Source organism: Pseudonaja textilis, chromosome 2 (assembly GCF_049901715.1).
Source record: "Pseudonaja textilis isolate UNSWEBS1 chromosome 2, rPseTex1.2, whole genome shotgun sequence".
Taxonomy (NCBI): Eukaryota; Metazoa; Chordata; class Lepidosauria; order Squamata; family Elapidae; genus Pseudonaja; species Pseudonaja textilis.
In genome coordinates, this window is record NC_141991.1 from 165,596,932 (window position 1) to 165,741,110 (window position 144,179).

The 144,179-nt window shown below is 39.2% G+C and overlaps 5 protein-coding genes across 12 annotated transcripts in view; 2 read left to right on the forward strand and 3 right to left on the reverse strand.

The window, feature by feature from the left end:
• Positions 1–2,186: 2,186 nt before the first annotated feature.
• Positions 2,187–46,423, forward strand: FBXO10 (F-box protein 10). Of its 2 annotated transcripts, XM_087926348.1 has the most exons (13): positions 2,187–2,363; positions 4,310–4,492; positions 4,914–5,504; positions 6,695–7,552; positions 16,366–16,515; positions 18,677–18,813; positions 31,285–31,355; positions 33,016–33,168; positions 34,877–35,152; positions 36,172–36,482; positions 38,356–38,537; positions 39,909–40,060; positions 46,292–46,423. In XM_087926348.1, exons 3-13 carry the CDS (start codon positions 4,920–4,922, stop codon positions 46,300–46,302), a joined length of 2,886 nt encoding a protein of 961 aa, XP_087782474.1. In that variant the 5' UTR covers positions 2,187–2,363; positions 4,310–4,492; positions 4,914–4,919; the 3' UTR covers positions 46,303–46,423. The 2 variants fall into 2 exon arrangements, with proteins under 2 accessions (XP_087782474.1, XP_026568464.1); XM_026712679.2 differs by lacking the exon at positions 46,292–46,423 and having other exon boundaries at positions 39,909–44,283.
• On the reverse strand, positions 45,605–64,802 carry POLR1E (RNA polymerase I subunit E). 3 transcript variants are annotated; one of them, XM_026712714.2, is made up of 12 exons: positions 64,424–64,802; positions 63,337–63,440; positions 62,109–62,185; positions 58,572–58,657; positions 57,815–57,870; positions 56,202–56,346; positions 54,954–55,061; positions 53,448–53,544; positions 51,794–51,927; positions 50,759–50,840; positions 49,344–49,475; positions 45,605–46,158 (listed from the first exon to the last, which is right to left on the reverse strand). In XM_026712714.2, exons 1-12 carry the CDS (start codon positions 64,485–64,487, stop codon positions 46,011–46,013), a joined length of 1,233 nt encoding a protein of 410 aa, XP_026568499.1. In that variant the 5' UTR covers positions 64,488–64,802; the 3' UTR covers positions 45,605–46,010. The 3 variants fall into 3 exon arrangements, with proteins under 3 accessions (XP_026568499.1, XP_026568500.1, XP_087782475.1); XM_026712715.2 differs by having other exon boundaries at positions 63,337–63,435; positions 64,424–64,686; XM_087926349.1 differs by having other exon boundaries at positions 64,305–64,514.
• Positions 64,803–67,123: 2,321 nt separating this feature from the next.
• ZBTB5 (zinc finger and BTB domain containing 5) lies at positions 67,124–79,872 on the forward strand. 3 transcript variants are annotated; one of them, XM_026712738.2, is made up of 2 exons: positions 67,124–67,267; positions 76,983–79,872. In XM_026712738.2, exon 2 carries the CDS (start codon positions 76,987–76,989, stop codon positions 79,009–79,011), a length of 2,025 nt encoding a protein of 674 aa, XP_026568523.1. In that variant the 5' UTR covers positions 67,124–67,267; positions 76,983–76,986; the 3' UTR covers positions 79,012–79,872. The 3 variants fall into 3 exon arrangements, with proteins under 3 accessions (XP_026568523.1, XP_026568522.1, XP_087782470.1); XM_026712737.2 differs by lacking the exon at positions 67,124–67,267 and adding an exon at positions 67,387–67,872; XM_087926344.1 differs by lacking the exon at positions 67,124–67,267 and adding an exon at positions 67,495–67,704.
• Positions 79,873–81,202: 1,330 nt separating this feature from the next.
• Positions 81,203–92,072, reverse strand: GRHPR (glyoxylate and hydroxypyruvate reductase). 3 transcript variants are annotated; one of them, XM_026712734.2, is made up of 9 exons: positions 91,879–92,072; positions 90,260–90,390; positions 87,954–88,026; positions 87,127–87,243; positions 86,728–86,816; positions 84,630–84,734; positions 83,597–83,732; positions 82,163–82,293; positions 81,203–81,443 (listed from the first exon to the last, which is right to left on the reverse strand). In XM_026712734.2, exons 1-9 carry the CDS (start codon positions 91,965–91,967, stop codon positions 81,322–81,324), a joined length of 993 nt encoding a protein of 330 aa, XP_026568519.1. In that variant the 5' UTR covers positions 91,968–92,072; the 3' UTR covers positions 81,203–81,321. The 3 variants fall into 3 exon arrangements, with proteins under 3 accessions (XP_026568519.1, XP_087782472.1, XP_087782473.1); XM_087926346.1 differs by lacking the exon at positions 91,879–92,072 and adding an exon at positions 90,691–91,263; XM_087926347.1 differs by lacking the exon at positions 87,127–87,243 and having other exon boundaries at positions 91,879–92,057.
• Positions 92,073–124,826: 32,754 nt separating this feature from the next.
• Positions 124,827–144,179, reverse strand: part of ZCCHC7 (zinc finger CCHC-type containing 7) — a 132,446-nt gene continuing 113,093 nt past the window's right edge. The window contains exons 7-9 of the mRNA XM_026712626.2: positions 137,464–137,559; positions 130,314–130,431; positions 124,827–126,317 (exon numbers count right to left, since the gene is read on the reverse strand). Coding sequence (XP_026568411.1) covers positions 125,863–126,317; positions 130,314–130,431; positions 137,464–137,559 — 669 coding nt within the window. The 3' untranslated portion in view covers positions 124,827–125,862. The remainder of the gene's footprint in view (positions 126,318–130,313; positions 130,432–137,463; positions 137,560–144,179) is intronic.

The window sequence follows — 144,179 nt, forward strand, 5'->3', positions numbered from 1 at the left end:
ATTTGGATCTCAGGGTCTAAGTATGCAGGGTTTAAATTCATTTTAAAAGTGTTTGTGTGCTGCAGATCTATTCAAAGTTAAGAGGTCCTTCAGTATATCTGGAGACTGCAAGAGAGTGTGGTTTTCCTGGATTGGTTAAAAAACCCGACGATCATAACAACAAAGTAATACTTTCAGCATTTTATAATCAATAGTTTGTGTGAAGAAAGTAGAAGTTAATGAATCTTATATGTTACCTTCCATCAGTAGAAAGAAGCCGTTGATGAAATGAATTTACTTCTTTCTGTGTAACCATCCAAATCTGCAGATATGGGTGATGTTTGGTGCAAGGGAGAGATCAGGGTGGGATGGGGAATTCTGTTGAATTTGTGGGTGTTTTTTCATATGAAGTTGAATTTGGTTCACTGTTTGTTACTGCATTGGGGCTGGTGAGCTGAACTCTCATTTCTGCTCCCTCCTCTAATGCCTCTGAATTACATTTGAAAAAGCACTTTATATGCAGATTGTACTAATTGCTTTTCAATTTCTATTCTCAAATGGTGTTTCAAAAGTTTAAGTTCACAGATACACATAATTCATACAATCACCAAATTAACCAAAGTCAGCTTTAAGCAAAATACAGCGAAGCAACATACATACCAGGTCTAATTAAATTCATATATTATTCATGTCAATTTGTATGGGCTTTGGGCAATAAATAAAACTATGGAAATTTTGCTGTGGAAAACCATGAACAAAATGACAAAACCTGAAAAAGTAGACAACACTGTTCTGTATGAACTACTGTTTTGGATATATCTTCAGGTTTAAAATCCAAAATGGTTATGCTGGGACCCCAAGACTGATAATTCTGCTCCCCTTTTTTATCACAAGTAATTGAATGACCCAGTCTCACCTGGTCCAGTTGAATCTCACTGGGAAGAAAGTAAATCTAGAACAGTGAAGCTGTGAAGCATTTGATTTCCTCTGCTGTTTTGAGATTAATTTCTTGGACATGGCATCCAAGCAAATTCTCTAGCTTCAGGTTAGAACCTGATAATTGTTAGAAGCCACTTGGTTAATATATGGTCTAATTATACAGAAAGCCATTATTTTGGACAGCTTGTATCCTCTTTCTCCTTCAAGTCTCATGTGTGTCAAAAAAAAAGTGTTTGTTTCTCATCTGTTCTGTGAAAGGGCGAGGTGTTGTTTAATTCTGCGTGACATTTTAAAGTCTTTACCATGTTTCTTCTGTACAAAACTCCTTGGAAGAAATGGCACACTGTATGTCAAAAAGATTTGTGAGTTCTCTCATGTAACAGGGCAATGGGGCGGGGGGGGAATGCTGTTCAGTGTCCATCCAACATTACTACTGCCTCATCTGTAGCAGAGCTGCTTCTATCCATCTGTGCTTTTGAACAGCCAAGTGTCAGGTTTGCCAGAAACCTCAAATACAAAAATCACTGGTTGGAAAGCAACGTTGTAATACAAAACTGAATCCAAAGCTTAGAAATGCAAAGCAGCAATTCAGTGTGTGTTTGTGTGTGTGTGTGTGTGTGTGTGTGTGTGTGTGTGTGTGTGTGTGTGTGTGAGAAAAGCAGGCCTTTTTCAACTCAATATTCCCCAGTTGGATTAGATGGTAATTCACCAGATTCTAAGCAAGTAAGCCTAATGGGATTTGTAATCTGAAATGTCTATGGATTGAAGTGAATTCTTCTCTAAGAGCACTTTTGCAGAAGAAAAGCACTCAGACACATGGTTGAAGAAACTTACCTAGATAAACAATTACAGGTAGGTCACTTTTCACACTTATGACCATTGCAGCGTTCCCATGTTCACCCGATCAAAATTCAGACACTTGTCAGTTGTCTCCTATTTATGACAATTGCAGTGTACCAGGGTCATGTGATCACTTTTTGTGACTTTCTGACAAGCAAAGCCAATGGGGAAGCCAGATTCACTTAACAGCCGTGTTACTAACTTAACAATTGCAGTAGTTCACTTAACAACAGTGGCAAGAAAGGTCAGGGAAAAATTACTTAATAATTGTCTTCTTAGCAGCAGAAATTTTGCGCTGTGGTTGTAAGTAGAGCGCTACCTGTATCTGGGACTGGGATTATTAGACAGAATGCAAGAGAAAGCTTATTTTGAACTGAATGTGCATTTTATTAATGAACTTGTTATTTCCATCACAATTATTTTTGTAGATGCTGCTGCAATAGTACATCTCTAAGTGGTTAAGGAACTCATTTTGGCTTTCATGAAAAAATCACACAGAATTAAAATAGCATACTGCCAAACAGATGGAGGCAAAAATATCTTTATCTTCAAAAGAGCCATGTTTTAACAGCTTTTTGGAAGATGACTAGAGCTGAGAATCTCGGGTGGGTTCCATATGGTCAGCAGCAATAAAAAGCATGGCGTATATGTGTGTGTGTGCAACGTTTTATGTTTTTTCATATAAGATAACTAAAAAAGTTAAAGTCTCTCTTAAGCAGATGTGTCCAACTTGTGCCACATCCAGCCCTGGACAGCTAGTAAATACGAACTATAATATAATATAATATAATATAATATAATATAATATAATATAATATAATATAATATAATATAATATAATATAATATAATATAATTAATATAATAATATAATATAATATAATATAAATATAATATAATATAATATAATATAATATAATATAATATAATACAATACAATACAATACAATACAATATCTACAATATAATATAAGAAAGAGGGGGGGGGTGAGAGAAATACAAATATATGCAAATACAGTATATACACACATTCCAAGAAGTTCCTCTTCACTCTCTTTAGCTCAGGCAAGCCAAAAGATTGGATATCAGTGAGCCATAGAGAATTCTGTGTCGTATAAAGTTGGTGTGCGTTGGTGTGCGTGTGTGTGTGTACAATACAGTTGCAATGACAAGTTTGCCTAAAGGTTAATATACTAAGTTGAATATACTAAATAAATATACTAATAATAATATTACTATACTAATATACTATTAAATATACTAAGTATTTGTACTACTGTACTGTTTCTTAAATTAAATCAGAATCTGACCAGGTAGGGATTTTCTCCACAGTTGACCAAGTATTATATATGCTTCTATTTATTCAACCCCATTTGTCTCCATGTGGCTGAGTCATAAACAGTATTAACAGCATATTCTTTGCATAATGGTTTGCTGTTACTATTTATAATGTGCAAGATCACAAATTGCCTTTGAAGGTATATTTATTCCACAAGGGTTGCTTTTTTTTGTTTCAATCCCGCACCTACAAGAGCAATCTTCTTGATTTAAAACAAGTCTACCATCTGATTCACCCTCCTTATAGCAATACAGATTAGGTCTTTGAATTTTCAGCAGAGATTAAAAAACAAATCTCAATTCAAATTTATTTCATACCATGCAAAATCAAATATATTTAATACAGCACGTGCACTTCTGCCAGCAGCAATTACACTTCCTGCATAATTCAAAGGGGTTATACGTATGATCAATCTGTGTGATCTTCATGTCACACATTTTATGCCAATACTATTTTAAAGAGCATTTATAGGCTGTACAGATGTGACCTAAGGAGGAAAAATACCCTTTCTAATTTAATTTTTGCTCTATTGTAGAATTTGTGTTTGAGCAAACAAACATCTAAATATCTTGGTACCTAGTTTAATTAGAAATTGTCCTGGAGAGTTTATTCAGTTTAACCATTTGGAACCTGTCCAAAATGGTGGATACCCTTCATATTTATACTAGGATTGTACGAAGTGTTCAACATAACTAGTGTTTAACATAACTTGTTGGTGCATGTGAACCACCACTGTTTCATAAAGAGTTAAAAGTAGCCATGACCCCCAGGGGCACATGACTATTTCAAATGTTTTCCCCAGTTGTAAGCCTATGTGGTAGGAGAGCACGGCCTTTTTTAAGCAAAGGGAAACTAACAAGCGAATAGAACCAGGACATACTGTAATTGTGACTAAATGGAGATAAGATAATTCTTTCCTAGGTGTTTACTATTTCCCCTGTTCAGAATTATAGTATAAAAGTATTTATAAAGGGACTGTGTGGCAAAGTTTATAGAATTGTAGGTTTGGAAGGGAACTTGGAGGTCTTTTAGTCCAGTTCTCCATCCAGCGCAGGAATCCCCATACCATGCTGGAAAAGTGGTCATGGAATCTTTTAATGAAAACTTTCAGTGAAGGCACATCCTTGGTTTCAGGAGACAGGTTATTCCATTGCTTACTAGTTTTCATAGTCAGGAAATTTCTTATTTCATGTTTGTATCTCCCTCTTTAAAGCTTCCATCCATTGGCTCTGTGAGGATAAAGTTGGAGTCATGCAGCCATGGGGCCACTGGAAGTATACACCCCAAAAAATATGCAAATAGAAATCAAGATCTGGATTACTGTAGATCAGGAAATGCTCATCAAGATTACAAAAACCTAGTTGAAGACTACTGTTCAATACCTCTGTTAACATAGGTAAGGAACACAGAGGTTAAGTAATTAACACACAATGGTGTTTGTCAGGTTTTTTTTTTTTTAAGCTTTTGATTTTATGCAGTTATTGTCAAGCTATAAAGGGTCAGAAATCCTTGATAATCTACCACAAATTAATTGGTGAGTTTTCCCCTCCTTCTAACTGTGATTGGAACGTATAATTATAATTTTCTGCCTCCTTCTCCTGTAAGCTATGAATTGACCTTCTGGTTTGTTCCTTCATCTCGTCCTGTAATAGAACCTGCTGCTGAGTCAAATAAGTAGAGAAAAGAGGAAAAGGGATGTATTGATTTGATGGGTATATCTCAACTCCCACCATGTTCAGTTAAATCCAAACAAAGATGCACAGAAGGCAGATGATGATCTCTTAAATTTTTGGGTTTTTTTGTCCCATTATTCCTAGGTGATTATGGAGATCAGTGGACTCCCGCTAGAACTATGGCGCTTAATATTGTCCTACTTGCGTCTTCCTGACCTTGGCCGGTGCAGTTTGGTGTGCAGAGCATGGTACGAACTCATCCTCAGCCTGGACAATACACGTTGGAGACAGCTGTGCCTTGGTTGCATTGAATGCCGGCATCCAAACTGGCCTAACCAGCCTGGCGTGGAGCCTTGGTCTTGGAGAGAAGCTTTGAAGCAGCATTATCTGTCTTCTAAAACCTGGACCAAAAACAGCCACGACCTGGATTCCTCCAACTGCTTCTACTTATTCAGGAGGAAGAAGGACAGGCGGGTTCTTTGTGTTGGGCCTGGCTGTGAGTTTGACAACCTAAGGAGTGCCTTGCTCTCAGCCAGCATGTATGACCGGATTGTCCTGCTGCCAGGAATGTATGAGGAACAGAGTGAAATCTTTCTCAAGGCTCCTGTGGAAATCATGGGGAAGGGCAAGCTCGGGGATGTGGCTCTTCTAGTGAGCTTTGACCAGCACTGTCCAACAATGAGGTTATGCAATTTGGTCTTTATGCCAGCCTGGTTCACACCAGTAATATATAAGGTGAGTATGAAGGAAAGATCCGAAGAAGCGTTCAGGACTTGGGGTTCCCTGAAGAATAGTCATGTGAGAATTGGGGAGATCTGGGCAATGGGGCAGAATCCACACAAAGGTTTTCCTAACTTGGGCCTTTTAAATGCATGCCCCAATGTTCCCCACCAGTGTGGCTGTTGTTTCCTGGATGCCACCAGATTGGGGAAGGGTTCCAAGAGGCCTGACTTGACATGGTGAGCTACATCATCTGGAATTTCTGGTTAACTCAACTTATAGTTGGTATAGTTTGTGGGAATTTAATCAACACATCTGGATGGCATCAGGATAAGAAGGATATCCTGCTAAGTTAGATTAACAGTAGACAAGGTTTTTTTTTTTTCAAGCATGAAAGGACCCCTGGCGACCCAGTGGTTGGAATGCAATATTGTCTGCCCACAGTCTGGAGTTTGATTCTGAAAGATTCAAGGTTGACTCAGCCTTCCATCCTTCCGCAGTCGGTAAAATGAGGACGCAGATTGTTGGGGACAATATACTAAAATTTGTAAACTGCCCAGAGAATGCTGTAAAACACAGTGCGGCAGTATATATTGCTATGAAAACATCATGAGTTAGTCAGAGAAAGAATCAATACTTGTTGCTGTAAAGGCTCCGACAAATCCACCCCCATTCAAATCATAAGTCTCTAGCCGCATCTCTCAGAGTAAAAAAAAAAAAGATTTATTAGGAGTGACCATTTTGGCATTACTTGGGTGCAGCCGACACTAAGACACATCATTCATTTCCCCTTGACCCTGGTCTTCCCCCACCCCCTGGATATATATTCTCCAGTGGGACACATCCATAACCAAGAACCATCAATCATGCTGTCCAGTAATAATCTTGCCTGCCCACAGCTTCAGCTGCCTAGCAATTATCTGAAGCATTTGAGGAATGCACTACTTCCCCCCCACCCTTTCTGCTGGCAACTAAAAAGACCAAAAAAATATTTTTTAGTTGACAGTTTCATCTCCATGTTCTGTTACGAGCTGCCATGGTATCCTGGTCTCTTTCTTTCATTCCCATCAGCACAATTAGAAGATAGCAGACAAGGAGATTCTGTATCTATTCACAGGCAATATTTCTCTGGAGAATGACTTTCCTCTTTGATTGCTTTGTTAAAATTGAAAATAGGTTGATCTGGTTTCATTCTCTTTTTTTAGACAACCTCAGGCCACGTCCAGTTTGACAACTGCAATTTTGAAAACAGTCAGCTGCAGATTCATGCTCCTGGGACCTGCCAGGTTAAATTCTGCACTTTCAATCAGTCCAGCATCCATTTCCATAGCGTGGCTATCTGTCTCCTGGAAAACTGCGAATTTGTTGGCAGTGAAAATACTTCGGTGACAGTGGAAGGAAGTCCATCTTTGGATAGGAACTGGGCCTGCAAGCACTTGACCATGTTGGCAAAATCTCGCTCTGTCTTGCTGCAGTCATCTGAGCCCTCCCGTTGCAATATATCAAAATTTGAGAGCCAGGGAACTCATCCGCTGTCAGACATGAGGACCTGCGACATTGTGGTAGCTGAAAACCCGAGTCACATATTTCCTGTTTCACAGACTCAAGTGGTGCCGAGGAGAGGCCTCGAGAAGGAAAGGGAGCTATCTGGGAACCTTAACCCAGCACATAAAGAAGAGGCCATGACTATAGACACGGATTCCAGTGACAGTGAACTGAGCCTGAGCAGTGAAAATGAGGATGAGGACGAGTCGCTGTACAAACTGCCTTACCAGGCGCATAGCTTGAGCCACATGCTGGCCAAGGTTGTCCAGGGTAGGCCGTCAGCTGATGGATTACCAGCCCTTCAGAGTGACTATGAGCTAAAACCTTTGGCCCAGGAGCTGCAGCAAGATAAGGAGGCTCAGTGTCTCGCCAATGCCATGCAAGGGTGCCTTGTGAGGAAATGTCTTTTCAGGGACGGAAAAGGTGGCATCTTTTTGTGTTCCCAGGGACAAGCCAGAGTGGAAGGGAGCATCTTCAGGGACTTGACCTATGCTGTGCGATGCATACAAAACAGTAAGGTGCTGTAAAAGGCAGGAGCAGATCTTGCATGCTACAGTTAAGCCTAAAGTAACATTTACATTTTTTTTAAGGCCAACTTGATCAGCCTTGCAATTGTACCTACACATATTTGTGAATGGGTATGTCAGAAATACTTTTTTTTCTAACGACACTATTTCAAAACAAAATGACAAATAATTCGAAGGGCATAATTTTGGTTTAGTTTTTTTTTTAAGTTGGATTTTTGTCTGCTCTAGGCAGAATAACCTAATTTATTAATGAGTTGCCTTATGTTGCACAGTGGTGTTAATTATAGGAGAATCCAAGAAGGGATAAAGAATTGTGAAGCCTCACCCTTTTCCTATTTTAAATCTTCTCCAGTGGCTCTGCTGGCTTCATAGCATCCCCAAGCCTTCCATATACATTTTTAACATAACTTCCTCAATAAATTGAATAAATAGAAGGGCAGAAACATTTTTTAAAAAAATCCAATAGAAATGGTAAGAGATTCATATGTTCTCAAAGGTGCTTTTTCTTTGAAGACATTTCGCTTCTCGTCCAAGAGGCATCTTCAGCTCTGACTCGGAGAGCTGAAGAAGCTCCTTGGATGAGAAGCGAAACATCTTCAAAGCAAAATCAGAAAGTCCAGCTGTCTCTTGGAAAAACAGCTTTGGAACACAACCATGACCTGGATGACTGAGAATCCCCCTAGACAAGAGATTCATAGAAAGTAGGATTCTATGACTTTTCCTTCTTCCCTATTAAAGAAATTGCGGAATTCAATTTGCCCTGCAGGTTTGTAAAATAGGAAAAATACAAGACCCCTGGTGACCTTGTTGGTGGGTCAGAGAGTATGAAGGCCTGGTTCAAAAGCGCTTCAGCTTTTGCTGCAGAATATCAGACCACCGAGCATTTCTTCACTTTTGTTAAATAATGTAATTGATCTATGAATCCACGCTTCTTCATTCATCACCACTCTACCTAGTGCGCATGCACACACACACACACACACCCAACACACTTACACTTTAAACACAGTGAATATTTTACAGTGCTGCACTGAGCTTGGTGAAGTGATCTTGGTCATGTCATTCCCCTTTTGCAAATCCCGCTTCGCCATACTGATGGGTGCCTTATTTAGCGCAGGAGGCACATTCCTCAGAGGCAGAAGTTGGAAACAAAGGCTGGGTTCTGACGGCCCTTCTGGGTTGTTGCTTCTATCTGAGAAAAATTTGAGGCACCCGGCAAGAGAATTTGGATAGGGGCTGTGAAAGGGAACGGAGTAACAGTACAAGATTTATGTCTTAAAGCAGAGGTCTCCAAACTTGGCAACTTTAAGACTTGTGGACTTCAACTCCCAGAATTCTCCAGCTGGCTGGAGAATTCTGGGAGTTGAAGTCCACAAGTCTTAAAGTTGCCAAGTTTGGGGACCCCTGCTTAAAGCCTCCTTGTGCCTTTTCAGCCATCTGCCAGTCACACTACTGCCCTCTGTTTAGCAATCTTTAGAACTAGCCCTTTGATGTGAACTGTTTGCCTAAGGGTTGGATATAGAGGCTCATGGTCCTATTTATTGAAACCGTATTGTAGGTTTGCAGACAGTTGGATACGTGAGAAGCAAATAGATGGAAATAAAAGCTGAATCACAGGAATTGTCGTCACCAGTCCTCCAGGACAACTGCAGTACAGTAATACCTTGCCGCAGACAAGCAGTGGAAAGACTCCCTGGGGGTGAGGGGGAGGGCAGGCTTCTTATGCAGGAAAGAGCAGAGGGATCACCTGGTGACAGCAGTCTTTGGGGCTGAGGTGGCAGAGGTGTTTGGAGTTGGCCTGGCTTTGGGGTGAACCGTTAACATGGGGTTCGTATGCCGTTCCCGATAGCTGTATTGTTCTCGGGTGAAAATGGCTTGCGGTTAGGCTAAACATTTTCTGTTCCTGTGTTTCAAGGCAATAATTCACTTCAAAGACTAGGGAGAAGGAAAGGCTTTAATGATCTGCTTTGATTTTGGCTTTGTTTATATCAGATCCCATGGACTCCCGTTTCATCTTACCTTGATTCATAGTTAATTCAGAGCAATTACAAGACTTAGAAAGAGCATCTGTGAGAAGCCCGTTCCCATTCATTCTTCAAAGATTCCACATTGCCGCCTTCTGATTCTGACTTTATTGCTGGGAAACCAAAGGAAAGATAGCTGCAAAGGGGAGGAGGGGAGACTTCTGATATCTAGGTATCTAAGTTCTGACTCACCTGGTTTTCTAATAGAAAGAGAGCACCTGAGCACCTGCCGCAGCCTCTCTTCCCTGGAATGGCATCCTTCCAGATATCTGGATCTCCTTTACCTTGACCTTATTTAACTGGGCCCTTGAAATCTGACTTTTCTCCAGGCCTAAGCTAGGGTGGATGACAGTCTCCTTGTGGGGATGTTTTATGCTAAAAAGATATCTTTGTTTTGCTTTTCCTAGGCATATTTCACTCTGTTCTGTTTTGTATTGTTCCAAACTGCCAAGGGAGGGAGGGAGGGAGGGAGGGAGAGAAGGAAGGAAAGAATTCAGTGGTGATTGGCATCACCTTGGATTCTTAGATGTATGATGGAAATGAACTAGGAGCTTGCTCTGAAGGTACATTGAACAGTGCAAGGAGTGGTGGCGATATATTTTTCCATATGTTTGGTACACCAAAGGTGACATTGGAATTAGCAAGCCCAGCAAAATGCCTTTGCTGATAGAAGTGGGGCTGATCCTGTGTACTAAGATACAATAGTCCTACGTGTGTTAAACTCTAACATGATTTGTTTGGGTTGGATGGTGTTTTCTACAAACCCAGTGCTGATGTTTTGTAATTCAGAGTTTCTGGTTTAATGTACACATCTTCCGGTTGTCACTGACCAAGATTAAGTAAATGATTGGCTTAATGCAATGCAAGAATTCAGCCTTAAGGTGACATTTTTTGCTGTTTCCTTTGAGCCTGTCTTGATTCTAGGTGACTACATGGACCAATTCGTACAGTATTTTTGGACAGTGTTTTCAGGAGTAGCCCTTGCCTCCTTCTTCCTAGGACTGAGAGTGACTGGCCCAAGGTCACTCAGTTAGCTTCTATGCCTAAGATAGAACTAGAACTTACACTCCTTCTGCTCTTTGTCCAGTGCCTTAAAGGTATCACTTAGCTGAATCAAAATTTAAACTTGGAGCCATCAGGATGGAATGGCCAATCGAGAAACAAAATATTCAATTTTTTTCAGACTCCTGTATGAAAACATCCATCTGCTGAAATATCTTTTGTCTTGGCATTGCCTAAAAGGGCTAGGAGTCTTCTCATACAGTGCATTTCCTCTCACCCACCCCATTTTACATCGGGCTCTTGTCTCTTGAAATGGCAAACGGTGAGAAAGTTCAGTATTCCAAGATGGTGAAACGGGGAAGCTGTAATGAGAGGATATGCAATATCCTTTGAATTGCATCTGAGCCCAAATCCTTACAATATATTGGCAAAAGCTAAACTGAGCATGAAGGCAAATGTGTCTTCACAGCTAACTTGCTGGGTGGTGATGGTGGTGGTTATTTTTTATTTTTTCAAATGCAGATTCTACCATGGGGAGGAGGCTGACAATAAAAAAGATCCAAGTAGATGTGGGGAGCTAATTTGAGCTTCCTCCTGCAATTTAGAGAGAAACTCCTCCTTCAAAACCGGTGTCTGCATCGAAAGGAAGCCTCCTGCTGGTGCCATTATCAGGCTGTCCCAGCAGGTGCCATTTGCATTTTTCAAATACCTGCCTATTTGATGCAAGGATGAATTGTGTGCCTTCTGCTATAAGTCAGGCAGCGCAGAATCGCTAAGGAGCAAAAGACTTGAAGGAGAAGTAGCCGTGCATGATCGGCAAAACAGCTCTGCGCCTCCGTGCATAACCCTGGGCTTTTCATCCCATTAGCCATGGGCTTCCATTTCATTTAAAGCACAGCAGAGTGGAAGCTTTCTTTTGCTTTGCTTGGGCAGCCTCAGAAAAAGGCTGGTTGTCAATGTTTTTTTGTTCCATGCCTGTGTTCATCATGTTCAAATTTACTTCTCGGTGACAGGAGGTGGATTTGTTTTACATATTTAGTGATTTAACCCTCCCTCTCTCTCTCTCCCTCTCTCTCTCTCTCTTGTTTTAAAGAAGTAAATATTTTATTTTAAAATATTTTTTAAAAATGCAGAGATAAACATGAATAATATAAGATTTAAGAAAAGAAAGAAGATTAATGTGAATTTTACAAAGTAGGAAAAAGGTAAAAGAAATAGAAAAAGGGGGGAAAGATTTATAAAAGAATGACTTATAATCTTCTTTATTATGATTACGAACTGTTATTTTCTCTCCTCCATCATTAAAATCGCATCATTATTGTCTTCTCATTATCAAACCTTTTAAATCAGGAAATCTATAAATCACCAGTTCACTTTTATCTAATTTCAACAAAAGACCCATAAGAGGTTGTCAGTCAAGAGATTTAACTGTTAGGCCCAAAAGACCAGGTCTATATGTGAAAGTCCAATTAAAAATGGATTTATATTGCTACATAGCCTATGCACAGTCATCTTCTCAACCAATAATTAGCACCTGCTTGAAGTTAGATCTAAGATTCGACAGAATTCAAGCGGGATTAGATTTATTCTGCTCATGGCTATGAAGGGATTCTAGACTGATCCCTTTTTTAACTTGGCCCTCAGATTCTGCCACTCCTTCTCCTACATCCAAAGAATCTTGAAGGTGCTGAGTTGATTGAATTTGATTGATTGAATTTAATAATTATTTGGACTTCCAAAAGGCCTATTTTATTTTGTTTCATTTTATTATTTTATTTTTACATATTATGATAATGAAGTTTAGGTAAAGGTTGTGTGAAGTTCTAGTCATTGTTTTTGTTCTATTCATTTCATTTTTCCTGCTCTTGTTCCTATTTCCCTCCTTTTTGTCATCATAACGACCATGTGAAGTAGACATTTAGAATAGGAGATGGCAGGAGCCAATCATGCTGCTTTCCGTTATTGTGGCTTGCCACAAACAGAATGCCAGATTTGTAAACCAGAGGTATGGTATTGTGTGATTAGAAAAATGGTGAGAATTTATTTGCACAATTGATTTTAGTTATTTGTTTTACTTATATAAAATTTATATCCTGCCCCAGTCAAGAGACTCAGGGCTATTTCCATAATTATTTTTTTTTAAAATCTCCAAAGAATATTAAAAACGGCAAATTAAAACATCTATGGAGATTCTCAATCATCCAGGTAAAGGTTATTTCAAAAGTATTTTTTCAAAACGCAACTGGACTTCTTTTGGTTTTGCATGAAGACAGTTCACTTCTCATTCAAGAAGCTTCTTCAGTTCTGCCTTTGTCACTTCAACTTCCCAAGGAGAGGGTACCTCAAAGTATCATTTCCCAGGCCACTAGGATGAGCAGATTCTCTTTGGAGATAATGGTCCCACACGGTTATATGGATGTAGGCTTGGTGGATCAAGCCAGCACTTTGAATTGTAGTTGGAATCATATCGGCAGCCAATGCAACATCAATATAATGTTGCTGATCTGACTTCCGCCCACCAAGCTGTAGGCGCTGCTGTATACAGTACTGTTTGCAGTTTCTGAATAGTCTTCAAAGTCAGCCCCAGGTAGAACATGTTGTAGTAATCCAGTCTTAAATTAATGAGGGTATGAGTCAAAAGTATCTCTTTTCCACAAAAGGCAAACGTTGACACCTTAGCTAAAGTTGCAAAAGAATTTTCTCTCAGCCACAAGCCCACAATCTATACCTGCTGTCATGCAGAAGCCATGTCTCTTGGGGAATATCCAATTTTTGCCTATTGAGAGTCAACAAAAGGGCTATAATCCAACAAGATGGCTTCTGGTCAGACATCTTGGAAGAGGCTGACTGGGCCCTGGAGACAATTGAAGCGAGGGATGGTTTAGAGTGGAATTCTGCTTTGACTCAAATTTGGCATGGATCCTGCAATGTCCTAAGATCATCTTTAGAAAGAACAAGTCTCGGGGAACCAGGGTAACATGATTATTTCCCTCATTTTTTCCCTTCTGAGATGAAGTGTTGCATTGTTTTGAACATGGAGAGATTTCTCTTCAGATTTTCATATCTATCTAATCATGGACAGATCAAAAGAGTTTTTGAGACTTCTTAGTGTGTTCATATTGACTGCCAGAATGAAGAGGTGATTGTACAAGTTTGTAAATCAGTAACCAGTAGACAATCTAGACCAACCATCCATAGCTACCGGGTCTGCTAGATAAAGAACCATGGGAATTCCTGCCCAGTCCATGTAAAAGGAAGGCATTAGGAGAAAACTGGCTAAATGCCCATATTCCCAGGCCAGCAACTGTGAGATCCAATTGAGTGAGTTGAGAAGCCAACCTCTGTAAGCTTCCGAAGCTGATCCATCAAATTCAAAGTTAAGATAGCTGTAAACAGCTGTCAGTCTATTACTCGGCTAGGATAAGGGCCATATTTTCTGTTAATATGCCGGATTGGCAGCTTAATATTCTAATCAGGGCTTGACCTCTGTGCCAGGTTAGCAGTGAGTGACTAATAAGGAGAGTAGCACTGCCGCTTGTCTTTTTTTCCCTGCATTTTAATCAACTGATGGGAAGGGGAGGGCAGCCATCTTTTTAAATGAGCAAATAAAGGAGACTGTAATTTCATTATCAGCTTTGATATGCGCTGCTCGCTAAGGCAAGAATATTGCAATTTGTAGATTTGTTTCTTGACGCTTGTCAGGCAAGGGTTTAAAGGTTTATTGGACTGGAAAAGAATTACATGCATGCGTATTTAAACCACTTATTTGCTCAAATAAACCAATGCCCGGATTTAATATTTTTCCCAGCTGTGTGCAAATGAAATCTCAGAGCGATATGTATTTGCTTTCAGCATCCTCTTGTTTTGTAAGCCAATTAGCTCCAAACCATAAGCTCTTTTTCAGATAAAATAGTCCCAGAAAATAAATTACTAAGTGTCCACTACAAGCAAGGATTACTACCATTTTTCTGCACGTGTGACTGTACCGCCTTCCACTCTGCCTTCTAGGTTAGGGGTCTCCAACCTTGGCAACTTTAAGACTTGTGGACTTCAACTCCCAGACTCTTAAATTTGCCAAGGTTGGAGACCCCTGTTCTAGGTAACATCCAACAGGTAAACATTTTGCTTTTGGATCATTTAATGACTCCTGATGCCCTCGTTTGTCAGAACTGAAGCCAAATACTATGTGTCAGATTGGAAGCTATTGCTCCATAGGAAAAAAACATCTCATAATGCAGAGACTCTCAAAACTGGGGGAGGGGGAGGGGGAATCACTCCCCCTATTATATTATAAGCAACTTATGGAAATGGTCAGTTTTAAAAGCCAGTCAAATTTCTGCAGGCAAAACAGGGATGCTATCAACTGTCATTCTTGTTTTAACTGGACAAGAGTGAGGCCTGGAGCAAAATTAGGTAGAGGTTTTGAAAGATGACTACCCCTAATTGTCTGTCAAAATTGTTCACCAATCCCAAACATTTTATTACAGGTAGTCCGCAATTGACTCCACAATTTCTGTTGCTAAGTGAGTCCTTTGTTAACTGAATTATGCCCCATTTTACAACCTTTCTTACCACAGCTGTTTAAGTGAATCACTGTGGTTGTTAAGTTAGTGACACGGTAATTAAGCCATTGAGAAAGCCATTGAATCTGGCTTCCTTATTGACTTTGTCAGAAGGGTGCAAAAGGTGATCCCATGACCTGGGGCACCACAACTGTCATAAACATGAGTCAGTTGCCAAGCGTCTGAATTTTCTGGCAATTGTATTATATTGCATTGTATCCTATGGCAATTCATTTTAGGGAATTGCAACCTTGTAAAGTTTCAGATGTGTTTCTATTTTAGCAAAAGCCTTTAATTTATCAATTATGGGACACAATTATGCTTTTGAAGGAGACCATCACATTTTCTTGGGGTATGAATTTTCTTGAGTGTTACATAAACAACAATTTGTGTTTGAAGTATTTTCTAAGGCAAAATGTATCTTTCGCTACTTTTCCTTAAAAAAAAAAATTGTTATAGAACCAACTACACCATGTTAGTGTCAAGAGTTAGGCAACATAAATATGATAAACAAATAAATAATATATCGAAATAACATCAATATGGATAGTCCTCAGCTTATGACCACAATTGGGATTGGAATTTCCATTTAGTGTTAAGTCAATTAGATTTTACGACAATTTTTATGGTGGTTGGTAAGAAATCACACTATTGTTAAGCAAATGCAGCTTTCCTGATGGGTATTTTTTTGCCAAAAAAAGGTTGCAAATTAGAATCACATCATTGCAGGATGTTGCAACCAGTCATAAATGCAAGCTGTTTGTCAAGTTCTTGAATTGGGTGCTTAAAAAGCACAAAGATTCAGCCGGTGAGATCTCCTCTCAGGTCTAGAATTGGTAAAATAACTTGAATGCTACAGCAAAATGCAGTAGTCTTAGTCAGGAAGAATGTTTTTGTTCAAAATAAAGACAGTGACGTGAAGCATCTGTGAGGTAGGAAATAAGTAGGTCAAGCAGCTTTCAACACAGGAACTCAGAAAATGGTTTTTAGAAAGCTGGCTGGAGAACGCTGGGAGTTGAAGTCCACACTTCTTAAATTTGCCAAGCTTGGGAAATCCTTAGTGGCAAATATCAGACCCTGTCAGTTACTGCAGAGATGGCCATGTTTTGGTACTGACCAAATATATATTAACTCCCAGGGTCATTCCTGCACTGTTTGGCCTGCTTGCAATCTTTTCGGTGAATAAATCTAACTCATTCTGTCTTCCCCTTTTCAGATCATCATGCTCAAGAATGACATTCACCACTGTAAGACCTCAGGGATATTTCTGCGTCTTGGTGCAGGTGGCTTGATTGCAGACAATAACATCCATTCCAATTGTGAAGCAGGAGTGGACATTCGGAAGGGAGCTAACCCTTTAATCCTGGTATTGATGGTCATTTTTAAAAAAAATTGTCTGGGCGTTGGATATTTACAGAGGAGAAGCAGCAGCGGATAAATCTGCTATAGATCCCTTGCTCTGATATTTCTCTGCTTGGGATCCCTGTTAGAAATTTTAAAAGGCCTGCATCAGGAGGAATGAAGAGGCAAAAGAAATTGCCAGTTCACATTCTCCAACTTTTCATTTCTTTCATGCATTCTTTGACTGCAGCATAGGTGATAGATTTTGGTTGACAGTTTTTGTCATATCTGAAAATGATTCATTCAACATTGCAGTTGAGCCTTCTGGTGCTAAAATACTAAGCTGATAGATCAGGGGTGTCAAGCTCGTGTTATCACGTCATCGTCACATGACGTATTGGGACTTTTTCCCCCTTCACTAAACCCTGACGCATCCAGCCCACGGGCCATGAGTTTGACACCCTTGTTATAGATAGTCCAGCATCTTAAAACATTCCTAATGTAAAATACAGTACTGAGCTGACTATAAGTGGGTATTATGATGAATAGATGTCAAGTATGCATCTAATCTAATCCAATCCAATCCATGTGTTCAACAGTGAGGAGCTCTTTCCTGTACTGTGCATAGTTGAATCATGGATTATGGATCAAGGCAAAGGGATAGACCTTGTCATATTTCTGGCAGCCAGCCTCTTTTTAGGGAGGAGACATTTATATGAGTGTTATAAAACTTGTTTGGAGTTTGATGCATCTCATGATGATTCTCAAAACCTGAACTGTCTGCTAGATCAGCCCAGCCAGGGGCCATACAGCCTCCTAGAGGCCCTAAGATATTTGGGGGGCACAAGTGGAAAAACAAGCACTGGGGCCATGGCAAATGCTGAAAGCCACAGAAAAGCAACATGTACCATACTGCAAATACAGTTTTGTTTATGCCACAAGACACACAGTTATTGACCCATGTCCATATCAAGTAATGGAACCTGGATAGAGGGACCACAAGAGAAAACCAAGGTCAGAAAGAGGAGGAGGCATTGATGAGAAAAGATTGAGAAATGCTTCCCCGAATCATCAGTTCAGGATGTACTCAACATAAAAACAGCCCCCAATAACGGGATTAGATACAATGCACCCAATATTTAAGGACCAGAGAGATATAAATTATTCCAAACTTTAAGTAATCAGGTTTTGTAGTGAAATATTTGAACATGGTCCTGAACACCCTGACAAAATTTTGTTCTTACTCTTTGTCAAGGTTGACACAATGATTTTTGAGGTTGAAACAGGTTGTTTATAGAGCTTGAATCCAGAGCAGTTGAAGCTTACAACGGAATAGTGGGACTGGCTGTTTTGAACCCAGGACAGAGCCTTCAAAACTTGAAACAAATACTTTGTATACCATTGTTAATGACTTGATTGGACATATGCTTTTATGTCTGGAGCATGTGCAAGAAATTATGATTTAATACCTAAGTACTCAATCTTCTGATTCTTCTTAATGTAGCAGACTGCAAGCTGTTATATAACTCTGCTTACACCTACCGTTTTAGCCTCCGTTGCCGTGCATTTTTAAATTTTGACGTAGCTATCTGATTTTTTTTCCCTTCTAAATGTAAGTTCTCACCTGGAGATTGATTGCGAACTGATCAAGAATGAACACTTGCTGGGCTTGCTCATGTGCCTGCAAAAATCAGCAGGAGACACTGTTCACTAATTAAGATAAAATATGATCATTTGTTAATATCTGCTGTGTGAAAGTACAACACAGTGGAGAAACTGGGAAGTAGCAAACAGAGTCCCCGATTTTGAAATTGCTGAACCGTATGATCTGTAAGCAGAGTAATAGCTGAGAAGTGAAGACAGAGGATGACAAATGACAGGCAGGGCATATGTTCTGATTAACTGGGTAATAGCTGAAAATATTGAGACATGTTGACCAGGGTGTTATTTTTTTTTCATCCAGTTGCTGTTAGTTTACTGACTACTGAAATGTCAGGCCTAGTTCAGTAAAATCCAGAAGTGGACAAACATTCTTCTGAAATGAATAGCTTCTAGCATTTAAGGATCTGGGTGTCTTGGTCTGAAAGCATGTTGAAGTTCTTGACTTAGTATGATAGACTTCACTCACTCTTGTCTTTTCCTTTTATTCTTTTTTTTCCTCCACCCTGCATAAAACAATGTGGCAGTGTAATAGAATCCACAGTGGCCTTCGCTCCGGCATTGTTGCCCTTGGCAACGGAAGAGGCATCATCCGTAGCAATCAAATCTATGGAAATAAGGAGGCTGGCATTTACATTCTGTATAATGGCAATCCTCTGGTAAGGTAGGTATATGCATTGCAGCATTGTTTTGCTATCTCTGGGTGTTCCTTTATTGAGAAAAGGGCTCTTTCTCTTGCTAAAGAGCAGACAGTAAAAGGTGTTGCCTTTTCTAACAGCTCCAAGGAGGCACTTTGGCATTTGACACTTGCATAATGCTTTGAGAGAGCAGCTTTCATTAAAAGCGATTAGAAATCCATCGTAAGCATATTAAAAATTCTTCAGTAAGACATTCAAACGTGGTGGGTGAGCTTCCAGAGAGGTGGCTTATTGTTTCTAAGCAAAGTCAGGAAAGTGTGCTCCTTGATGCCTGACAGTAGTGTGTCCCACCAATTTTTCAACCAGCTTTGTCCTGAAAAACAGCCTTCTTCACCTGGTGGTCCCCGTTTAGATTTGCAAGATCTATACTGTGTTTTACTAGAGTTATAGCCTAATGAATGAGTTATAGCCTTTACTAGAGGCATAGCCTAATGAAAAAAAAGTGGTGTTTTTAAACTTAAAAAACACTTTGAGATGTCTTAATTTATCTTTAAATATGGAAACAAAGTTGAGCCTACTAGATACATGTTTCACACAACAGTTCACATATTCTTTTGATCTGTGTTTAGTTTTGGCTTAGCATGATGCTTGATTTTAGAAAGTATATAATTTAGGACTTAAATGGTGACCCTGGGTAATCTGGCTTGTTCATCAGATTATTTAAAGCAAATTGTGGCATATTGCCCAGTGTAAACTGAGCCCTAAATTATTTCAGTAGTATATCTTTTAGATCAACCTTCCTCTCCGTTATGCCCCAGTAGCCTTTCTAATGTAAGAGGATCCCTCGTCAGGCAGCAGAAAATAATAATTACTCCAGGAGGGATCCTTGGTGTTCTCTGAGCTTGATTGTTTTCCTGCAGATGTTTCATTATCCAAATTAGATAACAACTTCAGTGCTAATAAGAAATGCAGTTTGCTATTAGTTTATATTTTACCTGTCAGTTTTGGTGGGAGTAGTCTTAGAGATTCTTTGGTTAGGCTGTTTGCTATTGGCTTCTTTGGCAGTTTCTTGATTGGGGTATTGTTTACTTTATTGTTGGTTTGATGTTAACCTTGGAGTTTATGTGATCTGGATGCTGATTGCTGGGATGGTGGTCTTTTTAAAAAGTTCCTTTTTGGGCTGGGTGATGGTCCCTTTTGCATAGTCTATAGATGTTGTTAATGTGTATGTGTCTATTGATGGGTGATTGCCATGGCTTCTAGAAATTCTCTGGAGTTTTTGGTCTTGGCTTGGTCTAGGATGGTTACATTTTCCCAGGGGAGATTATGATTAAATCTGTCTATATGTTGTGAAATTAAAGAATTTTCATCATGTTCTGACTGCTAGTTGGTGTTAGTGGATGCATTCTGCCAGTTTGTTGTAGTCCTTACATAGAGATTCGGTGGTGCAATAGTTAGAATGGTGCAGTGGATGCAGTGGTTAGAGTGCAGTAGTGCAAGCTACTTCTGCTGCAGCCAGCTGCCTCCAATTTAGCAGTTCAAATCCCACCAGGCTCAAGGTTAACTCAGCTTTCCATCCCTCCAAGGTAGGTAAAATGAGGACCTAAATTGTTGGTGGGGAATATGCTGACTCTGTAAACCACTTAGAGAGGGCTGTAAAGCACTGTAAAGTGGTATGTAAGTCTAAGTGCAATTGCTATTTTATGTAGATCACTCCTGTTTTTCTGGGGTTGTTGGGTCTTTTGGTCTGCTTTAAATATTAAATATTCTTTAATTAAACATTTACTTCCTATTAAATATTCTTTTATTAATATTTATTCCCTTTCCTTCCCCTCCCCATGACTGTGGGTTGTACATTTTCCCTGTAAGGTGTATGGAAAGTGTTGAGGTAATTCCCCATTAGGAGAATGAGCGCATACAGGGAGATGTATTTTGAGAGTAGTGTTTGAATAATACACATACAGCACACAGATACACTGTACAGTAAATGTAGGGTTTTACTTTCAATAAAGGTTTAAGCAAAGTTCAAAATAGGCAGTCCAAAGTCATTCACAGGTTAAATCAGTCAGTTTTCAATCCAGGGATAATTCAATAACAAAGTCCAGTGTCAAAAAACAGTTCAGTAACAGACTTACATTAAATCCAGGAATATCAGTCAATTAGGAAAAATGGAGGAACGGCAATACTTTCCAACAGAAGGAAACAGAGACTGACTCACACTCTCTTCTGAGACTAAGACTAAAACAACCCAGGTTTCTGGCTCCATCTTATGGCCGTTTGAAAAACCACACCCAACTACAGTTTTGCATTTTCTTAAAGATATAGTACTAAAATGTCTATCCTGGCTTATATATTTCTAACCCAAATACCTGACTTATATTCCTAACATTCTCCCCTTTTGGGTAAGATAATATATACAACCTTACATTCTAAGTCCATAATCTTCACAGCAGGCTTTATGCTTTATAGAGCCTTGGGCCTTTGTAAAATGATCTGCTATATTGTTTTCTGACATACAGTTTTCTAGCTTAATCATTTTACTTTGCACACATTGTCTCACATTTAAATATCTTAAATCTGTGTGTTTCGTTCTTGTTTTAACAGCAATATTTGAAGCCATCTGTATTGCTGATTGGTTGTCTTCATAAACTACAATAGGATCTGTTACATCAATTCCCATATCAATTAATAATTGCTTATACAAAACTAAATCTGTACATAGTAAAGACAAGCATGAGAATTCAGCCTCCATTGTTGACAAACTTAGATGTTTCTGTCTAATAGATCTCCATCCAATCAATACTTTTCCCAATAATACAGCAGTACCCGATGTAGATTTTCGTGTATTTATGTCTGTAGCAAAACTTGCATCAGCATATGCAGTCAAATTCAGTTCATCTTTTGGCTCCAAATACAATGCATAGTGCATTGTTTGTTTCAGATATCTCAACACAGGTTTATCAGCTTGCCAGTGCCTTTCAGTTGGCTCAGCGTTAAATCTCGCTAATTGATTAACACTGTATGCAATATCTGGCCTTGACCAATTACTGAGATAAGATAAACTACCAATCAAAGACTGATAAATGTTCTTATCAAAAACAGGACTTTGAACATCACTGTGGCTAAACTCCTGGCTCATTGGTGTTTTAGCCGGCTTACAAAGTTCCATTTTAAAACTTTTTAGTAATTGGTTAATTTTATCTGCCTGTGAGATTTTGTATCCTTCCCTAGTTCTATCTATCTTTAAACCAAGATATTGTTTGATTTCTCCTAACTGTTTTATCTTAAATTTCTGTTCCAACAGTGAGATTATCTCAGTAGCTTCTTGTTCAGTTTTGGTGATTAATGCTATGTCATCAGTAAATAATAACAATAATGACATTACACTATTACTTTCTCTTTTAAACAAACATGGATCAGCCATGCCAGCTACAAAACCTATCTTAGTTAATTCTTTAACTATATATTGGTTCCACTCATATCCTGATTGCTTCAAACCATAAAGACTCTTTTTCAATTTCCAGCAATCATTATCAGTATTATCATTTTTAAGACTTAAAGGTTTCTTTAAATATATAGTGTGTTGCAACGGTGCATGCAGATATGCCGTCTCTACATCCAAATGATTTATAATATATTTCTCCTTAGCTGCCCACACTAATGCTGCCCTTAATGTTGTAGCCTTCAGACTAGGTGGAAACACCTCATCATAGTCATTTGCTGTCTGATTAAACCCTTGTGCTACTAACCTGGCTTTATGGGTAACAGTCCCATCTACACCTGTCTTCAGTTTATATGTCCATTTGCATCCTATGGCATGTTTCCCTGGTGGTAACTTAACATTTTCATATACCTCCAGTCTTTTTAAAGATTCCAGTTCCTTATCCATTGCTTTCTGCCAAGCAGCCTGATCCTTAGCAGGATACAGTTTTAGTTCACTATAGTTACTTGGAACTGTATTCATTTGGCATACAACACTAGCCTGATATCTATCAGGTGGTCATGTTACATGGGTTGAATGTCTTGGTATTACAAGGGCTTACCGGTGGACTCACCTGTGCCACCTGCTCCTGTTCTTCTATTTCTTCCTGTGCCTGTTCTACGACTTCCTCCTGTTCTTCCTCTTTAATGGCTATTTGGGATTTACTGATTTTATCTTTAGGGAGTATTTGGGTGTCAATAATATCATCCTGGATTCTTGTTCCAGTTTATCCCATCCAACGTGCTTGAGAAATTTTGCACTAGCAGTACAATAAACATGAGCTGTGCCTTGATCCCAGAATCTAAATGATCTATGGTTGGCCTCATAACCCACAAAAAATAACTTCTTAGCTCTATGTTGCCCTTTCAGTCTTACTTGTGAGGGAATATGCACCCAAGCTGGAGCTCCAAATGTGTGTAGGTAACTTAAATTTGGCTTTCTGCCATGCCAACAAGTGAATGGCAATTCTCCAGTTGTTGTATTAGCTACATTGTTTAACACATTACTGCACATTATGGCCTCACCCCACAATGTTTCAGGTAAACCTGAATCAGATAACATAGTGAGAGCCATGGCTTGTAATGTTTGCCCTCTTTGTTCTACAAATGAGTTATGTTGTGGTCTGTAAGGTGCAGAACGTTTATGCTCAACACCAGCCAATTTTAACATAGTTTGGAATCTTTTGTTAACAAACTCAGTCCCATTATCAGTTACTAAAGTAATTACGTTACTTTTCATTTTTCTCTCAGCAAACCTTAGCCAGTTAAAGAAATGTTGGAATGTTTCTGTTTTGTTTTTCGTAAGTTAGCAGAAACCATATCGGGAGTAATGGTCCATAATATTCAAAATATAGCAGGCACCTCCTAAACTTGCTTTCTTAGGACCAATTATGTCAGCAAAAACAACCTCTAAAGGTTCTTTGGTCTTAAACCCATTAAGTCTGTTTGCAGGAGTAACCTTGCTCTTCCTTTTGACTACAAGCATTACAGTGTAAATACTTGCTACAGGGTTTCAATTGTACTCCCTCTGACAATTTAACAGTTTGTTTGAGCATTTTGAAATTAATGTGCCCTAGACGTCTATGCAGCAAATGTATACATTTATCATGTGGCTTACATTGTTATAAACTGAGTTAGCCATCTTCAACTGGTCATCATGTATCACATATAAATCATTCTTTAATGTAGCAGTAATACTTTTACCCTCCTTCTCTATTATACAGTTATCTCCCCTAAAGGTTTCTACATAACCAATATTAACTAAAGTTCTTACTGATAATAAATTAAATTTCAATTTAGGTACATATAACATAGTTAAATGTTCGTTTATACAAGAACAATATGCAGTACCTTCACCTGATGCGTTAATCTTCCATCCATTTGCCAATGATACATGTTGTTTACTTGTGGACATCTTTACAAACCTTTTTCTATCTTTAGTAATGCACTGTGATGCTCCACTATCAACAACCCACAAATCATTGTTTACAGTTGAATTGCTAGACATAGCTAAACTAACATTCTTCTTAGCCTTTTGATGTTTGCCAGTATTCTGTTGTTTTCCCTTCTTACAGAATCTAGCTATATGTCCCCTAGGTCCACAAGAAAAACATTTCCTAACAGTATAGGCAGTTGAAGATAAATGCTCTTCTTGTGGCTGTTCCTTTCTCAGTTGGTCTCTATCCAGCTGTTTTCTTGCTTCTTCTAACAACCTTCCAGTTATGTCAGTCAATGTCAGTTTATCTCTGGGCAGGACTTCCAGTGAAGATACATAATCATCATAACTTTCATCCAATGAGGAAAGAATGATGTAAACTTGATGCAGCTCTGAAAATATCAGTTCCTTTTCATGTAGCTCTTGAAAAGTTCTTTTCATGAAATTTAAATGAGCTAACATATCTCCACCTTTCAGAAGACGTGCACTAAACAGTTTACATGTAAGATGTATGTGTGCACCTACATTGTCACGAACATAAATCCTCTTCAAATTCTCCCAACACCTAGCAGCAGACTCTTCTCCACGAATATGGACTAGCTGCTGGTCACTCAGTGTTAGTCCAATTATACGAAGAGCTCGTTCGTTGTTCTGTTTAAAGTCAGCAAGCTTCTTGGCATCGTCCTCATTTTCTGGATCCCAAGCATTTACATCTGGTGGGTCTTGAACTACATTCCATAAACCTTTACGCAGAAGTAGACTGCACTTCATAGACCAGGAAACATAGCTTGTTCCATCCAACCAGGTTATCCGTGATAGACTTGTCGAAGTGACTTGTGCCATCTTTACCAGGATAGTAACCCACAATTAAACAGTAAACAGCTGTCTGTATACAGAACTGTGTATTCACACCAACTCTCAGTTATCTGAGCCTGGTATGGCCTGGGCCCATAACCAGTGTTGAGGTAATTCCCCGTTAGGAGAATGAGCACACACAGGGAGACGTATTTTGAGAGTAGTGTTTGAATAATACACATACAGCACACAGATACACTGTACAGTAAATGTAGGGTTTTACTTTCAATAAAGGTTTAAGCAAAGTTCAAAATAGGCAGTCCAAAGTCATTCACAGGTTAAATCAGTCAGTTTTCAGTCCAGGGATAATTCAATAACAAAGTCCAGTGTCAAAAAACAGTTCAGAAACAGACTTACATTAAATCCAGGAATATCAGTCAATTAGGAAAAATGGAGGAACGGCAATACTTTCCAACAGAAGGAAACAGAGACTGACTCACACTCTCTTCTGAGACTAAGACTAAAACAACCCAGGTTTCTGGCTCCATCATATGGCCGTTTGAAAAACCACACCCAACTACAGTTTTGCATTTTCTTAAAGATATAGTACTAAAATGTCTATCCTGGCTTATATATTTCTAACCCAAATACCTGTTAGGTGACTTATATTCCTAACAGAAAGCATCCAAGAAGCCCTTTTCAACTGGTAAGACGCTCACCTCATTACCTCATTCACACAGGGGCATTGTGTGAAGCACCTTTCAACCTTGAGACTACTCTAAGGATTTGATTTATCCCAGTGTGGGTGGAGAGTGGTATCATTTTCATATGCGTGCTAGACTTCACATTCAAATGGGAGATGATCCAAGCAACAGCTGCAACCAAGTGAGGTTTAAGTGTTTGTTTGAGAATGGCTTATTCCACCACAATAGTTTGATAAACAGAAAACTTTAAAGAAGCCTACAAATTGTAAGAGTTAAGGTCAAACACTTCCCCAAAGCCAATGGGAATCAGACTTTTGAAATGAGTATGATTTCTAAATAGGTAGTGGCCAAGGTAGTGATAATGATACAGGCAATCCACCTGGAAGAAAACATGCATAAAGGAATCAGCAGCTCAAAATGGAGACTTAATTTCCCTTCCTGGGTATTGTGCCAATAGCACCTGCAGCCAAGTATTCACAAAAGTCTGTTGAAATCAAGATATCTATTTGTGTCTGAACAAAACAAGAGGCAGCCCCATTGATGATTTAGTCTATTATCACAAGGCATTGTTGTGCCTAAGAAAGTATTGCTACACTAATTGTTCCCCAGTGACTTATATGTACTAAAAAGATTCTCACTTGGGTCCATGTTTCTAACAATATTCCAAAACGCCTGGGTTTTCATGGGGAGGCATTGTCAGAAATATAACAAAATTTCATGGGAAGCTTTCTTTTGTTGTTTACCCTTTACTGATCGGTCTGAAAGATTTCATTTTTAATTCAAAGCATCAAAGAAACACCCCAGAGTATCTTTTGGTTCCTTATCCTCCAATACAGAAGTCATATTCTGTCCTCCACTTCCTCAGTAGTACACGGAAGTTGTGCTTTGATTTTGCTATAGCAAAGTGGGGAAAGCAATATAGAAAGTCTTGTTCCTTTCTGATAGCAGGGAGGGAAGGAGGGAGAGGGGAGGGAGGGAGAGAGAGAGAGAAAGGGAGAGATGGGGAGAGAATGAGAATACAGTATCAGAATGAAGAATGTGAAACTAAGAACCAGGTTCTGTTTATATCTCATATTTCTAAGTACAAAATGTTTAGAATTTGAACTGCTTCAAATGGGTACAAACTGGCTGTTCCAATCACATGAGAAGTGTTCTGAATTCAGAATATTCTCAAAATGATCAGAATGGCCTGTTCCAAACGTGTAATAAATAATTTTGTTCCCCAAGCTACTGCATCAGTCTTGATTTAGGGCATTTCAAATTGGATACAGTTTAAATTCAAAATGTTTTACAGACCAATCAGTAGCTGCATTCACACTACATACTAAGCCATCGTATGATTTGCTGGTTTATATATTAGTTTAGAGATGTGGAAAATTCTATGATTTAGAATTGGAATACAGAGTTCTCTGAAACGTTCAATTCCTCTTTTGTTGAAGAGTGTATGCCATGAGGGGGGACATTTGCCAATTTTTGCAAATCTCCAAACCCAACAAAGGTCTGAAGGGATTTGGCATAGTCCAAAGGAAAAATGAAACATTTCAGAATTTTTGGTGATTGCTGAATTGATTGAATTTTGCACATCCATTTGGGGGGAAACCCAGCTAGTGGTAATTGGTTCAGTAAAAGATGATTAGTCACTGTTTTCCTCAGCTTAATCTCCCTCACGGAGTTGTGCTTGCGAGGAACCATATTTGCTATAACTTCCTTAGATAATGAAATGTACAATTAAATCTTCAAATTGGAAGACAGCAAAAAATGAAAGTGATTCTTTCTGGATGTTAATTACTGACTGTGTCAAAGATAGCTTCTTTGGACTGGCAGCGTTGGCCTCTTAATGCAAGACTTCTCTCAGATGGCGTTGGTGAGCTAAAGGCCGTGAATCATCAGTTCTCCTTTGATCTCTACCTGAAATACTCCATTCCAGATCCATTTTTTGTTCTGATTAAATGTATCCCAGTCCTGGAATTGCATATTCCACTTAATTCGGGTTCTAACAGTTTTCACTCCACTTGAATTCATGCTTTTTCACTTTTAGACTGCCTTGCGCCTGTTCTCATTGTGCTGTGTTATTTTGTCCTTTCTACAGAGAGCAAATTGTTCTCACCAAATAGTACAACCATTTTTCTTTTAACACATATAATTTATCAAGAAAGCACAGTACTTTCACGTGGCTGTTAAAACTTTCCAAACAACTCCCAAAACGTCTTCTGCGTTGACTTGTTTATCACTTTGAACATAAATAAATATTGCAAAGGATGGGGAAGCTGGTTTGTTGTTTGCTCACTATGCCCAAAGCAGCAACCAGGACATTATGCCTTCACAATGCACAAAGTGATGCATCCCCTGATATATCAGATTCCTATATATCTTCCTTCTTCCACTCTTAGCAGAAAATGTAGAAGTGCAAAGGGATACTATTAAAGAAAAGGCAAAATTAATAAGGCTTCAGAAAGCCTGATTCAGAAATCACAGGGAAGGTAGAAGGCAGATTGGGAACTACAGGTTGTTCTCAACTTACCACAGTTCATTCAGTGAGCAAAGTTACAATGGTGCTGAAAAAAGTGACTTGTGACTGTTTTTCACACAACTTTTTCAGGTTCCCCGTGGTCACATGATCAAGATTCAGATGCTTGGCAACTGAGTCATATTGATGATGGTTGCAGAGTTCCAGGTCATGTGACCACCTTTTGTGACTTTCTGACAAGCAATGTCAATGGGGCACTTAACAATGTGTTGCTAACTTAATAACTGCAGTGATTCACTCAACAACTGTGGCAGCAAAGTTCGTAAAATGAGGCAAAACTCACTTAACAATTGTCTTGCTTAGCAACAGAAATCTTGGACTCAGTTGTAGTTCTAAGTCAAGGACTACCTGTAGTGACAGGTTTGTGGATGATTTGCAGAAACGTTTACAAATCGAAAACAATAATTCCTTTATCTCTTGGCTCAGTATTTCTCACCTATAAAATGGGAAATTAATTGCCTGATTCTAGTGCTGCACTGCTGGGACTCTTATAAAGTTTTCCATTAGAGTGCGTCAACTCCAATGAATAAGAGTATACACAATACATTGTGTAGCTAAAAGTCTGTAGTGATTCTCAGTCATCCAGGTCATGGTTGTCCCAAAGGTGCTTTTTCTGGAGGCAACTGGACTTTCATGTTTTTTCTTTTGAAGATGTTTCGCTTCTCATCCAAAAAGCTTCTTCAGCTCTGACAGGATAGAGGGGAAAGGAAGGATTTATATTCCTTGCAGGCAGCCGGTCATTTGCATCCTTTTGGAGGGTCCTTGAAGCACTTGGAGGTTTATCTGCGTAGGCAGTCTTTTGGGACTAGGACTATATTTTGTGCCTTGAAAGTGTGAGGGCTGCATATTGTCCAAATGGCTATACTGAGAAGTATGATCACCCAGCAAACTTTCCTTATTAGAAGGATAGGTTTTAGTAGTAATACTTTTATTTGGTATGAAATAAAACATTTAGTGCCAGCAAAATAATAAAAGCACAATATTAACCAGTACCTGAAAAATAAAAGTGTAACAATCAGTTTTAAAACATTGTCTAATCCCAGCACAACCCTAATTTAAACTGGCACCCAGCACAGCTACTGAAAAATTCCTCCATCTTAATAATAAATGTTTTACAGGCGTTTTTTTACACTTCCGGAAACTGGACCTCAAGTGAAACTCAAGGGGCAATCAGTTGCAAAGAATAGGACTAGAAAGGGGAAAAGGAGTAGTAATATGTGAAGAGATGGCTGTGTGCTCCCCAGATATTTTCCTTAATATCCAGTGATGTTTATTACTGCAAATACAGATAATGCTAAAAGCTAATGCTGACCTTCTTCCTATTTCTTTTTTTAAATTATTTTTTAAGCCAAGTGGAACAAGGAGTTTGGCAAGCATCAAGGGGAGAGATGGCAAAACATAGTGCTGTTCTTTGCTCGTTGCTTTTTATTATGTATTAATTTTTTATCCCACCTTTATTATTTTTATAAATAAGACAGCAAACTTACCTAACACTCCTTTCACCCCATTCCCCCCACCCCCAATATCAATAGCTTAAGGCAGAACTAGAACTCACAGTCTCCTGGTTTCTGAGTCAGCATCTTAACCGCTACAGCAGACTGGTTCTTCCTAGTCATCAATCAACTTGGGTTAGCATCCGCACCCAGAAAAAAAAAGATCTCAGAAGCCTAAAATCTGTTGATTTCTCTCTCATGGGAGATTACTCTTTAAGGCAAATGGAAAGGGATAGGGCAATTGATCATGGTTTCCACAGTGGGGTGAGCTCCTGCTTTTTTCCTTAGCGGCTGGGAATCAGTTTGACCCTTTGCCGTGAGGTAACTGTGACTACCAGCATGAAGATGTCTGTGTTGAATGGCAACATTGCAAGTGGTTAAGTGTGAATGGAAAGGATTTTTTTTAAAAAGGGCATCCTGTATCATCCAGAATCATATCTCTGGGACTACAAGTGTAGCTCCAGACTTTCTGACACCAGAGGTGACCCCCCAAATGGCACCCCCAGAATAAAACAACTGTTTATTTATGGCAGGGATCAGCAGATCTACATGGTTGCCCTGAATCTCCGCTTTCCTTTTAAAAAAAAAAATATTCAGTCCTAGAGACCCTTTTGAAGTATTGAAGTATATATACACCATGCAATTTTGTAGCTATGAGGCAGACTCCCCAATGTTTGAAATAAGCATTCATTATAACTGTTTTTAGGTAAAGGTAAAGGTTCCCCTTACACATATGTGCTAGTCGTTTCTGGCTCTAGGGAGCGCTACTCATCTCCGTTACAAAGCCGAAGAGCCAGAGCTGTCCAAATACATCTCCATGGTCACGTGGCCAGCATGACTAAATGCCAAAGGCTCAGGGAACGCTGTTACCTTCCCACCATAAGTGGTCCCTATCTTTCTACTTGCATTTGTACATGCTTTCGAACTGCTAGGTTGGCGGAAGCTGGGACAAGTAAAAGATTACCATTATTTTGAAAATGTACAAAACGGGGGGGGGCATTCATTTGGAAAGTCAAAAAGAAGGCTTGGACATTATGGCTTTTCCTTCCATGTTTGAGATTTTGCCTTCCTTGTTTTATTGCCCCCACATTTAATTGCAACCATTCCATTAGAAAACTAACACAACTTGGCCTGCCTTAAAGTCTGATTTATATAAAGACCTAAGAAAAGAAAGGAACTGGTGTAAAAAGGAGATAGTATTGTATTCTACTAGTAATAGGATTGCTTTAATAATAGCTTATTGAACAAGCCAGAGGAGCCTCATTCAGACTAAACACTAAATTATAAATCTTGATCTAAACTAGAATGGTAAGCCATGCACAGTGAAAGCCAAACCATTGGGGAATCATGCAAAACGTAAATGTAGGTGAAGACTCTGAAAAAATGTAAGCAAGCAAGCAAGCAAAGATGTTGGAGCAGAAAAACAACACACACACACACACACACACACATATTGCTATTGGTCAAATCTCTTGATCTAGCTGAACTATTGGGAAAACTTGACAGCAAGTACACGAATCACCTATAAAAAGTCGCTGTTCTTCCTTTCTTTTTTGCTCCAGTGGGAACCATATATTCCAGGGTCTCGCTGCTGGTATAGCTGTGAATGAGAATGGAAGAGGCCAAATCACAGGTAAGAAAAGATAACGTTTTATATTTGATAGGTGTTGAATCTAATAAGATGTCCCCCTCAAAGCATTGTATTCTAATTTGAATTGCTGCAAATTGGTTCGTTTCCTTTTGAACCCACATCCTCTAAAATAAATTGATGCAAAGTTTTGAAAGTATTTCACAAAGGATCACAAAGAACCATAGGCGTCCAACCTTGGCAACTTTTTAACAGGTGTGGACTTCTTGTTGATTGGGGAATTCTGGTACTTGAAGTCCACATGTTGGAGTTGCCAAGGTTGGCACCACTGGTCTAAACCTTACACCCATCCTGCAGGTAAGCAAAGGTTCTTTTCTCCTGTAGAAAAATGAAATTAGGAGACATTATGCTTTCTAAAACCATCTTTTGAGTTTCTGGTTGAAAGCTGCTTGACCTACTTATTTCCTAGCTCACTGATGCTTCGTTTCACTGCCTTTGTTTAGAACAAAGACATGTGGTGCTTTCTCTAGTCTAGTTGCCAGCCTCTATTTATTGCTTCCTTTGTGAACGTATAAGGCAGAGAGGGCAACTTTTCCAACTTTTCCTTTCTGTATTCTGCCTAGGAAGCCACAGTAGGTATGATTGAAGACATCATGTCAGGTCTGAGTGCTAAAAATGAGTGCTGTGTGGAGCTTGCAAATGGTGTCTTGCCTGCCTTTACAATTTTGAAAAGGCTACAGGCAGCGTTCCCATCCCAAATTCCCAAATGGTATGCCAAGATTAATAGGGGTTCAGAAGTAGGTCAGAAAAGGAAGCCTCATTCCTTTCCTTTTCCTTTTCCTTTTCCTTTTCCTTTTCCTTCCCTTCTTTTAATTTACTTTATTGTCGTTGCACATCGTACAACAAAATTAAATACCATCTTCAGTGTACTGTACAGTAGAATTCAATAGTTATTGCTCTGGGATAGAAACTGCTTTTCAGCCTATTTGACCTTGTTTTTATTATCCTGTACTGTCTGCCAGATGGTAATAGTTCAAAAAAAGGGTGCCCAAGATGAGATGGATTTCTTTGAACTTTCTTACGGCAGTGGGAGCTATAAAGCTCTTCCAAAGAGGGGACAGAGCAACCAATGATCTTCTGGGCAATGATGTTTTCTTTTTCCTTTCCTGCAAAAGTGAAAATGCCAGAGTAGAAAGATCTTTTTTGGTTGACGGGGGTCAGGGATGGAGTGGGGGAATGGGCAGTTTAAAGTGTTTATTTTGCTCCTGAAAATGCAAAAGGAGGAAACAAAGATTTGCCCAATATTTTCAGAGATCAGAGATTTCTAAAGAATGCGGTGGTCTGTTAAGACTTTGCCAAATTTAAAGAACACCCACTCTCTCAAATCCCAAAATTTTAATTTCTCCCTCAAAGAGAGGCCATGAGTATTGGCAAATTAGACTTTTTGCTCTTCTGTTTTATGGTATTTCCCTGCTCTGACTGTGGCTGTCACACAACTTCACTTTGAAATGATAGGCTAGCCTATTTCTAGCAGTCTTAAATAATAAAAATAGTGCAGATTCGGCATAGAGAAGAATGATGTCAAGTTGGCTTGATGGGATTTCCACCCAGGTCCTAGGACATCTTTAGAAATCAATTGCTGGATTCCTCTTGAAGATGGCTATTTAGCAATTTTTTATTGACTGATTTTCCTACCGCATTTTAGAAAATGTCATCCGGGAGAACCAGTGGGGAGGTGCAGACATCCGGCGTGGGGGAGATCCTGTCCTCAGGAGTAACCTGATCTGCTGTGGCTATTCAGATGGAGTGGTTATTGGAGAACGAGGAAAAGGACTTGTAGAAGGAAACACCATTTATGGTAAGCCTGTTTTTTTAATCTCCTTTCCAAATGAAATGTGGAATGTATTTGGAAAATACAGGTGGATTTTTTTTTACATGCTACCTCTAACCATTTTAAGCCTATCAGTTTAATTAGAACCTGGCCTGAGTAGCTGCTGATTCTCTTTCAGGATATGAAGATCCAAAAGACTTTTTTAGCGTGTCAAAATTGTGTGCTATCCTGTGAATTTGGTGCATTGATCACCTAGATTATCTCATTCTTCTGTTGCTCGTGATGGAGGTCATTGTCACAAGAGCAGGTAGAACTCATGCCTTTTTCCCATGGAGATTTCTCTTCTACCCTTGCAGGGTTTCTGAACAATTCTGTGCATGGTACAGTATTCAACTCTAACTATAGGTCAAATTAGGACAAAGACCTCTGGTTTTTGATACCTGAATCCAGCTTTAGAAATGGATGCCTTCCATTCCCAAGTCTCAAGATTTCCATTGCTACTTGAATAGAAAGTATATTGTTTGGGTTTAGCATTTCTTTCTCTCCATATATCTTTTAAGTTTAAATTCATCTGTCATTTTAAAAAAGGATTTAGGGAGAGTCTTTCTATTTTGCTTTATTATTGTTGCTGTATAGTCCAATATATTGTCTACAATTCCATTAAAGTCTCCCATCATAACTATATTAACATAGTCCAATCCAATTGTTTTCAAATGTAATTTTTTGTAGAATTCTTCTTGTTTATCATTCGGAGCATAAACTGCAATCAGGAGTGTTTTCATATTATTGTCCATTATTTCCACCATTGATATTCTTCCATCCTCATCAGTATAAATCAATTTTGCTGGAATAGTCTCTTTAATGTGAAAAACCACTCCTCTTTTCTTACATTGAGTCAAAGAAGTGAATATTTTCCCTAATTTTGGCTGTATCAACAATTGTTCATATTGTTCATATTGTTTCATATTGTTTTTTAATTGTTCATATTGTTTTTCTTGTAGACAAATTATATCAAATTTTAATTTCTCTAATTTATGAATAATTTTCCTCCTTTTAACAGCTAAAGTAAGTCCATTTATGTTCATTGTAATCAATTTTTTCTCTTCCATGATTATATTTTTTAATTAGGTTTGGCCGCTCTCGTTGATCTTGGTTCCCGTTGTTCTTTGATCTCCACCTGTCCACCTACTGCACCTTCTTCTTTTTCAGTCCCCATTTGGTCCTCTTGGAATTCAATTAATGAAACCTCTTTTTCTGCCTCTTCCTCCCTCCTTCCAAAAAATTCTGCATAGAAAAGTTCTGCTTTCTCAATTGAATCAATTCTATGTCTCCGTTCTTGCCATGTAAACATTAGTCCTTCTGGAATCAGCCATCTATAGTTCACCTCCTTTTTCAATAACATTTTAGTCAGGAATTGATATTTTCTTCTCATCTCTCTCACTCTTCTAGGTATTTGTTTTAAAACCACAATCTCCAGCTGCTCCTGGAAAGCCTAGAGATCCCAAGCAAGGTCAAAAACCCAAATTCCTTGTATCTATATCAGATACTACTAAATCAAGGGTCTGTCAACCTGTCTGTCAATTATCAAAGCTGATGTAATAGATATTTGAGTCTACCTGATTTGGATCTTGAACTCGGCTCCGGTATATAGCCTTGGACCAAACTGTTTCTCAGTTCTAGTGCCAAAATCATAATTTGAAAGAAAACCTGATAACTCTCCATGCTTCTCTTGTAGGCAATAAGGGCTGTGGTGTCTGGATAATGTCATCCAGCCTTCCCCATGTTACCAACAACCAAATAGGGCACAACAGCATCTATGGCATCGCAGTCTTTTGCCGCAAGGACGATGCTAACGATTATCTTGTCAACCAAGGAGGCAATGAGAACTTCAATGAGGAAGGTGAAGCAGCCAACTGGGAGAATGACCTGGAAAGTGAAGATGAACGCTTGACTTCCCGGCGGCCCATCAACATGGCCCTTGTGGAGTCAAACAACATCAACCATAATGGAGGTGAGTTCTAGCAAAATGGGATAACTTAGTATGAAGGAAAGCTTAAAGGGACCACCATTTGTGCAAAGTCCTTGCAGAAACACAGAAATGTAGAGTGCTATCTTAATATCCTTCCCAGGACATGTTAGCCATTCTGCTACATGATACTTGTGTGGATAAACCACATGCTAATTTCTAGCACACACTGGGTGGGGTGGGGCTGTTTGCTCCTTTTGATCCAGTTTTAGTCTAAGCTGAATAGTAAATAATTTGTAATTATCATTTTATTTTCAATATTGCATAGAGTTGGGAAAGATCTCATTTTAAGTTGCATTGACTGACTTTATATATAGGCATTTGGGTTGCTGTCTGAAATTGTGTGTATGTGTGTATAGGCCAAGAATTGATAAGGCATGCCAAAGAGAAGAATGCATTGCTTGACTTTTCAGTGAGCCTCAACTGGGGATGTTCAGTTTTCATTGCTGAAATATGTGAATTGTAGTTGAAGCAGAGAGCTAAGCTGTAGACGAGGGGTCTTCAAACTTGACGGCTTTAAGACTTGTGGACTTCAACTCCCAGAATTCCTCCTCCAGTCATATTAGCTCATGAATTCTGGGAGTTAAAGTCCACAAGTCTTAAACTTGCCAAGTTTGAAGACTCTTGCTGTAGACCATGATGCTGATCTTACAGAATACAATAGGAGGGGGGAGGATGATGATGATGATGATGACGACAACATACTCTTGCTTTTTGGGGGGAGTGTGATTGTTGTGCCTGTACCTTGCTGCCCAATTACTGCTCCCAAATTATACTCAATAGTTGCCTGAAATTCCTTATCCCTCAGTGATCTCACTCCCTGCAATGGACGGCTATGGCTATTTTTTGCCATTTGTTTCATTTAAGTAAGGCCAACCATTTATTTTAAATACAGATATTAACTAGGGAATTTATTGAGACTGCATGCCGGTCTACTTTGACTTTTTCTCCTAATTTTGCTTTTTGTTAAAAGTACTGCTTCCCCTCTCTTCTTTTTTCCATAGCCGCTGGCTTGTATGTCAAAAGCAGCGAAGCTCTGAATATCATTGGGAATGCCATCCACGCCAACCATGACTACGGGGTTGCCGTGTTTCAAAGCTCGCAACTCACCCGAATTGCAAATAACAGCATTTCTTGCAATAGCCTCGGGGGAGTCCTGGTGGAAGCCGAGTGCCGGGTAGAACTCCGTGGCAATGGGATCTATGACAACAGCAGCCATGGCATTAGCTGCAAGGGTGATGGGGTCATCACGGAGAACGACGTCCTAGGGAACCAGGGATGTGGCCTCCGACTCTTGCAGGCAGCCGACATGAAGGTGAGTGCCTAAAAAAAGAGCAGGCTTATTAGTATAATTAGTGGTATCACCCCCTTTCTCCAAAAAGGGATGCTCCCATTGTGAAGTTGTCAAGGTTAAGGTGGGTGGTTGACCCAAAGTCCCTCCCTGAATTTCCCAGCCAGTTTGGCAATTGAAATCATGCCTCTGAATATTGCAATGCGCATCCTCCATTGGATAACATCAGTGAGGAAACCTGAGGATCATTTGATGGTGCTGCTACTTGGATTTTGCCCAGGATCCATTATTTTCCCAAGAGAAGATGCCAACAAATAAACATTTTGGACCATTCCTTGGAGGAGAAACTTTTCAGGGAGAATTTTTATTATAAAACATTAATGCTATGCTGGCACCAAGAAATGATAGGTACAAAGGAGACAAAAACAAGGTTGGATTCTGAGTTTACTGAGTTGGGTGAATCCTACCACCAAATGCGTTGGAAATCTGATGTTGCAGCTCTCCCATTTCCAAGGCTGCAATGTAGTTTTGTAGCACCAAAGGTGCTTTTTCAAGAGGCAACTGGATTTCCTGATTTTTCTTTGGAGACGTTTCATTTCTCATCCAAGAAGCTTCTTCAGCTCTGACTGGATGGTAGGGAATGGAAGGATTTATATTCCTTGCAGACAGCTGGTCATTTGCATTCTTTTAATTAGAGAGTCGTTGAGGCCACCTGGAGGTTTATCTGTGTCCTCAGGATCACCTGAGTAGTGCAAATAGGTATGGAGCCTTCTTGGAACTGTTGAAAGGACTGTGTTGTAGACTAGAGATAGATGATGTTGTATCCCTCACCCTCTGTTGATGGAGGACTGTTCAATTTTGACATAGATTTGCCTCTTTGCCCTCTCTTTCAAACCAGCAGTCCTCTCTATCCAAAAGATGGACTTTGCTGTCTTAGACAAAAAAAGAATGGATTGTTGTGGAAAGCCAAACCAATGGGGGCACTGCTACGGTCCAGATAGGGACAGTCAAAGGGCCAGATGTGGCCTGTAGGCCTTAATGGGTTGGATGTGGCCTGCAGGCCGTTGACTGCTCAGGTTACATCTACTTTTGGGCATGAAAATGAAAAGCACTCAATTAACATTTTGCTTAGTGATGCTCAAGGTTTTTCAGTATGCCTTACATGTTTCTATATATTGAAGCATTTTAAAAATATAGAAAACTGCACATGCTTTAAATGGCGTTGTGCTCTTCCAAATTTGATAGCTTCAGTGGAACCTCAGGTGATGACTGTAATCCGTTCCGAGAATTCGGTCATCACCCAATTTTGACATCCCCAGAAGTGCATGCATGAAAAAAAAATGGTGTGGCACAGAAGGGGAAACCAATGCGGAACATCAAAACGCCGTGCCTGTGTTTGGTCACCACTCGAACACCTGTTCGCAACCAGAGGTAAAAAACTTTGGTTGTCACCCAGGGGTGGGTTTCTACCGGTTCTGTCCACCTCTGTAGAACTGGTGGCTCTGAAGAGCAGCAGACATAGAACCCGTTCTACGTCTGCTGATGTTTTTGCCCACCCGCCTGACTGGGCTCTTACCTGATCTTTATTTCCCGATTTTTCAACTTCAGCTGCCGAACGAGGCACAGCTGCAGTTAAAAAGACAAGAAAAGAAGGCTGTTTCAAAGGCTGCTTCTCGGCACGCAGCGTGCTAATGATGATTTACAGGCGCGCAGCTCACAGCGGGCAGGGAAGCTCGTAAATCCCGAACCGGTAGTTAACCCTGTCGTATCCCACCCCTGTTGTCACCCAAATTGTCATGAACGGAAGTGTTTGTGACCAGAGGTTCCACCTGTAACTGGTCTCTCATATTCACTGTGAAAAGGAATAACGTGTTAACTGTCCTGTTATGCACTCCAGGTAACCAAGAACAGAATCCACTCCTTCCGAGGTTACGGGATTGAGATGCTTGATCAAACCAAGGCTTTAGTACAAGATAATTTGATTTTTCAAGGGAAGAGCAAAAAGACTATTTTACAGCAAGTGTCCAGTATGGAAGATTGTGTCGTTCAGAATAATAAGATCCTTGCTTTCAGAAAAAAGTAAGTTTGGTCGTATTTCAGTAAATGAAAAGCTCTGTCAGTGGTAGTTCTAGACTGGGGATTAATGGGTTAAATTGTCATGACAATATAACAGGACCTTGTAGTTTCTTTCTTTATTGAATAGTATTTGCAACCCACCCCAATCTCAAAGGATACGAGGTAGTACTCTAGTGATCCTTGTTTACCAACCACTCGCTCAGCAACCATTTGAAGTTGCCATGACATTAGATGAGTAGTACTGGGCCTTAGAATTCCAGCTACTGCACCATCTCTGCAATCACATGATTATCATTTGCACCCTTCCCTGATGGCCTCTCATAAGCAAAGTCAACAGGGAAGACATCAGGTAAGGAAACAAGTCTTTTTGGTAAGTCCCACACTCTCCCTGTGCTCTTGTGCCACCATTCCATTCATTCACCAGTCTTCTTGTGTGGTGCTGCCGCATAACCGCCCCCCTCCCCCCTCAACAGGTTCCTCCTAGCCTCCTCCACCCCCCACCCCCCCTGCAGACTCCACCCTCCAGAGCTCCTGTGCAAAATATTTCTTGGAATTCGCTCATCTAGCCTGAGTGATTGCCTTTTTAAGTCTCCCAGATCCAGGGCTAATGAACCAGGATCAAGTCAAGAAGCTTTTCATGGATTCTGAAGTTCAGTTTGCACCTAGAGGTGATGTTCTTGAGAGTTCTTCTGGGCTGATAGTGCGAATCTCTTTGCACAGAAGTAAAAATGATATATCGTGGAGAGAAATTGAATTCTTCTCGGTGTGTTATTGTTGATGATGATGTTATTTCAATGGCTAAATGCCTTCCCCTTCCCTTTCCTGCACTACAGTGGTGGTCAGCATTTTGTTAAACCATCTGTGTATAGCTAGATCAAAGATAAAGGAATGTATAGATTTTCAGTTCTTGGTTTGTTTTGTTTTTCAAAGTCGAAATTCAAAGACAGCAGTTACAAATAGTTAGAACTGTAAGCGCTGTATCCTAAGATATTTGGCAGACATAGCAGCATTCAGCCACCTGTTGCGTAGCAAGTGTCAAAAAAAATTGTACTTTCATCATTGGCACTAAACACTGATTATCGAGCAGTTCTTGCCTTCTTTAGAAAGGCAAGTTCAGACTTTGCAAAGCACCGTTCTCGCCAAAGCAATATTTATTCAGTTGGGTGTGTGTTCATTACCTTGCTTAGTAACTTCAACTGACACTGGCTGGTAATGAAAATTGAACTCTCACATGTCTCAACCTCACCAAGCTGAGAAAATTTAGAGCTTCAAAATGAATTCTTTCCTGACATAGGTTTCCTTAAATGTAGACCAAGTATATTTTCTGTACCATCTGAGGGAAGCACCAATGACTGTGGTATTTCTATTCTTCAGGTCTGATGTTGCCTGGACCTTAGAGAACCCTCCAGCCAGGCCTCACATAGAAGAAGCATCTCGAGGGGTGTCAACAGATGGAAGCAACCAGAAAGGATCAAACGTGACAGCCAGGATAGCTGCTAGAGTAGATGGGGGTTGTCACAACAATGGTAGTATCTTTTGCACTATTCTGTGATGGTTTGGAGATTTGCCTCCATTTTCCTGATTATGTTCACTGCAACATTGAACAATCCACTTCTTTTTTTAGCTGACTGGCTAGCATTGTGAGCACATAAGAAGTAATGGGAATGTGACTGAACAAGGAACTGTAGCCAGCTACAATCTTGTCCAGCTGACTATGCCCTGTTGAGTGTTTTGAGAACTTACCTCAGCTTTCACATCTGCATCCTTGCACCAGGCCCAAGTTCATTCCTTAGAAAGTGGTATTTTTGCAGCGTCAAAAGATATGCTCGCGTCTTATACCCGCTTATCCATTTCCTTTGTTGACCTGAGTACTCAGAATTACGTCTAAGGGAGAGGATTGGTCTAATAACTGTGGCATTTACCCACATGCCTAATAATAAAGGCATTAACTTTGCATTTTTGCCTCATATGGATTTTCAAAAGGAGTAGTTGCAAAGGAAGGGGAGAGCGAGTCTGTTTTCTGTGTGAGTTATTAAATTCCCAGATATTTTTTTTACCTTCCTTTCTTCTGTTTCAGTTAGCGCAATTCAATGTGGCTCAAAGTAGGAGTGATGTGCATTCAATATTATCAGAAGGAATTGTATCCATTCTTAACAAATACACCACTTTGTCAACAAAAAAAGATACCCCCTGACACACTTGCTATTTATATAAATGTGTAGGTGAGGAGTGGGTTGGGATTCACTTAAGCTTACACTCTCAGCGATTTGCCAAAAAGCCACTTGGTTTAATGTCAATGAAATCCTGAGTGCCTTGACCTATTTATTGGCCTGCTTGGCACCAGTACCTTGACATAGCTTGAAATTAATTTCCTTTTATTCCAGAGACAAGAGTTGCTTTCTTCTATATTGAAAAGATCCCAGTTTTGGCTGTTGTGTATTATTGTTTTCTCCCATCTGGGGCCTTCTAGATGCTAAACGTATCATCCAAAGCAGCATGTTTTTGCAAAGATTGGAGTTGTCATCCAATGCAACACAGAGGGAACATATATAATTTATCTAGCAGTAAGTCCCATTGAAAATAGCAGAGCAGAGTTACCAGAACACATATGAACATTGTTTAAGGTTCTAGACTCTAGAGCAGTGGTGGTTAACCTTTTTGGCACCTGTGCTGAAAATTGCACACGTGCTCACGTGCCAGCACCCAGAAGGCAATGCGTGCGGGGGGCTCATGCCCCTGTGCATGCGTGCGGGGCCCCCATGCTCCGTGCATCTCTGAGCATGTGCACATGATCCCCCCGCGTGCGCTGTGCATCTCCCACGCACCCCTGCCCCCATGCATGCACACCAGATACTCAACAATCAGCTGTCAGGTGGGCGGCATGTGCGCATGCGCAATGGAGCTCTTCTGGGCAGCATCCACTTCCGGCACGTATGCCATAGGTTTACTATCATGGCTCTAGAGTATTAGATCAGGAATATGGCAAAATATATGTAAAATTACGTAAAGCAGGGATAAGTTACAACTCTTATCAAAATACAGTAGGGTGGGTTTTATTTTTAAGGAAAATAAGATCCCTCAAAACAGAATGGTGTTTTGAGTCTTCAGCAAAAGAATAACTTGTACACTAGCAAAGATATTTCCAGGAAGAGCTGTAATTATATTAATACTAACATTGCCATAATACAGTGATGCTGGGTTTAAAATAATGTCTTAAAATGAGAAAATGGACTTATAGAAGCAGCTTACAGTAACTTTAGGGGCTGTTGAGAATTTGAACATAGTTTTATACAGGAGTGGCAAAAGGAAAGTATGCTGTGCTTTCATAAGCACTTAATACAGGTGGTCCTCAACTTACAACCACCTGTTTAGTAACTATTCAAACTTAAAACAGCATAGAAACAGGTAACTTATCACTATTTTTTACACAACCACTACAGCATTCCCATTGTCACATGATCAAAATTTGGGAACTTGGCAGTTGGCTTGTATTGATGATGGTGGCCACATCCCAGGGTCACACGATCCCCTTTTGAGACCTTCTGACAAAGTAAATGGGAAAGCCAGATTCACTAAACCTTGTTACTAATTTAACTGCAGTAATTCATTTAACAACTGTGACAAGAAAGGTGGTAATAGGGGGAAAAACTTGCTTAACTTTCTTGCTTAGCAACAGAAATGTTGGGTTCAACTGTGGTCATACATTGAGGACTACCTGCATATAACAATTTTCAAAAAGTATTCCTGGGCAAGAGATTTCTTGGAGCTCATTGGTCTAGAATGGTGTCAAACTGGATCACAATGTTTTTCGCCTTCCGGAGCCGGGGTGGGCGTGGCCTGCACATAATGTATCCAGCCCGCAGGCCGCCAGTTTGACAGGCCTGATCTAGATTGTGGATGATTGTCTTTTTTCAACCTAATATCTTAGAGGAAGCAAGATACGATGACTCACCAAGTTGATTTCTTGGAGAGTTGTTAATGAAATTCTCAAGGATAAGTGATGAAGGTATTTTAAAGGGACCAAAGTGAACTAGCCTTGTCATTTTTTCTTTACTTCACAGAGCTTGTACCCGTTTGAACAGTTATGTGGCAAGCAATAATGTAGTAGGTTAAAATCTCAGGACTTTGAAGAATAATCTTGGTCTGCCATACGACTGTAATTAAAACAAGTGTTTGACACGAAAAGGGTGTGACTGGTGCTCTTGTAATGTTGTAAAGGTTGCATGTATTATTGAATTATTGCTGCATTAATTCTGGCTCAGGGAGAGAAAAAAGGACACAATTCTAGGACATAAACTGAAAAAAAAAAACACCTTTGATTGACTTTGTTTTCAGAGGAGACTGTGAGGGTCTCTGTTGATCTGAAGCCTAGGCAAGTCTACTGTAATGCACGCTGCCACTAAGCTGTATTTGTAGCATGGAAATAAATGTCACTCTCAGTTGGTAAGCTGTAATCGGTCTCTGGTCAAGAATGGTCAGGAGCACTTGATTAGGAGACAATAGCATTTTGTTTTATTCAGTTACATCTTCTATTGTCAGAACATAGAACAATGCTCTTAAGATAACCAGCAAATCATAACAACAGATATTTATACCTCTGAGTTTGAATGGGGCAGAGAATCTTGCCCTACACCAAATATAGAAATCTCAGTCCTGTTCACTCCAGCCATAGGGTAGGCAGCTTGGGTAGGATCTTAAGATTACTTTTATCCCTTTTGAGTTGAACATGCCAGAGGCTGAACCTGGAACCAAGGAGGCTTTCTCCTGTTTAGTTTCTCCTTTGTTATGTGTGTTTACTATTTTACAGTGGTTCATCATTTCCTAGAACAGTAAAAACAGGAGGCTTTCAAAAAGAAGCACTAATAAGAGAGAGAAGAGAATGTTATCTGCACTTAGACTTATAGTTCTGTTACCTTCATAGGTATGGATAATTATAAAAGCACGTTTTAAAAAGGTGTGATCTTCAAATAGCATGGTTTTGTAGAAATTTTTTGCAGATGGGGCTGAAATCCTATACCCATGTAGGAAAGTCCAATTGTAACTATTCCATTTGGAATATGCATTGGCTTAAGCTGCAAGCCAGCAGAACAAGCAAGCCAGAAGTATTTCTACAGGGCTGGATCTAGTTTATCAGGTGTAGAAAGCATTTCTCTGAGTGGAAAGTAGGGAAACTGCCAGTTGGGCCTTCTCTCTGAAGCCTGTTTTCCAGTTCTCTTTAAGCAAAGGAGTAGAGAGAATGAACTAGCGCCTACTGTTGCAGGATCAGAAACGTTTTACTTAAAAGACACAGCTTTTCTAACTACCAAAACACATTGTGAATTCATCAATATTCCCAGTTCAAGATACTCCCTCAGGAGTTACAATGACAAGTCATTGACGGTTCTTAGTCCACTGTAAACAATCAAATGTCTTATTAAAAATTAGATGCCACTAACAATTGCCTCAGTTCTTTGACTTTTAAGCTGCAATTTTATACCACACACTTCGTTGTAAATTCTGCTATAATCTCACTTCCAAACAGACATGAGACTGCACTGTCAGCAATAAAGTGCATTGAGCCATAGATCACTTCTTAAAGCATTTTAGCTTAACTGGAATTGACCACTAATACGTTTAAGCTTATAACTGGGCTGGATGATAATCTGGTGTCTTGTTCAACATATACATTGTTAAAAGAAATGCAAACTACTCTTTGAAAAGTTTTATAAAGGAAAATCTGTGTACTACAAAATAAATTTTTTTTAAATGCGGAATTTTTGCTGATTTTTTTCCCGGATACATTATGGAAGGTGACAAGGGGCAAAGAATAACAAGGTTTATGTGTCTTCAATTAACTGCATAATGAAGAGAAAATTCCTTAAGTGTTCTTTCTGCAAGTTGTTTGTGTGTGAGAGAGAGGTGGGAGTCAGGCAAGAACTCGGATACTGCAAATGCCCCCAAAATTCAATTTATATGAACTTGTCTTTAAGTCTGGATTGCTGTATCGACATTTATTCAGTTGTGTTGGCTAGAGATTATGACAGTTGAGGCCCAATATGTTTATAGGTGACCAGAGAGGAGAAGAATAGTGTATCATCTCTCTTCTTTATAGCAACCGCCTGCTTTCCATGCCCTGATCACAAGGTAAAATGTGTGACTTTCGACCAAGGGTTGCCAAACTTTTGGACCTCAGGGACCACCAAACTCAATTTTAGATCCCACAGACCAGAGATCCTGGGAAAATCTCAAAAAAAGTCTGCAGAAAATTCCCCACCCCGTTTTCCTACCGATCCATCATTCTTTATTTGGGATCACAGGATACCGTCTCCAGCTCTGTTTTCAGGGGGAGAGAGAGAGAGAGACTTTTGGCTTCATGCAAGGAAAGCAGCAGAAGCAGCAATAGTCTTTCTTTCTCTCCCCCAAACTCTGCCAGAAATTAGTCTCTGTGAGACTTACTGCGCCGGTGCATCCTCTTGGAGCAGGATGCCTTGCAGAGTCCCAAAGTCTCATTTCTGGTGGAGCTTGGGGGAGAGAAAGACTTTTGCTGCTTTCCTTGCATGCAGCCAAAAGCAGAAGAAAGAAGCTGAAAGAAGCAGCCCGGTGGCCAGACCAAGCAAATGGGGCAAGTTCCCCCCATCTGCCCTTTCCCCCCTCCCCTCACTACCTCATGTTGTTCGCAATGCAAGTGATGCAAGCCTTGTGTTCCCGCAGGCCATCTGGGAGGTGCAGCCTTGTGTTCCTGCAGAGTCTGGATTAATTGCTTTGGAGGTGTGCTCTGGGGGTGACAATCCTCTGCAGACCGCCAGAATTTTCTCGTGGACCACCAGTGGTCCCAGGCCCACTGGTTGGCGACCACTGCATTAGATCATTCCCCTTGTTCAAACCATACACTGCTTTAAAGAAAGCAGCTGAATCTACAACTGCATTTCTATTAAAAATATATAGTAAGATAAAAAACCGACGGAAGCAGAGAAATTAACCCCAGAGCTGTAGAAAAGTTAGTTGGGAATGTTACAACAAAATACATAATTAAATAAAAAGGATTTAAGCAGGTGTTTAAATGTTTAGTATTCCCAAAAACATAAGAAACATTTTAAACATTAAAATATTTAATTTGAATGTTAAATATTGTAAATATTCAGTCATGCTCATATTTTAACTGTTTTACACGGATGAAGGAAACTAATCCTATATACTGTTTCAAATATCACGAATGACAACATAGCACTTCAGTAAAAGTGCAGATCTCTGCTAAACCAGGAATCTCCAACCTTGGGCACTTTAAGACTTTAAGCATGGCTGGCTGGAGAATTCTGGGAGTTGAAGTCCACAAGTCTTAAAAGTGCCCAAGGCCTAAACTACCTCAAGAGAGAAACAAAACTGTATGACAAGAACAAATCTCTCCAGTCCTTTCAGAACAATGAAGCGGTAGCTCTGTTCAGATGATCTATGAGTTTGTCCAGCTTGTTTTAAGTCCTAGAGGGGAAAAAATCATTCTTAATTTAGTTTGCGTTTCTTGTTGCGCGAGGGCATCTTCTGTGCAGGTAAAGGCAAGCATAAGGTCCCTAATTTGTGTTCTTCCAATCCAAAGAGGTTTTTGCTTTTGCTGATCTTCAGTCTCATCGCCTTGGCAATGTCAAGTATTCTGCATGAAAAGAGAGAAAATGTCAGCTGTAAAGATTGTTCTGCTCAAAAAGAGTTTCTTTCTTCTTCCAGCAGTCTCTTTACAGTTTGTGACTTTGGCTTTTTCCTGTTCATTTCCCTCCTTTGACCGTCAGATTACAGGTAAAACTGACATTCTAAATACAGAATTGGGGCTTTTTCTGATGCCAGGAAACTTCTTTCCACAAAGAAAGGCAACATGCTGATTGAATCAAGAGCCTATCACATTTGGAGAAAAGCCTCAAGCCAGCCTTTCTAACCAGAGGTTTCCTGATGAATTGGGACTGTAAGTATTATCTGATGGGAGATGTAGTTCAACACAGCTGGAGACTGGAGAAGACCGCCAGAAGCAATGACATTCTACCCAAAGCATTTCTGAAAAATGGAAAACAAATGTCCTGCATTCCTTTAATGCAGTAAAAAAATAACACTGCCAGCATCTTATATTTGCTTCTTATATTTGTATTGGACAGAATTACATCATTTCCCCCATAATTCACCACTGACCTCTTGCTTTCATGCAGGGTAGTCCTCGAGTTATGACCACAAAGGAACAGAACTTGGGTTGGTCATAAAGTGAGTTGACTGATCTGATTTTATTTTATTTTTTGCAGTGGTCATTCAGTTCAGTAAAATCAGAAGCAAATGCTGGCCTGAGGCAAAACTCAACATGTGGTCATGTGGCCACTGGACACTGCAAAATGGCTGTAAATGCGGCCTGGTTGCTAAGCACCTGAAGTTCAATCGTGAATATGGGGTGGACCCAACTGTTGGAACTTCAAATCTAGCTTGTAACTACCCCCAGACAGGTCCATGGGAACTTTAAATGGTCAAGGGCTACATGTATAGATAGGTCAAGCAACATGGTACTTTTTTCATCACCTGAGAGGTAGGAGATTGACTAAGCCTGGCTGAACTGAAATGGTAGAGCAGGGGTCCCCAAACTTGGCAACTTTAAGACTTGTGGATTTCAACTCCCAGACTTCTCCAGCCAGCTAGTTGAAGTCCACAAGTATTAAAGTTGCCAAGTTTGGGGACCTCTGCTTTAAGGCATAAATCTTGTGCAGCTACTCCGTTCCCTTCCGCGGCTCCTATAAGCCTGGCTGAACTGAAATGGTAGAGCAGGGGTCCCCAAACTTGGCAACTTTAAGACTTGTGGACTTCAACTCCCAGAATTTGTGAGCTAACATGACTAGAGGAGGAATTCTGGGAGTGAAGTCCACAATTTTTAAAGTTGCCATGTTTGGAGACCTTTGTGGTAGAGAGTAAATATGTCACAATTTCAGTCAGTCACTGACCACACTTTTCAGACCCCAAATCAGGACTTCCAAGTGGACACTTTAGCCTGTTCAACTACATTCTAGGATTTATAGTGTTCACCCTCTCACTCACTCTCTCTTGAACAGCATTTTCAGTCAGATTTCAGCATATTTTATAGGAACGCTTAGCCTCAAGAGTACTTTCTCTTCACCCTCTGCCAAAGAGCTTATTGGAAGCATTTACTTTATGACAGTCTAATCAACAACCAACTAGCAAGTCATAAAGGGCATTTCACTCAACACTAAAAGGGTTGAGGATAAAATAGGATGCAGTCAAATGAACGCGAAGGGAAGTTGTTGGCAAGGGAGTTGTCTGTCAGATGTGAAGAGGGAAGGTATAGGTAGAATTCGTTTAGTGACCACAATTGGAGCCATCAACTCAGTCATTAGGCAAAGCGGTCGCCAAGTGAAACAGCAACTAATGACGTTACATCAGCTTTCCTTTGCTTAACAAATGCACAAAGATTGTAAATGTGAGGATTGGCTGTAAAGTTACTGCATTGTAACTCTGAATGGTCCTTAAATGAGGCATTTGCTAAACAAGGACCACCTGTCTGGCAATATGGTGATAGAAATGCAATCTGCATGCATTCAGCAGTTGTAGAAACGCAGGCAGAGACCTGGGGATGGGGTCAAGAGAATGAGAGCCTAGAATCATTACATTCCCACAAGGGTCTTAAGTCCAGTCCCTTTTGATTTCCTTTTACTCTTATTTAGTGCTAATGTAGCACTAAAATCCCAGATCCCAGATTGTTAATTGACTAATTTTTTTGTATATATCGTAGGCATGAGCAATAGTCCAGTTATTCATCTTAACTAGAACATAATGTGTGGTCCCAATAGCCCCCTCTTTAATTATCTCTAGAGGCACATATTACTAATTAGTATTCTTGATTACCTTTCCTAGCAATTTATGTGCTTTGGTGTTAAAAGGCCTGATCTGGGATTTGACTGACGTGGCTTCAAAGGGAAGTGGATATTTCCTTGCTGAGACTTTGGGTGCTGGTGGCTGGATAAACCAGCCGAGACAGGCTGGTTATCCGTCATCAGAACTAAGGGGCCCCTTTCCCTACCATTCAATATTGGCTCATAGGAAAAACATAGCGCACACTGATCTTGCTAATGTTAAATGTGTTTCTGTCAGAACTTCCAAGGACTACTTCCTAAGAGTTATATGACCTAAAGATGGGATATACACAGCATCGGAGTACTATTTTATTTTTCTTCCAGGAATGAACGTTACTCCCTCATGTAGAAGAAAACAGAATTTGTACTAAAGGACACCTTACAGTTTGGGTCCACACTTGCCGTCTACCCTGTACAGCCCATGTTTGTCTCCTTTAGTTCAAGTTATAATCATACTTAATCTGCCCCATGGAACATACTGAAATGAACCAGCTGTTTTTTGCCTGTCCTATTCTTTGCCTTGTTATCTGGCTACTGTGGTGTTCCAGAAACAAAATATACAAGACCAAGGAACTATTTTAGACGTTCATTTGTTGAACTGAATCCTAAGGGTGCACTTGGAAAAAAAAATCCATTAATATTCTCACTATTTCTAAAGATTAGGGGGAAAAAATGTTTTCCCCTTTAAGGGAGAAATGTCAGCCTGATTCCTAGGAATGTTAATTTTACAACCCCTATAATTCCCAGCCACATGACTGCAGAACCTATTGAATGGAAGATATGGGCATTGTAGTCTAAGGCCAAGGAAGACTAGTCCCAAAATAACCAGGGAGCATATGGTTTTCTAGGCACACCTCAAAAACTGGTGGAGCCCCTGAAGTTCTTAGCCTACTATGAGTAAGAGAATAAATTAAAAAAAACACAATTGTGCTGTTAATCATACTTGTTCTCACGTAGTTTCAGATCTCGCTGCAAGACTGTCAGATTTGTTTGAAAATTGTTAATATGCAAAGCCAGGGCTATAGCATATGCTGTTATCTTAACTTTCATTGACGCTGAAATTAGATTTTGTATCCTGAAATACAAAATGAGAGACAAAAAGGATAAGAAAACTATGATACGAAAACTATGCAACCTTGCTGCTACATATTCTTTCTACATCCTCCTAGAAAGCAGCAAAATAAAAAAAGTTGACAAGTTTCCTATATTCCGCACGGTATTTTGTGTCAGCAGAATACAAATACAACAGTCTGCATAATGTAATCATCACTGTTTTAGATGCTTCATTCCATATTCTTCTTCTTTAATTGTAACCTATCAGTGGATTGCCTATAGATGTAGACTTTATATGGACAAATAAAATATGGGACTCATACAAAATATACAGCAAGTTCCTTCAAATCAGTGATGACTCTTAGAAAAATGGCTGGACCAGTCCCTGCAGTTTCCTTGGCTACATCTGGGAAGTGGTTTGCTATTGCTTCCCTCTTAGGGCTGAAAGAGAGTGACTGGCCCAAAGTCACTCAGCTGCTTTTCTGTCCAAGGCAGGACCAGAACCACACGGTCGACTCATTTCTAGCCTGGAGCCTTTAACCACTTTACCAAACTGGGTCCCAGGAAGTTCTTAAGATTTCCAATAGTTACAGAATGGAAATTTGAAAAGTTCTGCACAAAATCTTCATTCCTAAACAATCATGACTTTTTTTGCCTAGCGATTATCATTTACACATTCCACAACTTTTTAACAATATACTCAGAAAAGCCCAAATGAAACAGCACAAAACTATTTTTATCAACAAAAATAAGGCAGCTTGAAATGGAATAAGACATTTTTATTTTTTACCATTTTATACAATCTTTTTTTTCTTAAAATGGGAGAGAAAGTTACTTAGTAAAAACAAACGTAATTTTAATCCTGAACTTTGACAGGGCACAGAGCTGGGAGATGGTATTTCTGAATAATGCTCCCTAATATAGTGCTTTAATGTTAAAAGGTCTCCCACATTATTAAAAACACATTAGACACAAAAAGAAAAATAGCAAACAATTATATGAATTATGTTTTATTCTCATGTTTCCTTAGATTTTCTTTTTTAAGGACAAACCTCTGTATATTTCAGTTAATTGCAACTACAAAGGATTTCTGAGCAGTTTCTTGGCATGATCTTCCTGTATGAAATACGTTTGAAATAAAGAAACACATCTATTTTGTTTTGATTTCAAGCATTCTCTGCATGCTATTTCTGACCTCTTTTTAGGCAATGATGTATGATTTAGTATGTTTCCAAACAATACTAAACCAATTAATTCCTATTTATAAATTTTACTAGACTTGAACAATCAAAGGCTATTATTTACCTGCCATTGCCATAAGACAGTGCTGTGAAAGTTTTCACAAGCTTGTTGCTGATGATGTTTGGACAAGTGGGGCCCATGGCATCTACAATAGGAAATAAAAAAGATAGTGTTCTAAAATCCCGCAGATCTCAAATCCCAATGAGAATCCGAATGACCAGAGGAGTCTGCATCCCAATCCTCAAACCCCTCGGGGTCCAAGCATACAATTAGCTACCCTAAACTTATAAAAAAATAGCCTAACTTCAAAAGAAGCCATTTTCATTTCTATTTCACAGCTAAAACAGTCAGTTCCATGCTACTAAGGAGCCGGTTTGGTATAGTGATTCAAGCAAAAGGCAAGAAACTGGGAGACTGTGAGTTCTAGTCTTGCCTTGGGCACAAAACTATCTTTCTCAGCCCTAGAAAGGAGGCCTTGGCAAACCACTTCTAAAGAACCTTGCCAAGAAAACTGCAGGGCCTTCTCCAGGCAGTCTCCAAGCATTGGACATGACTGAACAGAAGGGAAAAAAAATCAAATAAATGAATCAATAAAGAATTGAACAGGGCATTTTGTACAGTCTCCCTGGTCCCTATAGTTTAAAGAAATCTAGATGAATTAAACTATACAAATCAAATTATATTAGCCTTTCCCCATTTGGAGTGCCTGAGGTGACCTGGCCTCCATTTCCAGCTAATTGAAATTTCTAGGAATCAGACTTTAGCACACATGAAAGGCAAAAATAACCACCTGAGCCACCACTTTACCCTTTCCGGTTTAATTTAAGGATTAGGCATGTGATGAGAGTCAATGTGGTACAGTAGTGAAAGTTTTGAACTAGGACTGCGAATCCCTGGTTGAACTCCTCTTCAGCTAGGGAAGACTAACAGCTGATTTGGGGCCAATCGCTTTCTATCCACTCTACCTCACAAATTTGTTGCGAAGAAAAACAGGATGAGGAACATAATGTACAGCTAAGCTCCTGGAGGACAAGAAGTATATAAATCAAATAAATAAACAAAAATACACTTGGTATCAGAGAAGGAAAAGATCCTTACGTTTCTTTTTAACGACCTTCTGTGAGTTCAGCTTGACAAGACAGTCAAAAAACCAGAGGCAGCGTGCTTTGTGATCGCAACTCTTCACATCCGAAGGCATGGATTTAAGTTCATCCAAGACAAAGGAACAATAGCTAAACGAGACAGAAAAGATTTATCTTACACCTCAAAAAGAAGTTAGGAAGTAGCTATAGCAAGAGCGGCAATTCAACTGCTGTAAGATGACAAAATTCTGTGTGGATTGAAAGCAATCAAGTTTATATCAATAGAAACCATCTCCCAAAAGGAAAACAGCACAATGTATTACCTGCTTCAGTGTATATTTTGCTCAGATTTAAACAGGTGGATCCTCGACCTGTATTTGTATTGTAAATACAAATACAGGTTGAGGAAGTATTGTAACAATAGATGTATGTTTTTTTTTCCTTTTCTTCTCTTTGCAGTTCAGACATAACCAGTGCTAATAATTCCTTCTTTTATACACTTTCAAGTGTACATCCTAACCACACATCCAACTAAAGGCATGTTCCCTATCCCTCGAAAAATAAAAAGGCAGGAAGCGATAGCTGAGAAATGGTTGATTTGTTTTGTATGCAGTAGGACCCATGTTCAATTTCTGGAATGTACAAGTAGTCCTTGACCTGATGGATTTCAAAGACCAGTCATTTCCAGTGTGCCAAGATGTCTGACTGCCTAGGCAGCGTTTATTCCTTTTATATGGTTCTTTACAAGTAGCAAAAGGCAACATAGATACAGCATTAGGATTGGTGAAAAACACCCCCAATCCTTAAGAATAGTGGTGATGTTAGTAAGGTGAGATCATTGTACAAGTCTGGGACCTACCAGCCTGGGACAGGGAGTGAGATCATGCAAAGAGGCCCATGTGTATTAGGCACAGCAGATGCTGCATGCACCCTCTACAGGATCTCTGTTGTTACTACATTGACAAGAAGCAGAATATAAATCATGTGGCCATGGGGATGCTGCAATGGTTGTGAGTGTGAAAAATGGTCAAAACTCAACTTTTTTCTGTGCCTTTGTAACTTAAAATGGTCACTGAATGAACTGTTGTAAGTCGAGGACTATCTGTACAGAAGAGACTGGCTGGAAAGAGGTCCATCTGAAATTGTAGAGAATTCTTTCCATTCAGAGAGTAGATAATACTGAGCTAAGCAAACAAATGCTCTTATTTTGAATAAGGGCAACCTCTTTCCTAAAAGCAATCCACATAGGAAGGATGATTGTGCAGATACTGAATTTCAGATGACGATACCACAAGAATAAAATCATGAAAACTTTAAGACAATTGTTTTCCTGTACATTTTCTTTGAACTCAGGGCAAACACATTGTCGAAGTGGAAGACCTTAGAAATGTTTCTTCAGGATACTCTTACTCTACTTCCACAAAATAATATCACAAAAGATAAACCACATATGCCTTCATTAGAATGTGCAAAGCATCTTAAGGCAAAAAGCAAGAGGATTTGCATTAAATTCGAATGGCTATTCACACGTGAAGATTCACCCATCATTTGATATTACAGTCTTCGGTTCCTTCTTTACAAAACCCACTGCTAACTACATTTCTATTTTATATCGTGTAAAGACTATATTAATAATACTTTGCCCCGAATTATATTTGGAGGATCCTTACCTTTTCTCCTCAGTCATCTTGAGAATGTCAGCTGCGGTTACGTTCATGAAGACTGCAGCTGGAGCCTGAAGTGCCTCATATTCAGCAGGTGAAATGACTGGCGATACATATAGGATGTTTTAGATACATATTTCTTACCCATCAAGGCAACCTCAATATAAAGCAGAGGTTTACACACCGGAGTACTGAGGCTGGATGCTCTTAAGGATAAAAGAACAAACAGCTTCTGATTAAAAGGAGAAAAAAAAAAACCACAATTTGAGTAGTCCTCAACTTATGACCATAACTGAATTCCAGAATTATGGTTGTAAATCATTGCAGTCCAGCAAAAAAAAAAAAAAAAGGCAGTCATGTGATTGTGGGAAAATGCACATGGCCGTAAAGGTGAGTTGGTTGCTAAGTGCCCAAAATACAATCATGTGACTGCTGGGGATTATATGTTTGCAGCCATTAGACCTTTGCAATTATGTATGTACCTTTTGGGGGGTCCATCATAATTTCAAAAAGCTGCTAAATGATTGATTGTAGGCTGAGGACGACCTGTACTGAGATTGTGGAGTTCCCTTCATCACATTAATCTGCATCAGAAAGCTTTCTGCTGGATTACTTAACACACATTTCCCTCCATAGCACAGCAAAGCTTTGATCTACTTAAATCAAAAAGAAAGAAACTAAACGATGATGTGAACTGCACAAATGTTTTCCTAGCCTTTGCCAGCTTAAAATCCTCCAAATTTGTTGGGCATACAACTTCCAGAGTTGTAATTACAAACCCAGTTGTAATTACAAACATATCACAGTGCCCTCACTCTGCTGAACACTCAACTCCCACAGCACTGTCTCATTTCGCATCTTTTCTCATCTTTCCTACTGTCTTCTCCTATTGGTTTCTTATGATTTATCAATTACTGTTTGTTTGTAACTTATGATTAATGATTGTAACTATGATTATGACCCATTACTTGCTGTTTAAATATACACTGTGAGCTTATGAACTGGAGACAAATTCCTTGTGTGTCCGATCACACTTGGCCAATAAAGAATTCTCTTCTCTATCAGAAATTATAGGGTTAGGGAAGACTGCTCAACTTCTTAGTATTTTAGAAAGATTTAAGATGATAGCATACATTTAGAAGAGAAGGGTTTAGAATGAATGTGTCAGTGATGCAGCAAATGAAGGAGAATACTATTAGGTCATTTTTTTTGGAAATGAAGAAAAACATGACTTTTCTTGTCCAGCTCTGCTCTGTGACTAAGACAGAATTCTCTCCCTCTTTCTTGTGTAGGAGAAAAAGATTTTCCAAAGACATTTATGAGGAAGGTAATGATCCTTGGCAACTGTTTCCTTTCCCTAACTCCCTGCACCAATGGTTTTTAGATACTCTGGTTGTATGTACAACATACGCAAAACATATTCGTGGTCTCTTTCCTCCTCTTCAACAATGAGGGGTACATAATACTGTTAAAGTGCATTCTCTCAAACTTCATTCTGCTCATAAAGGATACTATCTTCAAACTTGTAGACATCTTCTGGTTTTTTAGCATCTTCATGGCACGGAGGTAGAACCAAGGAGACATCAGTTTTCTCATCTTCTGCTGCATCATGAATCAATGCTTTGAAAACAAATATAAAAGAAAACATTTAATTTATTTAACAGGATGTTTATTTGAAAAACGCTAGTGCCACAATCGTGTAAGAGTCTTTCTCAACTTTCTCTGTATGTGTTGGGAAATAGTTCCCATCGTTTTCAGATTGCCTTACTGTACTGACATTCAGTTTAGAACAAACTATTCCAATTAAAGCACCAAAACAAAGATAAAGTAAAATAATATGAAATAACATGAATGTACAAGATGCTTACTAAACAACACCTAAGAATATTGGCAACATATTAGTTCGAAGGAAGGATGTACATAAAAATAATGAATAAATAAAGCAAATGTTTTTCAGAAAGGGGAAAGAATTTAGCGTTTTCCTAAAGAGCAAAAGAGAGAATGCCAGGTATAATTTTCCTGGGACGAAAATTCTAAAAAGACATAAGATCCGTATATTAGTTTCTATGCTCCGTTAGCTAATTGCCAATGCTGGCTGGAGGACTCCAACATGAGACCTGCAGATGGAGAAACAACCAGTTTGGAAAGGCACAGAAGAAAGTTAAATAAATAAAGATATGCAATTTACTTATAAACTGAAGATACAAAGAATTTTATTGTAAGTATTTATCTTTAAAAGATGTGGTAGTTGCAGGGGCATTTACAGTACTAGGATTTGAGGCATAATGAGGGAAAAATCTAATCTATAATTTTAAAAGAACCTACAAGAAAATCGGAAATTGAAAGATATTAAAAATATTTGACACTGAATTACATTTGAATATTTTTTTTAAAAAAAAGTAAGCAGCAATACTGAGACATTTAACAAAAAATTAAAACAATAGTAGCAAAAATCTGAAATGGTCAAGCAATATAAAGAATCTTTTAACCATTTAGAAAGGAGTCACACTAGTTCAAATAATGGAAAGAAAATTATTCATGGGCTGCACAGATGAACATCATATGAAGCTAAATGACAATTTTAACATTTAATAATTATTTTTAGATAGAATGAGACTCATTAGCAATGCAATGTTGTCACTTTATGATTATGCTCAAAATAAATTACATAACCAGAAATACACTTCTCCATTACATTAAAAAAGAGATCTTAGATTGGCTCACAGCTCCAATTCTTTATTTCATGTCTCTTATACCTACCAGCAACGCCTTTTGTCTCTATGACATCTTCAGCAGCTTTAATCACTGCTTTATTTAATACCTCCTTTCTGACTTCATTCATTCTCCGAGAATTCAAGGCTTTTCTCTGCTTGTTGGTTCCAAAGGCTTCAATGCAGAGATCTACCTGTAAAATTATCAAGAGATTGCTATATAAGTCACAAAGTGCTACTCCTACTGGGCTCCCTTGCAGGGGAAATTCAGTTTTGAGGCATCTAGCAAGAACACAAAGTACTAAAAATGTCAAGCCCTTTTCTGGCCATAGCAAGATGGCCTAGAAGAACATTACTCCAAATCCACCTCCAATCTTCATTTTGCAGGAAAGAAAAAAGAACACATCAGTTGTCTTCTAAATAATCGATTATCTTTTTAGAGTCAGTAGCTTTTTTTAAAGCTCTTTTTTACAGTCATTTTTAGTAAGGCAGCTGAAATAGCAAACTCTACGTTTGCTAGAAAGCTGCTCATTCTAATCAACCTGAATTTAAAATGGTAGCCAACTTTATACTGCACACTATCTGCTGTTGTAAACAGAACCAGGACAAAGTTGTGGATAAAGCAATGATAAAAACTGTATTTACATTATCTTTAAATGCAATAAAATTTAAGACATTGTAAATGACAAACAAGTATTTGTTAAGACATAGTAAATGACACACAAGTATTTAATATTTCTTTCCTTTGTGAAGTTAATACTTTCATGTGATAAATCACATCAACATGTCCATAAAATTCAGTGGCAGGTTTGGGATACCTTTCACCAAAATTATAGAATGTATTATTATTTAATTACAGCCCAATATTGTAGAAATATTTCATTTCGGGGAAAAGATCCTATTTTTCAGTGGGATTATCTTTTTTTCTTTTATCATTATCATTTTACCATTTGCATTGTTATTATTAATGATTTGGTTCCTAAAAACAAAAAAACAAGAGGAAAATAGTGTCGAGAATTCATACAATACCAACATGGGAACAATATATACTGTGTAGGGAGTTGCATGAATTAATTTTTATACTGCTCTACAAGGGGCTTTGGGGTCACACTGTTTTAATGTAGAGACCAAAGCTATCAAGGATCAATGAGATGAACCCTAAAGTTAATTCTGAATAAGAAGTTCCTCTGATGAGATTCTTTCTTATCAATAGCTGACTTTGCTGCTGCAACAGACTTTTTCTAAGCTACTTATGCTCCAAAATTGAGCAATGGTCTCCCATCAAACTACATTCCTTATTTAAGGGCATGAATCATATGGAATGACTTCAGCATGGATTTAAGCATTTGGACTAATGAGAGGAGATGAAATATCAATAAAGACTATGTTAAAGTTTCCATTTTTGACTTACACTGGGCTGAAACCATTATCACTGACACACTGAAATTATTTAAGAATGGAAAGTGTACCAGAATTCTAGAAAAGAGAAACCACAAGGAGAAATAGTCCAGAATAAGGACATTTTTTTTAAAAAAGGGCTGAAATGTACCCCAACACTACTACCATTTACATGGCAAATCAAAATAAATAAATCAAAAAGTCTTTTAATACAGCAAGGTATCAAAAGTTTTCCAATCAAAGCGTCCTACTTTTTTGACATACCTTCTCTCTATAGGATTTAGCCAAATATTCTGATAGGTCATTATCTGCTACATCATCTGTTAAGAAAAACAACAGAAGAAATAAAGTAAAATAAGAATCAACAAGACTCCTGATCAATCCTTTCATCCATCAGGTTAATCAAACAGTATTAAAGCACTCTTGGAAAGAAGATATATTAGTTATCTATTATCAACACATTCTTTTAAATTCTTCTGATCAAAGATGATTATATATGCTTGGTAGGAGTGGTGTTAGTGCATGGCAGATAAATCTCTTAGCATCTTTTCAGACTCACAAATATTATTAAAAGCACGAATTTTCCTTTATCAAGCAAGGTAATTCTCAAATCCTGACCAGGAGATGGGAACAAATTCAGGAAAAAAATATGCAGTACATCCTTCTAGGAATTTACTATCTCTGAGCGTAGTTCTGGAATTAAAGTTTTAAAATGTAAATATTTTTTTCTACAGAAAACTAGTGCATTAAGGAAAACTTGAACTGAACCTACTCTTTGGGTTGCTTTCTACAGATTGGGACTATTTGGTACAGTTAGACCACCCAATATGAAGCAGTAAATAACTTTTATATACACAGTTTGATTGCTGTGTAATCAAAGAGCACCATCAAGAAGTGCACTCTTAAGTTATTTATAGAAAAATTAAAGGGGAAAAAAAACAAAATAAAGAAAAAAAATCATTTTCGGACTCCTGGTAACCATGCCAACAATTACAATTAGAAAAAAAAATGCTTTACCTACCTGAAATTAACGGCTGCATGTTGAACAATTCTGCATTGTAGACTTCCATTTGCCCAGAGGGTTCATCCAAAACACCGACAAAATATCTAATGGAAGAGATGGTGTTGAGTAGTTTTTCTCTTTCATTTTAGAAGCATTTAAAATGACTACTTTGGCTTTAAGATGTGTCAGAAATAGCATTTTCCAATAGAATGGTTTTTTTAAAACCCTTTACAACTCTCTTTATACTTCTAAAGTGTAATAGAGGATTTCCCATGTAGACGTGGGGAGTAGACGAAGAAGTAAAGAGACAAAGACAGAAAATTACAAATTAGATTTGGTTTGCAAAATATTGGATATAGCTGATCAGAGATTTTGCTGTTTTAGCAATAAGAAGTAAATTCATTTGCATTTAGTGTCTTCCTTCCTTCCTTTAATATATAAAACCACTCCCCTTTTCTTACATTGTGTCAAGGAAGTATTTTCCCTAATTTTGGCTGTATCAACAATTGTTCATATTGTTTTTTATATGTACTTCTTGTAGACAAATTATATCAAATTTTAATTTCTCTAATTTATGAAAGGTTTTCCTTCTTTTAACGGCTGAGTTAAGTCCATTTATATTAATTGTAATCATTTTTTTCTCTTCCATGGTTATATTTTGTAGTAAAGTTTAGCAGCTCTCGTAGATCTTTGTTCACGTTGTTCTTTGGCTTCCACCTTTCCACCAACGGCACCTTCTTTTTCAGTCGCCATTTGGCAGTCCTCTTGGAATTCAATTAGTGAGATCTCTTTTTCTGCCTCTTCCTCTCTCCCTCCAAAAAATTCTCTATAAAATAATTCCGCTTTCTCAATTGAGTCAATTCTATGTCTCTGTTCTTGCCATGTGAACATTAAGCCTTCTGGAATCAGCCATCTATAATTCACCTCTTTATTAAGTAGCATTTTAGTCAGGAATTTCTTCAGGTTCTTGTATACCTTATTCCAATCAATAGTTAGATGAAGAAAAAGGCTTGAAAAAAAAACGAAAAAAGAAAAGGAAAAGGAAAAATTATTCAGGTTCTTCAACACCTTAATCCAATTGAAAGGTCTCAAATAGAAAAGAGTGCATAAGAATAAACCAGAAAGGTAGATGAAAAAATAAAAATATCAGGAAAGGGGGAAAAAAGGCTATTCCCTTAAAAAAAAACATTAATATTTAAAGGCTTTCCCTTTAAAATAAAAAGAAAACGTAGAGATTGGACTTCCAAGGAAAAAAAAGAAAAACAAAGACAAGCTCCAACAAAGCCAAAAACCCAGATAGTTATTACAAGAAAAAAAAAGATAAAATGGAATACAATAAAGCTGGTGAGGAGGGATAGCACAACTTAGAAAAAGTAAAAAGGGCACACTGCACTTTGTTTGATTATCCAAGGCTCTTATTATAGCTCTCTTCTCCAAAAACTTATCACCTTTTTTCCTCCTAGGTTTCAACACCAGACTCCAGCTGTTGATAGAAACCCAGAAGAGCACCTGCAATAATATTCTCCCATGCTCTTCCCTCTATCTTATCAAATAGCAATGTCCTTGAAAAAGAGTCTCAGTTCTTTCTTTCTCAGCTTTGTCTGGTCACAGGGAAATAGAATACTTTCAAGCCTCTAGTTGGCAGTGTTGCAAAGTTTCTTCGCACTCACTTTCCCCCTCCTTTTCCAAGCAAGATATAATAAGAATTAATAAAAAAAGAAAAAAATATTTTTTAAAAAAGAAACAACTAAAGGGAGCCTCTAGCCTAAATTATTAGAAAATCAAAAAGGAGAAAAAAATAGATGTAAACGAAAAAACCAGTCCAGTTTCAAAATACAAGATCGTGTATAGAAAATCCAGCAATGAGAAAAAAAACACATTACTTTGACATTCCTGTTTAAAATCGCCGCTTAATCACTTCTGTCAAAACTTTTACAGATTCTTTCTTTTCCTTAGGGTGTACTTTCAGATCTTAGAATAAAGAAAAAGTTCTCACCAAACCAGCACACTCTCTCTTTCTGTTCTCTTCTGTTTCGGAGCTGTCCCAACTTCAGCAGCTTTAATGGATGCCTCTTTGCCGCTGGCAAGAAGAGTTTCTCCTGGATCTACCAGGGACTTTGCGGTATCCCAGGGATCGACAGGATGCACTCTTCACTTTCACCGTCTCTTCGGGACGGTTTAGATCCGATAGGACTGTCCAGGAGCAAAGATATCGGCAGCGATCTCAGACCTCCAAGATCGCATGCCGTATCGTCGCGACGCCAGCTCCTTCCTCTCTCCTCTTTCCTTCCTTTCTATGTTACTCTTTAAAAATGTTAATTATTATTTTAAAATGGTTATGAAGTCTCTAAGATTATTTGAAGCCTGAACTAGACAGCAATTTAGTTCTCCTTTCCCCAGTTTACTAAATCAACTCTACTACTGTAGTTCCATTAGAACCAAATATTATTCAACTGTTCCTAGATTTGTTATTTGCACTACAAATTCTATGTGAATTCAAGAGGGCGGGAGGGGAATGTCTTTGAGTCACTCTTGATCCCTGGCAACTGCCTAGACAAGTCCATTCAATTTTCTTGGCAAGATTTTGGCAGTAGTTTTCTTCACTGTCTCCTTCTTAGGGCTGAGAGAGTGACCCAGTCTGGTCATTTGGACTTAAGGTGGGGTTAGAGTTCAAGGTCTCCCCGTTTCTAACCAGATGTCTTTACCACTTTAAAAAAAGTGACTCTTTATGTGACTTATACTTATTTCTTTCCCTCCTTTTATGTCCCCAACTTTCAAATTGTGTCAACCATAGTACAGGTAGTCCTCAACTTATGAGCACAATTGAGGCCAAAATTTATGTTGCTAAACGGGACATCTGTTAAGGGAGCTTTGCCTCATTTTATGACACTTCTTGCCACAGTTGTTTAGTGAACCACTACTGCTGTCAAATTAGTAACATAATTGTTAAGTGAATCTGGCTTCCCCATTGATTGGTCACACTTATGACCAGTGCCAAGCACCTGAATTCTGATCACCTGACCATGAAAATACTGCAGCTGTCATAAGTGTGAAAACAGTCATAAGCCATTTTTTTCTGTTGTAACTTTGAATGGTTACTAAATGAACAGTTGTAAGTTGAGGACTACCAGTATTTTAAACTGTTAAAACTTGACTGTATTGATTGAGACAGCCTAGACTGTACGTCTTACAAATAAAATTCCAAAACTAAAAAAATACAGTAGACAATCAACCATAAAAGAAAACAAAAGTATTTGTTCCATTCTGAACGATTAGAAGCATCACTGTAATATATTTTCAGACATGCATTACGATTTGCTTTCAAGTCCCATCAATCTTCAAAAGAGACTGTCTTATTTATCACTTTGAATCACAAATATCATTACACTGAGAGGAAATCATTGTTACTCTGAAACTATTAATCCTTGGCTAATTCTGACTCGCCAAAGAAAGCAAATATATTCATATATATTTATATATAAATAAAATAAACAAATAGGTAAACATTATTTGATACATTCACGTGCTTTAGTGATATAGACATATTCAATATACCTGCAAAGAGTATTGCATTTTAGGGCTCCTGCACCAAAATTACTTCCTACGTAAGAAAGCCGATCTGTTTCTGTGTTCTGAATGGGAAAAAAAAAGCAATAAGTTATGGATGCTGGTTTTCTAGGTGAAGGCATTTTCCAGAAGGTTTTCCCACTTTATCCTAAGACATCCCAGGTATGAATTTATAACAACAATGTATAAATGAATGCCAAGTAAATAGATCTATAGTCTCTTCTAATATTTCCCTCTTTTCCTAGTTAAATGCTTACTAAGCCCAACTATAGAAGTTGGTTTTACTGATTATACTCATTAGAAATTGTCCATTATTTGTATAAAAATTATATCTTGAAAGTAGTGCAATATATACATAGGTTCAAGCAGATAAACAAGGAAAATAGAGAACTCTTTTCCTTATGTATATTTTATTAATTGCTTTTGACCCTAAGCAGCTACAAATCTCTAAGCTTTTTATTTTGCTGTCATTTTTGGTACTGTATATTGTATACTAAAATTTTATGTTTTAGGCAGACATTAAATTTTAATTCTGTAAATTACATTGTGTATATTAATGTATTAATGATATATTATTTTAAAACAAATACAATTTCCACAAAAAACAACCAGAGGCATTCAATTCAAAAGAGAATTTGATAATAGCAACTATAACTTCATTACTGCACGATGATAAAATGAGGCTACCAGTCAAATTGTTTATTAACTTATGTAATACGTATGGACATACTAAAATCAAGTTTCAGACTTAATACTCAGATATACAACTAACCCTTATATGCCCAAAAAATTATTACCAAAACTATTAGGCAGTGAAAATACATGCACACGAACAATTTTTATTTAATATATCTCAAACTTGTATGCACTTTTCATGATGTCAGTTGTACAGTTTTTTAATGCTATGTGCTGAAGCAGCTAAAATACTTATACAATAGAATGACAAGAAGCAATTTGAACAGATCTTCCATTCCTGGAATTTATAAAAAATAAACCTTCACCTGTGTGACATCAATTCCCCACAGAGCAGACACATTAAAGGGAAATTGGTGCTATGAAATTCAATAGAGACATGAATGATTGCACTGGAACAAAGTTTGACGATGAACCTTAAGTTTCATAAAGGGGGCACACTTCTATTCATAATGCATACCGTAAATGTAATAGATCAACATATTTAAATTAACACAAAAGCACGGAACAAGTTTGTAATTACCAAAATTGTATAATTCTTCTTTCTGGGATTATTGGTGTCTTTGTTTCTATATAAAGTGAAATTCATATTTTCAGGATTCTTCAGTTTCCCATTTGTAAACTGAACTGAAATTGAACAGCAAGAAAAGAGCAATTAAGAATCTTTGAAGAGATCAAAATCATTGTGTTTATCATTCTCACCAAAGGTTGTCACACCTAATCAAATCTCAATATGCTTAAATCAGTTTGGATCTTGTCCAGTATTAAAAACTTTCCAGCACTATTTTTATCAAAAAATTCATGAATATCTTAAATGTTGGATTAAATGTAATACATTTATAACCAATTCATTCTTTCCCCATGAGTTGTTGTTTAAAGATTATGCCCAAGTGAGCACAAATCCACATCTTTGGACAGGGTGCAATGAAAAAAAACTGGCATAATCCACTGGCATGGATGCATCTACGGAACAGGTAGTCCAGACCACAATTGAACCCAAAGTTTCTGTTACCAAGACATTTGTTGAGTTTTGCCCTCTTGCACGTGGTGAATCACGGTAAATTAGGGACACAGTTCGTTAATCCTCCTGCGATCAGAAGGCTAATATTTGGAGGAAAATGCAACTCATCCTGCATGTTGATCACGTGACCCTGGGGTCATAAGTGTGAAAAAAAAGGGTCATGAGTCACTTTTTCCAGGCCTGTGGCATCTCTGAATTGTTACAAAATGAACTAAAGGAACAGTAAGTCGAAGACTACCTGTACATTCGTTGCACTCGAGTTCGATCCTCCGCAGAGGCTAATATTTGGAATAGACTCTCCTGCTCGAGCAGGGGGTTGGACTAGACGACCTCCAAGGTCCCTTCCAACTCTGTTATTCTAAGAACACCCAACCCGTTCCTCCTTCCTGCCTCTGTCCGGCCACTCAGCTCGAGGAATCGGGAAACTTTTTTCCCTTGTCCTCTCGTACCATCCCCATCACGCTGCCCACCTGCAGGACTCCCGGCGTGGAAAACCAAAAATAAAAGGTCAAGCTGAAGGGAACAAGAGCCCCCGAAGGAGTCACAACCACAACGCCACAGATTCCCCTTTTCCACGGGGGAGTCTCACCTAGCGGAGCGCTCTGCCCCTCCTGGGGGTCTCCCCGGTAGATCCACTCAACTTCCCCCTCCATGGTAGAAATACACCACAAACCGCCGCCGCCGCGCCGCCGCCGCCGCCAGATCCCCGGAAGAGGCGGGGCCAGCTCCAAGTCCTTGGCCACACCTCCCTTCCTGGGCACTTGCTTCCCCTCAATTAAGCCTCGCTCGCCACCTACAGACGAGGAAGAGGATCTGAGCAGGCCGGGGTGGGGTGGTGTTCCAGTTGCTCCTGGAAAGGAGAAAAACAAAGTTAAGGTTGAATTCGACTGCTAGTGATTTCAGCAGCAGCACGTTCGTGGAGTTTTCCTGGTCACCACATGACTTGAGTCCCATTACCTTCTTCTAGCAAAGAGGTCTCCAAACTTAGCAACTTTAAGACTTGTGGACTTCAACTCCCAGAATTCCTCAGCCAGCATAGCTTGGCTATGGAATTCTGGGAATTGAAGTCCACAAATCTTAAAGTTGTTAAGTTTGAGGACCCCTGAATCTAGCATGCTTTTTTTCTCTAATTAAAATCTCTTCTCTAGAAACGTGCCTTGATTTCCCCCATACACAATCCACAGAATTCTAGAAAATTATTGCGAGTTCAATTTTCACTTTTTTTTTTTTTTAGTTCTGAGGAATAAGCTACATAGCACTAATTCTTTCTTCGGTTATCTCTTTAACTCAAAGGGCACGATATTTTATTTCCTGGGACTGTTCAATTCAAAAAGATCTTCAAAAAGATCTTGACTCTGTATCAGAATGGTCAAACAAATGGCAAGTTCAAATCTCAACAAATAAATGCTCTGTCTTACATATTGGCAAAAAAATATATCAGAAAATAAAATACAAGTTGAATAGTCAAGACCTTGTTGATGATCCAAACTCTGTCAAGAACCCTGGAGTACTCATCTCAAATGATCTAAGTGCTAGAGCCCACTGTAAGTACATAGCCAAAAAGGCATTAAGAGTTGTTAATCTAATCCTATGTAGCTTTTTCTGTGGTAATATCACACTACTAACTAGAGCATACAAAACATTTGCGAGATCAATACTCGAATACAGCTCATCAGTCTGGAACCCACATTACGTATCTGATAAAAACACAGTTGAGAAAGTCCAGAAATATTTCACAAGAAGAGTTCTCCACTCCTCTACTCGTTGCAGAATACCTTATGCCACCAGACTAGAAATTCTAGACCTAGAAAACCTAGCCTTCAGTCCAATCTTAGTATATAAAATCATACATTGCAATGTCCTACCTGTCAATGAATACTTCAGCTTCAACCATAACAATAGAAGAACACACAATAGATACAAACTCAAGGTTAATTGCACCAAACTTGATTGCAGGAAATACGACTTCAGCAACAGAGTGGTCAATGTCTGGAATACTCTACCTGACTCTGTGGTTTCTTCCCCAAACCCCCAAAACTTTAACCTTAGACTGTCTACTATTGACCTCACCCCTTTCCTAAGAGGTCTGTAGGGGGCACGCATGCCTATCATCCCTGTCCTATTGTTTATTTTTTTATTTTTCTTATATGTATCCATGTATTCATAACTATGTTTTTACTTATACCTATTATCTTGTAAGCAATTGACAAATCAAAATAAATAAAATAAATAAAAATAAAAATATTTATTTTGGTGACTAGTGTTTTGGATTCAAGGGTTTGCTTAAAAACTGCATGGGCGGTGTTCACTATTTGAGAAGTCAGTTACCCTACCTGAAAATAAGTTTTAATCCTCTCTTACAGTCTCATTTGACACAATCCAAGAGTGCCTCGTGGTTTTTTTTATCCCTTGCTTTTAATAAGCTGAAGAACAAATTATGCAATATAAATAATGTAATAGGTGTAATTTCCTCTGAGTGTAGAAAAGGATTTTGTTCTTAATTCCCCCCCAAAATCCCAGTGATGAAAAGTAATTTTTAGCACACTGATGGGAAGAAAAAAACCCTTTACTCTTCAGGAAAGGTTTGTTATTTTCCCTCCCATGAGATTTAGACCTTAGATAAAGTATTTCTTGCCTTAAGGCACGCTTAAACGAGCTGCATGAATCCTGTTGAGGTTTCCAGAAATGAGAGCTATTGGCAGAGTGGCAAGGATCATAAAGAACAAGCACAAGCTAAAGAGATAATCAAAAGTTCTTTATAATGATTCAAGTGAATTGCATGGTGTAATTTTTTTACATAAATTTATTGGGATGTCCAAAAAGATCCGATGCACGCTTTCCTAGGATTAAGATTCATATATACAGGTAACAATTTCCTTTAATACTTTTATAATGCCTAAGATGCATTGGGTTTTATATACATACATACATACAAACACACACGAAAACACTTGGGATAATTCGTTATTCTTCCGACTTTTTCTTCTTCCAGTATATCCCACATTTAGGAAAACACACGCAATGGTGCAGGTCTCTGAAATTTCTGGTTTAGTGCTAAGTCATTTGCGGACTTTCCATCCGCAACTACCAAGAAGCTTTTATAACGCAGCAATCCCGGCTTCTGCATTCACCAAGGATCGGGCGCACGCGCCGAACGTCCCCCTCCAACTGTTGAAATGCCAGAGTCTCCGGCGGATTTTGCGAGCCGCGAGTGGGCGACGACTTGCGTGACGTCACTTCCGTCTGGAGTACCGCCACAGCTTGGGGGAGGGGAAAGGCGGAGACTGGCAGCGAGTGAGTCCGCCCCCTAAGGAACGGAAGGAAGGACAAACGGACGCCACGGGAGTAGAGAACAACGGGTGCCCCTCCCTCCCGGAGATACGGAGTTCGGGACGGGAGGGGACGATCGTCGCCTAATTTTTTTCCAGCGCAGGTGAGGCCGTGCACAACGACAGTTACAAAGAGACGACCAAATGTTGGGCGCGCGCTGAGCTGTGATTGGGCAATGACATGCGAGTCTAATGTAGGGCGCGCGCGAGGAAGGGGCGTGGCAGACGGCAGCGGGCGCGCTGCGCTGCGATTGGCTGCGAGGGGCGCGTTAGGGGGCAGTGGAAGGCGAGACGATGCGTGTGGCGGTTGGAGGGGCGTGCGCGGGCGCGTGTGTGTGTGGTGGGGGGAGAGGGAGGTGGGCTTCACTGAGCTCTCGAGGGCGCGCGCTTCTTGCGCTTTGGGCTTGAGCGGAGGAGCCGGTCGTGATCCGCGCGCGGAAGCATTCCGCCGGGTGATTGGTGAAGGCGGGGATTGGTGTCGGCCGCCTGATTCTTCCCAGTGCGGCCCGGCCTCTCTACTTGTGGGAGGGGGGCTTCAAGGGTGAGGCACGCATGCTCCTTGGTGGTCCGAGGGGGGCGGCGTGAATCTCTCGCAGACTGTCAACGAAAAGAGAGCGCGAGGTTGCTGCTGCTGCTGCCGCCGCCGCCACCGCCACCACGCCCCCTTTCCCCCCTTCCCGGGTTCCCGGCGAGGGCGGGGCATGGACTGGTGAGTGGCCTGAGGAGGCCTGGAGCGGGGTGGGGGGTGGGGGGGCGTGTTCGCTTGCTGTCCACAGACCTTATCATGGGCCTGTTGCTTTGGAGAAGCCAGAGAGGGGCCTCTCCAATTGACTCTGGTGCCTCTGAAAGGGGTCATTCAGCTCTTCCCCTCCCCGAAGAAGCGGGTTTCCATAGAGCGCTGCTTTGCGCGGCCGGTTGGAAACTTCTGTTTTGGGGCGTGTGGGTGGTGGGTGGGGGTGTTTGGGGTGAAATTTTGCTCTTGTCTCCTCCCTTCCAATACCTGTTTTGGTTGCTGAGTTTAATTTGGTTTGGGCCTTTTCTGGGGGAGGAAAAAGTCCAGGTACTTGAAAGCTGAACTTGAGTATCTTTAAAAATAAATCTTGCCTGTATCCGTGAAACTCTAAAGCTGTTCTTCCTGTAGGAACCTATCCAACAGTAGAGATTAATTTCCTTGCTATCCTCGATTGAAAGGTGGATATAGTTGTCAGGATTTTTTTTTTAATTGGGACTTCCAGAACAAATACAAGTTAACATTTTAGTTATTTTAAACATTGTGGGTTAAGTTCACTAGAACCCTATTTTTTTTGAGGAGGTTTGGCCGTGAATGGTACCTTACATGTTATCTCTTCCTAGGAATATCAACAGCATGTATGGTGTTTATTAAATGTTTATTTTGAGATTTGATTTGGTTCTATGGAAAAATACCAACAAGTCAGTCTAGTTCAGGATAATTATCAGTTACAGTTTTGGATATTCAAATTACTTTTCTTGTTTAGATAACTTCTCACTCAGATCTTAATATTTGTGCAGGATAGGAAATGACAGGGTGAAAATGATGCTGTTCCCATGGCCACAATTTTTGTCTAATAACAATTCTAAAACATAGTTTAGAAGTCTCCATGTCTGACTCTTTTCAGTTGGGTAATCTGCATGGCAGCTTGTTGTGATATCCCAAGTACCAGAGGTGAAAGGAACCTTAAATCTGTTCGTTAATACTTGTGTTTTATTACACAGGTATCAACTAACAGCTTTAACGTTCCTTTCATTTTGTTCCTTTTATTTAGTGTATTAGAATACACTGACTAACTGCTATTAAGGTTGGTCATACAAAAAAAAAACCCTCAGAATTATTATGTGGTGCATTTCTCTCTCTGCTATATTCATATTATAATTAGATAGAAATAACACGAGAAAGTAAAGTGACAGGGAAATAAACAGACTTCTGATGGATTAGCCTATTTTTCCATATAATTGTATTAGACCAGGGATGTCAAACTCAAGGCCTGGAGGCCAGATCCAGCCTGCGGGATACTTAGATCTGGCCCACGAAGCTGCCCTTGAAACAGCAAAGGACTGGCCCGCGGTACCTCTGCCAGTGAAAACGGAGCTCCAGAAGGCCACAGGCGGTCTTCCTGAGCTCTGTTTTTGCTGGCAGAGGGTTGCAGAAGGCCATCACAGCCAAAACTGGAGTTTGGGAGCCTGTTTTCACTGGGAGAGTGTTGGGCCGCCACAGGCACCCCAACACAAGTGATGTTGAGCTGGTCATGCCCAGTCTGGCCCCCGAAGTCAAATACAGCCCTGATGCGGCCCTCAATGAAATCCAGTTTGACACCCCTGTATTAGACTAATGTACCAATGTACAACAACTGTTTGGAGTTTCAGACAGAAATCTTTCTTCTTCCTATCTTCATGTGCTTGTGATTATACCTGGGATCTTTCTACATACTGCAGAGTTTTATGGCTTTCTGCTCTTCCTTAACTCTGTATCTTTTTTTTTATTTAAAGTATTAGAAGTCCACAAACACCCATGTTTTTATAGAAGCTCAAGATGCAACTTTATCTTGAATTCTGTTCCCTCAGAATAGTCGTGTATACTAAAAGGCAATCGTTTATATTAATTTTTAAAAATATGCTTCAGAAGGATTCCTATATGCTATTAAATTGTATATTTTTTGTGGGATAAAAGTATGGTTTGGGATGTAGATTTTACTTTATTTAGGCAAATGCAATTAAATATTTTTCACTGTTAGTACATACTTGCTGCTCCTTACTTTTCTGAGATCAAAATAGAGTAATAATTATATATAGCGCATGATAAAAGCCACTTGTCCATGAAGAAATAGTTTTGCAAACCTTTGAAACTGTTGAGTTGTTAACAAAATAAATTAAAACATCCATTTGGAAGGAATATTAAAAAGCATCCCTTTCTGAAAGTTAGAGGTGACTAAATAGGACCATGAAACCATAATTACTTGCTCCTTATCCTGTTTTATGTTGGAGCTGTAATGTCAATCTCAGATTGAAAACAGTATTAACTTATTCAAGAAAAGTGTGGGCACCACAGTCATATAACCGTCCTAAATTATTCTATCTCAAATAGACATTAAGACTGTATATAAGAAAAAGAAATGGTCCTATACTTGTGACAGGTAGCTTATTAAATATTTATAGCATTTAGATAACATATTAGATAAATATGCAGTAGAAGCCAAAGGTGAGAAAATGCAACCAGCTTCCTAGTCCTGAATATTGAATCTTTTGCACTACCTCCCCCCCAAAACAAAGCATCACAACAGCACAAGAGCTTATGGTTGTATCAATTTTGCATCTTTTGCCATTACTGCCAATAGCACCTGGGAAATAAGGAATGACATACTGTAGCAGAGTATCTTTCAAGTGGCTCTTGAAGATAGCTCTCTGGCTATTGATGGAAATAGGATTTTCATGTGTGTGAGATAATTCAATAATTAATTAAATATGGATTTAGCATGTTTATGATGGAAATCTGTTTTATTTAAAATAATTTCATCAATGATATAATCCATTTAAAACCCAACACCTTTTTAAGAAGCCCATCCTGATGTGCGCAAGCCTACACATATAAGGACAGATTTCTCAACCTAGGCTATCTTTATGCATCTTGTTAATTTGCCATAGACCAAACTACCAGTAAAAAAAAATTCTTCTCCAAAGTAATAATTCTATTTTTATAATTCTATTTTTCCCCCAAATGCAGTATAGAACCTTATAGCAAGCTACTTAGAATGGCACTCCTCTTCCACCTTTTGATCTATCTGCTGTATCCCTTTGTATTGTTGGAAGTAGTGATTCCCCTGTCTTCTAGGAAAACATTAGAAGAAAGGAAGAGGTGAAAACACAAGCAGGGTCAGGTCCATCACCCCCCCACTCTTTGTCCAGTAGGGCTTTTACAATAGCTGGAGCCAGCTTACTTTTCACAACAAAGGAAGGAGAAAATTACAGGCATGAGATACAGAGAAAAAACCCTACAAACTAGCTAAGATCCTTTCCCATAGAAATCAAATGGATGGCAAGCTATAAAATTTGTGAAAAGCAAATCAAAAGGCATAACAGGAATCTCAGGATAGTGCAACCTAATGCAACAAACAGCTACTATAAAACAATTACCAAGATCCCAGGAAGAGATCCCAATATCAAAAGACAGGAACTCATCACACACACACAAATCAAAGACTTCAAAGTTTCACACTTACAAAATCAAAGGATCTGACGGGTATAAAAAAGGGTTTCCCTACTCACAAGATTACATTAATCCTAGGAATGCTGTGAGATTTCTTACCTGCCTTCCTATTAATAAACTGATTCTGACTTTCAAGGCAGCTGACCAAATCATTTTTCATTTCTCCCAGCCGGGAAATTTGAATCCACAAAAGGAAAGAACTTTGCCTATTACAAAGGGCAAGGGCTTCTTTTTCCTTTCCTCAATTGGCGACTCTGGTGGTTTCCCGGCCAACCTAGCCACCGGACGGGGTCCGGAGATCAAAACCCAGCCGGCATGGACCTTCTGTGTCCAGGGAGAGCATCCATGGACCCTGCCCGGGAGAGTCTCCTTGAGACTTGAACTCAACGGCTCAGATCTTGTTATTTGGACGAAAGACACACCAACATTCAGGGCAGTGATCTGAACCCTGAAATCAGTAACAGAGAGTCACAACCCATCCCGGGAAGACATGAATCAGTTACTGCATGTTTTCCTAACTCAGGATGAACTATTGAAATTATTTTGAGAAAACAGCACAAATAACCAACCAACCTATTAAAGGGCAAAAGCTAATCTAATGGAAGCCCTAGAGGAAATAGGAAAAAAGCCCCTCAACTGGTCAGAATTTCAAAAGACAACCCAAAAGGAAAATCCTGACACCTTTTGGGTTCGTCTCTCAGAGGCAGCTGTGATATATGCCCACCTAGACCCAAGCTGCCCAAAGGACCAGAATTTTAGCCTCAGCCTTTGTGGACCAGGCTACTAGTGATATCAGGGATCACTTCCATTGTATTGTAGCTAACTGGCCCACCTTGGAAATAGCAGAGTTGCGCAGAATCTCAAACTTTTGTCTATGACCAAAGGGATAAATTAAAAGAGGAATAAAAAGATATGAAAAGGAAGATAGAGAGACATGAAGAGCTAAGAATTTTGTTGCCATGCACCATAATGCCAGGCAAGTACAGTGAAGGACTGCTGCTTTCAGGCAGGGATGCTGGCAATGTAGGCAATGTAGGTACAAACATTGCTATAAATGTGGTAAAACAGGGCATTTTGGCCGATACTGTAAACAAACTTGGTTTCGCGGTCAGCCTCAAGATTTGCCCAGAGGCTCCATGCCAAGCAATAATCCATATCATAGAGGCCAGCAGAAATATAACCAACCTCGCGAGACACCTACAGCCCTTTTCCACATAACAACGAACACAGAGATAATGCTAGATCTCAATGGGGCCAGGGAAGGGAAGGGATGAGAAGCTTTCCCACTTGGAACTGAACCCAGAAGAATATTTCTTCCAACACTTTTAAAGAAGTGAATACCAAGAGATTGGGATGACTCCATTCCAAGATACTGAGGATCACAGGGTTAATTCTTCTACTTCATAGAGACTTTCTTCAACTGAAGCTGCATGAACACTTAATAAACTATGTTTGGGCTAGCTAATACAAGAAGCTCTACCATTTCTGGAATTTAACAAATATAAAGGAGAACCACAGTCATTTGTTTAATTGTTATCTTGAATGGGGAATTTTGGTGAGTATGGCAATATATCAAGGTACAAAAACAGAGCAAGTCCATAAGGCTTTTGCAGTTGTTGCAAACTTGTGTGTTGGAGGTTGAAACCAGGAACAAAAATCTGGTGCTGTTTTTTTTTAAAAGACATATTCCCTTTAGTATATTAAAGAACTGGATATATCCTATTCATTTCAATGTTCTTCCTGGCAAATATCTTATAATCTGTACAGAAGTTGTGTGCAATTTCCATTGCTATATTTATTTTGGCTGCTCCCTTTTTTATCCGTCTTAGCAGCTTTGAACTGATTATTGCAGAGGATTTAGTCCCATTGCTCTCTTAGTTTGAGTTTTTTCATTTGTTTTTCTCTTCTCCCTTATTTTCTGTTATTGGACTATATACCCCTGTATAAAATTAGACAAAGGGCCACAGATGGCTCCTGGTGTAATAAGCACTAGAAATCCAAATTATTAAATATATTCAGTGAATACAGTTAAATGGCTAAGACAGATAATAGATTTCTTCATGACTTTCAAAAGTGCAATAAATAAAATTAATAATTCTATATCTCAAAAGCTCATTAACAAAAACCAGAAAAGCACATTTTAGTCTATTGTATATACATATATTAAATGTAAGGCATTTTTATTTATAATATTTGACTGAATCACTTAGAATCAAATACTACTATTTAAAACTTATTCTCCAAAGCTTCAAGCCAAAATTGTTTTAGTTTGATTGATGGTTTTAAATGGACATGTTTGAGATTAAATCAGAGCTTTACTTATAAAAACTGTATGCTGCATAATTAAACTATTTCATATTTTTCTATTTAGGGCAGGGATGTCAAACTGGCTTTCTTTGAGGGCTGTATCAGCATTGTAGTTCTCCTGTGGGCAGTGGGGGGGAGAGACGGGACGGATGCCTCCTGCACCACTGTGCCAGCCAAAACGGGGCATGGGTCTCCCATGCCTCATTTTCAGCCTCCATGGCCTCCTGCAGCCTTCTTCTGACCAAAAATGGGCTGTGCGGTGGCCCCACAACTCCTCCATGAGGCCCATTTTTGTCTGGCAGAGCACTGCTGGAGGCCGGGGAGGCCAAAAATGGGCCTCACGGTGCCTCTGCGCAGCCTGTTTTTGGCCAGCAGAGTGCTGCAGGACGCCGTGGAGGCCGAAAACTGGGCTTGGGGGTGCTGAATGCACCCTCCCACAGGCCGGTCCTTTGATATTTCCAGGCCAGTCCTGCAGGCCAGATTTAACCCCACAGGCCGGATCCAGCCCACAGGCCTTGAGTTTGACAACCCTGATTTAGGGCATTTTTATAGAAAGTCTCAGAAAACATGTATAGACTCTTATTATAGTTTACTTGACCCTAGTTCCAAAATGTGACTATTGCATTGTGGAAAGGAAAAAGAAGCCTTGCCCTTTAAGGAAAGAGGCAAAACTTTTTCTTTTGTGAATTCAAATTTCCGGGCTGGGAGATTTTACTGCAAAATAATTGGTCAGCTGCATTGGAAAACAGAATCAGTTTATTAATAGGAAGGCAAGTAAGAAGAAGTCCTACAGTGTTTCTGGGATTAATCTAATAAGTGAGTAGGAAAACCCCTTTCTTATACTTCAGGTTGATTTTGTAAGAGTGAACTCCTGAAGTCTTTGATTTGTGTTTGTGTGATGAGTTCCTGTCTCTTGAGATTGGGATCTCTTCCTGGGATCTTGGTAGGAGTAATTGTTTTATAGTCCAATCTCTGTTTTTCCCTGATCCTTTGTAGCTATCAGTTTGCACCTGGTTGCAATACCCCAAGTTTTCTGTCATACCTTTTGGTAAATCTTTTCCTTCCTGCCATACTTTTTATGACTGTGTTTTGGTGAGTATTTCCTTTCATGTGTCTGAGGGTTTTTTTTTCCTTTTCCTTTGAGAGTTTGCTTTTGCAAATTTTATAGTTTGCCATCTATTTGATGTCTATGGGAAAGGATCTTAGCTAATTTGGAGGCTTTTTCTGTATCCCATGCAAAGTGAGGGCTCCTTGCATTTTCACCTCTCCTTTCTTTTAGGGGAATGTTCCTCCCCCTTTTGATATTTTAAATTTTCTTTTTCTTTTCCTAGGAGAGCGGAGAATCCTAACTTCCAACAGCATTTAGATTCAAACAAGATTATAGATGGAGTTCCAACTCTGCTATTTTTCTTGCTCTAGGAGATTTCTAAGATAATAAATTATATGCCATATTTCTAGATCAGTGAGTTCTATGAACTACTGGCAGGTCGGTGGCTGGGAAAAATGGCAAAATTGCAGTAAATTATTGTTTCTCTCTTTCCATGAAATAATCTCATGTTTGTCTTGGAAGTTTATTTTTCTTATTGATAATAAGCAATGACATTCTAGCCCAAGGACTAGATTGTATTAACCAGGATTTTGATGGACTTGTGCTGTTAGGGATATTTTTCGAGAATGGTATTCAGGAATAGGCAAGTTTTCCTACTTAAAATAGACTAATTTTGAATGCAAGATATTTCAGCTTTCATTAGAAGATGTTCTGGTAACTTTGTTTAGATAAAGATGTTTTCTAGTAAACCAAGCTTTTAAAAATGGCTCTATTCATTTTTGTCCCAAATACAAAAGTACCTGAATTATTTGAGGGAAAAGGAAACATTTCATCCAATTCTCAGTGTCTGCCCGTTTTTTCAGACAACTCACAATCTCCTCAGTTTCTGTGCTGGTTCCTTAGCGATTGTACTAAATTGACTCTCAAAAGTGTTTACTTCGATATAATTATTGAAAATCGAACAACAGAATGTATTTTCTACTGTTTAGATTGGAAAAAACTCCAACTTAATATTTTATTTGCAATTTGCATCCATTCATTGTTACTACTAATGAATTCATGACATGGAATACAGTTGGGACTGGAATTTTGGTTGTAAGTCGAGGCAGTCACCTGACTGGACTTGATTTTATGATAATTCTTATGGCAATCATTAAGCAAAATCATATAGTTGTAAGTTTGAATCATGCAGTTATTAAATGAATCTTGAGGTCATAGGTGTGAAGCCATTCTCCCCAGTGGCCAGAAAAACATTGCAAATGGTCAGATGGCTGCGGAACACTGCAAACCAGTTGCAGTGGGAATTCAAGTGACTGTAACTGTTTTCCCTTTTCCTCACTCTCTTGCCTTTGGAATGCTTACCTGGCACTGGAATAATCACCAAGAAAGGAATTGCTTGTATTTACATACATTGGAGAGGAAGGGATTACAAGAGAGCAAGCAAGTACAGCAGCCTGGTTGCTCTCTTATAATTCTTTCCTCTCCAATCTGCTCTGGTGGAGGGGAGGGGAAAGTAGGATTAGCATAGAAGAAATTACCTAAATATTCCCTCCCTACTCTGAGGAGCGAAAAGAGGGCAAAAAAAAAAAAAAAGGTCAGTCACAGAACAGTGCATACTCACTATAATGACAATTATACCGTATGACTGAAAAAGCTACAAAGGTTATAAATGTATGCTTGGTGGCAAAGTTATTTTTCCAACACCATCATATCTTTGTATGCTTGCTGAACAAGTAAGCAGTCAGTAAGATCTCGCAGTAAGCAAAGTCCACCTGTATTGTCAAAGAGACTCATAATTGACAGTGCAATATGTTAAATAAATGCTCTGTAGGATACCAATGTCATCCATAATTTGTACTTCCAAAAATGGTTCTAGGTTTCATATAGGACTTGAGATCTTAAAATCAAAAACAATTGATGACTGTAATATAGAGCTTCTTTTGAGTTCTTCTACTAAAATTTATATTAGGAGAGGATAGATAACATTTGGGAATGCTGTTAGTGCTGATGAATAAACTTGCCAGCTTGTCTTCTGGTAAGTGAGTGCCTTTTATTCAGCACACCATTGTACCAAGTATTTTGTGAGAGTATTTAATTCTAAAGGTATTCCCAGTCCAAAAAGTTTTATAAACTGTACTATAATAGGATCCCTTTTGTTTTTAAAACTTCATTTTTTTAGTTGGGATAAAATACCAAGATGTTCATATGCTTATCTTTTTAAAGCATGTTTTCTTTTCTTTTGTAGGATCATGGATTTTCCAGGACACTTTGAGCAAATCTTCCAGCAGTTGAACTATCAACGGCTTCATGGTCAACTTTGTGATTGTGTCATTGTGGTTGGAAATAGGCACTTCAAAGCACATCGTTCTGTTTTGGCAGCATGCAGCACACACTTCCGAGCTCTCTTCACCGTGGCAGAAGGAGATCAGACTATGAATATGATCCAGTTAGACAGTGAAGTAGTGACAGCTGAAGCTTTTGCTGCTCTCATTGATATGATGTACACCTCTACACTCATGCTTGGAGAGAGCAATGTTATGGATGTGTTGCTAGCAGCTTCTCACCTCCATTTGAACTCTGTGGTAAAAGCATGCAAACACTATCTCACTACAAGGACATTACCCATGTCTCCACCAAGTGATAGAGTTCAAGAGCAGAATGCACGCATGCAGCGGTCTTTCATGCTTCAGCAGCTTGGGTTAAGTATAGTGAGCTCTGCTTTAAATTCTACCCAAAGCACAGAAGAGCAGACAAATTCTATGAGCTCGTCGGTCAGAAGCAACATTGAACAACGAAGTGCTTTTCCAATACGGCGTCTCCATAAACGTAAACAGTCTTCTGAAGAAAGGGCTAGACAACGCATTAGGCCTTCCATGGATGATTCTATCATGTCAGATGTTACTCCTGAAAGTGCACAGACTGTGGTTCATTCACGAGATGAATTTTTTTCCCCAGACTCCTTGAAAATTGTGGACAATTCCAAGACGGATGGTGTGAGTAACCAGGAAGATAATACCGTTATGTTTGATCAATCCTTTGGTGCCCAGGAAGATCCTCAAGTGCCCAGCCAATCTGACAACAGTGGGGGAACTATTTCTCAAATGTCTATGGCATCGCAGGCGACTCAAGTTGAAACTAGTTTTGATCAAGACACCACTTCTCAAAAAAACAATTTTCAGTGTGAGAATCCTGAGGTTGGACTAAGTGAAAAAGAACACATGAGAGTAGTGGTGAAATCTGAACCTTTGAGTTCTCCAGAGCCCCAGGATGAAGTGAGTGATGTCACATCCCAAGCAGAGGGAAGTGAATCGGTTGAAGTGGAAGGTGGAGGAGTAAATGCTGAAAAAATAGAACTGAGCCCTGAAAGCAGCGATCGTAGTTTTTCTGACCCACAGTCTAGTACCGATAGAGTGGGGGACATTCATATTATGGAGGTAGGAAATAACATAGAACACAAGTCCACTTTTAGTATTTCAAACTTTCTGAATAAGAGCCGAGCCACTAGTTTTGGTGCTAGCCAGAATCATGAGGACAACATTCCAAATACAACTAGTGACTGCAGAATGGATGGTGATGCCTCTTATTTAATTAGCCCTGAATCTGGGCCTGCTAATAGTCATTCTTCAGCTTCTGTTTCTCATGTAGAGAATCCTTTTAATGAGAGCACAGACTCGCATTTTGTCAGGCCTATGCAGGATGTCATGGGCCTGCCTTGTGTACAAACGTCTGGCTACCGTACAGCAGAGCAATTTGGGATGGACTTTCCAAGATCGGGCCTCGGATTGCATTCTTTGTCAAGGGCGGTAATGAGCTCAAGGGGGGGCGCCAACAGCTTTCCTGGGTATCGTCGCATAGCCCCCAAAATGCCTGTCGTGACTTCTGTTCGGAGCTCTCAAATGTCAGACAATGCTCCGAGTTCTCAATTGCTAATGAACGGGGCTACTTCCTCTTTTGAAAACGGGCATTCTTCTCAGCCTGGCCCACCACAGCTGACCAGAGCGTCGGCTGATGTTCTTTCAAAGTGTAAAAAGGCCTTATCTGAACACAATGTCCTGGTAGTAGAAGGTGCTCGCAAATATGCCTGCAAAATTTGCTGCAAGACTTTTCTGACCCTCACAGACTGCAAGAAGCACATTCGCGTGCATACTGGGGAGAAACCGTATGCTTGCTTAAAGTGTGGCAAGAGGTTCAGTCAGTCGAGCCATCTGTATAAACATTCCAAAACTACTTGTCTTCGTTGGCAGAGCAGCAATATACCCAGCACTTTGCTTTAATTCTTTTCCTCTGTCCCATGTTGCCAATAATTTTAGGAAAGCATGGAGTATAAGAGGCAAACACTTACAGTGTGATTCTGCCACACACCTTAAAAAAAAGGCTTGATTATTTTTAATACTTGTACCATACCTACCTCACAGGGGTGTTGTGAGGCTTAAACAACTTTTTAAAAGCGCTTTGAAATTATCCAGCTCTATCACAAACAAAAAAGATTGCAATCCTTGGGAGAAAGCCCCATTGAATGTTCTGGGGTTTATTTCCAAGTAAGCATGTTTAGGATTGGGCTGTACATATTACATAAGGATACAATACTTGGTATTGTTCTTTCTGATTGGATGGTCTGAAAGAATAAAGCCTACTTGTACAGCTAATGCATAATTAGCTAGTATTGTTATAAGATGAAGGGCAAACTTTTTAATGGCTTTTTTAATGATGTGAAAGCATTTATCTGTATAATAGGTCGCTTAGTGTGTGTGAACAACATAACAAAGAGCTCTTTATTGTGAAAGGTTACATATCTTGAAGATGAAACCATCTTTGCACCTCAAAGTGCTTTTAAAGTGTGTGATAGTTTAACATAGTTTTAGGGGTCTGAATGTATTTTTGATTGTTTTGCAGTAACATACACTGTGTAATGAAGGTGCTTACCTTGAATACAATGCAAGTACGTTTTAGACTGTCTGATATATGTGTGTGTGTGTATGTATATACACACACTTTTGAATACTGCAAAATTTAGGTGTTTCATAGTTTTCCTTTTGTAAAATCTTGTACTAGAAAGTGAAGTGTTTATGTATTATTCTTGATAGTGTTTCTAATCAATTTGTATTCAATGTGTTAAAATTCAACCTAAGTCTTAAGTCTACTGTTGTTATTTCAAATAATTTTCATTTCTTGGAAGTTCAAAGTAATCTGTTTAATCACATTCTTTGTGATTAGGATTCCTTTAAAAATCCTCGATCCTTCTAAAATATTTCTTCCCTTTATTACTCTATACAATACTTAAAGCCAAGTGGGTCTAAGAATATTGTGCTTGTATCTATGATATGGGACTTATTTTGCAGTGGCAACTGCTAAAAAAAATACCTTACTGAACTAAGGTTGGCATTTATCATGGCTGTTAGATTAACTCCCCATTTAAACAACAGTTTCTGTGTTTGAAGGTTAAGGACATTTTGGAATATTCCAGAGTTCTAAAAGACACCCAGCCTGCTTTCATGCTTAAGGTAGGACTAGAACTCAGGCTCTCCCCGGTTTCTAGCCTAGTGTTTTCAACCACAAGACCAAGGTGGTTAATTTTTTAATACTTTTATTATCCTACCATCAAATTATAATACATCTCTCTTCACCAATAATTTCTGCTACTAAATGTAGTGTTACTGGTAGCTGTATCTATAGTCTCTGGTTTTTAGGCTAGCTCTGTAATCTATAATGTAATCCATAATTTTAATGTGGCTGAGATTGTGGATGTAGCTGTGAGGAAAAACAAGCAACTATAGAAAGTTAATTATAATCTTTACCCAGATTATATGAAAAAATTGAAACACTAATGGTTTTTTTTAATGCAAATTCTAAATTAGGGTTTTCTTTTTATGATTTTAGTGACATCTGGCAGCAATTTGCTAAACTGGTACTTGTCAATATTGGAAACAAAAATAGTGCAAGATAGGGGAGATACATAAATTTACCATCTCGGTGGCAGTCATTTCTGCTGACTGGGCTGCCAGCAATTTCGCAGTTCAAATCCCACCAGACTCAGGCAAAATGAGGACCCAGATTGTTGGGGGCAATAGGCCGACTCTAAAACCATTTAGAGAGGGCTGTAAAGTACTATAAGGTGGTATTTAAGACTTAAGTGCTATTGCTATTTGTTTATGTATTTACTGTATTGAAGAGTTAGTTGCTGATGGGAAGAATAAGACTATGATACCATCTAACCTTTAATGCAGAATGTAGATGTCTGCTAAAGTTATAGATATATTCAGTCTATTAAAATAATGTGCCTGCTTAAATGCACTTGTTGAAATAATTGACAAAAGAAATCTTTTAATTCTTAAGCTTGCTTTCTTACCTGTGCTGTTAATTGGACCCACTGTGGAGGCATATTGAAACCATAGTGCATAGCTATTCATCAGTTCTTGCAAGTTTTAGCATATTGCTTTTAAAGAATTATGACACAGAAAGACATGATTTATTATGTGTTCTATTTTATTTGAAAGGCAACAAGCTCAATCAGAATTGACTGGGGACAAAAAGTTAAATCCACCATGTTTAAAAACAATTTATACTAGCTTGAATAGACTAGCTTCTCATAGTCTAAGTTCACTTGGCATATTTTCTCCTTTCAAACCAGCCAAAAGATTGTTAGCAGCCAACACTGACATTGTATTCCTTGTTGAGTAAGTGGCACTTCCAATATGAGGCAAGATTACTGTTTAAGGCATGAAAGATAAAAAAAAAGTATCATTAACACATACTACATGTAAAGTGTAAAAACAACCCTTTGTTAAATTAGTGCATAAAAACAGTGCCTTTTAATTGCAATGTCAGCTTAGTCACAGCCTAAGTGTGCCAAACTAAGTGGAGTTACAGTGGTTCATTGTGAGAAAAGTATAGTGAGCGGAATGTCTTGTTTTTCTTTTCCTCTAGCAGCTCTGATACTTTGGGAAATACTAGGCTGATGCTCTAACTGTACAGAGGCATAGAAAATAGTGCTATAGATTAGGGATGTGGAATTATTTAACAGATCTTTTAGGAGGGTGAAAGTTCATTCTCCAAACTTCTGGGTTGGTTTCATATACAGGCTACGTAATATCTTCAGTGGAATTTAGGGGGAAAGTATTACTTGGCTGGTAACGAAACGTTCGGAAACCAACCCACAAGCTCGGAGAACGAACCTTCACCCTCATCCTACACCCGAACTACAGATATTTGCCACTATTGCAGATCTTCTATGTTTAAATTGATCAACTGATCAGATTTCTATCCCTTAAAATTGCAAAAATCTGCTCAACTATGTATCTTCTCCTCAAAACCACAGATCTCTTATCTGCAAGCTGATCAAAATGATCCATTATTGGTTGATGCCTGCCAGCCACCATCTCCGTATCAAAAAATGCCAAAGTAGCAATGCAAGTTAGATCATCTTACCACAATTTTTGAGAGAAAGAAGCGGATGGTCTGTCGGCAGAGGTTCTGGGGTTGTGACATCCAAACCAGCTGCAGCAATTTGCCCATTCACTAAAGCTTCATAAAGATCATCCTGATTGACTACTGTCCCCCTGGATAAAACAAAATAAGAGAGATGGGATTTATGTATACTTCTTTTTTATTCTATTGTCTGATTCTTGGAGACCTGACAAGTTCCTGTGGCTTTCTTGGCAAGGTTTTCAAGAGTAGTTCGACATTGCCTCTGTGATAGGGCTATGAGAAAGTGGCTGGCCCAAGGCCATCCAAATGACTGTGCCCAAAAGGGGACTAGAACTGTCTTCTAGTTTCTACTTTGATGCCTTAAGCACTACACCAAACGGGCTATCATGCTTGGAAATACAAGAAAATTCCTGATTTTGTCCCTTTGTGGATTTTGGCAATTCAGAAATAACACTATATGTTATTTTCCTTACTTGCAGAGCTCACAGGTGTAACAAACAATCTTGCACTTGGGGAAAAAAGTCCCAATATGTCACATGATACTGCTGTGACAATGTGAGTTGGACACCCCTGCCTTAAAACTTATTGCACATTCCCCCCCATCATATTGCCTTTTCATATTCGGAAAGTAGATTGATTTCTCTCTGAAGTGGCTGAGGGTTGAACGTAATGATCGTCATTTGATTATTTTCAAACATGGTGCTTGAATATAATGGATGCACAGAGAAAACTTTAGATCTGAATTATTTAAGCAACACATGATTCCAATAACACAGGAAGAAATAAAACTATGTGGAAATATATCACGGCAGTGGTAGTAACCTCCACAAAATTGGAACTCTATTCCAGGAAATAGGTACATTTCCCTCCCTTAACACAATGTCATGTCCACAACAGAAGCGGCAGCAGCAGCAGCTAATGCAAGGATGGAGAAATACTGAATGAAACATTGACTGAAATATCAATTTTCTTCAGCAATGGAAATTAATAATCAGCAAGACCTAATGCTGAATATCCCATGTAGCAATCACAGGGGCAGTAGGTTTGCTCTTTTAGGAATAACATTGTTTAAATAGTCGCATTATAGTGATGGATATTCAAGAGATACAGTATTTATCTACCTAGCTGTAGAATATCCTGTTGGGATGTTTACATACACAGGTTTTTTTTCTTTGATTTGCCCTTTTAGTGAGTCAGCCACCAAAAGCATTTGATGTCAACCAGTTGAAAAAGGCTGATCTATTTCCATATAGCTCAGTTTTCCTCAACTACCGTAGCTGAAAGTGGATTATTGGCCAGAGGCAACTTTCTCATGGCAGGTGCAAAATTGAGAAACAATGGGAGCTGTGTGCTATGAAGAATACAGGTGAATCTGGGTGAATTCAGTGATATAGAATAGGAAAGAATAAATAATGGGACAATATTTTTTTTCACCTGCTTGTATTGATGAATACTGATGTTTTCTTCATCTTATGAAAGAAGTCCCGATTGCACATCCCTTGGGTTTCAGGCACCAAAGAACAAGTTACAATGACAAAGTCCGACTCCTCTGCTAGCTTATCAAGGGATACTTGTAAAACAGAACAAAATATTGCCATCAATTATTAAGAGACTAGATTGCTTTTGCTGGCCTTCAGTCACCAGTTTTTCCAATAGGTCAGTTAGCAAGGAAACTTGCCAATGAGTCATTTGTGTGGGTGTAGGGTGATGTCATATTTAAGCCTAAACTATTTTCTTTTTAATACTTTTTCTTTTTTTACACTTCACTGGTAAAATCAAGTTAGAGCATTGTTAAGCAGAGTGTTTCTTCTACTAGTTTTTAGCCAGTGATGTGAAGAAATATTGCATCTCTATTACATTTGCCAACAACCACAGGAATAAACAAGGGAAAATAATGATCCTGATATTTAAAAATAATCCAATTAATGCTTACTTTTGAATGATTTAGCAGGTCAGTTTTACGTTGCTGTAAATCAAAAATCTAAACATCATCTAATTTATGCTGCACTTTGATAATTTATCAATCTCCTAATCTTCCATCATCCAATATAATATTTTTTCATCAATGATCCTGGTTTGTTCTGCCAACCTAGAGCCATGTGGGATGTTCTTTAAACAAAGATCAAAGTAAATTCTTACTTTCCTCCTATTTATATTTCAAATTATTTAAGGCTGGCATCTATATTCCTCATCCTCTTTAAGGAAAGGCCTGCACACCTTTTACAATTCCCATCATAAATACAAAGATTAAAATTTAGTTATATCTTTCTAAAAGTATAATCAAGTATTCCAAGAATTACTTCATGTAAATCTTGTTTAATCTCATGTTTCATTAAAGTTGTTTTCTATTTAAATCTTGTTTAATCTCATGTTTCATTAAAGTTGTTTTCTATTTAAATTATTTAGAACAATTGGTGGATGAAAAACATATATAAACAAATTCATATAAATAAAACATAACTCTCACCAAACTCTGCTTTTAATTCCACAGCAGCTTCAGGTTTGGGGTGACGACCTGTATACAAAAACTTCTTGATTCCAAAAGGTTTCAGGCGATATGCTACGGCCTGCCCTAGAAGCAGAAGGAAAACACAAAAACACTTCACTTAAGAAATATAGTCATTTCTGAAAAATCAAAGGTGTTTTCTTCCCCAATTTGGTGTCCCTCAGATGTTAGATTTCAGTTCCCCCCAAATAACTTCCAACTAGGCAAAAGACTCTGCTATTAGCCAAACAATTAAGGAAAACAATTCCAGGATTATAGATATGAACCACAGCCATGTCTCATTAATGCAGCCCCTATACCACCCCAACTTGGTCAAGTAGAAAAGAAAGAAAAAGAAGAGAAAAAGACGCCAGGCCCATGATTAGCCAAAAATATACTTTACTAAAGCCAAAGTGGTCACAGAAGAGGCAAAGCTGGATCTGAGAATTTGGTGCACAAAAGATAAGAGTTAACTCTCCCTTGATTGGCAGGGGGCCAGCCAATCAATGCTCCATCGAATGAAAAAGTACTTTTCTATGGATATCCTGCTAGATGATAAAAGCAAACCACAATTAGCCATGTTCAACACTTGTCCTGAGTTGGTCAGTGCCAGCCAATTTTTTTTTACTTAATTGCTAGTCTCAATTCATTATAATTAGCTCTACTCTGACTAAGTACTGTCAGTTGAATCAAGTATATTTATTTGAAAGTGTATTTCAAATTATTTGGGTGGCACTGCTCCAAACAGACCCTGTTCGTAATCTAGGGGTTCTTGATTCATGATTCCTGCTTGAAGAACAGGTGGCAATCATGGCCAGGAGGGCCTTTGTCCAACTGCAGGTTGTGTACCACTTACGCCCTTTCCTGGACCAACAATCCCTACTCAGTCACTCACGCCCTCGTCACCTCCCATCTTGGCTATTGCAACATGCTCTACATGAGGCTGCTGCTGAAGAGCAACCAGAAGTTTCAGTGCAAAATGCAGCAGTCCACATGGTTTTGTGAAGACCTCAGCGTGCACATGTATCACCTCTCCTGCGGGAACTGCATTGGTTGCCGATTTGCCTCCGGGTGCAATTCAAGGTGCTGGTGGTCACTTCTAAAGCCTTCCTGGCTTGGGACCAGCTTATCTTGAGGGACCATCTCTTGCCAGTCACATGTACCTGACCCACTAGAGCCAGGAGGCAACAAATCTTGCAGGTCCCATCCCCATTTGGTGGGACCCAGAAGAAGGGCCTTCTCTGTGGTGGCTCCTTCTCTGGAATATCATTCCTGCAGGCATTAGACTGCCCTAGGGTAGGAAGGTTTATTTTACTAATTTATTATTTTATTATTCCTCATTTTATTTTATTTCTTTCACATTATTTTTATATTTATATATTAAGAGCTGTGGGTGGTGCAGTGATTGGAATGCAGTAATGGAGGCTACTTCTATTCGGCAGGTCAGCAGTTCGATTCTCACCAGCTTAAGGTTGACTCAGCCTTCCAGCTTTCCAAGGTCGGTAAAATAAGGACCCAGATTGTTGCTAGGGGAAATATGCTGACTCTGTAAACTGCTTAGGGCTGTAAAGCAGTATGTAAGTAAGTCTAAGTGCTATTACTAAGTGCTATATCCGTGTAAGCTGCCTTGAGTTGTCATGTGCCAGTAGCAGCAATACAAAATTCCTGAAATAAATAAAAGTGTCTACTCTTATTCTCATCCGGAGCAGTATTTGAAAGTCTGAGATCTGAATGACTGCAATGACAAAATCAAAAAAAGGCAAACCGGTCTCTTCTGGGGTAACAGTTTATTCGTTTAAAGAGTAATCCACAGGAGAAAGTCCACTTTGCACTAGACTTGCTGATAAACCTGAATCTCAGTTTTGAAGTTCAAGTCTCCAGTTTTGAAAAGCTGGCACCACTGTACCTCTCCACTGCGTTGCGCTTGCTACTGTAGATACTCAGTTAACAATAACTTGGCACTGATTTAAAGTTTGAGTTGAGCTGCCATTTAATTATCCGAACCTACCTCATTGAAATCATTTTATAGGTAAAAGAAATTTGAATTTCCAGGTAGATCTTTTAAAAAAACAAGGATTACCTATTCTTCCGAGCCCTATAATCCCAACTGTGCTGCCTGAAAGTCCGTAGCCGCACATCCAAAGAGGCTTCCATGTTGTCCAGCCTCCGCTGCAAGAAAAAAATCAAAATGCAAAAGGGGCATTAATTAATTACTTGCAAGAGGCCAGTACTATGGCTATAGAATTCTCCCTGTGCAGTCCAGCAAGAGACTTACAACTGTTTACTGTTGCAAACTCAACCTTTGTCCTAAAGGCGGCTGCTTTACCAACACCGCCCCCTGAAATTTGCTAACGTACAACAGTCATTGGATGACTAACATCCCAGAATGGTAGATATCTGATTACTGTCACCTCCAAATATTCAAGCCAGTACAATATGCTCCCCAGCTTTTATCCCAAGCAAAATTGCAGATACTTACTTCTTCACTTCCACCACTGATTCGGGCAGCCTGCGAGATGTGGCTAGGAGTAAAGCTACTGTCAGCTCAGCAGTGGCATCGGTCAGGATGTCTGGCGTGTACCCCACACGGATACCACTAGAATTTAAAAAGGGGCTTGTTCTTCTCATTTTCATCACCATTTATTTGAGGCGGGCACTTTTAAGCAGGGTACTTGAGCACCTTAATCAATATAGTACGTAGGTCAAGGCAGCAGGACTCTTCCCCCATAAAAGAGTAGAAGTAATCCCTGGAATAAAACCTTTGCATATACAGTAATCCAAAGCACCGACAACATGTTTTATCTTGTAAAATTTATATAATCGGAGAAGAGGTGCATGAGTGAACTGGCCATGGATGGGTCAACGTAGCATACAGAAAATAATAAATGGAAGAAAGTGTTCTGCTTCCCTTTTGACATAATTGGCTTCTAAAAATGAATGTATGTAACGTAATAAAATACAAATGCTTGGTACTTTACAATAATCATAGTTTAAAAGCCAAATGGTTGAAGTATGTTGAGGCAAGTAACTGCAGTTCTTAAAAAGGACACCATTCTTTGAACCTTAAAACCCAAGCTACTTTAACCAAGCCCCAACCAATTAGTGATTTTTCAAAAGAACAGCCTTTCCTTTAAAGAGGTTGGACCTGCATTATATATATTTCAGTTGCTGTTTTTCCAGGAAAAAGAACTCTGGGTTTTAGTGGCGAAAAGAAATTGGGCAGACTTAAACCTCCCACTATAATTCTCTCCTAATCTCTCCTGCTCTGATGTAGAATAGCTGAATTTTAAATTATACAAGACTTACCGTTTTTTAATTTCATCAATAGCTAGATGGTCATATCCCACTGACAATGTACTAATTACTTTGAGGCTTGGCCCTGGAAAAAAATGAAGACTGCATGCTCAGAATGAAAGTCATTAAGTCATGAAAACAAATATTATTTACAGCATGGCAAATGATAGTTTATATCAGCCTTATCACCCAATCAACTACCATAATATTGGCAAAGCTTGGCAAGCAAAAAAGATGTTTTTCAGTCTTTGAAAAACCTCATTCATTAATAAGACACAGAAAAATTGGGTAAGATTTAATATGAACGTTTAAAAAAAAAATCAAAAGAACCAATGAATGGAAGCCCACTTTTTATGTAACTGGGTTTACAAACTTCATTTGCATCATCAGTCAACAAAAATTTAGTTCAAGCATTAAAGTCCACTAATCCTAATCAATCAGTGGAATAGCAACTAATGCACAAATACCATCCTTATCTCAATCAAACATTTTTAAAAGATTGTTTTCTTTTTAGTGTGCATTCAAAGCAAACCACAAACCTTTAGTAAGATTCTGGAATATATAAAGGTTCCCCTGTCCGGTCATGTCCGATTCTAGGGGGCGGTGCTCATCTCTTGTTTCTTAGCCAAGGGAGCCAGCATTGTCAGAAGAAATGTCCGTAGTCATGTGGCCAACATGACTATATGCCAAGGCATACAAAATGCCAAAGTGGTACCTATTTATTTAATCACATTTGCGTGCTTTCGAACTGCTAGATGGGCAGGAGCTGGGGCAAGAATGGGAGCTCACCCTGTTGCGCAGTGCTTGTATCTCAAACCCGGGCTGTCTGCTTTCCAGCTGACAAGCTCAGCGGCTTTAACCACTAAGCTATTGCAGCCCCTTCTGGAATATATAACTATCTAAATTGACTTAAATACTTATTTTGGGTGAACAGTCCAAATCATATATTGTTAACAAACAGAAAACTGTACAGTTCTATTTTCAGGCTTTAAAATGGCCACAGCAGTTTTTTATGGATTTTAAAAATCCAAATGTTTAGCAAGTCTCTTCCCCCCACTCACCTATTTTCAGCTCACTAATCAACTGCCATCTTATGAGGTCAATGCGTGAGGAGTAAAAACTCACCACAAAAAACCAATGCACTTGCACAACCAATAGCTGTGCAAGAGGAATCTTCGGCTCAATGCTGGAATAAGAACCAAAATCCCTTTGCCCCCCAAACCCATACAACACCTGGAGGGAGCAGGGGAATTAACAGAGCCCTCCATGCATTCTTACTGAGGTTTTGTAATAAAGTAAATTGGGCATTTCTGATAAACAAGTCAAATCCACAGGATGACCTCCATGTGTGCAATCCCAATTCAGACTAATACATAAATATTCAGTTCCAGAACAGGCTATTCTGAGGTACTTTAAGAGCCTACTCACACATTCAAATGAAGGCTGAACAACAGGATCTTTTATATGCAAACAAACCATCATTTAAAGGATGAGATTAATTACTTTTATGTTCAGCACTTAACAGAATCATGGCTTAAAATTCTTCAGTATTATGGTTTATTATATTTAAAGAGAAAGGCCAGACTTTCTTCAGCAGATACCACAGAAGCAGAGAAATATGAATGCAACATAAAATGAGGGGATTTAACAGCACATCTGGCTCAGGGAATGTTTTTCAGATCCAGACTGTCTGGCCAGATATCCTGAGGGGTTGGAGGCAATCCTCCACAGAAGGAAGGAGACAGGAAGGAAAATAAAGCTGGAGTTGGATCCAATCCCAATCATCTGAGGCTTTTCCTCTGAAAGGAATTAGAAAACTAATTTTGCTCTCCTAGAGTGAAATACTGCATTATTCTCAAAAGTTACCAAAGCAGCTAATAAAAATTTCCCTGCTGTATAATAGTTTGGTGATAGTGAGCAAGCTAATGTCTGCATAGGTAACCCTCAACCTATGACCACGATATCGGAAAATTCATGGCTAAGTGTTGATATCATTAAGCAAGACATCACACGATCGTGACTTGGAAGCCTCCCTGCCATCTTCCCCACTGACTTTGCTTGTTGGAAGATGGCTGGGAAGGTCACCAATGGCAACCCTGGTACTCTGGGATGCTGCAACTACTGCATATGCAGGCCGTGGCCCAAGTGCCACTGTGAGGACGCTGCCATGTGCAAAGACCAATTGTAAGCCACTCTTATCAGCGCCATCATAACTTTGAATAGTAGCTAAGTGAACGTTCGTAAGTTGAAGGCTACCTGTAAATACCTCCATACGCACAACCTTTTCAAGCAATATTGCTGCACTTCTCCACACTCACCTGCTGCATCTAAGACTTCCTTGTCTATCCGGTCAGACAGGAGACACAGGAGGCCATCTTTGCCAGCTACCCCGGCTAGCAATTCTGCCTGTGGGATTGGTTCCTCTGAATCCCACTGTTGGATGTTGCAACTGAAAGGGAAGGAGGAGGCAAGCCAAAATTAGATCAAGCAGCAATCCAATGTCCTGAAGGCTGCAACCTTTTTATTGCTTAAGCAAACAAGGAAAACTAATTGCGAAAACACATTTTGGGGACTTCAGGGCAAAGTTACTTAACTTTGGAGTTATTCGGTATTCCTATTTTCCTATCCCAGAGGATGAAAAGAAGAATGAAAAGACAGCTACTCCTTCTCACAATGAATAACAACTTTGATAAAACAAAGCTCACCCTGTGAAATATTTAAGGAAAATAAGATATTAATATGTACTTGCATTTTAGACATTGAGTCCCAATCACAGAGTAATTCCCAATAATTTCTACTCCCAGGGATCAACTAGAGAAGACCCCGAGTGGCTATGACCTTCTTCAGATTGGACTGGCCAACAACTGTGAAGGACAATAATAATTTTGGCAGAAGTGGGAAACTGTAATAGAGCTAGTACATATGGCTTTAACGCTTGCCTCTATCCACCTGGGCCAATGCTAGTTTAAGGAATTTAGATGGGCGAAGGCAAGAATAAATCGGGGTTCGTACCAATCTAGGCAACTTTTAACACTTGTGGATTTGACCTCCCAGAATTCCCCCAACCAGCCATGCTGGGAGTTGAAATCCACAAGTCTTAAAAGTTGCCAAAGTTGGGACACCCCTGCTCTAAATTAACACCGAAGAGAGGGGCTCCTGCAAAAAGGAAAGGTCCAATCCATGTCTTCACAGCAGAAGAAGAATCCCCAAACGCAAAAGAAAGGAAGAAGGCTAAAGGGAGAAGAAACTTCTCTTTAGAAGCGAGCCTTCAAATTCAACTTGGGAGAACGCTCTTCTCAGCCGGATCTGCCCGTTGCCTAACAGGGAACAGGATTGAACCCGTGGTTATTATACCTGCCCTTCCCCCTGCCGTGTCCGGGGAGAAGGAAGCAGCGAAGCGGGAACCTGGGACTGCTGCAACCCGCGCCCTCCCCGCCGCCTGTAGCCCCGCTAGAAGGCATTGCAGCTGCGGGCCCTTTAAGCGGCCCTGCTCCGCACCAGTTACAATTGAAGCTCTAATGGGAAGCAAGTCTTTCTTTCTTTCTTTCTTTCTTTCTTTTTACAATGCCCCCCCGTTCTGTTTACACGCGCGCACTCGCTTCTCACGAGCGCGTGAAGAAAAGTTTGGACACGCACCCGGGCTGCAAAAATCCCCAGATTTTTCTCAGCCCCCGGCTGAGAAGCGTCGGTTTTGGCGGTCCAGAGGTTCGCAGCCACCCCACCGTCCCCACTCCCGTCGCCTGCTCATAGGCGAGCCACCCAACCGGGGAGGGCTCCCGCAATGGCCGCAGTCTTTCCGAAGGGCAAAATCCTTGAGGAAAAAACACGAGTCGGGCACATACACACACCCCCTTCGGGGAAAGAAAGGGGGGCGGAAAAAAACTAACAGATTCCCCTTCCTCTATTTGCGTTTAGGAAGCCAGGCGAGGCCACTTACACGCCGGCCTGAGCCAAGACCGCCTGCCCCGCCGGGGGGATCCTCCGAGTCACAAAGACCTTCATGAGCTGCTGCCCCGCCGAAATCATCCGAGCGTCTCGGCTGGAGTCCGGCTGGTGCGGTCCGGCCTTCGCCGCCTTTTCACCCTCGGCCCGGCGGGAGCAATCGGCCCGGCAGCGCCCCCTGGTGCCCGTCGCCCGCCAGGTTAAACATTTACCTTCCGGGCAACCTCGGAGTTGGAGGGAGCCGTGCCTCCCATGAGCTTTTGGAGAGCCTTATTTTCGGGTGAAAAGAAAGAAAAGGAAGAAAGAAAGAAAGAAAGAAAGAAAGAAAGAAAGAAAGAAAGAAAGAAAGAAAGAAAGAAAGAAAGAAAATAAATGCAGATCAGATTGGGCGCAATGGAGCCTTGGTCTGTGGGTGTATACTAGGATAGTTTGGCAGGTGGAACAGTGGCGATTGTGCAGATGTGTGTGTAGAGGAGGGGATGGGGGCAAGGACTGTATGCTCAGGATCCTAACATTAAAGTTTATGTGTTTTGCATTACCAGGAAACAGCAAGAGGTTTGATCGATGTGATATTTGGGGCAAGAAAGGTAACCAGCTCAAAACTGGCACAAATGAGAAAATGCTACTTGGGTGCTTGTACCAGTACTTGGTCGGCAGTCACAAGCTGAGAGGTCCAAGCACCTGAGGGTAGGACAAGAAGCAAAAGGTGGAAGTTCATTAAAGAGAGAGCCTACCTGGAACTAAGGAGAAATGTTCCCACAGTGAGAAAAATCAACTGATGGAACAATTTGCCTCCTGAAGTTGTGGGTGTTCTATTGCTAGAGGTTTTCAAGAAAACTTTGGGTGGGGGGTGTGTGGATTATTAGACCTCCAAGTTCCTTTAGAGCCCCTGTGATTTTATGTTATGTTCTCTGTACTTTTTGATATGTAGCAGGAAAAGAGAGGGATAAGTCATCTCAGGGACCTTGGTTTGAACAGAGAAAAATATTGTGGGTGGTCTGTGCTCTTTACCGGTGTGTTCTTGTTTTGGAGCAACCTGCTTGTGTGAATCAGCCCTAAATCAATCCATCAAGTGCTAAAAGGGACATGATATTCAACTGAATGAAGACTCATTCAGCTAAGAGTAGACAGTCCAAGCAATGATTGATCTCTATTAAGGACAATTTTATTTTTTGAAAAGTGGGATTCTAATTCTGATTAAAGAGATTGTTAAGGAACTGAACATTATAGACACTTCGTTAAAAAAAAATCAACATAACTGGCATGGTTGAAATTGAAAAAAAAGCCAGAAACAAATTTTGGACTTCTGGAAGGCTTATTTTAATGAATTCAGAGGGAAAGTGAGCAGCAAACTATAGCTCAAGTTTCCAAAGTGTAAACAAGCCAAGAGGGATGAGCCTGCCTGGAAAACCAAGATACACAAAGACATAAAAACAGATTAATAAAGTAAAATAAAAGAAGAGAGCTTTATGAATGAACAACAAGCTAACTAACAAGCTGAGAAGCAAAATGGAAGTACATGGAGAAAAAGGGCTAATAATTAAGAAAGAGTTTAAAATGTGGACACAGAGTCAGAATGGTTAAAGTCCAGCAGGATACTGTACATTGCATACCTGCTCTGGCGGACTTAGTGGCAAGGATAATGTTTTAAATATGAAGGCAATACCAAATTATTATTAGCAGAGGGAAATCACAGTTGAAAAGCATCCCAACAGACTGACACCCTTTTGGGGTTCCTACCACACACTTAACTCATATATATCCCTTCATTTAGATATTGTGGGAAGACACTAAAATATGTGTCCTTGTGTTTAATAGTAGGATTATGAATAGGCATAATAAAAATGACATTCTAGTTAAATTAGGCCCCTTATAAGCAGAGGGAGGGGCAGCAACATGTAGGGTTTGGGAAGACCTATTGTGGTCTTTTCTTCTTGTCTTTAAAAAAAAAACCACACATACACACAGCCAATCTGACTAAGCACCTGTGCCATATCTGCATTGTGGGTCCATGAGCTTTAGGCCTCCCATATATTTCTACAAGTCAAATGAGAGTAATGAAAATCATATTGTGGAAAGTGGGAGTGAAGGAAGGGGAAAAAAGGGGCCGTTTAGATGAGAATATTATCCCCCCAATATGGAACATTGGACTGCAAGGTCATTCAGCCAGTTTGGAATTATAAAGGGAATTACTTTATTTAACAGAGAGACAGAGAACATTTTTATCAGTCTCTGTCAAGCCATCATTGGAACAACTGATTTAAGCACGTTTAAACAAGAAAAGAATTAGATAAGGGCCCTGCCAGAATAACGCAGAGGGCAAAAAGGGCATAGGCAGCCTTCTTTGAAAAGCAGCTAAAAAGATCTGCTTTCTTTGTTTTACAAAAGGGATAAAAAAGGAAAAAAGGGACACCTAATGACATTGTCATATATAATAAAAGTAAAGATAAAATGCAACATAGAGACTTGCTCAGAAGGAACATTGGGAGCTAAGTATAAGTTGTTTTCCATCCCCAATTTAAAATAAAAAATAAAAAAGCACAATGCAAAAAAATGTGAAACTTGTTTGCTTATCTCAAGGTACAATCCCAGAATCTCTGGAAGATTTTTGAAGGTTGTTAGGCATTGCAAACTTTCCTTCCCCCCTCCCATCCTATATGCAGAAAGGAAGGTCAAAGGGACAGAAATGATAAAGGACAGGCAACTGTCTTCTTTAACCAATGACAGAGGTTGGGAAAATGGCTGATCAAAGGAGGTTTCTTGGCTGCATCTTATTTACTCTGCAGCTCACCTCCTGTCCTAATCAGTACCAGCCTGGAAAGGATGCTGCAATTTTTCTTCTTTGGGTTTCCCCCCCACCCTTGAAGCCAGATACAATCACTCTAGCTGGCCATGCGTCTTTGCACATGCGCACATGATCCCATTGCATGCAGAGTGTCCCTGTGCACCCCCTCTGCCCCCTGCACATGTGCACCAGATACCTGACAATCAGCCGTTGGGCGGTGGCGGGCGCGCGCATGCGCAGTGGATTCTTCTGGGTGACCTCTCACTTCCGGCATGCAGGACATAGGTTCATCAACATGGGTATAGGACATTATGGCATGACTACGCTTTGCTTCTGGGACAGAATGCACTCCTTCATAACAAATTATGGGAGAAAAAGGTTTCAGAGGCTTCCAGTTTGTCAAAGAGAACTGAACTTGGCAGACATCTATAGGATATTTCTCCCTTTGCTCCGTAACGCCAAGAGGAGAGGCAACAAGCAAGAGTTGGTATTGTGCATCTCAGTGAGTGAGCTAATAGGGAAAAGTGATGATCTAAGATAGTGTCTCATGATGTCATAAGCCTGCCAACTGATATGTTATAGGCCAGTGGTCGCCAACCAGTGGGCCGGGGACTACTGATGGTCCGCAAGAAAATTTTGGTGGTCCGAGGGAAATGTCACTCCCAAAGCACCCCCCAAAGCAATGGCCGCGTAGGAACACAAGACTACGCCTCCCGCATGGCCTGCGGGAACACAAGGCTTGCGTCACTTGCATTGCGAACAACATGAGGGGGGAAAGGGCGGAGGGTGGGAACTTACACCACTCACCTCATGTGTCTCTCCCGGCCACCGGGCTGCTTCTTTCCACTTCTTTCTTCTTCTGCTTTTGGTTGCCCGCAAGGAAAGCAGCGAAAGTCTTTCTTTCTCTCCCCCAAACTCTGCCAGAAATGAGTCTTTGGGACTTGCAAGGCATCCTGCTCCAAGAGGCTGCACCAACAAAGACTCATTCCTGGCGGAGTTTGTGGGAGAGAAAGAAAGACTTCTGCTGCTTCCTCCATTTTTCTTGCATGAAGCCAAAAGTCTCTCTCTCTCTCTCTGTCCCCCTGAGAATGGAGCTGGAGACAGTATCCTGCGATTCCAAATAAAGAACAATTGATTGGTAGGAAAATGGGGTGGGGAATTTTCCTGCAGACTTTTGGGGGGATTTTCCCAGGGTCTCCATTCCGTGGGATTTAAAATTATGAGTTTGGTGGTCCCTGAAGTCCAAAAGGTTGGTGATCCCTGTTACAGGCAGTCCTTGAATGAAGCACAGTGACTGATCAAAAGGGAAATGACAAGATTTAGCGTTGAGAGCTCCAGGAACCCCAACAGAAAAAAAACACCGATCCTTATATCAGCCTTGTTACTTCATTTTGTTCAAAGGGTTGCCTGTGTCACAACTTGACAGATAACTTTTCCATGCTTTGAAACCAACATTAATTTATCAAAGAACTTTTGATTTATCATTTCCTATATTTCTGTCTCTTATTTTCTTTCTGAATCCTAAGCTTTATATATCACTCTAAAGAAGTTTATGCAGCTTTTTATTGATTTTCTGACCACCACCAAAGGAAGAAGTGAGCTTGAGAAGTGACCTTGTGATCTTTGCCATTTCTAGAATTGTCAGAACTAAATCTTATCATTTCCCATTTAACCAGAGCGTGTGCTTCATTCTTCTTTTTCAGCTGATTACAGTAAGAACACAAGGTTCTGTTTAATTTTCTTTATGCAGACTACATTATTTAATATTCCCAAATGGCCTTCGTCCCGCTTATCTCCAGGCCACATTTCTCTATTTTAACACTGCATTCTTTCATTTTCCCCATCTTTCATTTCATCTTGGCTTTCCCTTTTCTATCATATTAAATACAAGCCATAGTAAACACTTCACACTTTGCCTCCCCCCCCCCGCCTACTCTTCAATCTGCTTGTGCTCTGGTTTCTTAATTCTCTATTATTTTCATATTTTCTTTATCTTTCTTCTTACATACTGTTTAGATTGCAAGGCACAGAAAAAGGAACCCACCTTTATTCAGTTGCTGTGTGGTTGCTTTTCTGTTTCCTGAAAGTGTTTTAGCCTTAATTGCTGGACCAGAACACAAAACCAAAACAAAGAAATTAACCCGGTGAACCTTTTCTCATCATTTTACTACAATAACAAGGGCGGGGGGGGGGGGGAACCCTTTACAGCCATCTATTTAAGACAAGGAAAAAGAACCAGAGCAGGGAACAAAAAGAGTAACCTCTCCAGGGTTTCTTCTTGGGCCACCTCATATAAATTCATGTTAGGGTACATATGCTTTCCAAATGACTAACCGCTAGTATGGAAATCGCTTACTGAATTCTGTTCCAAAGAAATTCTCCGGGTCTCTGTGTTTCTGGTTTATGGAGCGAATAGATATGCAGACAGTGGCTCATCAATTTATTCCTGGAAACCACAACAGTGGCATGTGGGTTTTTTTCCCACTGCAGAGTTGAAGTACTACTTTCCCATCTCTGAATCAGCAAAAAAATCTCCATGCGAAATATCCCCCTCAGTTATCTCTGTTCAAACATTATAACAACACTGGTACAGTTCAAAAGACTGAAATGGGGTCTCATTCATGAAATGAAGACAATTTCTTAGAGGCAAAAATGAAAGTAAGTGCAGTTGGAAAAGACCTTCAGAAGTACCAGTAGGTAGGCCAACCAGAATATTTACTGCAGTATATTCAGTGATTTCTAACTGTTGTCTTCCTTATATTTGCAGAAATAAATTTATAGTACCAGAGTGAGCCGCATCGAGGGTATCTCCAGAGTGTGATAGAAAATAAAAAGGTGGTTGTCATGATGCAATCAAAGCTCCACCCATTTTTTTCCCTGCCTGTTCTTGGAGGAAAAACATCACCGTGGCGGCCATCTTGATTTTTTTTTACCTATCTCTGATGATATCTTTGAATCGTATATTTGGAAAACTGAAACTAGGATTTGGTTATTTACAAAGTCAATAAAGACAAATAAATAACTAAATTTAGCATGTTTACACAATCCCCGTAGTCAAGAGCTACAAAATATGTAAACAACTGATATTTAATCTCCATCTCTGAAGCAAAGAAATTTAATCAGTTTCACTTTTTTTGACCTTAGGTAACAAATATAGTTATGAGCCTCATATAAGGGGTAGTTAACATGCTGAAAAGAAATATGAGGAGAAACAATACATAAAATACATACATTAGCAGTCCACCAGGAGAAAACTATTTTGCCATAGTTTCAAAAATTGCACTCTCCTCCCCCAAGGTATTAAGGTTTTTAAACAACACTTCTCATTCAGGGGAAAATAGCAAGAATATAAATCTAAGATATCAACATGTTTAACCACTAGGTGTCTCCATGACATCCATCCCATTCCTGTGACCATTTTTTAGCATCTGCATTATACCAACAGCCTTGGCTATTTCATGAATTAGACCCTGTAGGTTAAAATTCAATTATTAGGTCAATCGACTGTAAGAGCAAAGTCACAGCCAAACAGAACATCTTATGTTTACATTTTATAGAAGACAAAAACAATCTCAACATTAGAAGCAATTTTTTGAAATTTATTCAAATGTATTATGTGTATTTTATTTATGAGAATGACGCTGAATGCACCAAAGCATGGCATGGTGAAAGAGAAACAATATGAAAAAGATGGTATAAATATTTGGCCAAAAAGAACAACAGAATTTTGAGCAGCCTGCTTTGGTTTTTGTCAAGGTTGCCCTTTGGACATTTGGCCAGACTAGTTGGGCGCATCATACCAAAGCTGCAACCAACAACATGAAATGAATTAACAGCACTCCGCCTTGAAAAAAACAGACCCCGAACAACAGCGAGGAATTGTTTCCTCCAACATCTTTTCTGGTCTTTGTGGAGCATCTTTCCAACCCAGCAGAGCAATTTCTTTTGCTAGGGTTTTGCGTCCTCACCTGTGTTAGGCCATAGATGTCTTCCCTTGAATGAAAAAGACATTTCAGGGGCTAGAATCTGGACATAGTGACCATCTTCACCAGCTCTTCAAAATGCAGAGGGCAAGAACCCCTGCAGGAACTACGCTATCAGCCTAGGGAGTCCTACAAATCCTTTTCTAGGGAATCCATGGTCATGTCTCTCTGTTACAGATCAGCCTCAGAAATCTCAATGAAGCAACCTGAACATTCCAATGTCACACATTGTTTGTTTGATGAGAGACTTTTCCTTCCCCCACCAGTCTTTCATTTTTTAGTTGCTGGAACTGGGTATGTCTGGATTAATGAAAAGAAGGACTAGGGGAGACATGATAGCGGTGTTCCAATATCTCAGGGGCTGCCACAAAGAAGAGGGAGTCAAGCTATTCTCCAAAGTATCTGAGGGCAAGACAAGAAGCAATGGGTGGAAACTAATCAAGGAGAGAAGCAACTTAGAACTAAGGAGAAATTTCCAGACAGTTAGTACAATTAATCAGTAGAAAACTTGCCTCCAGAAGTTGTGGATGCTCCAACACTGGAAGTTTTTAAGAAGAGATTGGACAACCATTTGTCTGGAATGGTATAGGGTTTCCTGCCTGAGCAGGGGGTTGGACTATAAGACCTCCAAGGTCCCCTCCAACTCGTCTCTCCATTTCAGAATCAGCCACTGAAAACCCAGGTCTCCATATTAGTAGCATTAAACTTAGTTTTACCAAGAGATGTGCTGTGTGTTTTAGCAAGTATCTTTACATAGTACAGGTAGTCTTTGCTTAATGACCATTCATTCAGCAATCATTTGAAGTTGCAGTAGTGCTGAACGAATGGTAGTTACAACCATTCCTCAAAGTTATAGCCATTGCATGGCCCTTGTGACCATATGATCAAAACTCAAGCATTTGGCAGCCCAGTGCGATCTACTCGCCTATCTTCCCTCCATCTCTGTCCTTTTGGTTGCCCTGCACTCCACCGCTAATGCTTTTCCCTGCTTTCTTCTTCTTACAGCTGCTGCTGAGATGTGCCCAGTTGCTAGCCCTTCATGGAGGCCTTATGCAGTTTTGTGCAGGGCCATGTAAGACTTCATGGAAGCCTCATGAGGCCTCATGATGGGTCCGCAACTGTCTTAGCTGGGTGTGCCTCATCAGGAACGGGAAGAAGAAAACAGTAAAGAGGCAGCAGGGGTAAGCAGTAGTGGAAGAATTCAGTGAAGCCAAACAAGCAGAGATGGAGGAGGATAGGAAGATGCGGGGAGTTGAAATGGAGGCAAGCGCAGCAGGGCAGGAGAAGTGTGAGGCTCTTGTCTATTGACTGCAACTGGGACTGCTGTTGCTAAGCAGTGTGCAGCAGCCGCCAAAAAAGCTAATGCAATCCTAAATTGCATTAACACTACGATCAAGATCAAGTGAGATACTATTACCATTCTATAAAGCTTTAGTAAGGCCACACCTAGAGTACTGCATCCAGTTTTGGTCACCACACTATAAAAAAAAGGTTGTTGAGACTCTAGAAAAAGTACAGAGAAGAGCAACCAGGATGATTAGGGGACTGGGGACTAAAACATATGAAGAACGGTTACAGGAACTGGGCATGGCTAGTCTAGTGAAGAGAAGGACCAGGGGAGACATGATAGGAGTCTTCCAATATTTGAGGGGCTGCCACAGGGAGGAAGCAGTCAAGCTATTTTCTAAAGCACCTGTAGGCCAGACAAGGAATAATGGATAGAAACTGTACAAGGAGAGATTTAACCTGGAAATAAGGAGAAACTTTCTGACAGTGAGAACAATCAACCAATGGAACAGCTTGCCCTCAGAAGCTGTGGGAGCGCCATCACTTGAGACCTTCAAGAAGAGACTGGAGATCTGTCAGAAATGATGTTGGGTCTCCTGCTTGGGCAGGGGGTTGGACTACCTACAAGGTCCTTTCCAACTCTGATTATCTGTTATCTGTTAAGTGGTGCATTTATGGGATGTTTTGCTTACCAACTGCTTCACTTAGGAATGAAAATTCTGTTCCCTATTAGGACTACCTCTATAAGCCCTTAGGAGTGCAGAAGCAATTTCTAAATACTAGGGTCTCGTGTTGCAGGAGGTGAGCAGGTAATGCCTGCTCATGCAAAATGAAAACCAACAGAGGGAACCAGGTGATCATAAGCAGCTTTCTCATGCACTGGCCTACCCACCCGGAGTTGATGCTGGCGTAATCAATTCACTGCTGCATCCACTACCACCCTGAGCGATGCAAAAAATATCTACACACACTGCCCCCCCAAAAAAAATCTTTCCCCAGCAGTGGAGAAATTCTTCATACCCTGCACTAAGATGTGCAACCAGACACCAGAGATTCCCCTGCCAGTATTATTCACACGTTTATCCCAGAAATGTGAGCTTAGCACTCTTGGAAAAAACTTCCAAATAGGAGGTGCATGGTTGGTCATTCTATTCACACTATTGGCTGAATGTCAATCAAAGGCTCTACGTTCAAGGGCAAGACTTCTGAATAACAGTGTCCTGCTTTTACACTCTCCAGAAGTATCTGTTTGGCTACTTCGAGGAATAGAAAGTTTGGCAACTAATCTGTCTAATCTGTGCTGGGCAACTTGGAACTCTCTAAATGCAGCTGGCTCATTTTTTCCACCATCCCTGGCTCTGGTAGAAGTTGGAGTAGAATACCATCTGGACTGGCAGAGGTTCCTTATTCAAAGTCCAATGTTTAAAAAGCTCTTCTTATTTATAGCATTAAGGATCCAGGTTAGTTATTGTGAGAGTCTGCCTTCACACAAAAACAATTACTTCTGGGATTCTGGTTGGGACAATAAGCACACAGTCTCTACTTTGGGACAACGAAGCCTAAACCCAGATATACAGTAAAGTGGGATAGCTAAGTAACCGTGATGCATTTGTTTTATTTAACTACTGTGGTGGAAGCTAGTTCAAGGTTTGCAAGCACCTGCTTTAATGGTGTTGAAAACCCTGAGATTTTTGTGTTTCGCTGAGTGTTGTTGTCTCTTTGAAAGTTCCTCTGCAAGAAAACATTAGCTGAAGCCGCTTTCTATACACAAGGAAAATGGAAAGTAAAAAAGTGCCAAGGTTGATAACATGTTGATAATTATTATTTTTATTCTTATTATTATTTCTGGGAAGGTGTCCATTCTCCAAATGCAAATATATTGGAGATCATCCCTGCAGATTGCCCAATGCTCAGTAAGAAACACAGATAATTTTAATGAAACAGCTTTCCTTTAGCAAATGCCAAGTTAGCTTTAAAAAAAAAAAAAAAGGTCACATCCAAAAAAGATTGCTTATCTCTCAGTGACATTCATGTTCCACAATGAGCAGAACAGCAGCACTAACATCACCGCTAATGTCAAACTGGTGTCTACAGGCCTGGCGGCATGGCTAAAAGCTTTGGAGAGACACAGAGCAATATGTAATTAATTAGAAAAAGCTATGTTTAACACAGGTTCCAGTTGATAGGATTCATCATGTGCCAAGAGGCAAGTAAAGAGCTGCTCCAGCCCTCTTGACCGACGCTCAGTGATTTTCCACATTCATTATCTATCCTAGACACTGCTGCTGAAAGAACCTCTAGAAGGCAAATCCACTGCTCTTCTTACTCCTCTAATGCTACTGGAGGAAGACTTGTTTTACAACAACTGACGCCCATCTTTTGTGGACAAGAAACTGAAGAGGTGGGGAACAGCAGCGAGGCTGAAAACACTGGAAATTTCTCTCCCTCAAAAAGCATGCAAAAGAGCAAAAATAACCTTTCCTCTAAAGGTGGTGGACCAGGAGTGTCAAACTTGATTTCATTGAGGGCCGTGTCAGAGTTGTGTTTGACCTCAAGTCGGGAGGCTGGGGTGGGTGTGGCCAGGGTAGGTGTGGCCAGCATGACATCACGCGTGTCAGGGCATCTGTGGTGGCCCAAGGGCTCTGTCAGCGAAAATGGGCTCCCAGGTCCTGTTTTCAGCTGCAATGGCCTCCTGCAGTCCTCTGCCAACAAAAACAGAGCCTGGGACGGCTGCGCACGGCCTTCCTGAGCTCCATTTTGGCTGGCAGAGGCACCGTGGGCTGGTCTTTCCCTGTTTCCAGGACAGCCCTGTGGGCCAGATCTAAGCAACCCATGGGCCGGATCCAGCCTGCAGGTCTTGAGTTTGACACCCCTGTGTTGGACAATTGCCATCATAACTGAGGTTCGTGCTGGTTGAGCTGCAGTCTAACAATCTGAAAGACACCAAACTGGGGAAGGCTCGACTAAAGGACAAGATGTCCCTGTGCAAAAAGGGCTGTTGTTTTGTTTTGCAAAGGGAAGATTTCCCTGATGCTGAAGATTTCCCTGATCTGGATGAGGTATATTTAGGGAAACCTTCACAGAGACCTTGCTGCTGGGGACAAATAGCCAACATCATTCCTTAAGAGGGGAATGGGTTGCCCTCAATCTTAAATTAGCTGCTTTTCTGGCACAAACACTAGGAGATCCCATCAGCAGAGGCTGACAAAACCTTTCCTGAAGATATTTCACCGAAATAGCTTCTATCCTGAAGGCTGTGTGTGTTTCTAAATGCATCTAGCCTCTTGGAGTCCCCATTCATAGTTGTAGTAAATGACATCTAATTTTTCAAAACTTACTGCATTCTCTCCAACCCCAGAAAATCCATTTTGTCCTCCCCACCACCCCTTTGCAGCTATTCAGCTTGGCATGTTGCCATTATTCTTTCCTACCAATCACATTGTTTTCTTCTTTTGGAGAATCAACTGCACAATAAAATTAACCCAGGCCAAGGGAGGAGTCACACTAAATCACAAGGGCTGGGGAGGCATGCAGGAGATCGGAGGGCCATAAAGCATCCACTATCCTTGTGAGAATCCCTCTATTCTTTCTCTAGATTAAGAGAACAATGGGGCTCCCAGTCAGCAGCTGGTCAGACAGCTTGTCATTAAAGCAAAATGTAAATGAACAAAACCATATACATGTCAGGACTCTTACATTACCAGAATATCATGAGACCTTTGCATCTCAAAAGCTTCCTAACAACAACAGCAGCAACAACAACAGTGGGAGATCAACTAATTCAGACAGGATGCTTATCTGGATTGTGTCCACCAGAAGAAGTATTGTTCTACCAGCCCTTCTATTCGCTTCAAAGAGTGGTATGATCAATAGCCATCCCCAGGTTTACGGGCTGGTTGTATTTCTTGTATTCTGTAGAGAGCAATTAAATTGGGAAGATCACCAAGAACAATAAAATAAAAGCAACAATAATACAAGTTCATACAGTCTTGTATTTTCAGAAGTATGTATTTGACATAGAGCTGGGGTGTCAAACTCATGTCATCATGGCGTTGTCACATGATGTATCGCGACTTTCTTTGCTAAACAGGGCGTGGGTGTGGCCAGCGCGTAATGCATCCGGGTTGCAGGCCATGGGTTTAACACCCCTGATATAGGATGTGCTTCTAAGAAAGAATACATTGTTAGGCAGAAGTATATAATGTACAATTCTCCATCCTTTAAATGGAATTTTTGGCTTTGGGACTTGAGCGCTGTGGATCTCCAAGTGCCAGGGATAATTTTTACAGTAATTTTATACTGTTTTTCTGTTTGGCATATTACTGTACAGTATGCCACCATTATGATTCTTATAACAGCTGTGGCTGTTGCTTTTGGACACTACTTGGCATAACCTAATTGAGGTTTACAATTTATAAATTCATAAATAGATTGAATGAATAAATGAATGAAAGAACGAACAAACAAATGAATGACAGTCTTCTCCAACATGTTGTTCTCCAGATGTGTTGGGGACAACTATCAATATTTCCAGCAACCTTAACTAAGGTTTGGGTGTTGGCATCCTAACATAGCCAGAAAGGGCCTGGCTAATTAAGGATATTATCTAGAATAGTTCAGTTACCTCAGGTGAGATGGGTCACATCGTGCAAGTTTAATAAATAAACTACCATTCATGGTCTGTTTTCTGGCTTCGTTGTCAATAAAACATTCATATGAATGATAACTTCGCCAATTTCCATATTCCTGGGAAGGGAACCAGGGGCTCTCCAGTTGTAAGTGGCAAAGGGACCCCCCACTCTCTTGGGATGAGCCTCGGAGAGCGGGCCCAAGCTTTGAACTTCAGGTCTATCAAGAGTCTGAAATATCCTGCAGCTTTAATACATTCAGACACTTGGGTATTACACCGCCTACTCCCTCCCCAAATCACACATTAGATTATGTGTGGGATCAGCTTATCTAATGAGACTGAAGCTTCCTGATAGGATTTTCATTTTATCACTTATCCATCATTTATTCCACTGTTCTGCACATTGTCACATTATGCAGACTTAAGCCTTTTAGTTTTAATAATTGCTTTAAAAAGTTGATTATCTTTCTCTTGATCAAGAAAAGGATTTATGTCAGGAGTGCATATCCTCCATTGTGACATCTTTGTGCTTATCTCATGAGTGGCTGCTGCATGAAGAAATGCCAGGCTCTGCCTTCCTTCTGATATCTCATCCGCTACTAGAAGAGCCAACTGCTTCCCGAGTCACAGATGCCACGGATCAAAACACAGGACAGGGCAGGGATCCTTACATCCTTAAAACCTCCTTTTGTGAAAGAGTTAATCGAAGTAGAGGTAGTCCTCTACTTAAGACTATATTTGAGCCCAGAATTACCAGTCATGCCAGTCGTTAAGCAGGTTACCACATGATCACTAGGCCCGGTAAAAAATGGCCATGTCACTTTTTTCAGTGGTGGTGTAACTTTGAACAGTCACTAAATGAACTTTTGTAATTTGACAACTACCTGTATTATAAATTGGAACCAACAAATGAAGGATACAGAAAGCGAAGGTTTAAACATTGAAATACTTCATCCAGACTCAAATATTACTGAACAACAGTTAGCAGATCAAAGGAGATTATTTACCAGAAACAATATATTCAGGGATGCAGAACTTGAAGAGATTGAGAAAAATTGTGAAAAAGGAAGTGCCCAAAACCACAGTAGAAGAGCAGAAGAAACTCAGATAAGAACTGCAAATATAAAGGAAACCTCTAATACATACTACTCAAATGTTAACTTAGGAGAAATAATAACTAAAGAGTCGATACAGACCAGCACTGAAAGCACCTATTAATTGACTCCCCTGACAACAATAATTAAAAAAGAAAATTATACGTATGCAGATTTACCAACAGAAAGACAAAGATTGCTAGCACTGAAAATTGTGCCCCAAACAGATTTGGCAGCTATAATAAAGAATGTGAATACAACGTTTACAAGGATTAAAAAAAAATATATCAAACAAACAAGCCAGTTTGCCTACAGGACAGCACTGATGGTTAAAGAAAAAAACCCCTCATGTTATCAAAATTAGAAAAGCAAAAGAAAAATTACATTCAATCCCAAAGTGGAAGATCAGACTGCAGGCCAAAATAAAGAAATTAAGATCAGATGCAAGTAATTGAAAGAACATGAAAGGAGAAAAAAAAATTGAAGAATGAAAGAATCAAGACAAACCTAATAAAAATATTGACTTAGCATCAGAAGCAGTTTTAGAAATCATGAAGCAACAAATAATATCTTCTTGAGTGTTATGGGGAAAATTGAATATTATGAAACCTAAATCATCCAGATTAAATAGAATCAGCTATTTCAGTCAGACCAGAAGTGATTCCACCAAAATATAAACGGCAAAGGAAATTCTGAAAATAGAAAACAAAACCAAAAGAAAACAATCCAGTTCTGGAAAGATCTATGAGAAATTCAAAAAGACTAATAAAAATGCTGGTTGAATAAAAAATTTTGAAGATGTATTTAGTAAAAAAAATTAGCTGGAAGAACTACATAATAGCAGCAGAAATAGTTAAAAATGGAAAAGGATTAAACACTGGACATCTCCTGAAAATCATCAATTGCACGGCTTTTAGCTCAAGTATCTAACTAGTTTACATCTAATCATAGCTAAACAGCTTAATGAAGCATTGCATAAAGGAGAGACAGTGACTAGTTAATAATTGGCAAAATGTATCTTATTCAAAAAGAGCTAATGAAAGGGACAACACCAGGAAAATATAGATCAATAATATACTTGCCTATAATATTTAAATTTCTCACATGCATAATAGCAGATAACATCCAAGATTATTTGGAAGAAAACAAGATCCTTCGAGTAGAATAGAAAAGAGATAAAAGGAAAAGCAGAAGTGCAAAGATCCTGATAAAATCGTTTTTGAAAATTGCAAATGGTCTGGATTGACTATTAAAAAGTGTTTTATTCATTATTACATAGGTGGGTAATCAAATGTCTGGAAACAACTAATGTCAGTAAAAACATGAGAAAGTTTACAGAAAAATAATGAAGCAATGGAAGATGGAATTGATGGTTGGAAATGAAATACATGGGCTTATCAACATTGGAAAAGTCAACTTCTAGGGTGATTAATTATCACCCTTATCACTTGTCACTGCTATGATCCCACTTTTAGTGATTTTAAAGACAACAAAACTTGGCTAACCAACAAAACAACAAAAGTTAATGAAATGTCACATGTGCTTTATATGGAGGATCTGAAACTTTATGGAAACTCAGAAATCAAAATCCAGTCATGGACGAACACTGTAAGAATTTTTAAGAATTTGGCCTACAGAAATTATCTACAGTAGCAACAAATTGGGGTAAAATAACAAACAGTAACTGCACTGAATGGCCAAATGACCAAACCAACAGGGGCCATCAGGATGAAACCTACAAGTATCTGTGCATTTTACAGTTGGATAACATCAAATATAGACAAAATAAAAATATGATTTTTTTCCCCCTAAGGAAACAAAATTCCCATCTGTTAGTTACAAAAAGCCGCATTGTTTGGATCCACACATATACTACACCAATATATTATGATAACCTAAGTTCTTGGGAAGAACACAATGAGTATGAAGGCCAACACCAGCTAAAGAATTGGCAGCTGTGATTTGACATTGTGATGATGATGATGACAATGATGACAACAGCAACAATAATATTAGTAATAATGATATAATGCCGCCCTTTAGATAATGTGCCAGTTATCCCATTTTTCATTCTCTGTGAAATTTGCCCAATTATATTTCATTTGGGGCATATTCAAAAGTAAGTTAATAAGAGAGCAATGCTTTCATCGATGACATTGCCCAATCTCACATAATGCACTGTAAATACGAATAAGAAGCAGGTTGAAAGGGAGCATCTCAAGTGGAAGAGAAGAAATGGAAAAGAATAATATACTGTTGGTTGAAATATACCATCGTTTATTGTTAGACATGAAATGGTTACTACGTTAAATTATAGCTTATTGAAATATTAAGATCAAACTGTTGCATATGACCTTGGGGGTCTCTTCTGCAATAAGCAATAATTTAATCTAACCCAGAAATTGTAGCTTTAGACTTGAGAAAATTAGTTTAATGTTACAGCTGCCTTAGAAGGCCAGAATTTTGTTTTTCAGAGGGAAAAGCTGATCTTTGGAATCAGAAAAGTAAGGAATTAACTTTCTGAGAAACTTCACTTAAAAATTGTTTGTCATGTAATGGTGTCATTTGAACAAACCCTTGGCAAATTGAATAAACTGGGGATAATGTGGGATATCTCCCTGCTATAGAATGACAAAGGTTGAGAGATGAAATCCACAGACGAAAACAACCTGGAATTAACAATGTGTATTTTGAGAAAAGAGAGACAACTCCACCCCACCCCGGGGGCAGGCAGATGCCATGAATATTAGTGTATGAAAATGACTAGCGCATTGAGAATTTCCCAGTGTATTTCTTCCTTGTTTTTGGCTTGCTTCTATAATTAATTTATGGAAAGTACCTAAATTGGGAATAAACACCATCTCACAAATCCCCTCTAATCTCTGCCTGTATTTCTGAAACGATACCCTTAAGGTATAGTCTTCTAAAATGATTAAACGCCTTTCTTTTAGCTATTTTTTTTAAAAAATGGACCTTTTTAATTTTTAGAAACAGTTGTAGCAGATATGGTCTGGACTTCAGTCAGAACTATTTGAGATGCGATTTATGGTTGCCAGTTGTCTGCCTTCTCACTACTTTAGTGCTTTTCAACCAGAGCTAAAGAGTAGCTCCTTTGAAAAGAAATCAACACCTTTCACAACTCTGATTGCTTGTACTCCCATTTAGGGCCTGGCTTGATAATTTCTCCCTTAGAATTGGCATTGGAAGTTCCTTCCTTCCTTCTGGGCTAATTTTTCAGCCATCACAACCAACCTTCCCCCCTTGACTCCTCTGCTTGAGCAGTATCTTCTATATTTTGGAGAGGACATAGATTTCTACCAAATGCTGTCCCTGGATTTGTGGAATGTTCCAATTATCTGCCCACAGTGTTGGAGACAAAACCATTATAAAGCAACATAAGGGTTAATTCCTGCAGGGGATCTGACATGGTTACTCTCCATCACTAACATTGCAGAACACTCTGACCACAGCCAAAGCAGAACTGTACAAGGAAAAAAATCAATCAAATTGATTGTCAGACAATGACAACAATTCATTGCAAGTGATTGCAATGTACAAAAGATGTGTGGACTGCCTCCACTGCATTAGTTTCAGTGGCATAATTGTAGATGTTTCTGATAGAATATGCTTGTTATAATGAGGGAGATATTTAGCATCAGATTCATCTGCAGTGTTGTTTGTTTGTTTATTTATTTATTTATTGAATTTATATTGCCGCCTATTTGCCCATGGCGACTCAAGGTGGCTTATACAATGTAAAACCATATTTAAAATAAAAAATAAAAATAAAATAAAATAAAAATAAGAAAAACAATAAAAACTAACAAAAAGAATCAAATTAATAAAGTACAATAGAACAATATCTCAGAAAAAAAATAATCACCCCTCAACTCCCATCCTCCACCCCGACGACAACAGATCACACGAGCCATTTGGTGGGTTCCATCCCGCTCCGGGTTCCCCAGGCCCGCTGAATGTTTTGGTGAAACAATGACATCTTTAATGGTACCTTCAAACAATTCTGCTTCAAGGCTTTTAGGTGGAAGCCTCCCCAGTGACCGTCTGTCTGTCTGTCAGTCTGTCTAATAGTGCACTTTCTCCTTGTCCATGTCACTATGCCTTTCCTTTCTGTGTCCTTTCTGCAAAACCGCCTAGATGGAGAGCCACATTAGCATGTGAGGGACATTGTTTTGTTGCCTTTAAGTTTTCATGTTCTTGTTTTAGAAGTGCAGGGGAACAGGCAAGGAGGATGCGTAGCTAAATCTAGTTACCATGGTATTAGCAGTGACCTATCTCTAAGATGCAAGTTTAAACAATGCCGGTCTTTGGACCCAGCCTTTCCAATGATGTAGTTGTGCTGCCAGTTTGAGCTTTGCAACCACGTCATTATATATGAGATTCCATGATTTCATTGAAGAGGCTGTATATTATTGATGAGGCTACATTAATTATTCTTTGGGAACCATGTAGGTGTCTCTTGAGGAACAGAAAAACTGTAAGTGGGGTGTTTAGTCAAATGCCCATCTTGTCCATATTATATGTTCCACAATGTCTAGCCAAATACCTCTTGGAGGCCACAAGAATGAGCTGTGGAAGTGATTCACTAGGTTCAGACCTATTTGTAGCTAATGATCAGACCTGCTATTGCAGTGACATGCAACATATCTGTCAGCTTGATGTGACTGAATCATTCAGTTGTGCCAGATGCAGAGTTGTAGCAAGAGAGCCATACACCCGTTCAAGAGATTATTTAGGCTCAAGGCATACTTGGGATTGAACTCTGGCAAGGCTAGGCAGTTCTAATTCAAAAGCCTTCTACACCTTCATAGGGTTCTCAGTAACGTGTCTTCCAGATGGGTATATATTCCCTTCAGTATCGAGGGCAGTGTCCTTCTGAAAAGCAGTTTCTGAGAAGCAAGAGCAGGATCCATTACTCATATGACCTGCTTATGGACTTCCCAGGAGCATCCAACAGGCCACGAGGGAAACAACAGGCAAGATTGCTCTTTGGCTGGTCCTACATGACCAGAATACAGCAGAATAAGAACTGCCTGCTGTTCATATATGAGTCTCTGGTCTGTAAAACTTCATGAATTGTCTATAACGAACTTCCAATTTCTAGCAAAATGTGGGCAGTTGCTTTTTGAAATTTTGGGAAAATAGGTCATTTCTCCCGCTATCGGCTCTTCAGTTTTCTATGGTTAGTAGCTCTTTGTAGTAATGTAGCTATCAAGAATGCTGCCCTTTTAAATACATAGTAAGTTGATACATACACTAAGATAAATGTATATATATGTATATGTTATACATATGTATATGTATAGCACTCTGCAACCTCCTTAGTTGACACATTTCTATTCATCTTTCTAGGATTCATTTGAATGACTTTTTAGCTAGATCAGCTCTTGGTTTTGTAGTTAACTTAAATAAAAATCATTTCTGAGTCTTTGTTGTCCAGATGCATCAAATCTGTTCTCATCCCCTGGGTTCCAGATCCCAAAGCTGCCCCATTCTTGTCTGCCATCCCTGCATGTATATTGTATGATGATAATCTCATGAACTTGGTCTGCCTTAAATTCCTATTTTTCACTCTGTCCCCAACACCAGAACAACTTATCATAAAAATAAAGTAATGTCCAAAGGTCCAGTGACACAGCAGAGGGTCCTATAGAGAATAAAAACAAAGAATAATGGTTTTAAAACTGACCAAAGTAAAAGAGTTTCTTCTGGTATCTTCCTATTCTCATATTATTGATTCTGCTTTGGGAAATTGATCTACTCTTGGACATTTTGGAGTTTATTAGTCCACCTGGACATTTTTAATTGATCGATTTCTTGGCAAGAAGTTGATGACTCTTAGTGACCAGAAACATTTTTCTCCATGATAAACTGTTCTTAACCTGACCCTTCAGCAATTCCATAGGTGCACTCATTGCTGCTATGATTCAATCCAACCACCTTGCTTCTGAATATTCTCTTCTTCTTCCCCCCCCCCATCTTTCCCAAAATTAGAACCTTCACTAGTATCTTTGCATCCTGTGTCCAAAGTAGAATTGTACATTATTTGTACATTACCCAGTCAAACAAATATTGGCAAGCCAAGTGCCATATCTAGCATTCCACCACTAGTTATGGGAAACTGACCTGGTGCCACTAATCAAGAACAAACTCCTCCTTTGGAAGCAATGGTGGGATTCAGAATTTTTTACTACTGGTTCTGTGGGTGTGGCTTGGTGGACGTGGCAGGGGAAAGATACTATAAAATCTCCATTCCCTCCCCACCCCTGGGGAAAGGTTACTGCAAAATGCCATTCCCTCCCCACCCCGCTAACCTGATTTCCAGCTCTGTTCTCCTGTGCAGAGCAACAAAAGAAGACCCAGCCAATCAGCTGGGACTCGGGAGAAAGAGAATAGATGGGGGCGGGGCCAGTCAGAGGTAGTAATTGCCGGTTCTCCAAACTACTCAAAATTTCCACTACCGGTTCTCCAGAACCGGTCAGAACCTGCTGAATACTACCTCTGTTTGGAAGGCCTAAGTCTGGAGAGAGAAAGAGAGAGAGGAGGGGAGGAGGGAGAGAGAGAGGAGGGAGGGAGGAGAGAGAGAGGAGGGAAGGAGGGAGAGAGAGAGGAGGGAGGGAGGAGGAGAGAGAGAGGAGGGAGGGAGGAGAGAGAGAGGAGGGAAGGAGGGAGGGAGAGAGGAGAGGGGAGAGAGAGATGGGGATAGTAATTATTTCAAAACAGTATCAAAAGGTTTCAAGTATAAATATAACAATTCTCACAATTTATAATTGAAATATTTTATTATTGTTTGAAAAAGCCTTATTACTCCCATTTCTCTCTTTCTAGCCTCCATAATTAAAACACTTTTGAGGATGAATCACTCCCCTAAGTAATAAGTAGTTTTCCCAATTAATTATACTATTAGTTAAATATGTATTTTTTTTAACATGCATATTCACCTAAGTATTTGCTTGAGCTACCAAATACATATTTAAATATGTATCATACATTTTAATGCATAATAATTATTTGTGAGAAAGCAGTAATCCTTTTGAGACAGAACTTGCTAGGGAACAGAAACATACACTGGCAATAGAGGTTTTGCTTCACCAGAAATGTGGCTGCCACGTTGCATGTAGGAAACTGGAAATTTGCCATAATGGGGGATAGAGTAGATGTCCTTGTGCCATAAAACCCCATAATACAGTAAACATATGCAGCATCTTGCAAAAATTCTCCATGCATATAAACTGCCAAGTCAGTTAAAATAACCTCCATATTAGGATTCATAATATGTGAAACACCAGGTGTTCAAGCTCTTCACATTCTCAATTAGTAGGATATTCCAGGACTTCTTTCCTTAGCAGTAGACTATTATAGTATAGGTACAGTATAGGGTTTCTAACATTATTTCTCTTCCTTTAGTGCCAACTGTTCCAAATTTGCCTGAGATTTGGAGATGGCAAAACCCCCAAGTCAATAAACTCAAGTGATCCTGAAGAAGCTACCATTTTTATTAGGAAACGGAACTATTTACAAACTAAAAGGATGTTTCACATTATTTGTTCATGGTTAAGTCTATATTATAAACATCCTTCAATTTTCTGATTGCTCTTCTGTTACTTTAATACTGTTTCTTTCCTTTCCACTGAATACCATAGCCTTTCTTTTTCTCTACTGTATGAGTTTTTCTTTTCTTTTCTAGCAGTGGCTAAGAAATCTTTAAATGCTGCTCTTTCCCACCTCATGTGAAAAGGTTTTCCTAACTTTCACTTAGCTGGGAGATTATGGGGCCATTTGTTTCCCCACCTCACCTCCATCTCCACCAGCATCCAACTCATCAAAGGCAGACAGATTTGCCAGTTGTTCTCTACTGTTAACAGCCATGCTGGTTTCTTTTTCTTTGGGATATTTGGATCAGAGCTGCCACCAATTAATGGATTTGCTGTGTTTCAGGAAGTCATGCACTCTCCTTTTTAAGCTTTTAATTCTTTCCTGTCATATAGAGACATTGCAGCAGTTTCTTCCTCTTCTTCTAAATGAACAGCAATTCTTCCAACAGCCTTGCCACATAATGTGCCACACATCTGACCATTTTGTGTTGCCTTTTAAACCCTCTGACTCCAACTCTCACTTTCTAGGAAAAATAAGTTGCCTACATGACAAGGGCAAGGTCTACGATCATGTCATCCTATTCCAAATTTTAAAATAGTTAATCCGGTAAGCAAGTCAGGAAAAAAATGGTTGATTCTGGAATGACATCTACTCCCAAATACTACACCCCACAAAACGCTTGCTTGCTGAAAGTAGCTTAGCCAAACAGTGGTTACTCCTAAGCATACACTGTTCCAGTTCAGCATGCACCTTATTTTATTTTATTTGTCAATCACTTACAAGATAATAATATAAGCATGAGTAAGAATACAGGAAATAGGTACAAATAAAAAGGGACAATAGGAATGGGGTGAGGTCAATAGTGTTAGGAATAAAAGGAGTGGGGATTAGAGGATGTAACAACAGAGTTAGATAGTGCATTCCAGGCATTGACCACTCTGTTGCTGAAGTTGTACTTTCTGCAATCGAGTTTGAAGCTTTTTACATTGAGTTTGTATCTGTTGTGTGCTCTTGTATTGTTGTGGTTGAAGCTGAAGTAGTCATTGACTGGTAGGATATTGTAACAGATAATTTTGTGTGCTACGCTTAAGCCTCTGTAAGCAGAGTATTCAAGGTTGTCCAAGCCCCAAATCTCCAGCCTGGTGATATAGGGTATTCTGTTGCGAGCAGAGGAGTGTAGTACTCTTCTCGTGAAATACTTCTGGACTCACTCAATTGTATTAAAGTCCGATATACAGTGCAGATTCCAGATTGATGAGCTATATTCGAGTATTGGTCTAGCAAAAGTTTTGTATGCTCTAGTTAGCAATTCAATATTTCCGGAGGAGAAGCTTCATAAGATTAGATTTACAACTCTTAATGCCTCTTTTGCAATGCTGTTACTTGCTGAGAAAGGAATAACAAGGAAGAGTTGATAAGGTTTTGAAGGAGCACCACTGTGGTGACACAGCTGGTATTGTGCAAATGTTTCTTCCCAGGGATCCATATTCATTTTACAACACTTTCTTCTCTCATATCACCAATACAATCCCCCAGATGGAATGGCTATTTAATCATCATATCCACCCCTCCCAAAGAACACACATTTACACATGCTTATGTCACTTCACCTGTGCAAATGTTACATCAGTAAACTACATCTCACCTTAAGTGGGGAAGACTGGTTGGCCAAGTCGGTTACTAGCTGATGGGCAAAGTTAATCTCTCTCCATTCTCTTTATCTCTGGTCTAGATGAACAGCCAGATGGGGGATTGTTTCCTGTTAAAGAGTGACCCTAAACTACCCTGTTTTTAGTTTCTCACTTGGCAAGAAGGAGAGTCTCTTAGCCATAGTGAAGGATACATGACTTGTACTCTGATGTACAGTAACCAGGGGCATTAGATTGGAAAAGGCTGTATCAATGGTTTGACCCAAAAGGGGACCAATCTCTTCAAGGGGAAAAAAAGCCTTTTAAATGCCATTATTTGAATTTATACACACCCTTTGTAATAGGATGGAAAGAGGCTATGTAGTGGCTTAAGCTTCTGCTGAGCCTCCAAACCTTCTTTTAGCAACCTTGTTATATTCTCCAGGAAACTCCTGAAGCAGCCAACCAGATCTGCTGCCACCAGCCACCTTACTCCATAGAAATCCTATCAGCCACTAATTTACTAAAGAAGAGGCACATGGTCCTCCTTTCCTTTAGCAGTCAGACCTTTTTGGTGGGTGACACAGCTGGTCCATGAAGAATTCCAAGTCTTTGTTATAAATAGCAAGATAAGAGATCTAGGAAACAGTTGAAAAAGGAAGGAAGAAGAAGTGAACCACTGCTTTTTGAGTAAGTTGATCTTGGTCACTCTCACCTCAAGAACTGCAACTTTCCACTTAGCACAGGATCTCACTGAGATATAGAGGCACACACCGGAACAAGTTTACACAGGCCAGGTCTCAGACTTCCTTTCCAGATTCACTGAATGCCAATCCAGCTGCTGTTAGCTGGGCTGGGTCCTTAACTGTTTTTTAGCCAGCATCAGGAAAAAACTACAACCCTCCAAAAATGGCAAAATGGAGACTGCCCACTGAGAGGAAAATGGCATCTGTGGTTCCTTAGCTTTTGTTCTTCCCAGGGTTGGCAAGATCCTGGTTATCTCCTGAACGGTCAAGGGCAGATAATTTTCCCTTAAACTCTTTTAAACTCTAACCCTGTTGAAAAGGAATATCCCCACGTGCACAATGCCTTTCTCCATCCTTTGCCCATCTTTGTGTGTGTGTGTGTGTGTGTGTGTGTTTTCTTACTCACGCCTTCAGATTTGTTTGTGGCCCTGGGGGCTGAAGGCAAGGCCAGGTGCTAGGTCTCAGGGCAGCCTATGAAAACACACACACAGAGCCTTCTCGTCTTGATGTTGAAAAGAGGGCATGTGATAATTTAAATCCTCACAAGTGGGATTTGATGTTAATGAATGCATTTCCAACACAAAAGCTGCTGAATGAAATAATGAACTGGTGGAACCATTAACATTACTTATTTCTCTTGCGCACGGCAGATAATTTCTTTTGCATGTGACAGTTCTTTTAAAATTAAGAAAAATTAGCCTTTCCAGTGGTTGAGCATAATATTTTTAAAGGGACACGGGAGACTCTGATTATAAGCTAGAAATCTAAGTAACCAATGCATGGGGCCTGCATTACCTTACCGAGGTTTCATTCTGTCACGGATTTCTATCTTGCCTTTCCATCAAAGTCAGGATAAAACACATGTTCTCACCTCAACTTAATTGCCAAAGATAGGTCAATCTGGAAGAGAATAAGAGCGCTTCATAAACAAACCTGAATTTCTCTGATTAACATTTAGATGCTTAAAACTAAAAGGCAGATGGAGATCTGTTGGATTATGATGGCCCTGTCCTCAGTGTTGGCCCCTTCTCAACGATTTTCTCTTACCTCCAATATTTCTTGAACAGCAAATGGCAACACAAACGTCTCATTGTTTCACACATATGAATACTTGTTTCCTATTCTGGATAAACTATTTGGCCTCTGGACAAGATTATTTCCATATGGAACAGGATTGTTATCACTTAATAGAAAATAATTATCCGATGCAAATTGCCCCTTTGTCAAGTCTAGAAAGCAGCACGCTTCAGAAAGGATTTTAGCTTACTGCTTTGCTGACTGTTGAATTACATGTAACTTTCAGAAATAATGCCCAACTTTTATTTATATTTTTCCCCTTTAGATGGAGGGACACTAGGCACTGGAACAAAAATGCAGAGAACCTCAGTCTTTTTAAAAAGCCTTGTGCTTTTAAAAGAGAACAGGACATGAGCTGATACATTTCAGTTGAGATTCAACATCAGGACATCATCCTTATCCAAAGGTTGTAATTCTTAATAAGTTCCTGGATTTCAAAAAAATACTTTTGAGAGCTAACTAAATAGAGGATTTAATTCACCATTGCTGAAAACGGAAAAGATACATAAAGGAGGGCTTCTTTTTAGCTTTGATGATTCCCTGTAATATGAAATTGAGTTGGCTGAACTGAATGTGGCATTTTTGGCAACTCCTCCACTGCAACCAACTGCATATATCCAAACCAACATGCATTAGTAAAATGCAACATTAACACGCAATAGTAATTCCTGAATTTTTGCCATTTAAATATATTTCAGTCTCTCAGAAATTTCACAACAGCTTCCCTGCAGGTCATTAAGCGAAAGTCATCATGTGGCCAACCCACTACTTTTATAAAATGTGTTTTTCATGTCAACTAGGTTATTGGAATAATGAAAAGCACCCACAGGTCACTGTAACCTTGAAAAATGAAAGTAAAATAAGCAATGTTGTGATTTACTTCATGGTAAATACATGGGCATTCCTTTGCAGTTTAATGTTTTTCACTTGCTTTGAAGTAAAAGTCAAAATTGTCTGGAAGGCACCAAGTTGGGAAACCTGGGATAGAAATCATCTGATCTAACGGAAAAATAACATCATACACAAAATGTACAATGCTGAGAAATAATCTTTTATTTTTAACCTTTCTTATTTATATCCCGTCTTCATTATTTTTACAAATAACCCAAGGCAGCAAACATACCCCAAACACCTATTTTCCTCACAACAGCAACCTTGTGAGCTGGGTTGGGCTGAGAAAAAGTGACAGGCTCAAAATCACCCAGTTTTTCATGACTAAGGCTGGACTTGAACTCATGTACTCCTGCTTTTTAGCCTTTCATTTCTAGTTAATGAAACAATATAGAAAATAATATTTTCATTATATTATCTTTTAGTATTAGTATAAAATATAATGAAATATATGCTCAAAAAGCACATGTTTACACATCATAGATTCAGTTCCTCTGGGGTGTGTCTTTATTCAACCTGAAATAGACTTCCAAATATGTATAGGAAGGGATTTTTCTGGCTTGATTAATACTACTATTTCCTGAAAAGAAAAATCAAGTGCAATTTGCATTACATCAAACTTTCTGGAATGCTATACAAACTGTTGTTTTTATATGTTATTTTAAAAAATAGTTCTAAATTAATTGTAATAGATGCCTTATCTATTGTGCTAGGATATACTCTACAGCAGGGGTCCCCAATCACCGGTCCTTGGACCGGTACCGGTCCATGGAACAATTTCTACCGGGCCGCTGGTTTGCTGGGCGCCGCCATCTTGTTTTGATGAAAAAGTGCTTCCGGTGAGCTTTTCCGGGTAGAAAGCGGCGTTTGGGTGCTGAAAGAATCCTCGCGCCTTAGTTTCATCAAGGGGGGGGCGGCTTCGAACAAAACTAAGGCGCAAGGATTCTTTCAGCACGCATGGCAAGGTGAGCCGAGCGACCATCCCGAAGCCGTTGCGAAGCCCATCGACACAGGTACAAAGGAGGAGTTGAAGGTGGCGGGGAGAAGCAGGGGATGGTTGGCTGGCCGGTCGCTCGGCTCGCCTTGCCATGCGTGCTGATGCCGGTACCGGGCCGCGGCACAAAAAAGGTTGGGGATCACTGCTCTACAGGACTGATTATATGATAGCCAAGCTTGACAATTGCTATTAATCATTCCATGAAACTTTTGTTGTGAGTCTGGAGAAGTTTTGTAAGGATCTGTCTGTCCGTCTACTTACAAAATGTTTTGGCTGGCCATCTTACCTCAGGATAACTCTGGGCAGCTTACAATCATAAAAAAATTAAAATTGTACAAAGATAAAATCATAAATAAAATATGATAGACAGCCAGATACAACAGCCCAATTAAAAGGTGGAGAGGATGGGGTGGTGGATGGGAGGATGCTGATAATAAACAAACAGATGTGAATTTTTCCTAAAGAATACACTGAAGTCAAATAAAAAGAGGATAACTTAATGATACTGGGGATTTTTTCCAAAAGGATCTGTTCATATTAAGCTATGACTTGGTTCATAAACTGGATAAGGAATCTTGGGTGTGAATACATAGTACACAAATATGCTGAATTAGAGAACTAACTGTTCCGAAAAGTTTCAAACTAAATATCACAGAGCTTTTATGCTATTATGCTTCCACTGTTCTTGGGGATAGGCTTAAGAAATATTTTATATCAAAGGGTTATGCCCTTGTGAGAATGAAGCAGTTCAAATTACCGAGTTTATTCCTCTGCATGTTCCATTTGTGCAACCATCTAACAATACCTCTTACCACTTTTTTCCTGGCTAATCGGAAAAATCTTATCTACGCATAACTCTCATTCAGCATGATTATTATAGTCGAATTCTCCACAACACAAAACAAAAATCACCAGCGACTAACATCTGAATATGTTTTATTTTTCGTCTCTCATCCCTACATAGAGCCCTGCAAAAGTTTTTGGGAATAGAATGAAACAATTATATTTCAGAGGCCCAGCAACTTTAAGACTTGTGGACTTTAACTCCAAGAATGATCCAGCCAGCATAGCTGTCTTAAAGTCTTAAAGTTGCCAAGTTTGGGGACCCCTGCTAATAGGAACCACAAATGAAGTTGGGAAATCATGCAACCATGGCTTTGGGGCATTCTTCACATGCCTTAAAAATACCTCTGCTGAAAGCCACCTGTTTGGGAATGGGGTGCGTGTGCGTGAGAGAGAAAGAGAACTTTTAAATGGAACAGCTGGCAGCAACCAAGCCAGTACCCAGTTGCCTCTCCCACAGAATGCATTGGAGGAAATTTTCTGAAACCTTTTTCTTCACAATCCCCAACCAGATCTGGCCTATCTTTGAATGCAGCGTTTCTTCTTTTGCCTTTTCCATACTTGGCAAACTTATTCCCATTCAGTTCAACCTTTAGAGTTATCCCACTGACAGAGGGGCAGAGTCCACATTCTTTACCTAATTTCTTGACAACATTTTGTTAGATTGAAACTAATGGGATTGAATTTAGGAAAATTAATGTAATTAATTTTACAGAGGAGAGTAAGGTATTATGTAATATATACATAAGGTAGAACAAAGTTAAATTATTAAAGGAAACAATTTCTTGAGCTAGTCAGGAAAGAGCTTTATATTTCACATTTACAATATCAATATTTGTTAAGCATACATTTAGCTGTTAAAGTGTCATACCCAGGTATGTTCCAGGTTAATTCAAATATTTGCAGCGAGTTGAAGATTTTTTCATTCCTGATCCAAATATCCTCACTAGATTCTCTGAAGCAAAGAAATGGTCTGAATTTGATGAAAATATGATTTTGATTACTACCTATGAGGCAGTAATCAAAACTGGAAATATTATCTTTTGTTTAATATTCAAACCTATTCTATTAATATGGAAGAGAAAAATATCTTTAGTATCTCAGTTCTTGAAATTACAAATGTGACATTCATGGCATATATCTATTGATTAGAATTACAAATGGTTGTTGGAAAAAGAGAGCATATGAATATAATGTATGTTACAGATTTCTAGATTTATTTTTATTACTTGTAAATATACTGTGGCTGTGAAAGATCAAAGCAGTGGATAAAGCACCTTTCAGTTTTAAAAGCAGACATTGAAACTGTTAATAGATGCTAACCGTATTTTATCAAAACCTCAAATCCATTGATCCTTATTTAATCTATAGAAATAAACATGAGAACAGGCATAAACATACACATATGCACCCAAATACATAGACACACACACATGCACTATTTTCAAAGTCATTTCTTGAAGCTTTTAATGAAAGAAGTTTCCTAAAGCAAACTTAATTCCTTTTAAGGTCCAACATTTACATTATTATGTTAAAAGCTTGGGGTTACGTTGATGTATTGTTAAAAGTTTAGTAATTAAAGTAAAAATTAAAACACGGAATGAAAATCTACAGTGCATAGAAAATCCAACTGGTATTCAATAGAACGCTTTTTTAAGACAGATTTAGGCTTGTGGTTGCTCAGTCACGGGGTAAGTTTGCTTCCTTAAGCTTAGAATCAGTGTAAGCATTAAAGAACAGGATAAAAACTGTATTTTTAGGTAACCATTAAGCCATTTATAGGATAATTAAGAAGTTGAATTATTGGGGAAGGTGTTTGAGGGGTTGAAAGACCTAATTAACATTGCTTAAAAAAATCCCAGCACCTTTCCCTTCGAGCTTCAAAATCAAAACCACGTACATACATACATAGCTTCTAGCTTGTTTCTTGAGAACTGACTTATGGCAGGTTTTTAAACAAATAATTTAAACTAGCCTCAATTAATGGTCATCAGATCTTTTTCTTTTTAATATTCCTACTGCTATATATGATTACAATAATGTTATGGACATACTTTGGGAGTTTATAACAGTTGTATGCTTTTAGCCAGACTTACAAAGATTGGATGTGTGTCATCTAGTGTCTTTTTAAAAGTGTGTGAGTTTGTATGAGAATCTTAAAAATCCAGGATAACACATTAACTTCAGAGAGAATTATGACAAGCAGCAACTTTGTCATGAAAGTTATGGTAGACTGCTACAGGTTTAAAATGGCCTATTGTTCCTAATCCTAATAACAATCGCTAGTGATCCTAAAACTAACTGGGCTGTTTGGAACTGCTTGGAGGTTTGTCTTGAGCAGGATAAAGTCCATGAGATCTTCAAGTTTGAGACCTGGAAGAAAACTCACTCAAAAGAAAAAGCAGCATGGAACCTAACATGTGAATGCGATTGGCAACGGGGCTGTATCAGATGGACAAAGAAGATCAACGGTATATCTGTCCAATGGTCATCAGCTAGTTCCAGACCAACTGATTGATTGCCCTAGTTGTGTCTGCTGGTAAATGGCAGCAATAAAGTTATTTGTATTTGCTCCAATTACAAATAACTTTATTTACCAGCAGAAGGGATTACAGAATTTAGTGGTCATTTTCCATGTCTCACATTTGCTCCAATTGTGAGACATGGAAAATGACCACTAAATTCTTTAATCCCTTCTTAAAAATCTAAACAGGAATTCTAGCATTTAGGAAGATGAGGGACATATATAGCTAGGCACACATGTGTATTAAACATATATCGTTACTAAGGTTATGTTTAATGTTGTTCTAAGGTTAAGAATTACAGAACAAGGAAAAAAATGCTCAGTTTGGACTTTTGCATCAGATTTCTGCCAGGTTTTCAGTGGGGATTGGAGACCTGCCCACAAAAGAATGCAAACCAATTTGGAAAGCTTGGAGTTGGGAAACTGATACTGTGGGGGGGTCTTGGTGATCTCTGAGTACGCTTTTTTTCTTGCAGATGTTTCATTACCCAATTAGGTATCATCATCAGTCTTTTACAGCTTGGCTAAAATTGCCTCTTGCTATCTTTTAAATGAATAAAAAGGGGGAGGAAATGGAACAGAATGCCCTCCACACCAGAGGTTCTGACCAGTTCTGGAGAACCGGTAGCAGAAATTTTGAGTAGTTTGGAGAACCGGCAAATACCACCTCTGACTGGCCCTGCCCCCATCTATTCTCTGCCTCCTGAGTCCCAGCTGATCGGCTGGGTCTTCTTTTGTTGCCCTGTACAGGAGAATGGAGCTGGAAAGCAAGTTAGTGGGGTGGTGAGGGAATGGAGATTTTACAGTATCCTTCCCCTGCCACGCCCACCAAACCACACTCTCCAAGCCATGCCCACAGAACCAGTAGTAAAAAAAATTTGAATCCCACCACTGCTCCACACACACAAACACACACACCATCGTTTGAACAATTTCCTTTTGCAAAACCTTATCTTTCCTCCCCAGTTCAGCAGCAGGCTTCTTTATTTTTTCCAACTTAACAAAATGTTAGGAATATGTTGAAACTCTAGTAAGAGTGCAGAGAACAACAAAGATGATTAAGAGACTGGAGGCTAAAACATATGAGGAACAGTTGCAGGAATTGGGTATGTCCGGTTTAATGAAAAGAAGGACGAAGGGTGATAGCAGTGTTCCAATATCTGCCACAAAGAGGCGGGGGGGTCAATCATTTGAAGGCAGAACAAGAAGCAATAGATGGAAACTAATCAAAGAGAGATCCAACTTAAGAATTAAGGAGGAATTTTCTGTCAGTGAGAACAATTACTCAGTGAAATAGCTTACCTCCAGAAGTTAAAGGTGCTCCATCATTGGAGGTTTTAAAGAAGAGATTGGACAGCCACTTGTCTGAAATGATATAGGGTCTCTTGTTTGAGCAGGGGGCTGGACTAGAAGACCTCCAAGGTTCCCTTCAACTCTGTTATTCTGTTAAGAAAATATACAAAAGGGGGCAGCATGTCTATCCTTCTGGCCTTCCACTCTGAAAAGAAAATAGGACCACTGGGAGTGGAGGAGAGAGAAATCAACAGAAGACTGAATTTGAAAGTGAGCGAGAACCGAACTGGGGTTGTGGAGAAAAAAAAAATCCCACCCCTAAATGTACTCCTATTTAGGAAATGACAAGAGGGTGCTGCCAACTGCTCTTATTCTAAGCCCATCCCCCCACTTTTGATCACAAATCCAGAGGAGTCTATACACACATACGATCAGTGTATACGATCAGAAAAAAAATTAAGACAAAGACAAGGAAGCAGAAACGTATGTTGTGCTTATGCAATACGCTAGTCCAGAATACAGAAGAAACTATTTATGGCTGCTCAGGCTGCTGCTGGTTAATAGGATTGGAAAGAATTCTAGACACCATGCTTTGCCTGTTTCTTCTCTTTTGCTATACCTGCAGTGTAGACTCCCTCAGTCAGGCCTTGGGTGCATCTCTGCAATGCTTTTTTTCAGAGATAAGAACTAGCCTCAGTCAGTTTCAAGGTAAAGACTAAGACAGTTTTAAAAAGACAAACATATTCATACCCATTTCTAATGTGTTGGTGGGATATAATTTTGATTTGAATAGATAAAAATAGAAACCAAAAACAGATATGTAAAAGATTATTCTATTTTTTAAAATTAGAACCGTAGTGTCCTATATTCAGTTTATGATGCAGTCCATCATCCTACCTTGATGGTATCACTTCTTTGTATTCAACTGGATTTCCCTTCATTCTGTTCTGCATGTTGCTATTCACCTTTCACTGTTGGATAGTATAATGCTGTCCTGCCCAATATTAATGCTCAGCTGAATTACTTTTCAAGCATTAATTGCAAAGCCGAATCCTTTCATCTACAATTTCCGAATTTCACCTTCCACCTTGCAAAAGAGAACATTTATATTAATATTCCTGCAGGAGCGTCTTTCTTTTGTAAATTTCCTATGGTGTACTTATAACCACAACTTTGTTTACATACCAAGTCCTATTAACTCTAGACTATAGCATGGATAGGTTACTCATTAGATGTTCCAGGCAATAGTACTAAGGATGTAGGAGATGATCAAGTTGAGTCCAAGACTGGGATCAAGCTTGTAATTGGTTTCGAGTCTCTTCAAGCCCACGAGAGATCTAAGTCCAGCCCCATTCTCATCTACTGCCAATTTGCCTTCATGTGCAGTAGTTCAGATTCTTGTAGTGAGCTCGCATGGATTAAATTTGTAGATATTTGAACAATCTTGGACCCTGGTTTCTTGTGCCTGACAAAGATGGTATATGTTTTATTATTATCATATCTTGATTACTTGTTATTTTAACTTGCTAAAAAAAAAAACCAGACTCAGTATAAAAACAACATTTTAATGTTTAATAATCAACCCTTATGTAAAATGCATCTTTTACATAGAAATTAACAAGAGTGAAAAAAGCAGCACGTTTTGGAAGCTGAAGTCTCACTGGAGATCACATGAAATTGACAGTATTAAAGAAAGAAGAAGGAACACTTGATTTTGAAAAAGAAAAAAAAGTGAGCTTCAAAATGGTTACTTTCCCTTTAGGTATTGCAATGTTTTTCAGACATAAATTTTGAACTGCAATTCAAAGTACAAAAATACCACATTGTAACAAAATGAGTTATAAAATCATTTATTTCTCAGAAACATGAAAAAGCTGTACGTCATTATCTACTTTAAAAATTGGACTTCAATGCAGCTTACACTTTCTCACTTGAACAAAGACTGACCTGGCCTGTCAAATCAAATTACAGTGCTAAGTCCTTGGCAAATTTGAGGATAATCCTATCTAAGAATGTGGCATAAGATGGCCACATCCTGAAACACTCTGCTGAGAAAATAAAATTAGGAAGCAAATAATATTTCTCCTACAACATCCTTCCCTGTTTCTTAAATCCATTCCACACATTTTTCAAAACAAATCAGCAGAGGAAACATGATACCGCTACGCCTTCCTAAGGCCTGTAAATGCAAATCACTTATTAAACTTCCTCTTTTTGTCTCTTCTTTTAAGCAGGTGAAATGGTTACCTCCATCTGTTCTTGTATCCATACCTGGGGCACCTGTCAATTTGTCTACTTTTCCTTCAAAATGTGCGTGCAAATAAACTGTATGCATTAAGCAGAAGTATTTTGAGACACAGATTTACAAAGAGTGTATACAACTGAGGAACCTTTTTTAAAAAAATTGCTTTCATCTTGTCACTCCCTACCCCTTTCCTCTATAGTCCATCTAATGCAGGAATTATAAAAACATTTATCAAATAATGTACCTCTAATGCATAAATAACATTACAAACCAAGATGCTCTCCTTGTGGAATGGTTACCGAGACACACTCTGTGCTGTGACAGAAGGAATAAAGTTCCACCTCAGATAAAGCTGGCTTTCGGTGTCGTTTTCTTTTTCTTCTGTTTGATAAGAAATAAACTTTCATCCCTGGTATTGTTTGTGTGGCTCCTCTTCTTTTTCTTTCTCTTCTGCCTTTTTGCTGACTGCATAGAAACTCGGTGATTTTCAGTTTTGCCATCTGCCAAAAAGCCAACACTTTGATGATGAGGAGTTTTCCTTCTGCACCTCTTATGTGCATTCACGTGGCCACCTCTAGGAAAGCATTCTTCTATCATATAGTTGTTCTGAACTTCCTTCTTACGCTTCCTTTCTTTGACTAGATCTGCCTGAGACTTTTTCCTTAGGTTCTTATGATTTCCTCTCTTGCCATGTTCCTTCCAAACTTCCCTCTTTTTCTTATGTTTGTGCTCTTCCCGATCATAATCTGTATGTGGTCTTTTTGGAAACTTTGTTAGAAGGCCAGCTTCCTGAAGTTCTGCAAAATAAAAACACTTGATGATACTTCTCTTAAATACTGAACATTATACTTGTTACTCCCTAATTAGAAAAATCGATATATATCCTGTTTGCAATAAAATAAAGATAATAAAATAAACTCTTGCATATCTATCAATTTTAGAGGTAATTTCTAAAAAACACACCGAGAAGCACAGTGATAATGGATCAAGCCAGCTAAAATGGATGTAATACCCATGGGAATACCAGTTCGTAACATCTAGTGGACACCAAGATGGGAGCCATTTTGCTAAATCTATATGTTTAATCTCAGTGTGTGAAACCTCAAATCAAATATCCGATACCAAAATTGGATAAATCTTCCAATAAAGTAATTAGAAATTAGAATATCTTTGAAATCAAGTGATTCTTGATAAAATACAAACGCCTATTTTAAGCAAAAAGTTGAACAAATTTAACTTTATTTTGGAAAGTCATGTGAGACAATCCTGAGAGGAGACTAACCTACAAGAGCCTCGGTGGCGCAGTGGTTAGAGTGCAGTACTGCAGGCTACCTCTGCTGACAGCCGGCTGCCTGCAATTTGGCAGATCGAATCTCACCAGGCTCAAGGTTGACTCAGTCTTTCATCCTTCTGAGGTGGGTAAAATGAGGGCCCAAATTGTTGGGGGCAATATGCTGACTCTGTAAACCGCTTGGAGAGCATTATAAAGTGGTACTGCTATTACTACAAATAAGCTAAAAATTTCCTTTTTGCAGATTCACTGCAAATTCTTGACTTATTGAGGAGTTCAAGGAGATGAAGCAGGACATACCAGTAAATACTGCTGGAAGAAGACCCATCACAAGTCTGATTGGATGATGTAACTGACCAGATGGTATTTGAATCTACATAGTTGTGAATCAAATAGTAGAAAGGAGATATTTTGCTGTCTTGATTGCATTTGCCAAATGCTACCTAGCAGCTCTTTTTAAAGTATCTCATTTCCTATTGGGGAAAGATAAACCACATCTGAAGGGCCTCTATGACGAGGAAAGTTAGGCTTCATTTTGGAAAGGGGAGAGCATATAGAATATACATTCATCTCTCTTAGCATCTTTGTCCTTGATGGGCACAATCACCACAGAAAGCAACAGTTCCCAGTATAACAATACTCTGTATAACAATTGTATAGATATATTGAACCAAAGCTTTAATAAATAAAGCTGTCCTTGCTGATGATACCCCAGCATTCAAAAGCTGATAGTCATATATTTGGGCCTTGAGTCATACATGCAATGTGAGAACCTCTCACTCAGTCCCTAGAAGAACAGATTCAGATTGACACTCTCTGAGACAGAGAGTAATGAACCAAGTTGTCTTCTCCCATTCAAAGGTAGTTCACAATCTGGAGGTTTTGTGACTGGAAAGCCTTTGCATTATTTTTATCTCCAACCCACCATTTGTGGACATTCTTGGATTGGGCAGTCGCTTGTATGCTAGTTATCTCCTCTTTCCATTGTGGTAATTCATTCACCTTGGATCTGCTCTTGAAGAAATTTTGGAATCAATAGCTGATGAAGATACATATAACCTGATACACCTAGGTGACCCTGCTTCTTCAAGAGCTGAGCTGGTTGCGAGTTTGCTTCCAGATGCAATTCAAGATGCTGGATGCTGTCATTAAGGTCCTAAATAGCTCTACTCTAAGGGACTGTCTTCACTTGTATTCATCTGCCTGTCCACTCAACCCAACCATGATCAAATCAACTCAGCCATATGATCTATTCTTACAAGATTGCCACTGGAAGGGTGATTTTCTGATAGCTATCATTATATTTTGGAAATCCTACCGTGATTTGGTCAGCTCTAATTCTAATGTCAATCTATGTTTTGGTACATTTGGGAGGGGGTTGGGGGAATTCCTCTTGAACCTTAATGTTCAAGTTTTTATTTTATGAGATTGTTAGCCATCTAGAACATAGAGATCAGATATTACACACATGAAGTATTGTTCTTTTTAGAGAAGAGATTACACAAACTATAAAGAACTAGAGTTTCCAGTTTGGTCTTCTGATATTCTGGAAGTGCTGAGCGCTTGTAGCAAAAATCAGGTTGATGTTTGTTTATTTGTTTACATTTTTAAAGGGCCTATGGTGGATTCCAAAGGTAGAAATAAGGACAGAAATTAATCAGAGGCAACATATTCTCATACCAGCTTTTTTTTAAATTGTGCCATTAGACCTTGACTAAATTTTGGCTAAAGGTCACTAAATTTTGGCATGATTGCGGGTTATTAGGGGGGGCTGCAGATAGTAGTACTGGGGACCACATGAAGCCTTCTGGGAAAGGTTACCCATCCTAGATTAAGTTAAAAGAGGCAGTAAACATGATAGTAACCTGAAATTTTTTAAAATAAAAGCAAAATCACTAAATCTATATGTACACTGCTCAAAAAAATAAAGGGAACACTTAAACAACACAATGTAACTCCAAGTCAATCACACTTCTGTGAAAGCAAACTGTCCACTTAGGTAGCAACACCGATTGACAATCAATTTCACATGCTGTTGTGCAAATGGAATAGACAACAGGTGGAAAGCATAGGCAGTTAGCAAGACATCCCCAATAAAGGAGTGGTTCTGCAGGTGGTAACCACAGACCACTTCTCAGTTCCTATGCTTTCCGGCTGATGGTTTGGTCACTTTTGAATGCTGGCAGTGCTTTCACTCTAGTGGTAGCATGAGACGGAGTCTACAACCCACACAAGTGGCTCAGGTAGTGCAGCTCATCCAGGATGGCACATCAATGCGAGCTGTGGTAAGAAGGTTTGCTGTGTCTGTCAGTGTAGTGTCCAGAGCATGGAGGTGCTACCAGGAGACAGGCCAGTACATCAGGAGACGTGGAGGAGGCCGTAGGAGGGCAACAACCCAGCATCAGGACCGCTACCTCCGATTTTGTGCAAGGAGGGACAGGAGGAGCACTGCCAGAGCCCTGCAAAATGACCTCCAGCAGGCCACAAATGTGCATGTGGCTGCTCAAACGGTCAGAAGCAGACTCTATGAAGGTGGTATGAGGGCCCGACGTCCACAGGTGGGTGTTGGGCTTACAGCCCAACACCGTGCAGGACATTTGGCATTTGCCAGAGAACACCAAGATTGGCAAAATCGCCACTGGCGCCCTGTGCTCTTCACAGATGAAAGCAGGTGCACACTGAGCACATGTGACAGACGTGATAGGGCCTGGAGATGCTGAGGAGAACGGTCTGCTGCCTGCCACATCCTCCAGCATGACCGGTTTGGCAGTGGGTCAGTAATGGTGTGGGGGGGCATTTCTTTAGGGGGCTGAACAGCCCTCCATGTGCTTGCCAGAGGTCGCCTGACTGCCATTAGGTACTGAGATGAGATCCTCAGACCCCTTGTGAGACCATATGTTGGTGTGGTTGGCCCTGGGTTCCTCCTAATGCACGACAATGCAAGATCTCATGTGGCTAGAGTGTGTCAGCGGTTCCTGCAAGACGAAGGCATTGATGCTATGGACTGGCCCACCCGTTCGCCAGACCTGAATCCAATTGAGCACATCTGGGACATCACATCTCGCTCCATCCACCAACCTCACGTTGCACCACAGACAGTCCAGGAGTTGGGGGATGCTTTAGTCCAGGTGTGGGAGGAGATCCCTCAGGAGACCATCTGCCACCTCCTCAGGAGCATGCCCAGGCGTTGTAAGGAGGTCATACAGGCACGTGGAGGCCACACACACTACTGAGCCTCATTTTGACTTCTTTTAAGGACATTACATCAAAGTTGGATCAGCCTGTAGTGTTTTTTCCCACTTTAATTTTGAGTGTAACTCCAAATCCAGACCTCCATGGGTTGCTAAATTTGATTTCCATTGATAATTTCTGTGTGATTTTGTTGTCAGCTCACTCAACTATGTAAGGAACAAAGTATTTTAATAAGAATATTTCATTCATTCAGATCTAGGATGTCTTATTTTTGTGTTCCCTTTATTTTTTTGAGCAGTGTATATCATACCTTGCACTTTTTTCTTTGCTCTCTGAAGACTCCTCTTGTTGTCATATTCATTGTCATAGTAATAGATAAAGGGGAAAGTAGGAAATGTCCCTCCAAACATTCGCTTCTCTGAGCATTCCTGCAAATCATATTTTAATATTATTGTCATACTCTGGTTAATGCAAATACAAAAGAAAGAAATTAGCTTTTCAATTGGTAGTAAAGCAATCTGTTTTCTCTAATAATGCATACTGAACCTGCTGGTTTATCCCCCCAAAAGTGGGGCAAGATAACATAGAACATCATAGAGCCTCGGTGGTGCAGTGGTTAGTGTGCTATATGGCAGGCCACTTCTGCTAACTATCGGCTGCCTGCATTTTGGCAGTTCAAATCTCACCAGGTTCAAGGTTGACTCAACTTTCCATCCTTCCGAGGTTGGTAAAATGAGGACCCAGATGGTTGGGGGAAATAGGCTGACTCTATAAAACTGCTTAGAGAGGGCTGTAAAGCACTGTAAAGTGGTATATAAGTCTAAGTGCTATTGCTGTTGCAAATTTACAGTGCACAAAATATCACTACAAATTTAAGGTGCAAGCTGATGAACATAGTTACAGATTAAACTAGTTTCATTTTGCCTTATAAATTCACATAGTCCTGAAGTTACAACTATCCCTTTAGCGAATAACCAAAGTTAAAATGGCACTGAAAACAGTTACTTATGTCCAATCCTCACACTTACATATACCGCGGCATCCCTACAGACCTGTGTTCAAAATTTGGTTGCTTAGCAACTGGCATGTTTACAACAGTTGCAGCATCGCCACTTGCAACCTTCCCAGATGCTACTTACAAGTAAAGGTGATGCGGCAGCTGGATTTAATGACTCTGTGATTCATTTAACAGCAGTGATTCACTTAATCACAATGGCACAAAAGATCACAATACTGAGTGTGAGTCACTTGACAACTGCCTTGCCTAGCAATGGAAATTCTGGTTCCAATTATGATCTTAAGTTGAGAATTACCTGTATTGATTCATTGGAAAGCTTCAAAACAAAATCAGCCATATGTCAAATCTGAGCTGCATTTCACTTGGGTCTATAATGAATAGCCAAAAGTTCTCCCTTACTTCCCCTATAGCATCATCAGTAGAGATATTGTGCTTCCTTTAGGACCCTTAACAGTAAGTTCAAGACTGTCTTTTGGTACTGTATAGCAACAAAATTCCTAAACTATCTTTCTTGCCTATGAGAAAAATGTTCAAACCTGGAACAAGTTGAAAGGAGAGAGGTACTTCTTTCTATGATCTTATGTTAATTTCAACTTGAACAGACCAAAAGAAATCTCTCCAAACCACATCTTATTCTATCTACAGCTGTTGCTGCTGTCTCAAATTTGGTAAGATATTCCACCTCTAATTCTGGAGTCTTCTAAGCTCCAGAATTCAAATATCCAGGATGAAAGTAAGAACTCACTTTAATTAAGAAATCCAGGCATCTTACTTACTTACTTACTTACTTTATTACTTACTTACTTTATTTATTTTTTATTTTATTAATTTTATATGCAGTTCAACTCACTGTACTCTGGTAGCATTATCTTTCATCTAAAGATCACAATTTTAGAGCAGCAGATAGAAAAGTCACAATGAACAAAAACCTTTGCTTTTGTAGGAAATAATGGTTTAATCACATTGGAGCATTATTTATTTATTTAACAATATTTGCACATCACTGTAATCACAAGGATTCTGGGCAGTGCAAGAAACCAAAACTAAAATGTTATGAAATATTCTTTTAATCCAACAAATAATTGGACGATAATCATATTATTGGCCTTGTAAGAATAAGAGGGTCTTTCTAAATGAATGAAAAGTTAGGGTCCGCTACAAAACACTCCAGTATTTGGAAGCTATTTCTGAAAAGGCCTGTTGTTTTGTCCTGGCCCACGAACTCTGGGGTGGGGGTGGGGGGGTGGAATGGAGATGATAATAGGCCTTTTTTGGTTGACTGTACTAGATGGGCAGAAACTTTTTTGGGGGTATCATGGTCACAAAATCTATGCTAGTGGCTCAATAAGGCTTCCTAAAGAATAACTAGACTGAATTGGGCCCAGAAACCTACTGATAACCTATCATAATGCTTAGTAATCTAAGTACTGTATAGATGTCCTGCAATAGTCTGGTAAATGACCATTACATTCTGGATCAGTTACAAATTCTGAGTCATCTTCAAAAGTAGCCCAACACACAAAGTTACTGCAGGGCATAAATTATTGTTGCCAACAGGTAGGCTAGTCCAGATAGGGAGGAAATTGACATATCAGTCAGAATAGGGTGAAGGATCCTACTAATGTTTCAAAGAACCCGGAGTTCAGGAAAGTCTCAAATCATGGCACAGTTCTATTTGGGGAATCACAATTCTATCAATAGTCAGACTGGCTTATTCAATTATACGGTATTAATAAACTTCAATTCCACTTTAGTAGATATAATCTAATGTTATTTCTACTCATATCAGGCAATCAATCAGAAAACAATACCCTAAAATGAAGGAACAATCAAGGAGAAAACCACAACCCAGCCAATTCTGGCAAAACAAGCTATTGTATATAAACAGGGAACAAACTTCACACTCAGTAGCACTGATGATGTTACCGTACCTTACAAGCAAACAGCCATGCTCAGAGAACACCAAGCTCAGAGAGCATCACAATTCAACCCTGAGCTCCTTATATTTTTCTCTATTGCAGTGGTTCTCAACCTGTGGGTTGCGACCCCTTTGGGGGTCGAACGACCCTTTCACAGGGGTCACCTAAGATCATCGGAAAACACATATTTTCGACAATCTTAGGAACTGAGCCATAATTTTATGGTTGGGGGTCACCACAACATGAGGAACTGTATTAAAGGGTCGCGGCATTAGGAAGGTTGAAAACCACTGCTCTATTGGATTTTGTGTTTCTCTTTTTATATCCTTATAGCTTCCATACCTGACGGTATTTCAAGATTTCTGTAGCATTTTCAGTCAGCTTGTCTCTCTCTTTCTTGCAGAGAGAGAGAGAGACAGAGAGACGGGGAGAGAGAGAGAGAGAGAGAGACCAAGAGAGGGGGAGCAGTCATCTATCATACACATGCTGATGACATCTCATTCTAAACCAACAAATAACTTTTCCCAATTAATAACTTTGATTTGAAACAACTGGTTATTTAATGTAAGTGAAAAGATCACCTGCCAATTTGTACGCAATGTATCTTGAATAAAACTTTGTTCTGAAACTTCTAAAGTATATGGAATTTCTTGCCTGAAGTGCAACTCTCTGCATACCACACATGACTAGGTGCAGCTTTCCCTAAATCCCCTCTATGCCTGAAACCAATATAGTGAATTCTAAGAGAAATATTGAGGTCACCCAGAACAAAAGAAGGTAGGAGGGAGGGATGAGTGAACTCATAGATAACTACTAAAAAAAAACACTTCAGTTACAGATAAGTAATCAGTTCTTCACTGTGGTCTCTGTGATCATACACTCATGGGTGAATAGCTGGTCTATTATCTAGAGGGGCTTAGTGCTCATAAGGTACAATACAAAGGACTGCAGCTCTAAAAGCTACATCCTTTTGAGAATGAAAATCCAGGTGGGAATGCTAGATACAGATAGGAAGTTGTCCTACATCCTTATGACAGGGGAATCTAATGATGAAAAGATGCAGATGGAATCCTTGCTCTTGCAAAGTGACCCCAGATCAGAAGAGGACACTTTTGGTTGCTGATCTTATAACAAAATCTGATGGCTGCAACCATCGATTTTCAAAAAATCCACAACATCTGGGATGGACTCCCCAAATGCTAAAAACATATACTGATCTCAGTGAAAGTGAAAAGCAAACGAAGAACAAAGGGAATGACTTCTGAGTTACTATCTGAAAAAGGGGTATGCAGTTATGTCCTGATCGCAAAAGAACACAGGCCCAAAATTTTCGGCGAGACATTTTTATAAGGTCAAGAAGATTCTGAGTGAGCTCTGCTTAGACCCAGGCATGTGAATCATCATGATAAAGAATAGTTTCAGGGAAGAAATAAAGATCTCTCAGTGATTTTCCATTTACTTCCAACACTGCTTTCTAGTGATTTCATGCATAGCTATTAAATGAGGATAAATAAACTTTGATTGCTGTGGAGTGTACACTCCAAAGTTTCTGGAGATGCTATAAAGACAGATATTCCAAGAAAATGGCCTTTCCCTTAGTAGCTTGACAGTAAAACCCCAGTGGATAAAAAAAAAGTAGAGTCCTCTAAAAATAGCCACTCCTACTTGTTTTAACATGGATCCATTGAATAATAATCTGAATAGTGTATGACATGCACTTCCCAGACCTGTCTCTTCTAAATCAACTGCCACTACTGCCACATGCTTTGTATTTTTAAATACTCTGGAGATGTTCCTTAGCACCACAGGTAAAACACACAGGATAGAAATCTCAGGCTCTTATCAACACACCTGAGAAAAGTTGTATCTGACTGACAGTTTGGAATGTGAATGCTAGGCAGTGGACAAACTCTCTGCTTCATTTTGTTCTTTTGGGGTCCTGCAATGTGCAGATGTGGGCCCAAATGTGACTAGTAAGATTTAACTAACATTGGGATGAGTCCTCTGGTTTAGATTCTTGTATGAACACATTTTAGAGGAAAAAGATTCTCAGCATCATTCACTCGATTGCCAATCCTGTAGGTTGCTTTTCAGCTCCCACTTTCCCAAAACAATATAGGTTAATAGCTTGTTCTTTGCTTCTACTGATGCTAATAGTTGCAGATTCCTAAACTAACATATTCATTATGTTTTACAGACTGGCCATTGACTGCAATAAAGAATATGACTGAATGACTGAATGAAAATGGATGGATGGATGGATGAATGAATGAATGAATGAATGGATGGATAGATGGACAGACAGACGTATTAATTCCTGAGGATTGTGACAATGTCTATAACGCAAGCTGCAATGTCTTCATAGTTTCTCATTCCTGATATTCAAAGAAGAATTGAAAAATGCAAGATCTGTTCCTGCTATGAAGCTGCTGAAAACTGTGATCTGTTTAGAGACTTGTACATCTGTTTGGAGACCTGTTCTTGCTTCAGAACACAGTATAAGGCAGATATCTACCGACCATTGAATCCAAATGATTTAATTAATATACAACTGTTCTTAAGGATAATTCCAGTTCATTATAATGAATACTATCCGGTCACTAAACAACCACTCTTAACTATTGACCTTTTCTTAATCAAACCCTTCACTGCATTTATTAACAAACAAATGTATTGGTTAGTACCATTTTGACATGCCTACGGATTCTTAATTCTCTTTTATAACAGGTTGGTGAAAGTTAAAATTGTGATTTGATATCTTTGAGAAATGACAAGTTCTTGTAAAATCTCAATGAAGTCAATGAAATGTTAACATGTTCCATTAGGTCAAAATAATTCCAACTATTTCTAGAAAGAATTATAGAACAAGGAATTCTGTACAGATCATATGTAGTATTTTTAAATATAAATCCAAATAAATTCCAGGAAATTTTAAACAACACACCCATTTTTAAACTATGTTAGGAGACTATGCTATTTTTAAAGCAATCAATGGGCTGTGTTTTATAACGTACAGGATATTTATCCTAATAAATGTCTCCCATTTGCTATTTTATTTTTACTTCCCCGATAAAATTTTGTTGATATTCCCAACCACCGCTGTGTTCAAAAGCTCTATTTAACATTCTGATAATCCATTGAAGACCTCCAGTTCTATGCCATTAAAACAGTCTTCCTGACTTTCTCCAAACACAGATTGTTGGGGGCAATATGTTGACGTTGTAAATCTCCCAGAAAGTGCTGTAAAGAACTATGTGGAGGTATATAAGTGCTACTGCTATATCTAACATAACTTTCTCCTCCTTTTCTCCCACAACAGCCACCCTGTGAGGTGGGTTGGACTGAGAGAGACTGTCTGGCCCAAGATCACCCAGCCAGCTTTCATGGCTAAGATGGGACTAGAATTCAGTCTCCCAATTTCTAGTCTGGTACCTTCATCACTAGACCAAACTGACTCTAGTATAGTGTGTATGTATACTGTAGGTGCATTTGTGCACTCAAACAAACCCCATGTGTTAAGTATTTTCAGAAAAGATCTCTGTATGTGGTCAGTAGGCACTGAAAATGATTTTGTAGTTCTTAATCAATGAAATGTACATCTATTGCTGTTGAAATATACTGTAGATGAGAAAAACCGGTATTCTCCAATATTTAATGGCCTTTCAATATTTGTTATGATAAAGTTATTTATTTATAGCAGTTCTAGCCAACATCTTTGTGCGGTATAAAGTGCAATTTTTTATGTTTTGGATTTAAACTGCATGGACATTTTAAAAACACTGATGTGAATCCCGATATTATTGATTCAGCTATTTTCTTATAACAGTTATTTAAAACTGTCTACTTCAACACTACATCCAACTTTATATGTTTTTTTATGTCATCATTCTGCTAAACGACTAATTCCCACAACACTGTCAACTTATTAACTAAGACTGTATTACTATTATTCCTCTACTACTAGATTATAATAACACTTCCTAGTACCTATCTCTTCCCACTTATGACTATAACCTGTTGCTTGTATCTTTACAATTTGTATTGTTTTATTTGTTTCCTAGTATGATTTGGTTGCTTATTAGAACCTATGACTATCATGAAATGTATCTTATGATTCTTGATGAATGTATTTTTTCCCTTATGTACACTGAGAGCATATGCACCAAAGATAAATTTCTTGTGTATCCAATCACACTTGGCCAATAAAGAATTCTATTCTATTCTATTCTATTCTATTCTATTCTATTCTATTCTATTCTATTCTATTCTATTCTATTCTATTCTATTCTACAACTGTCTACTTCAACACTATATCCAACTTTATATGTTTTGGGCTTAAATTACATGAAGGATGATTGGGAATACATACATCTAGTTTTTTCTTAGATCATTTGCAGAATTTTTTAATAAGTATGTGGTATGCAATTTGTTATATAGAAATTGAAGAACAAATATGGATCTTATCAGAAAGCAAAGTAACCCAGCAAATATGTATTGTTTATTCAGAACATTAAGAGACTTACAAATCCATAGTGGCCTTTCTTTCCACAGTTGTAACAGTATGCTGAAGAAGGTTGCACAGAATAAGAGTCAGTTGTCTTGAGTGGTCCTGGTCTAGTCTGAAACAAAAAAATTGGCAGCAATGAAACTTAGTAAAATCCAATTAAAATGAACTAAATTAAAACAATACAGTTTCACCATCCAATCAATAGCAGTGGAATTACACTGGGGAAAAATACATTGAAGTTATATTATACATTAACTTAAAAGTGAAAGCAGAATTTCTGGGAGGAATGTGGGATAAAATATATGTATGGATCTAAAGATAGATAGCATATAAACACAAACATGATATCCAATATGACCATCATAGGAGTACAAATTAACTTAGTGACAGAAGCTGAAATGTTGTTTTAATATACATACATAGACCTATATATACTGTATCTAGCAATAGCACTTAGACTTATTATATATTACTTCACAGTGCTTTACAGCCCTCTCTAAGTGGTTTACAATGTCACTATATTGCCCCCAACAATCTGGGTCCTCATTTACTGACTTCAGAAGGGTGGAAGGCTGAGCCAACTTTGAACTGGTGAGAATCGAACAGCTGGCTTTGGCAGAATTAGCTACAATACTTCATTCTAACCACTGAGACACCACAGGTCTTATATCTGTATCTCTCTATATGTCTATATACATACAGACATGCATACAGACACACAGACAGACAGACATATCCACATATATACATGCACGCATACATACACACATAGAAATATAGCAAAATATGAGAAAAATAGAGAGCTAGTTTGGTCTAGTGGTTAAGGCACCATGCTAGAAACCAGGAGATTGTATGTTCTATTATCCCCTTAGACATGAAAGGGGTGACTTTAGCCAGTCACTTTCTCTTAGCCCAGCTTACTTCACAGGGCTGTGGTTGTGGGGAAAACAGGATGAGGAAGGAATATCAGATATTTTACTGCCTTGGTTATTTATAAGAATAACAAAGATTGGATAAAAACAATCTAAAAACCATACAGAACCATAGTATAACATTTGAGTGTAAAAATGTATTCCTCTTAGTTTCTGATTTTATAAATTGCCATAAGCCCAAAGTATGATATTACAAGGCTCCAGCTCCTGGTGATCAAGCCGCATTGCATGGACATCTAAGGCACAACTGCTGTCAATGTTTGTTTTCATTTTGTGGGGAGAAAAGTTTCCATTGGTCAGGATTTTCTAAAATTTCTTCAATAGAGAGCAAATATCAATTCAAAATATATGCGGAATGAGAATTTCTGACTGTCTCAAAAACAATATCCAGATTTCAGCAATTACACAAAATTGAAAACTCATTGACAAATGGTTGTAAATGGTTGATTTTTTTTAAGGCCTGGGCCAGAATATTCTACATAACAAAGGCCTCTACCCATCTCACCATCTGGCCTGGGAAGATTGCATCAGCCAGCACTCAGTTGAAGCCATGTGGTCCAGACAAAGTCTACAAAGTTAGCTAAGACTCCCCCACCCCTGAGAGTCTGACAGCCAATGGGATAATTTCTTACACAGGAACAGGAAACACTAAGGTGGGGCCCAACAGAGGATATATAATTAAGGGTCTCTTAGCATCTTGCCCTTCTTTCCCTTCACCCAACATCTTGAAGCATGTGATTGTCCTTTTCACTTTGGAGCTCCAAGTCATGTGGTCCTGTCCACCATTAAGCCATCTTTTCAAACAGCCTCCATGTTTCCAGGGTCTTTTTCCCCACTTGGAACTGAACCCAGAAGGATGTTTCTTCCAACAAAGGGGTCAAGACTCTGCAAAGTTTGAGAATTCCTGCTCCAAGTATCTAAATTTAGATTTAAGGCACAGATGAATTCTTGCCTTTATCTCCTTCAGATGTGGCAAGGAAGACCACTTCTAGCAATTTGGGAAACCTGACGGTCAAGAAGAAGAGCACTACCTACAGATAGGTTGAATTTTGTAGCATAAAAAGTCTTTTTAAAAACATCTTCATTAAAACACATTTTCACTGCACAATAGAAACTGAAGAAAGAAAATCTGAGTTTAGCTAACATTGCTTAAAACAAGTAGACAAAATTAAATCACTACAGTATTTTATATATCTCAAGGAGGAACAGAATTGCTGGCTTATCCTGGTGCTCTTACACAATCCTTGAAATGAATGGATAGAAAAATGTGAAAACTATAGGTAGACAGATTAATACCACTTTTATCTTGAATTTTTTAAATGTTAACTAAGGACTATATCCAAGTATGAATACATCCTAAAAATAATTTCAATCATACAATTAAAAACCTATTGTTTAATATCCATTTCTTAACAATTAATGTTAAGATGTGTGGAATCTTTCTGTTTCTGAATGTAATAATCACCATATTTGAACTATCTGAATAGACTTTCAGAGTTGCTTATTATAATTAACTGATAACAATGACTGGTGAAAATCACTTCCACCAAATATTAGTTTGGCACCCAGTAGTGCAGAATATACATGAGAACAAAAAGATTTTATGAGAACATTATGAAAAGTAGCTTTTTTCCATTTCAAATCTCACAAAATTCCTCAAGGAGTTTTGAGGCTGCAAGAAGGATGTTTTTTTATGACCTCAAAAAATGTCTGTCGGACACTTCCTTTTGTTTATGTAATTGAAAAGGTCAGATTTAAGGAGACAAATTGAGTACTTGCCATTCAGTTTAACTATGCATTACCCCCCTACAGCTGTCCAAAAGTCTAAAGAGGAAAAAGAACCTCATAATATGTTGTCAAGCTCACTATATTCTAATTATTTCAGGTTTTAAAAAGCATTTAAGGTTTCCGATCCAATAGGTAGAAAATGATAGCAGCAGCTCTGCTATGGGATTTTTTTTTTTTTGTTAAAAACATTTAAATAATCTATATTTTGTAGAGTGATATTTTGAAGATTACTTCACTATCAATATATAGAAGTAATAACCCAGTAGATAGCATTACCTATAAAAGGTCCATCCCATCTGCTATTCTTCCTGAAAGCTTTTCATGCACCAGTAAACTCAGTAAATATCAGAAGATAAAGCATAAGCCAACCACGCCACGGATTTACTCCTAATGTCTCCTCAAAGTGCAGCCCCGATGCAACGATTACAAATGATTTTCTTCTAATGTCATTTTACATAACCCTTTTTTCTGCATGAGTAGTTAGTGCAGAATGAGTGAATGAATGAATGAATGCCATTAAAACAGTTAATCATTATCTGGGACACTGGCCTTCCTCCCTTCTCTGCAAGGAATCTCCATGACAAAGGCCAAGAGATCAAAATGCCAGGGCTGCCTTGCTGGCCTATTTCTAACAGTAATTTTTTATGCAAATGGCCCTGCTGGGCAGCTCCCTTGGTGACCTTGAGATGCCCTTATCTTAAACTGACTTTGATCCAATAAGGCCTTCTTTTTATGAAGCTCATTACCAGATATGTATCTGACTTAAATTTCACTAATTAAAAGATATTATTTATTCGCGGGTTCCTCACCCCCCCCCCATACTATCTTACAGCCCCCCTACTATCTTACAGCTACATATGCAGACAAAGGGGAGGAATTATAGTACGCTGTAAAATGGACAATTTCTTTTTTTCAAATTTCAGTTGAGAGAAATCAATCTGTGGTCTTATTTATCTTATTTGCACTCTGCTTTCACTCTGGATTCCTAAATATTATTTAGATATTCCCATTAAATATTTCTTTTAACTATTTAAATATCTATTTTGGTACAGCAGTGCTGGAGTTCCATGTACCCCTAAAGTATTCATTGAAAGAACACAATTTTGATTACTTTTTTTAAAAAAATATGCTACATTGCCTTGCACAACACAAGGATCAGTGAGTTTGCTTTGTGAAGTTTTCAGTATCCCCGCTGTTTCCAGCTTCCAAAAACTCCTAACTTACTGCCCTACAATATATATTGCAATATTACAAGATAGGCATACACTTTTTAAAATATAAATTCCTAAAACTCACTCCAAAAGTTATCCCACCACACAGGTATAAATGCAGTTCTACTCACTATGCTATCTTCAGTTCTTCAAAAAGTATTAAGAACAGTCCCCTACCCTACCCCACCCAGGGTCTTCCTAGAGTTTTGTCATTGACCCTTATGCAAACCTTGACAGTGAGCTCTAGTCCTGCCTTAGGCATGAAAGCCGGGTTGGATGAGCACTCTTTGTCAGTCAATTCCTGTCACCATCAATGGATCGGACACTTGTTGATTAAAAAAGATAGCACTTGCACTTGTGGAAAAACACTAGGAAGACCTGGGGATGGAGGGAGGAGACTGTTCTTCGGGTTTATGACAATTCGCCATGGCCAACTCATCACAGCCAACTTGCTGAATGACAAAAGTTACATTAATATCAAAGAAATGGTGGCACAGAATCATTAAAGAAAGGATGCAAAATGAGGGATAGAATGAAGTGTGAATGACAAAAATTAAAATATTTTTTTTATTATTTTAAATAATTAAATTGAATTGTTACATTGTCCTGCAGTGAGTTAGCGAGCAGTGAGTTGGCTGTAGCAAGTTGTCCGGTGGTGAGTTGGCCATGGTGAGTTGGCCACAGCTAGTTGGCTGCACCTACAGAAACTCCAAACTGAGTAAGAAAATTAAACATAGCCAAACTCTTGCAAGACCACAAATCTTACAAGAATTAAATATTATATGATGGTACTCTTCTCTTTCTTCTCCTAAAAAAGTGGCTAATCTCTGTTACAGAGTACTAGCATTACTTACTAATATGCTTGGGAAATTTTGAAAGGTCCATGTGTTTTATAAGTCAGCTGAGATGCAAAATATGAAGTCAATACTGTATTAGATTGTCCAATCTAAAGATAAGCGATTAAAAACTATAATCTTGACTGTCCTCCTTCAGTTGAATTCTGCAAAAAACAAAGCTCATATGTAAGAGGTTTGTTGACCTGAGCAACAAGAACTGCAATCATCTTAATGTACTAAAGCAGTGGTCCTCAACCTGTAGTCTGTGGACCCCTGGGGGGCCGCAATGTCGTCATAGGAGGTCTGCGAAGGCTTGAGGAAATGTTATGATCTTGAGTTAAGTCTTGGTGGTCCATGGTCGGTGGCCACAAAAGATATTTAAAGGGAGTCGGTGGTAAAAAAAAAAATTGAGAACCATTGTACTAAAGAATTATCTTGGAAAACATAAGAACAGTGGTAGAAACTCAAGACCCCTAGAACCAGACAGGATTAATTTTCTCTATTCCGGGGCTAGATAATTTTTTAAAATTTCTCTAGAGAAGAGCACCTGAAAAAATTACCCAGCCAGGAAAATCCATTACAAGAATAATAGTATTTAAACAATGCAGGGAAAATGAAAGGTATATATAATCAAGGAATATTCTGAAACAGCCTCCCTTGCATCATGTGTTTTAAAGGAGTTAAAACAAGGTATTAGGATGATCAAGCCGTCACCTGAGGACATCCCAGACTGTCACACTTCAGCTCTTATTCCTTAGGTTTTAATATCGGCTACATTTCAGGTATTCTAGTAGGTTTAGCAGCTCTCTTAGTCTGATTGCTAATTTCAGTGTATTTCAGGGGTGGGCAACTATGGCCCCTGGACAACCTGTGGACTTCAACTCCCAGAATTCCTGACTCTGGAATTCTGGGAGTTGAAGTCAACAGGCCACAAAGGGGCCATAGTTGCTCATCCCTGGTCTACTTGGTAAGTTATGTAAAACTCTAATTGGCTTCATTGGATTTCCTCTGAAACTTTATTATCATTGGGTTTAAAAAAGCCAAGCTAATTATTAAACCTCTAGTTTATGAGCGTCAAATGAACTTGGCTAAATTATCAGATACCATCTAACCTGGAGGTGGTTGTTCTTGTTTTCGTTTTATTTTTATCCTACTGGCTAAATTCCTTATCCTTATCTATCTAAACACGACAAAGCAACACATAACTTTAAGTTGTCTTGTCTCATATTATACCATCAGCCGTCTTAAGAGAGTATATGCTGTAATAATCCTGTGGGAGATAAGATTTGCCCCAGAGGTACAAAAAATATTGAAACTTACTTATGTTGCATCGTACAGATCACACCATCACAGAATTTGCACTATATACTAACACCAGTCTATTTCAAACTAAAATATGATTTGTATTTGACAGATATTGACTCAGCTGTTACACCCAATATTGCCATTATGTGCTAAAGCTTGTAATCTTTGCCAAATAAATCTTCACAAATTGATTTAGTGATAAACTAAGTAGGCCCAGAGCTTTATGCTGTTCACTGCTAACTTTTGCATGACTGTACTTATTCTGGATTGGTCAAAAGATTGCAATGGTGACGTTGAATGTTTGTCTCAGGGACATTCTAAAAAGAATAGAATGGAATGGAATAGGGCTGAAAGGGACCTTAGAGGTCTTATAGAACACCTCCCAGCTCAAGCAGGAGAACCTATACCATTTCAGACAAGTGACTGTCCAGTCTCTTCTTAATCTGTTCCACTGGTTAATTGTTCTGACTGTTAGGAAGTTTCTCCTTAATTCCAGGTTGTATTTCTCCTTGATTAGTTTCTATCCACTGTTTCTTATACTGCCCTCTGGTGCTTTGAAAAATAAGTTGTCCCCTCTTCTTTATGGCAGCCCCTCAAATACTGGAATACTGCTATCATGTCACCCCAATCCTACTTTTCTCTAGACTAACCAAACCCAAA

Coding starts and splice junctions, on each gene's coding strand:
- FBXO10 (XM_026712679.2), top strand. CDS start 4,920: ATGGAGATCAGTGGACTCCCGCTAGAACTATGGCGCTTAATATTGTCC. Junction 16,516..18,676: donor GAGCTAACCCTTTAATCCTG/GTATTGATGGTC, acceptor ACAATGTGGCAG/TGTAATAGAATCCACAGTGG. Junction 38,538..39,908: donor ATCCTTGCTTTCAGAAAAAA/GTAAGTTTGGTC, acceptor TCTATTCTTCAG/GTCTGATGTTGCCTGGACCT.
- POLR1E (XM_026712714.2), bottom strand. CDS start 64,487: ATGGAGGGGGAAGTTGAGTGGATCTACCGGGGAGACCCCCAGGAGGGG. Junction 53,545..54,953: donor TGTCTACAAGTTTGAAGATA/GTATCCTTTATG, acceptor ATGTATCGCCAG/TCATTTCACCTGCTGAATAT. Junction 50,841..51,793: donor GAAGGTCGTTAAAAAGAAAC/GTAAGGATCTTT, acceptor TTCCTATTGTAG/ATGCCATGGGCCCCACTTGT.
- GRHPR (XM_026712734.2), bottom strand. CDS start 91,967: ATGATTTCGGCGGGGCAGCAGCTCATGAAGGTCTTTGTGACTCGGAGG. Junction 82,294..83,596: donor GTATTCATCAATACAAGCAG/GTGAAAAAAAAT, acceptor TGTTTTATCCAG/GGGGACAGTAGTCAATCAGG. Junction 81,444..82,162: donor TCTTTCTCTCAAAAATTGTG/GTAAGATGATCT, acceptor TGCCTTAAACAG/TAATCTTGCCTCATATTGGA.